General features: G+C 42.3%; 2 protein-coding genes across 2 annotated transcripts; one reads left to right on the forward strand and one right to left on the reverse strand.

Annotated features, from left to right (window-relative positions):
• Nucleotides 1-4,920: 4,920 nt before the first annotated feature.
• LOC124593730 (SPRY domain-containing protein 7-like) lies at nt 4,921-83,008 on the reverse strand. Its single transcript, XM_047132058.1, has 6 exons — nt 82,897-83,008; nt 82,673-82,797; nt 82,478-82,594; nt 33,959-34,119; nt 33,774-33,876; nt 4,921-6,867 (listed from the first exon to the last, which is right to left on the reverse strand). Exons 2-6 carry the CDS (start codon nt 82,782-82,784, stop codon nt 6,770-6,772), a joined length of 591 nt encoding a protein of 196 aa, XP_046988014.1. The 5' UTR covers nt 82,785-82,797; nt 82,897-83,008; the 3' UTR covers nt 4,921-6,769.
• An 8,618-nt stretch (nt 83,009-91,626) lies between these two features.
• On the forward strand, nt 91,627-93,777 carry LOC124594165. The gene is made up of 2 exons (XM_047132520.1): nt 91,627-91,759; nt 92,879-93,777. Exons 1-2 carry the CDS (start codon nt 91,627-91,629, stop codon nt 93,775-93,777), a joined length of 1,032 nt encoding a protein of 343 aa, XP_046988476.1.
• Nucleotides 93,778-144,179: the final 50,402 nt, after the last annotated feature.

Genomic DNA, 144,179 nt, shown 5'->3' on the forward strand with positions numbered 1-144,179 from the left:
CCAGAATTCCAGTTTTGTGATTGGCTTATCAGCTGCATACAGGTTTTCTGTGCTGCAATGATCAGACAAGTTTCCGCACACCATATGATGTGGATTCTGCAGATCACCATGTTCACAGGACTCATCCTCAGTCATGAAGCCCCACTCCCTGAGGTTCACCTTGCATCATGACACTCCTGTCCTCAATCAGTTTAGTGCGTCATGCCATAAAGGCAGATGAAAGTTGGCAGCAGGATCTTCTTTGATGTTCTCCTCATCCCTTTTGGTTAATGAATTTCATCATAGCTCTTTCCAGGCACTGACGGAATTGCTAACGTTGGGCACAAGAAGCCCCTCCTCAACCTCAATCTACGTTTTTGAGGCTCATATCCAAACAGACGTATCTGGGGTCAATTTCCTGCTTTTTTCCATTTCTGTGCACGTCATGTGGCACTAAATCCACAATTTGCTAAATTTTGGTGAGAAGGATTGGTATTACACAGTCAGTCACAAAGTGTCCAGTCTCATTCAAAGCTTTATCCATTTGTTTGGCATGTGTAGAATTTTGCCAAACTAGTGCTGCGTATTCTACTGCAGAGAAGTGCACTACCATTGCAGGTGTAAAGACCTCTTTCAGCTGTGATCACCATGTGACACCAGTACGTTTATGGATAATGTAGACTTCTGAACATGAGTTGAACGTTAAAGCAATGTACGACCAAAAAAGTGGGTTTTGAGGAAAATTTTGCTAACATGGCATGTTGAAAAATGGGTGTCACTGATTTTGGCCTGGTATCACACCATGCAATCAGGTGGCCCGCGAATATAAGTAAACACATGAATTGAGTCCGCAGGTCACCAAAGGTTTCCCATGCCTGATTAATCAAATGAAACTATATGATTCCAAAAAAAAAAACAGTAATTCATTCAGAACATATAGTATCAGATTACAGCACAGTTTTCCAGTGCAGCTTATTTTACCTTATTTTATAAAACCTGACACCTAGTCACAAGAAACTTGCCTTGGTGCGGTGATATTGCCTCAATGGCTACAAGGTTACCGCTGTGCAGTACAGCTTACTGCTGTGCTCGGCTGCCTTGGCTTCGCAACCCGGTGTGGGTCTTATTGTAAGCCACATGTTGCCACAATGGTAGCTACCAGTAGATGGCAGTTAACCGAACACTCCACGGCATTTCTGCACTACTTCTCATTACTTTTGCTGAAGATTTATAATCTTTCTCAAAGACTAGGTAGCAGCACTATGTATCCTTACCTAAAAATAGCTGTTAAACGATTTCCAACTACTCCTCTTGAGCAAGATGTAATATTCTCAAGTTTTACAATGTGGGAGACTAATGTCCGTTTGACTTAAGGTGTTCGGCAAAAGCCTTCTTAGTTAACAAATGCTCACTGAACCTAGTCAAACATTCTGCCAGTCTGGCCTATACAGGATGAGTCACGAGGTTTTCCCCCAGTTGCTAGAGGTTGTTCCTAATGTTATTTGGAGCAAAAAATGTAAATACAGTAATGTGATCAGATCCATAATTAAGGAGCTACAACAGAGTTTTGAAACATTCTGAGATGTATGGATTGTTACACTTGTGTTCACAAGACACACTATCACTCTTAGGTAGACAAGTGCAGCGAGTGGTACGTTTGCATAACAACCACGTTGTTGATACTGCAGTCACTGTTTACTGTTATTGTCTCCTGTGTACAGTACACTTTGCTGAGCCATACACATTTTCATCACAGGAGTATGGAGAGATGATGAACATTTTGGGCTTCTGTGATGGTAATGCGAAAGCTGCTGTTGCCGAATATCACCGTTGGTATCCTGATCATAGGATTCCAATTGCTGAAACATTTAATGGAACATATCAAACACTGCTAGTAATTGGTACTCTTCACAGTATTGGTATTCACTCTGAAAGACATCATGACGTTCAAGAAGAGGAAAACATTCTTAATTCAGTAGAGTGCAGTCCTCATTTAAGTACTAGATACCTAGCTACCCAATTGAATGTTTCACAATCTAAGGTATGTAGGATTCTTCATGAGAATGGACTGTATCCTTTTCATGAGCAGAAAGTTCACCATTTAGACCCACATGATTGTGCGAACCAGTTGCATTTTCTGTAACTGGTTAAACGGAAATCGACAGCTCTATCGCTTCATAATGTTCAGTGATGAGGCAACCTTTAGAAGAATAGGCATGAACAACTTGCATGTCTTAGCAAACGAAAATCCCCATCCCACGGTAGTATCTCAATTACAATGTAGATTCAGTATCAATGTCTGGTGTGGCGTTTTGTGTGACCAGTTACTGGGGCCATTTATTCTGCTGGGAAATTTAAATGGTCAGATGTACGGTAACTTTTCACGAGAAGACTTACCACAGCTTCTTGAAGATGTTCCTCTGGAAACAAAGACACCACATGTAAGTCCAACATGACGGGGCACCTGCACACTTCCACCATGTGGTAACAGCTTATCTTAACCAGCAATTCCCACATCGATGGATAGGTCACAGGGGCTCTATTAACTGGCCTGCTACATTTAACACCCCCTAGATTACTGCATCTGGAGGTGGATGAAATACATCGTGTACGAGGTGAAGGTGGAAACACGAGAAGAATTGATACAACACATTTTCCATGCCGCAACGTCAATAAGGAACGAGCATGTTAAATTACTAAATGCTACTCGCGTAGTTCACTCCTGTACAAATCTCTGCCTTCATTTTTTCGGCCCTTTTCCTGAGTTTTTCAATTACCGTAGCTCCTTAATTATGGATCTGATCCCATTACTTTATTTACATTTTCTGTTCCAAATAATCTAAGGAGTACCCTGCGGAAACCGAGGGGGGGGGGGGGGGGGAGGGGGGAAGACATGTCATTTCACAAGCACTGCATTCCAATTTATAGACACCAAATCCTGGATATTTATCACTGCGGGGGCACTCATGAATTTACAATCTTTAACATGACTGATATATATTCATCAGTTTAAGTTACAGACAGCTACATAAATTATTTAAACAACATATGAGAATAACAACAACAAAAGCCTTAAGAAAAACTAGTAGAATTAAAAGCAAAACAGTATTAGATACAAAGAATCACATTGGATGGAGACGTAATAAAAATGTGTGTTCAACCACTCGAGGCAGATAATTAAAAGTTACCTTTTAATGCCAGTGTTAAAACCTTGTGTATAGCAAGCCACTCGGACTGACATCAGACTGAAAAGATTGTCAACTGACTTCACCGCTATGTGGAGAAAGCACAGTGTGCACCCCCTGTGGGGCATGAATTGCACAAAGGGTTCAAATTAAGAAAACTGTTATATTATAAATGAAAATAGCTGTAACAGGACACCAAGCTTAGTAACAAAAGTATAGATGCACAGGTAATGCTGTAAAATGAAACAGCAATTTTACACACCATTTGTCTAGTGCAGATAGCATTAAAGTGCTTAAAATGAAAAGGGAGTAAACAATGTTTCAGATCAGTGTATAGAGACTTGAGGCAAAAAATGTCAAGTAGTTGCAAATAACAGTTTAAAACCTATAAACAAATTTTGCAATTTTAGTTGTTAATTGAGAATGAGAGCATCATTAACAGACAAATACTTAAAAATTTCCAGTTCACGAAGAAAATCAAAGCTATAAGCTTTCTTTTGTTTGTGGAAGATAGTAACTTTATCAAGTCCCTTTGGTTGGTGGCCTGTGAGTAGCAAATGATCCACAGAGAATGGATTATGCACATCAGCACCCTTTCTTTCTAATAAATAAAATAAAAACATTATGAAAGTAATTGTGCTGATGTTGATAAGGGCAAATCGCTCAATGATCAACTAATTAGTAAACATCAAGTTTATTATGATTCCATGTTACCAATTTTTTACCCTGTTGGTGCAATGGTGATTTCTGGTTTAGATCATCTCACAAGAGGATATTTTAACATTGCCCTTTTGGTATGATAGAAGTTGGGGGAGGATAGTTCTAGTTCTTTTAGAGGATTTATTTTATCATATGTGATATTTTCTTTTTTACATTTTTACACTGATCAGCCAGAACATTATAACCACCTACGTAACAGCCAGTACATCGACCTTTGGCATGGATAACAGCAGCAACGCAATGTGGCAGGGAAGCAGTGGCCTTGCTGGTCATTGGATGGAGATGGCACCACATTTGCGCACACAGCTAACCTAGTTCCCGTAAATTTGGGGGGGGGGGGGGGGGGGGTGTTATAATGTTCTGGATGATCAATGTATATTTCTTTATTTTCAGCGGCTATGGACAGCACCTTCTTCCTGAAACTGGTGCTTGATGTATGTATTTGTTGGTTATTTAATGTGCGCGCTGTACGTTTTATCCAATTTATTGTGCATAACTGGACCTTCATGACATACTTTACTTGCTAAGTATCATGCTACCATCTCTAACTTTTTATTTTGCTCGTATGTGGGCACCTTAACCCATATTTGGCTTTATGTCATTTGCATGACTTCTTATGTTTTGCATGTACACATTTTCATTATTTGTTTTGCGTAGTTTTGTATTCATGTAAGTACCTATTGGCTAGTTTAGTGGGCCATCTGGTTGTCTTCTGCCACACCAGCACTGTATGTGCTTAATAGTCAGTCAGTCGTAGTCATATTGTGTTAGCACTAAACAGACCTACTGTGCCACGAACAGCTGGTGCTGTGTTTACACGTTTGTAAGTGTGGTCCTATGTTGTGCTGCTATGCCAGTGTGTGCTTTGTGCTTAAGGCGACAATTTTTTTGAGACTTTTGAAATTTTTCTGTCTTTTTCATACTCGAGGTTGTTTATTGTTGTACAAAAGTATTTCAGTTTTTTTTCTACTGCTCCACACAAGGAAATAAGGGAGAGGTACCAACTGTTAGATAAATCAAAATAAAACGAGTACTATTTCAGCAGAAAATAATAATTATTAATTAATACTGTCTCCTAATTTGTACAGTACACATCAAGAAGTAGATTGACTTTGTCATTTTGATTTTAAATACATTATTTGTATAAAAATAAGGATCAATATTGCTGTAAGGTAATAAAAATAACAAACACAAAGATAACACAGCTGATTATATAAATTGTCATAACTAAGTTACAAACAATGTACATTGTTTTTAAATAAAAATGAAATTAATAGACCATAAATAATTGGACTGATAAAGCTAGTCCATGGCTGCACATTGACAAATACAAATTAAGTTACTGTTTAAATAATACATTTACTAAGAAGCAGAGATTCACTTTTGCCTGGCTACTAATCTGTAGATAAGAGACAGCTAGTCTACTGGAATGAAGAAGCTCTGTCATAGTGTGCAAACCCAAGAATACACACGGAATAATATGTAGAAAAATACTATAATGGAATAATTCATGTGGTAAGAGAGGATGAAAGATTTGGTTTAGAAATGCTGTGTTGAAAACAAACAACATTAATAGAATGTATACACATAGAAAAATTTTTAAAAAGAGAGTAAACCTTGAAGAGCTCTATCTTTGTGTAAAGAGGAAATGAGTGAAACATAGGAGAGGGGTTTGTCACTGCAGTAGAGCTCGAAGAAACACACACATTCACAACCAGCCAAAACAACACACATTATGAAAAGCAGTGATATTCACCAACATGGTCATAGATGGAAAAAAAATTAAATGAAAGTAAAATTAAGGTAATTAAAAATAGATACATAAATTACTTTGGAAATTTGTTACCATAAAAGTGAAAGAATAATATTTCACAACAGGGATGATACGAAAAGATGTTATGTTAGAGAGAAAAGTGTATAATATCAATGTAGATAATAAACAACGTGAGAACTGAATTAAACGCTAACACTGTTTTATAGTACACAGCAGTGCGAATTGTTAGCTGAGGAACCTATTTGGAATGGCACGAGTGACGGAGGGACTGGAGGGAAAGGTGAAAAATGAAACTAACAGAACACCGCTCAAAAGGCTGCAGGATTTTAGGGGGAAAATAAATTGTGTCTTTCCTGTAAAACTGTTTCTCTAGTTAATACTGACTGCTCATCACATCCAGAAACAGTAGGCTCAGTCTTCATTCCTTAGTTATGGGGACGTCGTATTTGTTCATTGCACTCTTAAGGCTACAATGTACAGCAACATATTGTCTGTATCATGGTGACTCACTGCACTTACCTACAGAACACTATTTTGTTTAAAAACTGCTTCACTGGCTGTTTTCCTCTACTTTCTATTCACAAATTATTTTGGTTTTTTGACCATCCTGTTATTTTCTCTTGTTCTTTTGTTTCAGTTCTTTTAACTCCTTACTTACAATGATCAGCCTATTTGTTTCATATACATGGAATGATGTTATATATTTAGAAGTTCATAGACCTGGTTATCTGAAACCTTACGTTTCCATTAACATAAATTTTCCTCTTATATCTTTAATCACAATGCTTGTTTAAGCTGATTCTATTTAACTTCACGGAAGATGTATTACGTTAAGTATATCTCCCCACCCCCTGTCCCACAGACACACATTCCACACATTCTAACAGCTTTAGCTAGTTCCCATTCTTTAAATTGTTGATATTGTTTGGTAATGCAGTGGGCATTTCAAGAGATTCTCGTATCTGTGAAAAACTTAAGCTTGAATCATGTTCTCCACTTTATTAAAGTTCTCTAAACTCAATGAAGTCTTATTTGCTGTGTAAAAATAATGAATAAAGGTATCAGTGCTTCATGGCCACTTCTGAAGACCACCACTGGCACCAGAAGTGCTCTAAAGTAAGGACTGCTCCAACATAATTTTTTCAAAACCTTGAGGCGGCGGATAATTGAAGTTGTCCAACACAATGTCTAAAATGGCACCATCGTCAACTGAAAAACGACAAAATATTAATTTTAATGCACTATAATTCTAATGTCAGACAAACAGAGAAACAACTCGTGCAGACTATCAAATTATCTTATATACAACCATAATGAATGTAATTTTAAAAAGTAACAACTTTTCATTTTAAGAGAGTCCCTAATTACTTCAGCATCTGGCAATCTTATCTCAAATTATTAAATACATTGAGGAAGATTATCTTGATTCACCCAGCGAAATGTGGGGAAAAAAGGACGGGAGGGAGAAGAGGACATACTACACTGTGTACAAGACTACGTAACACAAATCATTCTTTAAAGAGGATATATATTTTTAACTTTTACCAGATTGCTATAATACCTTAGCTGTTTGATATTTCTTAGCCTGCTGACTGTAACTTGGCACAAACATCTCAAATTTCGGAAAATGAAAAGTTATTAAAGACTCAAATGCAAAAGTTAGTGCCTATGGAACTAATAGTTTTGCACCATCAGGTTGTTCATTTGAAAGACAGAATAAGAAAGGCACTGAAAAGACATAGGATGGATATAATAAAAATTCATGAGAGTGACACCAAAAAGAGTAATTTTTTTGTACAAGGGGGTTGCAAAACTTTAAAGACATTACCAAAGTAAACGATGGATCTCTCATACTCTTACTACTTTTTTATATAGGAAAGAAATGCTTGAAAAGTTAAATTTTGTTAATTAAAGCTGTAACTTAAAGTAAAAGTTTATTAAAACAAAGAACAAATAAATGCATGACTGACTACCGTTCAAGCACATGAGCACATAGTTACATAAAATTAAGTTATGTCTTAAAATAATGTTTTGTGAAATTAAGGTTATCTGGACGAAAGACACTAAATCTTTTCTAGAAATAAATATAGCTTGTTAACATCTAACACAAAAAATGAGTAGTTAGCCATTCAAACATTAATCTGCTCCCTAACATCTTAGCGAGAAATTCTGAGTCTTCACAAAATTTTAAAACTTATGCTACACTCATACAATTGTCACTGAAGACAGGGAACATGTCTGTGATCAGACCTTTAATCTTTCTCTCACCAGGAGGCTCTACATGAGGCAGCAGGGTTGGTTGGTGGTTAAAGGACTAAACAGTGAGGTCATAAATCCCTCCGTCAAAAGGTAGTTCAGTTGGAGTTAGTGACATTCACCAGAAATTTGAATTATGAAAGTCCGCAGGAGTAGTAAAAACGAAACACTGAAAGCAGTATCAAAGCTAGACCTGAGGAAGAATTTAAGTAGAAAAAGAATTGGGACAGGCCAGTACATAACTCAGAGCAGACAAGGTGTCTTCCATGGCTCATCTGTTGACACACACACACACACACACACACACACACACACACACACACACACACACACACTACCTGCATCCAACCCCCCACCCCCTAGGGTGACGCTGAGGTTCTAGCAGAGGACCTTGAGGCACATTCCAACTGGAAAAAATGGCAATCCCTCCTGATAGCAGGCATCAGGAGACAGTGCACCTGCATGCAAAAAGAACTTGGTAAGTTGAATGATTAGGAAACTGTCTGAAGGCAATTGCATAAGTAAGCAACAGTTGGTACTGTTGCAACCGAAGAGAAAAGATCCTCACTCCAACAAGGGGACTGTCTATGGAACTTGCCCAGAAGGCAACAGTGCCCAATCTTACTCAACAATGATGGACTGGGCCCAACACTGTCAAAGCTGTACACAGCTGCAGGCCACAATCTTTGCAACCACAGTCCAATCGGGATGAGACCAGAGCTCAGTAAATATGGGGGAGAGAAGCAGGATCAACATCCCAAAAGGTGTGGGCAATAAACAGAACGTTGAGCTTTCACACTGTGACAGTCTTTAGTAGACAAAAATGTGTCAACATTGTCAGCTTTCTATCAAAGAGATGGCCCAAAAATCTGGCCTGTGCAACAATGTCAAAGTGCTGGGTAGCCAGATAGGGATCTGGTCAAAATGGATTGTGGTACAGCAACAGAAATGCATAGACATGTTTTCGCAGAGGAGAATTGGAAGCAAGGGGAAGGGGTAGAAGCAGAGGCCCTGTGGATGGTATTCAGTCCAGACTATAGACTGGTGTCTATACAAAAAGTGAAAAGCCTTGACACACAGTGTGGGGATGAGCAGTGATCTGACTGAGGCCACTAACCCATTGATGCCGATGAGGACGAGAGTAACATGCAACACAAGAGTCCCACAGTATGTTGTTCTCTTGGACCCATGGGGATATGATGAATGTACCAATTCTAATGGGAAGCAACCAATGGGGGCAAAAACTTGTAAAACTGTTAGGTTACCTTGAAAGCCCCAGTCATAGAGTAAGTAAAATGTGGTGGCACCAAGCAGTGTTGTATGCCTTATGTAGGTCAAAAATACTGCAATGAAGTGTTGCATTTAGAAAAATGCCTGTTGGATCGCTTATTCCGACCTAACCAGATAGTCAATTTAGATCATCCCTCCCAGAAACAACAGCAATTGGGGGGGGGGGGGGGGGGGGGAGACAAAAGATGTCATATTTGAGAACCTAACATAATAGTCGGCCTACCATCTTTTACAGCAGGTTGCAGAGCAAAATGTTGAGGCTAACTGGTCAGTAACTGTGAATGGATGTGGGGTTTTAGACTGGTCTAAGGAGTGTGAACACCCTCTAGCCACATAGAGTTGAAGACCCTGAGTAGATGAAATCTCTGAGTAATTGTCAGATACTGAATCAAATCTGAGCCTTGGGCAGTACTGTGTGATCAGTCAAGAGCCTGAAGCATTTACCAATCAGTGAAATGTTCATTATATAATCTGGAGTTGCTGGGGGAGGTGTGAAGAATGGGAAGACGTCTTCAACTTGCCTTTCATGCATTCGAAAGATGATCAGATAGGAAGAGGTGCCAATGTTGTCACAAAGTGGGCCGCAAGATGTTCAGCAAAGATCAGCATCAGTACAAATACCACCATGAAGGGACAGACCTGGGACAGTCGATTCTTGGCAGCCCAGAACACTACAGAACCTGGCAGACACCTGGATGAAGATGTGTATGTTTTAAGCTTTCCTTCTTACTGCATTTCATTAGCCAGCCTTGGAGCAAAGCCACTGACAAGTTATGAGGGTGGTTTGTGAAGGATATCTCTTGAGATATTGCAGGGACCTTTGAAAATTCTGAATAGCTGTTGCAATGTCTTTGGTCCATCATGGCACTGGCTGGTAGTTAAATCATCATCATCATCATCATCATCATCATCATCATCATCATCATCATCATCATCATCGACAGTTTCCAGCCTCTGGCAGGGTATGTATGGAACATAGGCCTCTCCATCGTCTTCTGTCTTGCCACCATCTCTCCATCTTTACCTTGGTCCAGTCTTCTCCTTTCTTCTGGATGCATTCCTCTACTCCTTTCAGCCATCTGTCTCTCGGCCTTCCTCTTGGTCTCTCTTCTTCCAGTTTCATCTTGTGTATCCTTCTGGGTATCCTCTTCTCCTCCATTCTCAGCCTTTATTTATCTATCTCCTCCTGTAATGGTTCCACCTCCATTAACTCTCTGATCCTCTCATTTCTTAACCTGTCTATCTCTGTCACTCCAATACTGTTTCTCAGGAATTTCATCTCACTAGCTTGTACTTTGCTTTCCTCTCTTCCTTTCATAACCCAAGTTTCTGATGCATATGTCAGGATTGAGACATATGACCGGTATATAACCTTTTTACTGATTTGGGGTACATACTTGCTCCATATCAGGCTTCTGACACTCTTCCAAAATGCTTCTGCTTTTCTCCCCCGCTCGTTTATTTCTCTGCCGTTTTTTCCATCTTCCTGTATCAGGCTTCCTAGGTACTTGAAACTCTCCACTCCCCTCAATCGTTCCTCTCCAACTGATATTCCAGTTGTTCCTCTCTCCTCCTTTCTTCTTGTTATAATCATCTCACTCTTACTTATACTAAATTTCATCCCATATTCTTGCACTGTTTATTCCCATACATCCAACTGCTCTTGTGCTACTTCCTCCTTATTCCCCCAAATCATCAGCTCATCTGCAAACACCATAGCTTTCATCTTCCTTTCACCAATTACTTGTGCTACTGTAGTCATTATTTCATCCATCACTCCAATGACGAGTAATGGTGAAAGTGTACTTCCCTGCCTCAAGCCATTCTTCTGTTCAATCCAAGCTGATATCTCTCCTCCCACTTTCACACAGCTCATACTTCAATGGTAAATTTTCCTTATCCTCCAAATAATGTCTAGCTGCTCCTCTGTTCTCCAGGGCTTTCCAAACTTTGCTTCTACGTACACTATCCTATGCTTTTTCCATGTCCAGGAAGGCCATTAGTAGATCTATTCCACATTCATAGTGCTGTTCCTGCAGTTGTCTTACAGCAAAAATTAGATTCACCGTAGACCTTCCTGTTCTGAAGCAATGTTGCTCTTCTCTCATTCTTCCTTCTAATTTTGTCCAAATTCGTGCTTCCATAATTCTCAAAAATCTTTGCACAATGACTCATCAATGTTATCCCCCAATAATTCTTGCACTGTTTTCTATTTCCCTTCTTAAAGACTGGGACAATTATTCCCTTCTTCCAGCCTTCTGGGATCATCTTCTGTCTCCACAGAATTGTCATTACTTGATACAGCCATTGTATCCGAACCTCTCCTGCTGCTCTCACCATCTCTACACTTAGCTCATCCAGATCTGGTGACTTCCCTCCCTTCATCTTTTCCAATGCCTCTTCCACTTCTCCCAATGTAAGGTCATTTTCTATTTGCTGTGCCTACTTTTTTTTACTCCTCAGCTTGTTCCTCCTCATCCAGGTCCCCATTCAGGTTTCAGGAGTTCTTCAAAATCCTCCTTCCCCATATTCTTGAGTTCCTCCTTATTCTCTACATCTTGTCCACTTGTGTTCACCATTCGAGCATAATCTGTCATACCGTTCTTCCTCTTACATTTAATCATTCCATATAACACCTTTTTTAACCTCCACAATCCTCCTCCATCATTCTGGTCCACTGTTCCATCCACTTTCTTCTTTCCTCCGCCAGCACTTTTTGCTTCTTTCTTTCTTGTCTGATACTCTTCCCTTGTCCCTACTGCTCTCTTCTGGAACTGTACCCTAAAGGCTGTATTATTCTTTTGTACTATATCCTTTGTTTTATCATTCCACCAGGGTGTTTCTTTCCATCTCTTTCTGTTGCTTGTCCTCCCACATACTGCTTCTGCCACCCTTACTAATGTTCCCTTGAATCTACCCCATTCCTCTTCTACCATTTTTGGTTCATCCTTTGGAATGCATTCCTTTACTACTTGTAGGTACTCTAGCCTGCTTTCTTCCTGTAATCCAACTTCCATAACCTTATACGTCTTTCCTGGTTTTCTGTGCCTTTATTATCCTTAGTCCCTCTCAGGTTCATTACCAGCAAACAGTGGTCACTATCCAAGGCCTCTGAAGGTAATACCTTAATGTCAATGATGTTCCAATACATCTCACTATCATAAAGGAAGTAGTCAACTATCGACTTTCTCTTTAAGTCTTGACTGTACCAGGTAATTTTGTGGCTCTCACTTTTCCTGAACCAAAGTTCCCAACCAGCAAGACATTCCTTTGACAGAACTCCAATAGTCTTTCACCTTCCTCATTTGGCAGCCCCAACCCTCTGGTCTAAGCACACTTTCACATCCTTGTCTTTCTCTTTCAACGTGTGTGTTTAAATCCCCCATTACTATCATATTCTTCCTTCCCATCTGCTTCTGCATTTCTTCTTCAAACTCTTGTTTCCCCTCAGAAGTGCAACCCACCTGCAGTGCAGTGAAGTGTGCCTGTAGAAAACAGGACAATAGTTCCAGTGGCCAAGGTGATTGTGGCTGAGAGGTTTCCACCAACCTTACCAATGCAAGCTGAAAGGAAGTGGAGGTATAAAATTGTCAGCTGGCTCTTAGAAGAGCCCGACATGGTAGCTGGGGTGAATAGATCTTAAAGTAGATAGCCAAAATAGTGCCATGGGCAGCACAGAAGTGGGCAGCAGTACAGTCACTGAGAAGGGACAGATCAAGATTGGTAAGGAACTAGTCAATCAATAAGTCTTTACCATCCAAATTGGTACTTTGCCACAGGAGCTGGTGCACACTTAAATTTCCAAGAAGGAGAAAAAAGAGGAAAAGGGGGGGGGGGGGGGTGAGTTGTTGTATGAAGGTGAAGGTGGTCACAGCCTCAGGAAAGTAAGTGCCCAGCCTGGAAGTAAATAAACATCACAAGCAGTGATCACTGGATCAAAGGCACATGAAGCAAATGAATTGTGTAGATCTTCACCAAAGTGTTGAAATTACTCAGGTGATCATCCCATGTAGAACAGAGATTTTAGTGATTATGAATAAACTGAAGAGAATTTTCGAGGTGCTGTAACCTCAAGCATTTTCATCTTCTCTGCAACAGTCCTTCAAAAACATGTTACCAAAAGCAACGTGTCAATTCACTCACTAGAGTGACACAAATATATGTACATGCAGCTGTACCTGCAAAGGGAAAGCTTACTATAAACCTTACAGTGCTCTGAAGTCAACTAATCTTGTAAACAAAAATATTCAGTACCAAAAAGCTAAACAGTCAGTATCCATGTCCATACAAACTACACTACCCACAGCTAAAGAGAAAAGTTCACAGGAAAGAGTATTAAACCCATTGGATTGTCCAGAATTGTCACTTTCTAATGGAGGTAATGTTGTGGCCACTGACGTCCTCATGGAAGAATCAAATAGTTCAATGACTTTTTTACCCCTATTGCTGCTTCATAACAGTGCAGGTTGTGGGAAAGGGGGAAAATGTAAACACTCAATAATCAATGGCTCCCCATAATTCAGTGGAATGTGAATGGATTCTGGAAGGACATGAATGATTTCAGAACTCATAAGGAGAAGCTCAAACTATTAGTGCAGTAAAAACCACTGTGCACGTGTCTTCAGAAGACACACATGGAAACTCCTGATACCCTTGTGTTACAATGTACTCTCTCCAAAAGAAAGATGATTGTCACAGTGACAGGACTGCAGGTGGAGTGATGGTATTTGTTAGTAACACAGGCCAGGCCAGCCTCACCTCTCATCACCAGCTTGCAGGCAGCAGCTGTTTTCATTCATGTATCATTGCAAATCACAGTACGCAAAGTGTTTTCTCCACCTCATGACCCACTTGGTAAAGAGACTCGCACCTAATTATGCGCACCATACACATTACAATTCCAGCACTACCTGTCCCAGGGATAGAGCTCTCAAGAGGCTAATTGTACCAGAAGAGATCTCTCATCTGAACAGAGGCCAACTGATGTACTGTAGCTCAGCCACAGGTTTGTCATCGGCCATTGACCTACCATCTGTCCACTGACCTCACGGATTTTACAGCATCGGAAGTGGATACAGATCCATATTAAAGCAACCACTTCGGTCTTTTGTACTCTTCACCAGCAGGAAAGAGCTCAAAAGAAACCCACTAAATGGGTTCTACACATTCAGTTAGCTAGGTTTGAATGGAAAGAAAATGCCTACAACTTTATGGTTAATTTTAAAACTGTGGTCCACTGTGCACATGAGACACCCAGACCAAATATCTCTGAACACTTTGAGGGGTGCTCTGTTCCTTGAAGGAACAATAAATGATGCACTACCATCAGCGACTGGTGAGTGGCACTGAAGGTTCAAAATCTAGCACCCTTTTGGATTACAGGAGAAAACCATGTCAAACAGTAGAAAAGCACTGTACCAAGAGCTTACTGAAATCCATCATTCATTCAACATAAGCCACAAGAGTATAATAATCAATTGAGAGTGTCTCTAATGCCCCCACTGACACTCACCTTTGCCGTAATGAATAATATGATTATTTTGACTTCTGCAGTTGACATAGCATGCTTAATGGCCAATTCCTCCTGCAACAAAACTTACACAGATCCCACATTTCTACACCAGAAAGAAGCTGCAGGAAGGGTACAGCTGGACTTCAGACAACCCTTTTCAGTGAGAGAATTGGGAAAAACATTCTCAGGTACTAAGGATACTGGCTTAGTGGCACACGCTATAACATGTAATGTGTTAGCTATATAAAGGATCAGAAGAAATTCCTTTAATCTTTAACTACAAATGGTCACAGGGTCTAGCCAGATTCATGGAGGTGATCTCTTATGATACCTCTCCTGAAACCAGGGACGAATAGTACCTCTACATGCAATTGTGTAGGAAACACTCTTGAGCAGATTGTAGACTAACATCTAGTGTTGATATCGAGAGAAAGAAACCCATTTAATTGAGGGTTCAGGAAGTATTATTCTAGATAACCTGGCAAACCTGGTTCTACACAAAGATTTTCTATGAAGACAGCACAGATGACACACAGCAGATTACTATGCTTATGATGATTTACTGTTTTTGTACTAGTCTTCCATCCACAACTCAGTTACAGTTCACACTTCACAGACTGGAGGATTGAGCACAAAACACAGACTTTAAATTTTCAACAGGTAAAATGGGGTGTATACATCTCAATCATGTCCATTGTAATTTTAATAGCACCATTCTCAATCTTAATCAGTCAGTTTGGTTTTTAGTGCCATTTGATCAGTTGTTCACTTGGCTTCCACACTTCAGGAAGTGTGAAGTGAAAGCACTTAAAAGTTTTAGGCATTTTAAAGCATCTCAGTGGAAGGCCTGGGTACACCCAAGTCCTATGTACAAAAATTTTATGAAGCATTTGTCCAATTTGATACTATGGAAAGTCTACACCTACATCAATACTCTGCAAACCACATTTAAGTGTCTGGCAGACGGTTTGTCGAACCACCTTCACACTAGTTGTCTATTATTCCAATCTCATACAGCACACAGAAAAAATGAACACCTGTGTCTTTCTGTACGAGCTCTGATTTCCCTTATTTTATTACGGTGATCGTTTCTTCCTATATAGGTCAGCATCAACAAAATATTTTTGCATTTGGAGGAGAAAGTTGGTGATTGAAATTTCGTGAGAAGATTCCAATGCAACGAGAAATGCCTTTGTTTTAATGTTGTCCATGACATTCCCCTATTTTTCACTAATACAAAATCTGCTGCCAGTCTTTGAACCTTCTCAATGTACCCCGTCAATCCTATCTGGTAAGGATCTCAAACCATGCAGCAGTAGTCTAAAAGAGAATAGACAAGTGTAGTGTCGGCAGTCTCCTCATTAGATTTATTACATTTTCTAAGTGCCCTCCCAATAAAACACAATCTTTCGTTAGCCTTTCCCACAACATTTTCTGTGTGTTCCTTCCAATTTAAATTGTTCATAATTGTAATTCCTACGTATTTAGTTGAATTTACAGCCTTTAGACTTGATTGTTTTATCGTGTAATCTAAGTTTAACGGACTCCTTTTAGCACTCATGTGCATGACTTCACACTTTTTGTTATTTAGAGTCAATTGCCAATTTTTGCACCATATAAACATCTTTTCTAAATCATTTTGCAATTTGTTTTGATCTTCTGATTACTTAAATAGTTGATAAATGACAGCATCATCTGCAGACAACCTAAGATGGCTGCTCAGATTGTCTCCCAAATCATTTATATAGATAAGGAACAGCAAAGGGCTTATACCATTACCTTTGGGAATGCCAGAAATCACTTCCGGTTTAGTTGAGGACTCTGCCTATTACTACAAACTGTGACATCCCTGACAGGAATTAACAAATCCAGTAACATAACAGACGATATTCCATAAGCACGCAGTTTCACTACAAACTGTGTGTGGTACAGTGTCATAAGCCTTCTGGAAATTCAGAAATATGGAATCAATCTGAGATCCCGCATCAATAGCACTAAACACTAATGTGGGTAACGAGCTAGTTGGGTTTCACAAGAACGATGTTACGTAATTCCTTGTTGACTGTGTGTCAATAGACCATTTTCTTTGAGATAATTCATAGTGTTTGAACACAATATAATTAAAAAATCCTGCTGCATATTGACATTAATTATATTGACCTATAATTTAGTAGATTACTCCTAGCGCCTTTCTTGAATGCTTGTGTGACCTATGCAACTTTCCAGTCTTTGGGTACGTATCTTTTGTTGAGTGAACAGTTGTATATGATTGTTAAATACGGAGCTATTGTATCAGCATACTCTGAAAGGAAAATAACTTTCATATAATCTGGAGCAGAAGACTTGCTTTTTAAGTGATTTAAGTTGCTTCACAACTCTGATATCTACTATGTTACTCATGTTGGCAGCTGTTCTCGATTTGAATCCTGGAATATTTATTTCGTCGTCTTTGGTGAAGGAATTTTGGAATACTGTGTTTAGCAACACTGCTTTGGTAGCACTGTCTTTCCATTGCAGTCGTGCAGAGAAAGCACTGATTGTGTCGTGTTGCTAGCATACTTCACATACTACCAGAATATCTTTGGATTTTCTGCTAGGTTTGGAGACTATAAGCATCTTGTATTGACTGTGAATTTTGGAGATTTTGCATCCATTTGAATTTGGCATGTTTCTTTCATTGTTTCTGCAACAGTATTCTGACCCGTTTTGGGCACCAAGGAGGACCAGCTCAGTTGTCTGTTAATTTATTTGGTATAAATCTCTCAAATTCTGCCAATAGTATTTCTTTGATTTCAAGAATATCTGGTCTACACTTATATTACTAATTTGGAAGAAGTGGAGATTGTCTCTCAGGAAGGCATCAAGTTAATTTTTATCTTACTTTTTGAATAGGTGTATTTTTTGTTTATTTTTGGAGGATTTGGCACTTACGATATTCAATCTGGCTACAACAACCCTGTGGTCACTAATCCCTGTATCTGTTTTGATGCTCGTTATTAGCTCAGGATTATTTGTTGCTAAGAGGTCAAGTGTGTTTTCACAATTTTTTACTATTCATGTGGGCTCATGAACTAACTGCTCAAAATAATTTTCAGAGAATGCGTTTCGCACAATTTCAGATAATGTTTTATACATACCTCTGGAATTAAACATATATTTTTGCCAACATATCAAGGGTAAATTAAAGTCACCACCAACTGTAATTGTGTGAGACGGGTACATGTTTAAAATCAAACTCCTGTTTTCTTTGAACTGTTCAGCAATTGTGTCATCAGTATTCGGATGTTGGTAAAAGGATCCAATTATTATTTTATTCCGGTTGTCAAGAATGACCTCTGTCCTTACTATCTCACAGGAACTATCTACTTAAATTTTGTGACAAGCTAAACTATTACTAATGGCAACAAACATGCCACCACCAACAGTGTTCAGCCTGTCCCTTTGGAACACTGTTAGGTTATTCGCAAAAATTTTGGCTTATCTCTGGCTTTAGCCAGCTTTCAGTGCCGATAACTATTTTAGTACGAGTGCTGATTCAGACCATACACTTGGCTCTGTAACAGAGGTCCACAACTAGTCCTGTTGACTATGCTGCAAATGGTCAGTTCTGCTATCATCTCCCAAGCAAGACTAGCAGCCTTTACTACTTCTGTTAGCCACTCGAAACCAGAGAGAATCTCTTCCGATATAAAGTGACACATCATTGGTAATGGCGTGAGACGCCACCTGCAGTCAGCTAAACTCTGTGCTCTTCATGGCATTTGGAAGGACCCATTCCACATCTGGAATAGTTCCACCCAGTATGCATACGGAGTGCACATTGGCTTTCTTCTTATCCTTGGTAGCCATGACCGTAACGGGGCCCATAACGAGCCTATCATTTGTGCTCTCAACTACCAATAATACCACTCTTTGTGACTGCCCAGATCTTGCAGGCTGAGAGTCCTGGAGGAAATAACAAAATATTGTGGATTGCTACTCACCACACAGAGCAGGCTTTGAGTCGCAGACACACAGAGTACTAAATGTTTACGCTTTCAGCCAAAAGGCCTTTGTGGGAAATAAAAAGCACACACACATTCACACAAGCACAACTCTCACACAGATGGCCACTGTGGCCTAATGTGTGTCAGTTGCACTTCCTATTTCTGAAGACAACCTTTGGCTGAAAGTTCAAATGTTTAGTAGTCTACAACTCAACACCCCTTCTACATGGTGAGTAGCACTATCCTTTTCAGAATATTGTTATCTTTCCAATTTCTATAGATGATGGGTGTACCATTTATGGTTCATCCTGAATATCATATTTAAGGATATTGGACACAATACACCATGCAGCCATCCAAATGGCAACAGCAGCTTAGATAACTGTGCCAAAGTTAGTAAGGAAGCACTAAATATCAGACAGCAATTCCTGACCTATAACACGCTTCTAAATCTAAGTCAGTCAAAAAGTTTCCTGAGACCACTGAAATTGCTCACCCTCTAACAGACAGATTATTTCTGCACTGTAAACAAACAAAAAAAAACCATTTGGGATCTGGGCACAACACTTTGTAACAGACAACTGCAATTATAGCACGTATCAAGAGTCTCCCACAATTTTGGAGCAGTCACCTTGACTGATAGAGAGACGAAGGACGAAATGTAAATTACTTGCATGCAAGATGAATATGGCAGATTTTAAACCAGTGTTATAGAGTGATCCATACACATGCATCCAATGAAGGTTATCTAGTTTCCTGTTCCATTGTTTTGCCTGCCAACAAATGTCAGCATCTTTGACATGTTATATACGATCTTGATGGCTCTCATGGATGAGATGTGCCCATACAAAGACCTTCCTCATCTGCTCCCTAGAGTGCCTTGTACAGCATCCAGATAATGTATCCAGCAGATTCTTGTTCAGACATTTTGCATAGAACTAAGTTCACGAGATATCATTCTGTTATATTCTGGGGCACTTCAGATCTTGAGTAAAAGAGACTGCAACCCAGTAGCCAAGGAGGCTTGTCGTGATAATTCACTGGAGTCATGGGACTTCATCTTGCAAGCTGTTTCCTCTTGTCATTCCCTTAAGAGCCTTGCTATTCTTTTGTGAGTAGAGTGTGGTGCACATGGGGACCCAAGCCATTGCAGTATTTCTTCCTTTCTTGTGCTGCAAATTTACTCCTTGATTATATCTTTTTTCCGACTTTTTCCTCTAGGACAGATTCCAGCTGACAACCAAGCTCATTTGTAGGATATCAATTCTGGCTTCATCCACTTTGTTCCCTTTATTTTTACACCAATTACAGGTATGACAAGTGAGTGATAGGGAGGACAATGAAACTGTATGGAAACATTGGTAAGGACATGCAAAAGAGAAGTAATGAATAAACAACTAAAACAAACATTTTAATTTCCACACGAGTTGGTAACATATGTCAACTGTGTAGCACGTTTATATTCCACGTTACCATCATCACTCAATGTGATGACTATCTGCATCCATGAGAGCTTGGAACCGCACTAGAAATTGCTCTACTGTTGCTCGAAACAATAGTGGACCAAGGGATGTTCAGCTGTCATAACAAAGCTTGTGCACTGCTGGAAGACTGCACTCTGCATCCAGCATTCTCAGCCACAGCAGCAATAACTTCAATAATTTTTGGTGCAATTTGCTGTCTCTCCTCTTCTTCTCCCAAAAGAAATGCCAAAATTCCCAGTTCCATTTGAACTTTCAAATCATGTTCTTCAACCCCAGTGTGTAAACAGGACCTCCCCATTCTCTGTTAATGCGTCAATAATCGCAAAGAAAAGCAACAGTATTATTATTGTTTTAATACAACAGCTTTACTCACTTTGTCCAGACCCATGGTGACTGACTGGAACTGTACTGCACACTGGTAGTTGTGTTTCAAACCCACGTCACAGTACCAGTAGCTAACAGCAAGTCATGACACTAACATTATTAACAATGCAGTTCCTGCAGCCCAAAATCTGAACATCATTCCTATATAGTTGGGCACCAATATGGTAAATAGTTTTCCATCTACAATGACTCAAGTAGTTATAGTTTAATTATAGCCACCCACTATTTCAGTCAAATTATGTTTCATCCTCACATATGAGTTTGACCTCCATATTCAAAACTTTACAGTGTGTGGGACATGTGGGGAAGGTCACCTAATATCCAGCATTATAGCTGGTCCTTTTGGAGAAGTCATCAGATACCCACACGGTGACAGCCTCCTGACCACTCAGGGATTCATATTATTGATACCCGGGCTGTCGCCTCCCCGCATATGCTATGGAGTAGGTACCTATCCATTTGGGAACACTGTCCATCAGACCAGGTGGCTTTTTCTCTGGCTGGGTGACACCTGCGGAGAGTACCCTTGATTGAAGCATGCAGCATCATGGCAGATATTTCATGTCATAAAATGACCAATTTTATCAACCAATGGCCACGAGGTTTTGGCACACTCTTCATATGAATCAAAATTTAGAACGATCTTTACGAGTCACCAAAACTTTCTCTCCTTGGCTAAGCCATGGAAGGAAAACAAAACAAAGTGATTTGTGGATATGAAACTTCCTGGCAGATTAAAACTGTGTGCCGGACCGAGACTCAAACTTGAGACCTTTGCCTTTCGCGGGCAAGTGCTCTACCAACTGAGCTACCCAAGCATGACTCACGCCCAGTCTCAGAAGTAAAGCTGTGCGGACGGGGCGTGAGTCGTGCTTGGGTAGCTCAGTTGGTAGAGCACTTGCCCGCGAAAGGCAAAGGTCCCGGGTTCAAGTCTCGGTCCAGCACACAGTTTTAATCTGCCAGGAAGTTTCATATCAGCGTACACTCCGTTGCAGAGTGAAAATCTCATCCTGATTTGCAGATAGTTACTCTTCTTAGTTACCAGTTCACCCAAGCCAATGGTGGGTCCTATCTCTCTACTAAATGTATGTTCTCTGCAGGGAATATTGCAAACATATTTTCAGACTTTTTTCCCTTAGTAAATTATGAAGTGGTTCCATCTTCATTAACATGCAAATTCTGTTCGTCTCCAACTGTTACTCTCTTGTAAACTAGGTAGTGGTGTACCTATTACCGTCACACCCTGTAAGACCCTCCACATGGTACAGGGATTCAGTCTCCACCATAACCTACTGCTAGAGACTGATGAAGAACTAAGCAATGAAAGACAGAGGTCCTTGGATGTGACCTCCTCCTGGCCCACTTCACATTTAACAAGGGCATCACCTATTGACAATCCAATGGAACTGCAAGCTAGAACTTCCAAGATACAACACTAAATTATTCTTGTTCTGCAATTTGTGTTGCTGTCCAAGAAACATTTCATTGTTGATCATTCTCCAACTCTGAGGTTACTGCACAATGTCTGTGAGTGGATTTCATTCCAATGCGACATTACATTCTTTTTTCTTTTTTTTTTTAAGTGCTGCATTTAGTTTCTTCAAAATGTTCCTTCACCTCAGTAATGCTCCCATCTGATCATTCTTCCTCCAATTCCTTGGGGGTCAATTTTCATTATATTGCAGCAGCCTTCTTCCTGAAATAAAGGGTGTAATGTATCTCACAAGGGAACCTCCCCATCGCACCCCCCTCAGATTTAGTTATAAGTTGGCACAGTGGATAGGCCTTGAAAAACTGAACACAGATCAATCGATAAAACAGGAAGAAGTTGTGTGGAACTATGAAAAAAAATACGCAAAATATACAAACTGAGTAGTCCACGCGCAAAATAAGCCACATCAACGACCGCTTGAGCTCAGGAGTGCTGTGGTCCCGTGGTTAGCGTGAGCAGCTGTGGAACAAGAGGTCCTTGGTTCAAGTCTTACCTCGAGTGAAAAGTGTACTTCCTTTATTTTCGCTAAGTTATGATCTGTCTGTTCATTCACTGACATCTCTGTTCACTGTAATAAGTTTAGTGTGTGTTTTGCGACCGCACTGCAAAATCGTATGAGCTATATTTTCTGGATTCATATTGCCCACGGAATACATCTCACGTATTTAATGCACTCTCGTCCAAAGTAGCAAACAGTCAACTGCCAGCCAGGGAGCCTCGTTAGCAGGAATACTCTCTCTTCCGTGCGCTGTAGTCGACTGACGTAGTGTGTTTCGATGTTTGTTTAGGTGTGGCGTCCCCATACTATGGAGCAGTTGCCTCGCATCGGACAGACAGATAATAATTGTCTGAAAATAAAAAATTAAACTTTTCACTCGAGGGAAGATTTGAACCAAGGACCTCTCGTTCCGCAGCTGCTCATGCTAACCACGGGACCACGGCACTCTTGAGCTCACATTGTCCTTGATGTGGCTTATCTTGCGCATGGACTACTCAGTTTGTATATTTTGCTTATTTTTTTTCATAGTTCCACACAACTTCTTCCTGTTTTCTCGATTGATCTGTGTTCAGTTTTTCAAGGCCTATCCACTGTGCCAACTTACAACTAAATCTGAGGGGGGTGCGATTGGGAGGTTACCTTGTCAGTAGCCGCAAAACTTTTATAAATAATATGAACCAATCTGAAAATTATGATGAAACAAACCTCTATTTAAGTGATTTAATCAAAGTGGTTTTGTTTTGTTTTGTTTTGTGGTGCAAAAAACAACAGGGGTCATACATGCCCAAGCCGAAACTATAGAACAAACACAGAGGTGAGGGAAACGACTATGTCAGTCCCAATGGACAGAATAGGACACAGCTAAAAAAGGCACATGGAAAAAGGGCTAAAAAACACCACACAAAGATTGAGGTCCAAAACTAAAAATTAAATGGCCTTTGCCATACTGCTTCTGTGGATAAAAAGGAAAATGCGGTCGACAGCTCGCACGTCATTCGCTAAAACGGCTGATAAATCAGATTGCAAACCCCAGCTGGAATGTAAATTGGAAAAAAAGAAGGCATTCCAGCAGGAAATGGCAGACAGTTAAATTTTGGGCGCAATTCGTACAACATGGTGGAGCAGCGCCACTGAGCAAATGACGATGGCTAAAAAGACAGTGTCCAGTACGCAGCCGAGTTAAAATAATCTCCTCCTGGTGGGAGGGCTGAGAGGTTGTCCAAGGCGCCGGGAGAGACTTAATAAGCCAATGTTTATTCCCATGAAAGGAGGACCAAGGGCGATAAAAGGACGCCACCTCCTGACAGATGGCAACGCAGAGATCATCGGTGGGAATAGAGGTAGTCGCAGGCTGAGGTACAAGGACTGCAGCCTTGGCAGCAGCGCCAGCAGCCTCGTTTCCTGGCAGACCAACATGTCCAGGGACCCACAGAAACACGACATTGGCTCCACCAAGAGTGAGCAAGTGACAGTTTTCCTGGACCTGCTGCACTAAGGGATGAGCAGTGTACAGCACACAGAGACTTTGGAGGGCACTGAGTGAGTCAGAGCAGAGGACACAATTGGGAAGGCTGTGTCGCTGGATGTACTCTCTGGTGTGATACAAGGCGAAAAGCTCAGCTGTAAGCACTGAGAAGAGTACCGGAAGCTGATACTGAAAGACACGAGTGCCAATAACAAAGGCACACTCGACCTCACGGTCAGTCCAAGAGCCATCAGTGTATACATAGGTACTATTGCTAAGTTCCATGCGATGAAGGTGATAGACCAAGGCTGGAGTAGTGTCCTTAGGAAGCGAATGAAGGCCAAGGTTAACATGGGCTGCTTCACGAAGCCAAGGTGGTGAAGGGTTCTCACCCATGGGAAAAGCTGCAGGTAATGTGAAGTTAAGCTGCCGTAGCAAAAGGCAAAAGCTGACTCCAGGAGGTAACAGAAGAGGGATGAGCCCGATACTGACGATCTAAGGAATTTCAAAGAAGGAGGCATAGGAGGGGTGGCCATGCATGGCAGACAAACGGCATGCATACCTGCTGAGGCGAAAGTCACAGCAGTAGGACAGTGATAGTTCAGCAGCTTCAGCATACAGACACTCACCCGGGCTGGTGTACAAGGCACCCATGGCCAACTGGATGCCGTGATGATGTATAGTGTTGAGACTGCATGAACAGAGGAGGGTGGTTCGATCGGCACTGCAAGAAGTACCGTTGAGAACACGTAGGACATTGAGGGACTGCGTACAGCGGGTTGGCTGCCACGTAAGAGACATGGGAGGACCAAGAGTTTCCTATCGAGCATGAGCACCAGAAATTTCATAGTGTCAACAAATGGAAGGGCAACAGGCCCAAGATGTACAGATGGTGACAGAAACCATCTGCACCACCAGAAATTGATACAGACAGTTTTGTCAGTGGAAAAGCGGAAGCCATTGGTGATGCTGCAGGAGTGCAGACAGTCAAGACAGCGCTGAAGACGCTGCTCAGTGAGAGAGGTCCATGGAGAACAACAGATGGCAAAATCATCCGCAAAGGGAGCCAGAGACGCCCAGCGAGAGTCAGGCCACTATAGGGTTAATGGCGATAGCAAAGAGGATGACGCTCAGGATGGAACCCTCAGACACACCATTTTCCTGAATAAAGGTGGCCGACAAGACAGAACCCACACCCATCTTGAAAATACGGTCTTGTAAAAATGCTTGAAGGAAACAGGGAAGGTGCCCACGGAAGTCCCAGGTGTAAAGAGTACGGAGGATACCAGTTCCCCAAATCGAAAAACACAGCCACAGTCTGAGTTCCACAGAAAACCATTCATGACACGGGTGGACAAAGTAATGAGATGGTCAACTGCAGAACATCGCACTCGAAATCCTCACTGCGCATTTATGAGTAAATGACGAGACTCAAGCCACCACACCAGCCGGGCATGAATCATATGTTCCATCACCTTGCAAATGCAGCTAGTAAGAGAGATGGGGTGGTAGCTAGGAGGCAGGTTTTTGTCCTTACTAGGCTTAGGTATGGGTATGACGGTGGCTTCATGCCAGCATCCAGGAAATGTGCCCTCAGACCAGATATGGTTGTATGTGTAAAGGAGAAAGTGCTTGCCCACAAGAGAGGTGCTGCACCATCTGAACGTGGATAGTATCTGGCTCTTGGTGGGAGGACCGGGATGAACTGAACGCATGATCTAGCTCCCTCATAGTGAAGGCAACATTGTGGCACCCACGATTTGGAGAAGAGAAGGTTATCACCTGAGCCGCCTCCAGTCGTTTCCAATGTATGGAGGCAGAGTGATAGTGGGAAGAGCTCATCTGCAAAATGGCAGCCCAAGGCGTTGGTGATAGCAACAGGATCCATGATATCAGCACCTACTGTCAGGCCAGAAATGGGGGAATGGATCTTGGTTCCTGAGAGCCGTCGGAAGTTTGCCCACACAATAGAGGAAGGAGTGGAACTGTTAAAAGAACCAGTGAATGAAATACAACTAGCTTTTTTGCTATCCCGAAGAACTCAACAACACTGTGCACCCATCTGTTTATAATTAATGCAGTTTTCCAGCATAGGGTGGCAGTTAAAAATGCAGAGAGCACATCTCTGTGCATGAATTGTGTCGCGGCATGGCTCAGTCCACCAAGGGACTGGGACATGACGTGGTAAAGAGGAAATTCGAGGAATGGAACGTTCTGCACCAGTAAGGATAACGTCGGTGAGATAGTCCACCTGGTCATCAAAACTGAGGAAATCTTGTTCTGCAAAGGTTGCCAGGAAGGAGTAAAGCTGCCAGTCAGCCTTAGTAAGCAGCCATTTGGGCATGCATGTGGATGGGGTGGCAGTCAGCAGACGGAGAGCACATGGGAAATGCTCGCTCGAATACATGTCAGAAAGAACGGACAACTCAAGATGACGGGCAAACTGGGCAGTGCAAAAGGATAGGTCCAAATGGGAATATGTGTGCGAGGAGTCAGAAAGGAAAGTGGGTGCTCCACTGTTAAGGCAGAATGGCTTAAGTTGGTTAAGAAAGTCAGCCAAGAGGGCACCTATCTGGCAGGTCCTGGGAGAACCCCAAAGGAGATGATGTGCATTATGGTCACCGAGTATTAAAAACAGCTGCCCAATAAGCTGAAGCAAGTCTGCCCTGGTGACATCAAAGGACGGAGGTACATAAATGGTACAGAAAGAGAAAGTCAGGTGGGGAAGGAAAAGGTGAACATGGGTTGACCATGAAGGTCATCCCGTATGAGCATCATGACGCCCCCATGAGATGGGATGCCAACCTCAGGGGGAAGTTCAAAACGAATTGGTAAATAATGTGAAAGCTCAAAGCAGTCTAGAGGGCGCAATTTTGTTTCCTGAAGGTACAGTACAAGGGGATGCTGCAATGCTAGAAGCAGCTGTAAATCCTCTTTGTGGGACTGAAGGCCACAAATGTTCCATTGAAGGACAGTCTTGAGAAGGAAGAGATGTAGGGGTGTCAACTAGGTAGCCACCGAGGGACAGCCAGTGGAGAGTCTCTACTACAGGGCACAGAAGCAGGAGGATCCTGCTCCATGGGGACCACAGAAGCATTGGTGTGCTTGTGCAGTCAGTCTGTTGAGTCCAACGCTGAAAAATGGTTGGTGGTGCGCACCAGCGAGACAGAGGCTGGCCGGGTTAATTGACAACACTGTCGAGCAGGATCTTTGAGTTGGCAAAGGAGAAGAACATTTGTCTTTAGCGGACTTCTTTGAGCCCTTCTGGTTAGAGGAAGACTTGGGTGTTGTTTGGCTGGCAGGATGAAGGAAGTCTTCTCGGGAGGACTACTCTTGTCCTATTCTGCCATCCGGTTGTGTAGTGTGTAACTTCGCCCCTTTAGGCGAGAGGCTGACAGTTTGTTGCACAGTGGGATGGGGGGACGGCGATGCTTTCTTGACACTGGGCGACTTAGATTTCACAACCTCAGAGCCAAATTTTACATCGCATGTCCTTCATGAAGCAAAGGGTAACAAGAACTAAATTATAGGTGCCAGGCAGGAGAAAACAGGGTTTGCGACTAGCCAGTAACTTGCGAGCTACTGGGTAAGGCACTTTTTCCTTTACCCGAATCTCTTGAACAGCCCGCTCATCTAGATACACGGGACAATCCTGGAAGGCAGAAGCATGACCGCCATTGCAGTTGATACAGCGGGGAGGAGGAGGCGGCGGACATTTGTCCTCGTGTGCAACCCTGCCACAGGTTACACATACTAGTGCGACTGGTAGCAGCGTATCAGATTCAGAATGTACAGCCGGACTGTGATGATTTCATAGCCTGCTTTAATCTTGGACGGCAGCACCACCATATCAAAGGTTAGTAAAAGAGTGTGGGTGGGCACCAAGGAGGAATCGACCTTTTTCATTACATGATGGACAGCAATGACATCCTGATCAGAGGTGAGATCATATTTCAGCCTCGGTTAGACCATCAAGCAGCCTGATGTAAATTACACCACAGGAAGAATTCCAAGTTCTATGTGCCTCAACACAGACAGGGTAGCAGTAGAGAAGCGAGGCAGCAAGTAGTAGTTGTACTTGAGAATCAGAAGCCATCTCCAAAAGCAAAGTGCCATTCCGTAAGTGAGAGCAAGATTTCACAGGGCCAGCAATTGCATAAACACTTTTCTGAATAATAAATGGTTGACCTTGGCAAAGGAATGACTGTCTTCAGTATGCGATACCACAAGGAACCACGATGCAGCGGGAAGTGTCTTCGAATCAGTAACCTCATTATGTTTATGTTTCATCAACATCAATGGAGAGCATGACTGACACACTGTGAGGAAATCCCCATGATTGCCAGCGTCTCTGATTGTGTGCTCCTTCCAATTGGGGGCCCCCTTCACAAGGGGGTGCACCGACCTTAGGTGATTGTCCACACCTCAGGTCACACCTCCCAAACACCCGATGGAGGGACCAATCCACAATTTGGGAAGGTTACAGCTCAGGCAATCACCCCTCCCTGGGCCTGGCCTGTACCGGGGGGTACGTGCGAACCCTACCTGTCGAACCGGGGCTGGGAAGTACGCGTTACCCAGTCACGTTTTATGCGTCAGATACATGGGCCGGCCTTCAGGTGTGCACAGGGAGGAAGAAGGGAAAAAAAGAGTATCCTCAAACGCTGAAACGGAGGAATGAGAGGAGAAGGGAAACAAAGAAAGGAGAAGGGAAACAAAGAAAGGACAACGGAGCCAAAAAGAAAGTTGAGACTGTTCGCAAGTCAGCGACAAAATGCAGAGCATTCCCAATAATACCCCACATATGTTCCCAAGAGAGGGAAAAAGAATAGCAAGATGACAGACATACAGCATAGAAGGGAAAGAGTGCTGCAAAGGCTGGGGCCCCTGGTAGCCAAGCACAAACCCGCCAAAGAATGGTGAGCCCCTGGGGGGAATCAAAGTGGTCCCCGTACAGCACAGATGTTCTAGAAGAGAAGAGAAGAGCAGAGCAGGAGGCACAGTTTTGTGGTGCATCTTATAAATTCTGTGTTTTTATTACCCTTAATGGTACTGACAAAGAAATACATATATTCACACAAGAATTTATGTCATTACATGGGATAAAGATGGTCAAGGTAGATCATTTACTAAAGAAACAAATCTGGAGACCAACCTCTGTGAGATGGCCGAGGGAAACATAAAACCCACCCACAGGCTTTAATGGATGAGAGACGTGAAATAATAAGAGGGCACACTGTTTGATGACGAGTGAAAAGTTACATACTGCAGCCTCTCGATATAAAAAAATTATGTTCACTATGTTGAAGGAGAAATTTAAGGATCAGATTGTATCATAAGAAACAGCATAATATTCAATTCAAATTTCACTATAAGTTTCAGATATTCAAGATACTTGTGCTTTCTGCAATGAGTATCCAGCCACAAAGAAAAATTTGCAGCAGAAACTAACATCACCTGCTGAAAATAAAGAAAAGCTCCATTCTGAACTTCGATCCAATGAAACAGCTCATGAACTGCATCTAACAAAACAAAAAGTGTTCTATAACAGGAAGGAAAAAGCAAAAAAGGAATTTAAAAAAAAATCCATTAAAGGTTACAATAGCAATGGAGTACAGAAAAAATTTCCCTTGCCCAAATAAAAGAGAAATGGAGCTTATTATAAATGGCAGTTGTCTGTATTTACTTTTAATGTTTACATTTTGACAACAGGGGACAGCTTTTTTATATGTATTCAGAGACCACAGCCAAAAAGGAGCAAACAAAGTTGCATCATTTCTTCTTAATTTAGTACACAATTTTCTAAAGCTGTAAGTCAGATATCTGGAGATCTTCTCTGACTCCTGTATAGAGCAAAACAAGAAAGCCACTGTGTTCAGATGCCTTCACCATATAGTCCATACAGAAAAACAACTGGATTTTGTAAGGATGGCATTTCCCATACCGAATTAACAACACTGGTTCGATTTAGCAGCTACAATAGAGTGTACAAGCAACCTTCATTACTTCTTCCAGGAAAAAGAAGGCGAATTCAACCGCCAATATGTTTGTTATGACGGTACGGCAATTCCTTTACAACAAGGTGTATTGGTAGCATTTTTAGTTCTTAAAGTAAGTTTTTTTTAGTATTAGGTGTATTAATATTTGAATTTAGGTGTCCTGATTGCTTTACAGGCGAACTTAAACATCTACTGAGAAATAGAGAGATCTATGGGACTTTAAGATTTTGCTGTAGCGAATTGCAAGTGTAGTTCTATCATCTTCACTGAAAGAGGTCACAATATTTCATAGTGTATTATTGGAAGATTAGATAATCTGTTATAATGAAATTTTAAATAAGTGTAAAGTCTTTGAAATCTTGTAGCTACATGCAATATGTTATGGACTTGACATACTGTTCTTCTGTACGAGCTGTATTCACGATAAAAATCATCGTAGTTGAAAACCTTAATCAGATGTGTATAATTTCAGCAGTTCCATTTGTCTGGAGTATATGTTAGCACCTTAAACAAAAATAAAAGATAACTTCAACAACCACAATTTTATGAGTCTCTGAACTTTCAGTTTTGTCCCCTGAATAAAATGAAAATTTTGGCTTACCAGGTTCTTCCCCTGGACTCTTCAACTGTTCTCACTTTTCTTACATCAATCCTCGATTTGAAACTTTTTAATTGTATGGTGCTGTGCAAGGTAACTGTTGTGCCATGCATCACTACTGTTTTGGGCTCAAATTAATTGGTCATAATTTTTAATCTCTAGAGAATTTTCAGCCATTAACTTAGATTTAGGTCTACACATGCTAAGTGCTTCGTGATAGTGACCTACCTATTTACCATCAAGTAACAACACGAAACTCTCAATACAAGGATATTTTTCTAACTCCAAAATTCACTTGACCGATTCAGTACCTCTTGGAAACTATCAACTGGATGTGAACAACTTTGAACCTTGTTTAAACCTTGCCATAGGATGAAATCACATATTTAGGTACTGCCATACTGGGTAATTGATCATTTAAGCACTGGTTTTCCGATCCCGTTGACTGCAGCTATTCTCCAGCCCGAAGGTAATGGGCTCAGTTCCACTAATCTGGCTCAAGTGTGGTGGCCTAGCCCAGCTGGGTGGTCTTCAAAGGCGAGTGTTTTTCTCACAGAATGGTTGATGTTCCCTAGCATCGTTTGGAAACAAACTTCTGAAAGTGTCAGCAAATAGCAGCATGTTACAGATGAACTGAATGTTAGCAGGAAATGGTCAACTGCAGTGACTACTTTCTGCTCTGGAGGCTGATTGGCTGATATGTCAGCATGTGTAATAACATTGTGGAGCTGTGGGCAGCTCGCGAAATTGAGAGTCGGACTGCAGCAGTGGTAGGGTGGAGGAGCCAAGTTGAGCCCTCTGGGATGGAGGTGGTGTGGAGGCTTATTTTGGAATTCTTAGCCAAGAAGGAGTAAGGTTGTGGAAAATTTGAAAGTGTTCACAGGTATGTTCTCTTTAGCATGTGTGAGAAATGTCTTAACCTATTGCTAGTTTTTGAGGTATGTGTCGATGTCAAGGAGCATACAATGACTTATTTAAAAGACTACCTAACAGTGTGTTGAGCAAGTGGCTAGCTGGAGACGTGTGTAACGAATGAAGCAGACTTTGTGAGGGTTATTCAAAGAAGAATAAATTTAATTTTGTTCAATATAAATTTGAAGTGTGGAGTTCTCGTGTATGTCCTTATCCTCTTTGACTTTAGACTGTGTTGTTTGCACAAAACATGGGAGGAATCGGCTGGTGGCGGTGTGGTGACCGACTGCAGTGCTTGTTGTCCAATCTCTTGGTCAGACTTGCGAACTTCTGAAGGTTCTCAGATCGCTTCAGGGCACAGAATAGTGGTATAGTGGAAGTGACTGTTTTAACACTGTCTCGTGGGTCTAAGTGATGCTGGCAACCATCAAACAATGGAAGATCCAGGATGAAATGTAACAATATTATGAAAAGGAAAGTTGCAACTCACCATATAGAGGAGATGCTGAGCCGCAGATAGGCACAACGAAGAGAGACTCACAAAGCTTTCGGCCGATGCACACACAACTGAAACCACAATCAGTTGTCTGAGACTGCAGTCGAGTGTGAGCATGAGCATCGTTGACAAATGCCAATGGCCAAAAGCTTTAATTATGAGAGACTTTTTGTTGTGCCTATTTTTGACTGAGCATATCTGCTATATGGTGAGTAGCAACTTTTGTTTTCATAATATTGATTCTGGCAACCCGTATTCGGCTTTATAGCATAGGTGTAGCATGGGCTACAAATTATCCAGGTCTGCCGACAAACATTTGAGTGGAAGTCTAGCGAAAAATACATCGCACGATTCGTCTTGTGCACTGCACAGCACTAAGAGTTCACAAACTCTAGCCATGACCACAACAGGACTTCAGATGCTACAGGAAGTCCAAGGTGACAGACAATGAGGAATGTTTCAACTGAGTATGCTATGACAAGTTGCAGTCATCGAGAGACCCTACACACTACAGAAGTGTGTTCCTCATTCAAGTATTTATTCACCTATACGAAGTACGTTCTTCAAATGTCTTTGCTTTATATAGTCTCAATAACTTTGGATAAATTCTCCTGTACTTTCACATGATCCTGCTCTTCACAAAAATGCTAAGTTATCTTTGATTCCAACTTAGTCTCTTGGCCTCATATACATCAGTATGATCCAATTCAGAAGTGGCTCATAGTTTCTATACCAGACAAGGGTACAAATCTGTTGGCAATGTGGTCAAATCCTCGAGTGGCAGATTGTCGTCTTGATTTTTGGGTCTCAAAATAAATGTTTCTGGCAGTTCCATCCAATGCACACCTTGCGAAAACCATCAAATGCACAAAAAGGACGCCACACTTTTTTAGCAAAAAAGGATGTTGTTAACAATTTGAAGTAATTGAATATGTTTTGTGACACTGTTTCATCTTCATTCATGAAATCTTACTGGGTGGTAACAAATTACTGTATTCTCATGCACTCTAGCAAACAGTAAAAAATTTAGCATGGTTTTGCTACAGTGGACAGTTCGACAGAACTCCAAATACTAGAAACAAAAAAGTATCTTTAACACTATCAAAACAGTTATATTAAATGTCAACGACACATCAAAACATAACATGGAGACAGAGGCAAGAGTTTGACAGAGATGATGTGCTGCTCTGTTGAACATTGTAAGCAGAAAATATGATAATTGTGTTAAAGTTGGCATGATTCTCTTAAATTCAAGCTCACCAAGCCTTCCGAGAGCCCTTACGAGCTCTCTACTCCACTAAAGTCTCTCCACTAAAGTCTAGCTACCACCCATTTACAAAACGCCCCTCAATATCAACAGTTCTAGAAAATTGACTGTCAATGTTAAAACTGTGTAAATGTAATGGACTGCTTCCTGATAATTTAACTTCTGTTGTAGGTTGTTGAAATATATCTTTTTGAGTGGCTCATCCTCAGAGCTTCTAAATAAAAGCCACAATTGATTTACCATTAAAAAAAAATCAACATATTTATGAATCTAAAAGGTTTTTCTTTTACAACAAGAGGAAATAAAATACAATAGGAAATTTTGTTAAATGAAAATCATTTTCCACAGGATTAAATGGCAATATTTTTAACTTTGTTCTTTAGTAATTAAAAACACATTGTGAGTGAATAGGTATTGTCCTTTACACCAATTTATCTGTCAGTTTTTTAATAGTACAGTAAGACTCTTAACTCACCAAATAATACTGGAAAAACATGTCCTTTGACCCCTGTTACAGGACTGTCCATATTTTTTCCATTCAGATAAAAGTTGAGTTCCACATGATCATACGAGACACCCTGAAAACAATTGCTGGTTATAATGTACATAACATACATTCATGACTAATGAATAATTAACTAACTAATACTGCCAGCTCACCAGAATATCACCTTCATTCGCATGCTCCAGAGCTTTTTGTATTTCAGTGTTGTTATGTCTGAATACTCCATCCCAACAAAATACCCATGATCCTGCATCCATTCCTCCAGGTGACCTGTTTAAGTCAGTGTTGAGAGTTGCCAACCCTACTCCCCATACACCTAGGGGGAGTAACATTTATTATTGTATGAATAACGAAGCATTTTTTAAAAACAAATAATCTCTCAATACAACAAAGGCTACCACAGAAACTAAAGTATAAATTAACTCAGAACACCTAGTAAATGCAGAAATATTGTGTATGCTAACAGCAGCAACACAGACAAGAGAAATTAAAAAATAATAAGTCTCTCAGTGCGGCAAAAGAAATGGAATGGATTGGAAAGGAAAGCAAACATTTTATGCATTTATTTGACACACATTTGCAAAGAAATGAAAACAATCCCTAATATTACAAAAATAGTTCTTAGAATTAACACCCATGTCACTCCTGTATATTTTCTAATGTTATCTACACAAAAGTCTGGCCCATTTGTTTGTTTTCCAATCTTACTAGTAATTCCCAACAAGCATCTTGTTATTGCTATAGTCAAGTTGGTGTATGTACTTCCCCGACAGCTAAAAGCACTAATGCCAGCTTTCAACTACAATGTACTAACTGAGGGCAAACACAATAGCCATCTATAGAGCTGTGATAACTCTGAGGCACTGCCATAGACAGACTTACAGAACCAAGTTACACAATTGGTTGATGTAGATGCACAAAGCTGACACACCCAGGTCAATCAACTTCCGCCAACTCAACTACAGGTGAACAATCCTTGGTCATGGACTGTAGCAGCGCCCGAGCACAGTAAACAGTTCTGCGTTAGATGGTTCTAGTCAAAACTGGTAAGATGCTGATTGTAAACTTTCTTTTCCATGCATGATGAAAAAAAATCATACAGGATATTTCTCATCAGTACACTAAGTAAAATTCACACCACTGAAGTGTTATCAGTATATGGAAGACACACACACACACACACACACACACACACACACACACACACACACACACACACACACACACACACACACACACACACACACACACACATTTTGACCTCAGAGACAGTCTGGTAACAAGAAAGAACAAGGAGAGCATCCATCACTGTCGACACAGGGTGATAATGTACCGTGCGGGAGAGGGCGGCGCGGGGAGAGGGGGGAGAGAGGGGGGGGAGAGGGGGGGAGAGGGGGGGGAGAGGGGGGGGAGAGAGGGGGGAGAGAGGGGGGGAGAGAGGGGGGGGAGAGAGGGGGGGGGAGAGGGGGGGAGAGGGGGGAGAGGGGGGAGAGGGGGGGAGAGAGGGGGGGGAGAGGGGGGGGGGGAGAGGGGGGGGGAGAGGGGGGGAGAGGGGGGGAGAGGGGGGGAGAGGGGGGGGAGAGGGGGGGGAGAGGGGGGGGAGAGGGGGGGGAGAGGGGGGGGGGAGAGGGGGGGGAGAGGGGGGGGGAGAGGGGGGGAGAGGGGGGGGGAGAGGGGGGGGGGGAGAGGGGGGGAGAGGGGGGGAGAGGGGGGGAGAGAGGGGGGAGAGGGGGAGAGGGGGGGAGAGGGGGGAGAGGGGGGAGAGGGGGGAGAGGGGGGAGAGGGGGGAGAGGGGGGAGAGGGGGAGAGGGGGGAGAGGGGGGAGAGGGGGGAGAGGGGGGGAGAGGGGGGAGAGGGGGGAGAGGGGGGAGAGGGGGGAGAGGGGGGAGAGGGGGGAGAGGGGGGAGAGGGGGGAGAGGGGGGAGAGGGGGGGAGAGGGGGGAGAGGGGGGAGAGGGGGGAGAGGGGGGAGAGGGGGGGAGAGGGGGGAGAGGGAGGGGAGAGGGGGAGAGAGGGAGGGGGAGAGGGGAGAGAGGGAGGGGAGAGGGGAGAGAGGGAGGGGAGAGGGGAGAGAGGGAGGGGAGAGGGAGAGAGGGAGGGGAGAGGGAGAGAGGGAGGGGAGAGGGAGAGAGGGAGGGGGAGAGGGAGAGAGGGAGGGGAGAGGGAGAGAGGGAGGGGAGAGGGAGAGAGGGAGGGGAGAGGGAGAGAGGGAGGGGAGAGGGAGAGAGGGAGGGGAGAGGGAGAGAGGGAGGGGGAGAGGGAGAGAGGGGAGGGGAGAGGGAGAGAGGGAGGGGAGAGGGGAGAGAGGGAGGGGAGAGGGGGAGAGGGAGGGGAGAGGGGGAGAGGGAGGGAGAGGGGGGAGTGGGAGAGAGGGGAGGGGGAGAGGGGGGAGAGGGAGAGAGGGAGGGGAGGGGGGGAGAGGGGAGAGAGGGAGGGGAGAGGGGGAGAGGGGAGGAGAGGGTGGGGAGAGGGAGAGAGGGAGGGGAGAGGGGGGAGAGGGGAGAGAGGGAGGGGAGAGGGGGGAGAGGGTGAGGGAGAGGGAGGGGAGAGGGGGGAGAGGGAGGAGAGGGGGGGAGAGGGGGAGGGGAGAGAGGGAGGGGAGAGGGGGAGAGGGAGGGAGGGAGGGGAGAGGGGGAGAGGGAGGAGGGAGGGGAGAGGGGGAGTGGGAGGGGAGAGGGGGAGAGGGAGGGGGAGAGGGGGAGAGGGAGGGGAGTGGGGTGAGGGGAGGGGAGAGTGGGGAGAGGGGGAGGAGGGAGGGGAGTGGGGGAGAGGGAGGGGAGAGGGGGAGTGGGGGGTGAGGGAGGGGAGGGGGGGAGAGGGAGGGGAGGGGGGGAGAGGGAGAGAGGGGGGAGAGGGAGAGAGGGGGGAGAGGGACAAAGTACACAAACAAAAACAAATAGGGAGGAATAATGCTAAAAAATGGCTCGAGAAATCCAGTCAAAATAATTGTCTGTCCTGGTCACCATTTACATTTTTTATAAGTACGCTTATATACTAACGCATTTCAGCCACAATCACCATCAAAATCTGTCAGAAATAGGATAAATGATACACAATTGCTTAAAATTATTACACTAATACATTTACACAACAAACCAATGACATACATTTAAATCTTGATACACAGTATTCCTCAGTTTACATGTACACTTGTACTGTGACTAATGCAGCTGACTAATGCAGATGAACTCCAGCAACAATATGGCTGTCAGGTGGTGTTAATGTGTTTGGACTTGTCAAGTTGAAATGCAAATTCATGTATCCAAAATGAGCATACAGCCATTTCATAAAATAATCTATAAAAATAATAAACTGGAACTCTTATGCTAAAATTCAAATTAACATTTACAAACTGAGCATACAGTTATTTTACGTAAAGTAATCTATTAAAATGGACTGGGATTATGTAAAAATTGAAATGACCTATAACATAAGGCACACAGCTATTTTGTAAGACAAAATCTATAAAAATAATGAAATGAACAAATGAGAATGAAAATATTTAACAGGTGGCTTTAAAATTATTGAAAGCAGAGCTTTGCTTAACTACACTGCAAGCCATGTAAGCCTATACATCAACCTCTTTCTTTTTGTAAAATGAGAATATAACAATGATATTACAGTGCAAAAGGAGGACATTAACATTTGAAGATAAAAAGAACTGTACGCTCTGGTATCCTCTCCATCTAGTGACTTGTGTTTGCTTCTGGTGTTGGCACTGTAAATGTGGCCACATCTGCTGCGGCCTGCAGCCAATGCGCACACAAAGGATGACAGGCAAGCTTTATCTTTGGCCCAGCCTTCCCCACTCACTGCACTGCTACAGTTTCAAGTTTTGGAAAATGCTGAATTACCAATTTAATTTGAAATAATTTTGCTCGTTTAGCAGTTGCTGTGGTTCTCTCATGCTGTGAACAAAGATTTCTATTTCTTGTAGTATGTGTAGGGTGTAGCTTTTAGGTGTTAACTTTCTAAATTACCTTGCATCTCAGCTATTTTATGTTTATCAGTGTTCAGATGATTACCAAGGGCCCCTTGTTCTGATCATTTGTCTGTCCTCAAACTGCAAAGTTGATGTCAACCTAAAATTTGTCTCAACAGTTCATAAAATAAACACTCAAACCTATGAATGCATAATGTTTGTCATGGATTCTATGGTTTAGTCTTGCTCCCAAGGCTCCTTTGTTGCAAAAGCCTATGTTTAGAACTGCATGATTTGTTCCAAGTGTGCACCTTTTCTGCAATCATTGGGTTCCCTTGTTCCCTGTGCTTGTTGAATATTTTCTTCACATTATTCTCTTTATATCCTTCAGCCCTCACCCCTTCTATTGCTTGAGAAAATCGCTAAGTTCTTTCATTTTCAAGTGAAATCTGAAGGATATAGAGGAGTAATGATCTAAAACAGGTCCATTTATATTGCACCTATTTTTATTAACAAACTGGAGAACAGATTTTTTATTCAAATCCTGACATTTTTGACAAAGTTATTTATTATGGAAGATGTGTCAATTATGTCATATGGCTCTATAAAGGGGATAAGGACAAGGTTTGCAATATAGCTGAAAAGATGAGCATAATCCATCCAAAAATTACATTCAGGATACAGTCAAAAAAAGAAGATACTACCAATTTTCTCAATCTTATTGAGGCCCAAAAAGGTGCCAAACATTTATTTCGAGTGTCTAGAAAACCAACGAATGCAGATACATTTATAAATATAAGCTCTAGACATCCAAGTAGATATAAGTGGGCTTAGTGTAGATAAGCAATCCATATTATACTTCAGCTTCCACTTGAAAATGATGAAATCACAAAAGAACTTGGCTTAACCAAAACAATAGAAAGATATTGTCAGTAAGCTGCAAGGCATGTTTGAAAAGCAAGTATCATTTTGGAAAAAAACTCAAAAACATTTTCAAACCAAAACTTTTTTTCACGAGAAAGAGCATTTCTTAAATTATTTGTCTACATAGTTGCCAACACTGTTCAGATATTTGTCACATCAGGGAATCAACTTTTTATGCCCTCTTCACAGAAACATGACACCAGTGAGGACATTCACAGCGGAACACTGGTTTCTGTACTATCACTGTCGTCGAAACACCTTCCTCCAAAATCTAGCTGATCAAAATGCTCCCAACCAAACTTTATTAAGCTTTTAAAAGACACAAGCTGGAGGAGATGTGCACTGTTATGAAGCAACACAATGCCCTGATTGAACATTCCACACCTTTTCTTTTGAATTGTGTAAGTTTTCTTAATGTTTCACAGAATCTTAACGCACTGACAGTTTCACCTCTGGGAAAGAACTCAACAGGCAGGCTGTTCTGTCGGTCCAAGAACACAGTGCACATGATAGATTACGCTGGCAATGCTGTTTTGAATTTTTGCTTTTCTGGGGCTCATGAGTGCCTCCACTTCATCAATTGCTTTGAGTCTGGAGTGACATAACAAACCCTAGTTTTATCACTGGTGACAATTCTGTTCCATCTCCCACATCACTGTATGAGCAAAAAATTTCAAGGCACTGTCAAGTCGCTTCATTTTGTGGGCATCTGTATCCATTTGTGGAACCCAAAGGAAACAATTTGTGGAAATTTAATGATTTGTGACAATCTCATGCTACACAGTTTTTGAAATTTGTGGAAACTTGTTGCAAAGCATTCTTTTTTTCGAACTTTGTTTTCATGACTTTTCTCACACACTTACTTAACCAAACCATCACTGACAACAGACTGCCACTCACTCTATGCGTCAGCATCAGCACTGGTTTGTCCATCAGATATTTGCAGATCCAACACCCCAGCAACCATGATCATATCCTGAATGATACAAAGGGCTATGAGGGAGGTTTCAAATTATTATTATATACCAGAATGGAGTTTTCAGAGGAACCCTTTTCAAGGATGACATTGTCATGGAAGACAATTTTTATATCCATTCTTAACCCCAATGACCATCATCTAGTATTGATTGATGTGAACACGATCCCCAACAAATTGCTTCAGGATTTCCTTAACTGACCTGATCTCTACTAGAGTTTGGAGCTCACAGGCAATGGCATCAGCCTCATTACCACCAAAACAACCTAAGGTAGTGAGATGTGCCAATGCTCTTCGTAATTTAAGGAACTCGTTCCAGAAACCCTGATTTCTTTCTCTCTTATGTCACATTGATCCAGAGCTTTTTTGTTCTTTACCTGTTGTCCTCTTTCTGAGGTTGCAACAGATTTAGATCATCATTCAGGTCATTGAAGGTCATTCACATCTATTTTAAACGCAATTTGTTTCTATAAAACTTCCCATTTGACAAATTTTCTCATTAATTCTATGACCACAGATGGGAGAGAAGTGTAGATGAAAGCAGTCAAACTTGCATCTGTCTGAAATTTAATCAGAAATAACAAACTGAGCAGCCAGTCTCAAAAAGGGCAATATGAGCTCTCTGCAGTCTTTCCTCAGACACACAACTGATTTTTTATTTTTATTTATTTGTCGTTCCCAACATATACTATGTGATCAAAAGTATCCAGACAACCCCAAAAACGTACATTTTTCATATTAGGTGCATTGTGCTGCCACCTACTGCCAGGTACTCCATATCAGTAACCTCAGTAGTTATTAGACCTCGTGAGAGGTATGGGGGCTGTGTGGAACTTATGGACTTCAAATATGGTCAGGTGATTGATGTCACTTGTGTCATACACCTGTATGCAAGATTTCCACACTCCTAAACATCCCTAGGTCCACTGTTTCCGATGTGAGAAAAGTGGAAACGTGAAGGGACATCTACAGCATAAAAATGTACAGGTCGACCTCGTCTGCTGACTGACAGAGACAGCTGACAGTTGAAGAGGGTCGTAATGGATAATAGGCAGACATCTATCCACACCATCACACAGGAATTCTAAACTGCATTTGGATCCACTGCAAGTACTATGACACTTAGGTGGGAAAACTTGGATTTCATGGTTGAGCGACTGCTCATCAGCCACACATCACGCTGCTAAATGCCAAACGACACCTCGCTTGGTGTAAGGAGCGTAAGCATTGGACGAACTGAACAGTGAAAAAACTGTTGTGTGGAGTGGCGGATCAAGGTACACAATGTGGTGATCCGATGGCAGGGTGTGGGTACTGCGAATGCCCAGTGAACGTCATCTGCCAACGTGTGTAGTACCAACAGTAAAATTTGGTGGTGGTGGTGGTGGTGGTGGTGGTGGTGTGGTAGTGTTTTTGAAGGAGGGGGCTTGCACCCCCTGGTTTTGCATGGCACTATCACAGCACAGGTGTACATTGATGTTTTAAGCAGCTTCTTGCTTCCCATTGTTGAAGAGCAATTTGAGGATGGCTTTTATTGCATCTTTCAACATAATCTAGCACCTGTTCATAATGCATGGCCCATGGCTGTGTGGTTACACGACAATAACACCCCTGTAATGGACTGCTCAGCAGACTGTCCTGACCTGAATCCTATAGAACACCTTTGGGGTGTTTTGGAACACTGACTTCATGCCAGGCCTCACTGACTGACATCAATATCTCTCTTCAATGCAGCATTCCGTGAAGAATGGGCTGCCATTCCACAAGAAACCTTCCAGCAGCCGATTGAACATATACCTGCAAGAGTGGAAGCTATCATCAAGGCCACGGGTGGGCCAACACCATACTGAATTCCAGTATTACCGAGGGAGGGCGCCGCGAACTTAACTCATTTCCAGCCAGGTGTCCAGATACTTTTGATCATGTGGTGCATGTTGAAATAGACAATTTTACATCACATTTATTGTTTCACATCTTATTGTGAGAAATTTGCTTAGTATTGTCAAATTATTGATGTGCGCTTGGAACTGCACTATACACACTATGTTGTACAACAAGTTTTTTTGCACACACATTCTGAGAAATAAAAAATATTGAAATTTTATTTTCTTCTTAGCTTAATTATACAGTAAGTGATGAGTTTGAACAATACATGGGGATGAGAAGATTTACTGTGTACAATCAAATTCCTTAACATTGTAAATACACTTAACTAACAATTTATGAAGATCCTTCTCTAACGTATCATTAGCTTGTAGTGCCTCTGAAATTTCAGTGTAAATTCTAGGACACTCGGCTTTCCACCATCTCAAACACCAGATATTTTAAGTACTAGGCTGAGATAGTGGAGATGTGTCTACCTTGCCGTTGATTTCTGTGTGTGCAGGATGGATGTGTATCGGGAGAATACGACAATAGTGACGGTCGATCGGCATGGACAAGTGTTTGCAGTGCGCGCCTGAGAAGCTATATGTCCAGTACAACAGGCAAGCATGCTCTATTCCTTGATGATGTAACTACTGTATTGTTGTGAACAAATGAATTATGTATTGAAAAAAGGATTTTACATTTGACTTTTGGGTGTTGGACTTGCGAGAAGCAAGAACTGGTTTTATTGGGGGTTATCAAACCAAACATTATAATTGTATCTGTTAGTTTCTAAAGGTCCAAGATGGGGTTGACTCACAGGAGTTGAATGCTTGTGTGAATCTTATGAAGTTGTTTTATTGTGGAGATGAAAATATAACAGCGTTGAACAAAAGTATCCCGAGAGTACAGAATCATTTCAAGAGTAGAAAAGAAGTCTATTTTGAAATTCCCTTAACCAGCTAGAGTCTTTGGTGAAAAAGAGTTTGTGATGATCGACGCAGCCATCTGACCCGAGAAGCTGATGTCATTTCCACGTCCTCAATTGTTTTATATATTGTCTGTCTAGCGCGACGTCGTAGCCTTCTATATCTCATCTTGGTTTGCCTATGCTATTTAACATGGGGCCGATAACGCGTGGGGACGAGTTTACACAGGCAGCGTGCGCTGTGTGCTTATCTCTGCGTTACGTAAGCGAGCGTTTCCGCGCAGCGGCTCATACGCGCTGCTGCTGTCGCACAGGCAACTGCATTGAACGCTGCCAAGATGAGATATAGAAGGCTACGACGTCGCGCTAGACAGACAATATATAAAACAATTGAGGACGTTGAAATGACAACATCAGCTGCACACAGTACGTGAGTCAACTGTGAGAGATGTTGAGTCTTGCACTCCAGTACCACGCTGTCTCTCCTGTCATCCGGAGACCAATAGAAGGTCAATCTCTCATTGAAAGTGGGTAACTTATTATATAGCCTCATTCTTGTGTATTTGAAACTAGTCTTGCAAATTCTACATCTAGTTTATTTCCTGTTCAAGTTTCATGGGAATGGATAGCTGTTCTGCAAGGTAAAGTATTTTCTGCTTTTCTGTTGAAAGAAGACCTTTTTTTAATATAAAGGGAAGGTACACTCAAGAAGTTTAGGTCCTTCAAACACTTTCAACACGATTCTCACCTTTCAATTCTTGTGATTGATGTTATACTGTAGCTTTCGCTGGCCACAGGGACACAGTCTGAGTACCAGGAGAGTTGCCATGTAGTTTTATTGCATGTTGCAGATTAGATTGAAAATAATCACATAGTAAGAAGACAGTAGTAGTTTAGTAACTGTTTTTAATTCACTATAGTTCAATTCTTTTATCTTGGCGGCTCGCGCATGCCCGCCCAGACGCGGGAGATTGCTGCGTTGCCAGTTGCACATGACGCACGCGCCAATAGAAGTGCTTTAAAATGAAGCCAAACGCGTCCGGTGTAAATAATACTTTTATTACAGTCGCGAAAGACTGAATATTTCTCAATATTACATTCGACACCTATGTGGTACTTAAATGAGATATTGTTATACAGTAAATTTTATATGAAATTTAGGTATCTTGTCCACATTTCATTCTCAACATTGCGGCAACTAAAATCGACGATACGGAAAGTATACGCTATGGACTTCTACCTCTGCAAACTCTTCAAAATTTCGTGCAATGGTTTACTACATTTAATGCTGCATAATAACTGCGTTGAACATCGAAACAAATTTAAGTCATTTATGGGGGGAAGGTATCAGTCAAGAAGACGTGTAAAAAATCAAATTTTTGGGCCAAATAGTTTTTGTGAAATCGAATGATAAGTGTGTCAAAGCAGTGGGAACACCATGTGTCTGCACAGGCGAGCAGTGCAGTGATGACAAAATGCGGCGCGCACGTGTCTGCAGCAGCGAAAGGGTTAATGAAGAGACAAAGCACTAGAAATTTCAAAAAACTGCATTCAAACGAATATAATTCGTGAAGTAAGGCACTTCGATATTGTTTTTAAATAATGAAAATATTAAGCATCGCACAAGGTTTGAACTCATAACCTTTTGTGTAGCAGCTCAACACCTTAACCGTTACGCTAACGCACCTCGTGTGACTGCATAACGCCATGAGGACTATAACCCGTCACGCAAAATACTGACAAACACTGTTGGTGTGACTATGAATTACTCACGTTTCGTCGAAGTACAATAGGAAATAAACAATTACCGCTGTTCTTTATTGCGAAAAAGCGGTTCGTCAGAGTGATACAAACACCTTTCCTTGCTATCGCCTGAATTAGGAGTCTTATTGCTTGTTTGGTTTAATTAATTAATAGAATATGAAGCAATTGGTATAAAGAATGCTTTTTTCAAACTTTCTATAAAAGAAACTCTGCTATCAGGACATTGCTTTTGTTCTATTACTTTATTTATGACTGAACGTTTCTAAAACTGAAGACACTCGCGTCCATGCTCTGCACTGCAGTCGAGATGTGGCAACGTCGTTCTCTGTTCATTGGCCGACTGTGTTTTGTAACGTCAGATGCGCAGAACGAACATAAACTCGGCCGCCAAAATAAATGACACGCACTTTAAACAAAAATGACAGCTCTAGATAGAGGGTGTGATGAATAAGTAGTAGGACTCAATTTCTGTTGCGCGAATGGAGTGGTGGAGGGGTTGGACCACCTGGGCACGATAGTGGGGAGTCTTCCAGAGTACCGATATTTTTTCCATTCACCTGCAGGGAAGTGGAGAGTGAGAATGTCTATTTTTGAGGTCCACCAACAGTAGAGTAGTTACATTTCAAGATGATGAAAAATCTCCAGCAGCGCTATGTCATCAAATTCTGTGTGAAGCTCAGGAAAACTGCAACGGAGCCCCCCTGGAATGATTAAGGACTCCTATTGGGATGCTGCCCTAAGCTGCTCAACAGTGTGAGTGGTACAAGCTGTTCGAGTGGCACCAGCTTGTCGATGACAACCAGCACGCTGGTTGTCCATAAACTTCAAGGATTGATGAAAATGTGGCCAAAGTGAAGGAACTCCGACCGGTGCTTAAACATTTGTCTGATAGTTGATGAGTTGTGGATTTCATATGGTACCATGCAAAAAATTGTTATCCAGGATTTGGCCACGTCAAAGGTGTGCACCAAGTTTGTTCCTAAAATCCTGAGTGACAAACGAAAACCGAATTGTGTGCAAATTTCCCAGGAAATTTGTAACTATGCCTAAGGAAACCCAAATTTTCTTCACACTGATTACTGGTGACAAATCGTGGTGTTTTGAGTATGACAGACCAACCGCCAGAGCACTGTGTGGCAAACTGCCAATTCACCACGTCCAAAGAAAGCCAAAATAAGCAAGTCAAGGGTCAAAACCATGCTCATCTGTTTTTTTTTTCACTGTTATAGCATGCTTCACAGGGAGTCTGTGCCCCCTGGACAAACTGTGAATGCTAAATTTTACATGGAAGACTGAAAGGTTGTGCAAACGCATCCTCCAAGTGTGAGCAGATATCACCACTTGTTAGAAGCTGTGCCATGACACCACCACTGTGTGCTGCGGGTGTTGGAACACCTGGCCAAGTACAGGTTTGCCACGTTACCTCACCCTCCCGACAGTCCAGATCTGTTACTGGTGGACTTCCTCTTTCCTAGGACACCGATTCGGCTCCATAGAAGACATTCAAAATGCCATGATGGCGTCTCTAAAGAAGATCACGGAAAAAGTTCCAGAAGGCATACATGTAATGGGAATCTCATTATAAGTGTTGTGTCAAACCACAAGGGTGCTACTTCAAGGAATACTAAGGATTTGTACCGGTTAGTTCAATAAAAATTTAAATTAATTCAGTTCTACTACTTATTGATCACACACTGTAATTTAGTGCATAACTGTTTGGTGTGACTGTTCCAAGTCAGTTTGGGATCTAAATAGCTTTCAAGAAGCCTAACAGAGTCATACTCACTTTTTCATTTAGTTTGAGCAGGAAAAGTACATAGTTTCTGTCTTGATTTTGTTTACGATAAGCTTGTCATTATTAAGATATATGAAACACTTTTCAAAGCATTGCTTTTGTTTTTTCCTCACCTCTGAAGTAATCAGGGTAGTATATCAGCATCAACACCACAAAGGAGTTGTGTGACAAACTAAAGTTGGTAGGCATGTTTCTACATCTGAAAGATTATGTCTATTCACATTTCACATGAGGGTGGCACTGGTACAGCGCCATCACTTTGATAATGCAAATCAGGTTTGCTTTAAATAATGTTGCAATGGTTATGAGCGTTAGTTATCTTTGAGATTAGACCTGGTGAGTTGACATTAGTCAAGAATGCATCCAAAATAATAATGATGCCATTATCAACAGCTCAGCGAGTTTCAATGAGGTCATGTAATAGGGCTACAAAAAGCCGAATGTTTCTTCTGCAATATTCCAGAAAGACTTGGTAGGAATGCAGCCACTATACATGAGTGCTGGCAGCAGTGGTCATGAGAATTTATGGTCGCAAGAAGACAGGGCTCTGGGCAGCTACGTGGCACTAGCGAGAGGCAAGACAGTCATGTTCGGTATATGGCTCTGGCACAGCATACTGCACCTGTGGTAGTAATTTTGCAGCAGTTGGCACCAGTGACAATGAACTGTTACAGACTGGTTACTTCAAGGACAGCTCTGAGCCAGATGCCCTGTAGCATGCATTCCACTGACCCCAAACCACCACCATTTGAGACTTCAGTGGTGTCAAGTGAGAGCTCATTAGAGGGCAGGGTGAAGGTTTGTTGTGTTTTCTAATGAAAGCTGGTTCTGCCTCAGTGCTAGTGATGACTGTGTGTTGGTTAGGAGGCGGCCAGGTAATTGTCTGCAGCCAACCTGTTTCTAGCCTAGACACACTGGGGACCCACATTTGGAGTTATAGCCTGTAGCACAATTTTGTATGACAACAGTAGCACTTTGGCATTATCCCACACATCCTGACTGCAAAATTTTATATCAACCTGGTGATTCATCCTGTTTAGCTGACATTAATGAACTGCATTCCACAGGGTGTTTTCCAACAGGATAATGCTAGCCCTTATACCACTGTTGTATCCAAAGATACTCTACAGTGTCTCAACACATTGCCTCAGGCTGCTCAATTACCCAAACTGTCTCCAACAGAACACACATGGGACATCAGATGACTACTCCTGCATCCTCCACAATTAGCAGTAAGCATCCCTATCTTGACTGACCAATGGCAACAGGCATGGAACTCCACCCCACAAACTGACATCAAACTTCTGTAGGAAAATGCATGCATGTTTTCATGCTTAAATTCAATAGTCTAATGGTTACACCAGACATTAATTTACGATCATTTCACATTTGCAATGGCTTACATATCTCACTCACATTAACCTATGATCTTGCAATGCTAATCACTGAAAAAGTATTTAGACAAATTGTTGCTTACTGTAAAGAAAACAGGCACAATTAAAAAAAAAACTTACATAAAGCTTTTAGTCACAGCCTTCATCAGTAAAAGAGAGGTGCACACCTTTCAAACACACAAGCAAGCACACCTTGTGCACACAAGACCGCCAACTCACGCCTCTCAGGTCTGAATCCAACTATCACCATCATCATTGTCTACACTCTTGTTATTCCTAATTCGAGTTTTCATTGTTTGATTTCACCTAGACAAATGTTGTCCTGAAATTTAATTATTTTACATTAATTACTTCTGGTGCTGTGATTTTTCCCCACCAGTGTATTATGGACTTGGGAGGTAAGGAAGTAAACAAGTCACTCATGTACACAAAAAAAAGTTAACGATCCAAGCACCACACCTTGTGGTACAATCCTAACAACTGATAGGGCACTTGACTGATGGTTACTTACTGTAACTATACAAGTTCTGTTAGTCAAGTACTATCAAATTAGTGCCAATTCCTTATTCCTGATACCATAGCACTCTAGCTCATTTATGAGTACTTCATGACACACATTGTCAAGTGCTTTACTCAGGTATTTTAGTAAGCACAACTGAAGGAATTTGGTAGCTATGACTCTTGGGAAGTCCAGTAGTGAACTTAGGTTTCAGTTTTACCACCTCCTGTTCCTTCTTTACCCTTTCTACTTCCTTTACATACTTTTACACAACCATTAATATTTGCTGAGCCCAGACTGATTACTTTCCACCCACCAACCAGTGTAAAACTTGTGGGGAAAACAGAGGTCCTTGTTATACTATTGGAGTCAGCTTGGGAGGAGGGAACATTTTTAAATAGATTGCATAAAGTTCTCAGAAACTGAACAAAGTTTAAACCACTGCTAGTATAAGCCACCTTAAAGGCACCATGCACTGTATATAGGCCACATGTTCCGAAGTCCAGTCCAAACACAATGCTATAATTTACTTTTGAAGCTGAATTTTGGAAGCAATGTTACTATCTGAAAACACATCCTACAAGAGGTAAACAAGGCTGCAAATCGCCTGAGGATTGGTGTCTTGCATCAATCAGAAACAAATGCATCTCTGCCTTTGCCACAGCAGCCCTCTTCATGTTTTGGAAAGATCTTTGATGTGCAGCAACATGTACACTGCATATTTTCGTATTACGAAAGTATAAATTCGAATTCCACCCACAGGAAAAGTTAATGGTTTAAATCAATATACAGTGTTGCTACAAGAAAAGCAAAGCTTTCGCATACAATATTCGTCTCTAAGATTGATAAGCTACAAGAGAAGCTAAGCTTTCACTTATAATTTTGATCTGTTTAGTGCATGTTACACTTTACGATACATCACACAAATACGCCAACAAAATTTTTAATACCGACCTAAGCCTCTGATCTTCTGGGCTCGAAATTCTTCTAAATAGTTCATCATCATAGATTTGATTTTTAAAAAGAGACCAAACACTGAGATTTAAGAAATCCATCATGCATTCTCGCACATAGTTCATCTTGCGTAAAAGGAAATTTACTTTGAAATTAACGCTTCCCGAACAACAATCCGCAATATTTTCCCGTGACCTGTTAGAAATAGATTCATTTCAGCAGTTGTCAAACAGTGCCAGATAAGAGGAGTCATCGCACTTTAGCAGCTACGGTGATGTAGGAAGTCTGTATGTTCGTACATGTAAAACATTAAAAGATCTTACATTATGTCATAAAAGAAACAAGACATCAGAGGATACTCCAAGAGTGTCAGAATTTTGTGAACCATACTAAAATGCACAGTTCGCCTTACAGTGCACATTCGTACGCCCAGATTCTCAATGACTTAGGCCTTGACCAGATATGAAGCTTTTCTGCGTGGTTTTTGGGACGTAAATTTTCTTGGAGTACCAGGACTGTATTATCTCATGTTTGCTTCTTTATTATGGCATAATGCCATACGTGCTAGAAGATGACAATGTGCACCTGAAATGCAGTGAACAGTTAAAACTAACCAATAGTGTGGAATAAACTGACTGCCTCAGCAGGAAAGCTTAAGAAAAGCCAAATTTATTTATCAAACTGACAGAAATAACTTCATTGTTCTGCAAGGCGTTTAATGCTTGACTGTCAGAAAGGAGGAAATAAAATAAAATCTGATACTAGTAACATAGTTTACCCTTCCATAATTATAAGAATTTATTTTAATTCACTTGATAGCTCCCAGCCACAGAAATCCGTCTTTTTTTCATTTGACATGAGAGCAGTCAACGAAGAGGAAACAGCAAAACTCTAAATGTAAAAACGGGCCACGTGTATAAATTTGGAATCATCGTATTCTTCCATAATTTGTGTGATGTCCCTGTTTCTTCTCCTTCCTCTTTCTAACAAACAGTCTTGTCATTACTAATTCTGTAACTATTCCTCCCACTGTCATTCTCCAGTTAACTTCACTAACCCTGCCACAGTCACCGGTTTAGTTATCTAGCGATTATTCACCGGTTTGGCGCTATTACATGTTCGTACAATGCATTTTCCGCGCTACTCCCAGAAAGGAAATTAAGCAGCTGCTAGCCCGGGACTACAACTGGCCCTGTCTCATGTAGCGATCTGGCCAAAAAATTTCTATCAAAATTTCACTTTCTTGGATAAACCGAGAAGATAATACGTAGTCTTTCTTACCTGTTAGTCATTTATTTCCACTCTGGTAGTCTGAATCTATGGATTTCGCTAGTAATTATAACAATGCTTAACATGCACAAACTGAATCAACCACAAACAAGCAGCACTTGGCATTCAACGGTTCGGCTTTATTCCACTCAGCTCATATAGCCCCGTCCCGTTTTGTCTGCAGGAAAGTTTATTTCTAGTTGTGACGAGGATTCCCCTGGTAGAGACATCACGTACACTATGCACGCATTCAAAAATCAACTTATAATCCATTTAGAAATCAACTTAGAATGTGTTCAAAAACCAGCAGGGGTGCGTTTCAAAATCACATGAACAATTGATAGACCGACGTGCGCTGGATGCTAGCTGCTTTGTGAAACAAGGTTTTTTCTTCAAGAATATGAATTTGGCCCCTGAAATTGCCGCCCGGTTCAGATACCCCGGTTGCCCTCACTCCCCACTAGATCCGGGCCTGCTGCACACGCATGAATCTGGCAGCTTGGGCGCGCCAGTAAAATTTTTCCGGGTACCATGTGGCTGGTTGCTGCTGCTGCTGCTTACACAGCCAACAGGCACATTTCTGTAGCCAGAAGCAAGAGAAGGTACTACTAATACGCGACTCAACTGCGCGTGTGCATGAGCCCACTCGTAACTGCTTAAATGAGTCTAATATAAACAGTTGTGACATCACGCTCATCGAAGGCAGTTTGTTGTTATGAAGCCTTGCATAGTCTTCGGAAAGCCTTTGACACATTTTGCTGTTGGCAGATGCTTGCACGAGCACTGTTATTTTATATGGCACATTTCTTTTGAAATTTAAGTTTTATTTTCGTTTTTTTCTCTCATTCATGTTTTAATGCTGCAGTATTATTCTGCAGTAGCAGGATACAGTAATATTCTTTGTTAGAGTAACGGTTCTTACCAGTCAAAATTACAAAAATTTAACTGAAAACTGAAAAACAAAAAATTCCCGGAATCCTAAATAATTCCCGGGTTTTCCCCGGTTTTCTCCCGGATGAAAAAATTTCCAAGTTTCTCCCGGATCTCCTGGTTGTCCCAGGTCGTATACACCCTGAAATCCCCCTAAAAGCACATCTCAGATCATACTGTGTTAGCAAACAAGGCAACGGTTACATCTGAACAGATGTAAATGTAAACCCATCAAACTCTCCATAGTCCTTGCTGATCACAACACATCACAAACTGAACATACCTATGGCACAGCAAAAAACTAGGCGAGCACAGCCAGGGCTGGCTGGCTGGCTGCCCAGCCACTGCATTAGACTCAGCAAGGGAGAGAGGATAGGAAACGCTGAAACACCAGTTGTGGGTGGTCAGACAAGTGAGGTGAGAGTGAACAGTGATCACAGCACTGCATCAAGCCATGCACAAGGCAAACAAATGCCTTGGCCAAAAATCAAATCAGGTATCATGCCTGTTCCAGAGTTTTTATCCAAATGCAAAAATTCTCAGAGTTTTCCAGAACAAAAGAGCTCCCTGTTTTTTAGGACTCTGTACAGTCCTTGCTATGAATTTTAATAAAACAATCAATGTTTTATATCTTCATTTTACAAAAAGAGAGAGAACAATACAGCTTGCTTACCTTACAGTACAGGTCACGTTACGTTAAGATCTGTCTAGTAAAATTTTAAATCCACAAGTTAAATCTGCTTTTACCAACACAATTGTCCATTTTATAGAGTATGGTTTATTAAACTACTGTATGATTTAGTAGATAATATTTTGAATTTTTAACATGAGTAAAATTCATTATTTTTGTAGACCATTTTCACATGAAACTATTGTATGCTTAATTTGTAGACATTAAATGGAACCTTAACATGAGAAGTCCAATTAAATTACCACCACCTAATGGCCACAGCTTGTTATTTAATATAGTCTGCCTCACTCAACAGCATTGGTCACACTGTAAGAACCCACGCGAACTGAACAGAGAGTGTATCAAGATTTAAATGGGGTATGTCATCAGCTTCTTCTATAAATGGAATATTGAAATTCGTACAGAAATTATTTCTCACTTGTGTTTGTGTGAGATTCTGGTGATGGCTGCAGATGAAATGGGCTCACAAGTTGCCAAGGTTGTTTCACCTATGCTGCAGAAGTTTCGCATGAAAGCCCTTACACATCCTCAATACAATACTGATCTCTCCCCATATGATTTCCATATTTTTGGAGCCCTCAAGAAAGACATTTTTGTGGCTATCTATCTGCTTCAGATCCCTGGGTACAATCATGGTGCTGTAGACAACCACAAACATTTTTTCATTACGGCATTGATCGTCTTGTCTCACTGGGATAAACATATTAACAGTTGTGTAAATTACTTTTGAAATAGTAAAACGTTGACTTGCTTGATTTCCACCCATGTCTATCTTCTGACTGCACCTTATACATGGATGTGAATTTTTATTGAAGTGAGACTGCTGAAAATCGCATCATGGTCCAAATTTCAAATCACAAGGTATTTGAAGATAGATTGACAACATAGTAAACAAAATTCATGGTAGCCAGCATCGGATATGAGAAGCCATTGCCATGTAAGATGGCTTAGGTAGGCATAAAAAATGCATGTCAGCACAATGGGTGTTCAAAGTACTGTGTCCAGAGGCCTGGTGTAAGAATACTAACAGGACTGAAAATAAAAATAAGGCACAGGGTGCAAGGGTGGACAGCTTCCAGCTAAGACATGTTTTAGCATGTCCTATGTAGTGCAAAAGGGAGGAAAAACGGTCCATCATAAAATTATGTACTGTCAAGAGTTAGATGTAGGAGAAATTATACCACGTGTCATTCAGAGTTTCCATTCGTGCCATTGGGTTAAGCCAATACATTACAAACAGCACCAACACTCCTCAAAGAGGATTTACTGATGTCACTGCAGACCAGAACTGCTAGCAGAGGCGTGGAAAGCCACTGTTCAGAGGGAAAATGTCGGGTGTTGGAAGAGGTTGGATATGTAACAGATTGCAGATTCACCTCTATGGCATAAGCAGCTTCATTTTCGCTCATGCCGAGTTAACAATGTTCAAGTACAGTCATGTCTGAAGTGAATATGGTTGGTGCTGATGCAATATATTTTGGTTTGGGACAATCTACACAGACAATGATAAACTGAGCAAAACTTATGCCATGTGATACACCATCACACCAATTGATGTCAGTAAGTGGGGTGATGTGGCCTGTCTAGTAGTTTAATGTTTGATGTTTGAATGTTGTGATTATTTTGTCACTGATGACCTCTTTCTTGGGTTAAGATTATTTCTGTGTCTCTGAGAATTATAGGATTATTGATTGCCAGTAGATCCTGAAGCATCCTGACATGGTGTTAAGTCCCACATAGCAGAGAGCATAAAACATATGCCACAGAGCACAGCAATGCTGTGGTAGTTTAGAATTTTAATTCATACATGAGCAACTGTTTCATTCAAGGGGGGTAGTGCCGAGTTGACTGCAGGTAGCTACTGGTGTGTGAGCCCTGAATTTCTGATAAATGCACTTTTAATATTGCACAATTGATGTAATAAATGTATACTGAGCAAATTGGACACTGAACCTCAACAATATGTTAAGAATTTACCAGATTTGTTGGCTACTGATTTAGGAGTGTACCAACTACTTCCTTGGTCATGTTAAGAAGCAGAGCGTACTAGCAACTGCACTACAGGCAGGGCAGGTAACTTTAAGAGGACGAAGATGTGCATATGGACTTTGAAGATGCAGTACCAACAAGCAGGTCTGCATTGTAATTGAGTCATGCACCCATTATGCTTTTGCTTCCTGGTACATTGTTGGTTAGGATTCATGCAGTTATTTTCTCTCTATGTAAACTGGTGTGTTTTGTTCCAATTATCATCCAAAAGACAATCAACTGATTTCAAACATGAAAGGAAATAATGGTAGTTCAGAATCATCAAGGAAGTAACTAACTGGCTATGGCAGGCTATAAGCAAACTACTACTGACAGGCCACATCAGCAACATAATTAAGATTAAAATTTCACATTTAAGTTGTTTTGGAAAATTTTTCTGCTGCACTATCATCTACCAGAGAGCAAGCCAATGATGGCTAGCCAATGAAAGACTAGAAAACATAAGCCAATTGTTTCTTTGTTGTTAGTGGATTGAGCTCTCAGCAGCATGGTCATAAGTGTCCTTCCAAAATTAGCATACAAAACAGACATTAATAGCAAAAATAGATAACTGTAGAAAAAGTAAACTGAATCAACAGCAAACATCAAAGTAAACCGAGTAGAAAAATAAATTATGCTACCCAAAATAAGCATTTCAATTCAAAACTATGTTTTTACAAACATCGCAATTGCCTGCCTAAAATTTTAAGGATAAATTTTATTCTCCACATAATTTTAAAAGATATCCAACACCTGTAGTGTCACAATCCAAAATAAAGGGAGTACCACCAGCTAATGTACTTTTTGTCTACTAACCAAAATGTGGCACGTACATCAAGCACTGGTGGCGCCTTTAGACAGACTAGCAAGATGCGCCCTATACAAATGTGATCTAGACTTACCTTGTACCATCTGCGGGAATAAATGGAGGCATGCCATGATCGTTTAGTTAGTGTAATAGTATAATAACAGCCAATCTCTTTCTCTAAAAACAACAACTATCATTTTCAAGAAAGACATATTACTGAATGAAAGGAAAACCATATTCATCCATGACACTTCCCTTACAGACCTCTTTAGTTGCTATCTTGTTACCATAAATTTGATATGCCCAGTACCATGCAAAGTGATAACACTATCCTTTTACAAGGGAGAAGGTGTCCCGAACAGATTTTTCTCCTGGTAATTGTGCCAGATACTTTGAAGAACACTCAGAGAATCCAAGCTGATGCAAAATTTTATCTCCTTGAAAGTTCTCACTCGTAACTATGCATCAAATACAGTGAATCCCCCTAAGCAGATGTATTCTTATGATTTTATCTGGCAAAATCACAACACTGCATAGAAAGTAGCCATGCTTGAGGTCATCACGCTGTACCATTGAACAGTCGAGATGCTTACTGAAAAAATAATGGAAAGCATTCTGACAGCACAGTCCACCTCTGCAGCTGTGTGGTCAGCACAGATGGCTGCCATGCTTAGAACCTGGGTTCAATTCCTGGTACTTCTAAGGATGTTTCCTTTGACTGATATGGAATGCACTCAGCCTCGTGATACCAATAGAGGTGCTAGTTGATGGGAGTAGTAGCAACTCCATGGTTTGGAAAGTCTTCAAAAACGACCGGGAGACAACTGGGGAGACTATGTGGCCAGTTAGTTTTTAATCTGCATTTCTTGATGATAACCTTCCACCAGTTATTTAAGAAATTTCTCACTGGATCCTACACATATACTTGGGTAGGGCTTGTCCTAAGTGTCTGGTACAACTGTGCTTGCTTCATCACCACTGAATTAAAGATTTTTGAATAAGATGTTGGGCAAGCCCAAGACACTACATGCATCCTCCACTTGGGAGTAAACAAATAATCAGGAAGGAAGGAAGGAAGTCAGAGTTTAATGTCCCATCAACTATGACTTCACTAGATGAAAGAGCCCAAACTCAAAACAGGCTCTGTTCTTTTAAAGAAAGCCATCCCAGCACTCACTTGAAACTACTTAAGCAATCTTTTATATTACTTATGACTAATCTCATACTCAGTCCAAATTGCAGACTGCTTATCTAAGTTTCCAGGGGGTAACAAAAATTTGATTTGAATATTTCATACAATTACTGAATAATAACTGAATAATATTTAAAATGCTGTCATAACTTGCTCGTTAAGACATATAATGTTATGTTAAAGGTTTAACACAGTAAGATAACTATTACAGTCAGAAACAGTGTGCATGCCTAGAGGCAGCATAATTCATGTTGCACAAATTTCCAAGATTATATTCATCCAGTATTTGAGAATGAGATCACTTTGCAACTACCAACAAACTTTAAACATAAAACTTTCAGGCAGATTAAAACCGTGTGCCGGACCGAAACTAACTCTGGTCCCAAGTTCGAGTCTCGGTCCAGCACACAGTTTTAATCTGCCAGAAAATTTCATATCAGCGCACACTCCGCTGCAGAGTGAAAATCTCATTCTGAAACTTTAAACATAAATTTGAACCTTTTCGTTCTTACAAACTTAATATCAAATATTTAACACATAACTACGTTGTAAAGCAGTAAGATTTATAAATACCTGGGAGTTCAATTCTTTAAAGAAAGAGGGGCGGGGGGGAGGGGGGGGGGGGGCAGTTACTGGTGAAAACCTAATTATAAATAGCTGAGTAGGTATTTGAAACCACTTCTCCCAAATGAGATTCTTAACTACTGAGCGACACTGTACAATAAAATTTTAGTACTTATGACACACCTGCAGTCCATCTCCTCCCAATGATTATAGTGTAACAAACCTCTGTTAAAGCTGCACAGGGTATTGATGAATGATGATCATCAACTGCTGAAGAAAATTTATTTAATGTAGTTTGGAAAGCGGGGAAACCCTTGCTGAGCTGACAGGCTAACATCTGAATAATTAAAAATATGAGAATAAAGTACTAATATCTACAACAAATGATGCATAGAAGTAATAAACAGGAACAATGGATAGAATGGATGAGATCACAGGAGTGCAGGGGAATTTCAGTCCTGTGAAACATAATCTGAGGGATGTAGGAGTTGGCCTTCTGTTAAAGGCAGTGTATGGCTGATGTCTACAGAATTAGGCTGCCAACAATTCGTTTGACTGACTCCCGAATTGCGAGGTATAAATGCATTTTACTGATTTTTGTAGTTCACCTGTAATTCCAGGAACTCCAAGAATGATGTGAAAGAATGTGTCTGAGCCTTGTGTGTACTAGTAATAATGTCAGAAGAGGAATTTGGCAAGTAGGGCAACAAGTGGTGGTGGTTGGTTAGAAGCATGCAACTCCTTGGGTTCAGTGTCTAAGGGATTGAAACCAGCTGACGGCATAAGAGTGTGTACCGAAATGCATGACTTATAGTAACTGGATGACGGCAAACAAGAGAAATCTACCTTCATTCTAGTGTAAAGTTTTATGTGGCTTTGTGGTCAAGTAGCATATTGTGCATTTGTAAGGAAATTTTTTACCATGGATACCTATAATTATTCGTTTGTATTTTAAAAACACCATGACTGGTTTGTAGTGGAGGTTAGTCTTAAGATGAATTCAGTTAAAGGACTGAAAAAAATCTAAATAGCTTAAGCTCATTGTGCCACACATATAATCAGAAACAGTCATTATACATATGAATGCATGAACTAAAATTTAACAAACATGTTGTGTAATGGATTAATTAAGAATTTTCTGACAAGAATTGTTCATCTAATGGTTATGCAGATTTGTACATTTTATAATGGAGAGGACATTTATTCAAGGTGGGGCATATAAAGGGTGGTCCATTGATAGTGACCGGGCCAAATATCTCACGAAATAAGCGTCATACGAAAAAACTACAAAGAACGAAGCTTGTCTAGCTTGAAGGGGGAAACCAGATGGCACTATGGTTGGCCCACTAGATGGCACTGCCATAGGTCAAACGGATGTCAACAGTGTTTTTTTAATAGGAACCCCCATTTTTATTACATATTCATGTAGTACGTAAAGAAATATGAATGTTTTAGTTGGACCACTTTTTTCGTAACAACTCAGGACAGCTCGCCTACTGGATAGTGGAGGTTCAGCAGTCTCAGAATAAGGGCTCTCCATGAGGCTAGCGTAAAAAGCTCTAGATGCTAAACGCACTCCACTGTGCTGGACAGACTCTATACATCGAGGAATAGACAGCCATGCAGAGGAGTAACTTATGCTTTCATAGTCCTATTTCGAGCACACTAAAACACGATATAGGCGGAGGAGGACCACTCAGTCCGTTCCCCAGGAGGTACCACTCAGGACATGGAGAATGTTGAGGGATTGCAATCAGCGAACCGAAATATATGAAATGTGGGAAGACCAGCAGTTTTCTGTCAAACATAAGTCCCAAGAATTTAGAGACATCCACAAATGGAAGGTCAACAGGGCCTAGATATAGGAAGGTGGATAAAACACGGATGGTCTTACTGGGAGAAAATCTGAATCCGGTTTCGATGCTTCATGAGTGGAGGCGATCAAGACATCCTTAAAGACGACGTTCAAGAAGGCTGGCCCACTGAGAGTTGTTGTAGATTGCAAAATCGACAAACAGGGAGCCCGAGACACCTGGAAGGAGAAAGGAGACAATCCATAATTGGATTTATGGCGATGGCAAGAAGTACAACACTTAGCTCGGAGCCCTGGGGCACCCCATTTTCTTCGGAGAAAGTGCGGGATAGAGCAGTGTTCACCCACACCTTAAATGTATGCACTGTCATAAATTCATTGATGGAAAGGGGCAGCCAACCTCAAAAGCCCCAAGGGAACAGTGTGCGGAAGATGCCTGTCCTCCAAGTATCGTATGCCCTCTCCAGATCAAAAAATATAGCTACCATTTGGCATTTCCTGAGAAAACTGTTCATGACATAAGTGACTAGAGCAACAAGGTGGTGAACTGCAGAACAACACTTTCGAAAACCATATTGGGCAGTTGTTACAAGGTTTCGGGATTCCAGCCACCAGCCTAAACAGCAATTTACCATATACTCCAAAACCTTACAAACATTACTCGTGAAAGAGATTGGGCGATAGCTCAAGGGGACATTTTTGTCCTTTCCAGGTTTCAGAACAGGAAAGATGATAGCTTCCCGCCATCTTCTGGGAAAGGTACTGTCGACCTAAAGTCAACTGTAAAGGCAATGGAGGTAGCACAGACTAGGGTATGACAGATGCAACGACATTTGGACATGCATACCACCCAGTCCCAGAGTAGAAGGGCAAAAGGAGGAGAGTGCTTGTCTGAGATCCTGCATAGAAAAAAAGGCATTATAGTATTGGCAATTTTGGGAGGAAAAAGCAAGAGGTTGCTCTTCCACTACCCATTTCTTCACGAGAAAGGCTGGTGGGTAACTGGAAGAGCTCGAAATCTCAGCAAAGTGTCGACCCAATGAGTTAGCGATTCTGAATGGGTCCACTAAGGTATCCTGCATGAGAGTTAGCCCAGAGGTCAGGGGAAAACTAGACATGCTAGATATCTGTTGATTCAACCCCAAACAACTGATGAGGGAGTGAAGGTATTAAAGGAGCTGGTAAAGAAATCCCAGCTTGCCTTCTTGCTTTCATGTGTGACGCAATGGCATAGCACACGTAACTGTTTATAGTGGATACAGTTGGCAAATGTAGGATGGTGGCGGAAAACGTGAAGAGCATGTCTCCACTCACGTATCGCGTCATGGCACACCTCATTCCACCAAGGAACTGGGGAGCACCAGGGCAAAGGGGAGGTATGAGGTACTGAACGTTCTGTGACTGTAAGAATAAACTCCGTAACATGAGTGACATGATCGTCGATTCCAGGAAATTGATGGTCAATCAGTGTTACTAGAGAGGAGAAAAGTATCCAATCGTCTTGAGAAAACTTAAAGCATCTTGGGCATGTAGATGGCAGTTGTATCTGTAATCTAAGGACACATGGAAAATGGTCACTCAAGTGTGTATCAGTAAGAGTGAACCATTCAAAGCACCGAGCTAGCCGAACAGTACTGACCGAAAAGTCCAAGTGAGAGTAGGCTGACTTGGAGGCAACCAATAAATGTAGTTTCCCCCGTGCTGAGACAAAAAAGACCCACTTGGTGGCACAGGTAAAGCAATAGAGAGCCTCTCAGATAAGGATGTGGGGATTCCCAAAGTGGGTGGTGGGCCATGGAGTCTCCAATCAGCTAATACGAGGGTGGGAGCTCACCAAGGAGATGAAAAGAGATCGGCTTTTGCCATTGGTGTGGATGATGGAATGTATATCATACAAAGAGAGAAGGTGAATCCAGAAAGGGAAAGACATATAGCGACAGTGTGGAAGAAACAATGTAAGTGGATTCGGTGAAAATGGACAGGTCACTGAGAAGAATTTTAAGCCCCCACATGCCGGAATGCCAGCAACAGAGGGGAGATCAAACCGGACTGATTGGAAATGAGGAAAGACAAAGTGATCATGGGGACATAGTTTTGTTTCCTGAAGACAGAAGATGACCGGGGAGTAGGATCGTAAGAGGATAGACAGTTCATCTCCACTGCAGTGAATTCCGTGGATATTCAAATGGATAACTGACATAGGGTGAACCAAAAAGGAAAAATTTCACCACGGTTGCCATCGACTCGGTGGCCACTGAGAGCCAGCGGCCGATGGCGAGGAATGCCATTCAGCCAGAGGCAGAAGATCCCGATCCATAGGTTGTTTGGGGGTAGCTCCTGCCGCCCGTGATCGGCTGGTTGATAGGCCGCAGTGCGTCTTTATGACATGGAAGATGGATGAGGGTGGCTACCGCTGGGTGGCACTGTAGAAGGGACATGCCGTGGCAAAGGTGAGGTGGTGTTTCTTATGAACATTCTTGGAAGCAGAATGTTGAGATGGAGGAGTTTATTGTTGTGAGGTCTGGGGGACGTAAAAAATCTTCACAAGTAGGCTCTTTTTTGGAAGTCCAGGCATCCGATTTTGGGGCCCTTGATTTAGCAGGAGCCAATTAAGGTTGATCATTAGAGTGAGTGGAAGTGGGGAGGCTGAACGGGCGATCTTTGGGCTGGCCAATCTGGCAACCGTGGCGGTGACATCACAAATCTGCATGGCCACCTCCTTAGTAGGTCGAAAAGAGGCGAGGACAGTGCTATATTTACTCGCTGGCAGCTCAGTTGGCTTTCTACTGGCGAATAACTTATTTACAGCAAAGGTAGAAACCTTTTCCTTCACTTTGATTTCCTGAATAATTCGTTCATCTTTAATAAATAGGGCAATCTGTAGAGGAAGTAGCGTGGTCGCCCATACAGTTGACGCAACAAGGGGATGGGGGTTAACAATCACCCTCATGAGCATCCCTGCCACAGGTAACGCATTTGGCTGGATTGGAACACGACTGACGAGTGTGATTAAACCTCTGACACTGATAGTAACACGTAGCATTGGGGATGTAAGGGCAAACTGAAATTATCTCATAGCCTGCTTTAATGTTCGATGAAAGTTTAACTCTGTCAAACATCAAGAAGAGAGAGTGGGTCGATACCAACGCCTTTTCAACCCTCTTCATTACTCGATGTACAGCCGTTACTCCTGATCAGACAGGTAATTTTGAATGTCCTCATTTGATAATCCATCTAGTGATCTTGTTTAAACCAGCCCGCGCAATGAGTAAGGTACGGTGCACTTCCACCCAGACAGGGGAGTTGTGTAGCAGTGTAGTTCAAAGCAATTTGTGTGTCTTGAGGGTACTGCGTTTCTAACAACAAGGTGCCATTTCATAACCTGGAACTAGACTTTACAGGACCTGCCATTGAGTCGACACCTTCCTGAATAATGAAAGGGTTTACTGTTGAGAAATCTTGACCTTCGTCAGACCAAGAAACAACCAAGAACTTTGGCACTGATGGAAGAATTTTCTGTGGCTGAGGCTCATCTAGATTTCTCTTGTTGGTAGAAGTTGAAGTAGAAGAAACAATTGCGAATTTACCCCCATCCCCAATGTTTACCGGCATCTTCGATGGCACGCTCCTTCCTAGAGAGGGCCATCTCCCCGAGAGCACTCCCATCTCAGGTGAACACTCCACACCCCCCACACCCCACTCCCCCCCATAAACAGACAGAGACCAATCGGCATGTCAGATGTTTGGAAGGTCCCAGGTCGAGTAATCACCCCTCTCTGGGCATGGCCTTTACCAGGGGTGTGAAAGTGTCCTACTTGTCTACTCTGAGCTGGGAATTATGCATTACCCTGTCACTGTGTGTGTGTGTGTGTGTGTGTGTGTGTGTGTGTGTGTGTCTTCAGACATGCACAGGGAGGGAAAAAAAGGAAATGGGAGAAACAAAGAAAATGAAAGAAGAGAAGAATTCTCAAACACCAGAGCAGAGAAGAAAGTAATGAGAAGAATCGCAGAAAGATAAGGACAAAATAAGGACAGATACTTTAGGTTCAAAATGGATCAAATGGCTCTGAGCACTATGGGACTCAACTGCTGTGGTCATCAGTCCCCAGAACTTACAACTAATTAAACCTAACTAACCTAAGGACATCATCACACACATCCATGCCCGAGGCAGGATTCGAACCTGCGACCGTAGCAGCAGCGCGGCTCTGGACTGGAGCGCCTAGAACCGCATGACCAGATACTTTGGGAAATCACTTCATTCGTTCACAAGTGACCATCTCCGGACATAGGTGCAAAACATACTCCCAGAGAGCAGGAGAAGGGGAAGGGGAAGGGGTAGGGGTAGGGCACAGGGCGGGGGGGGGGGGGGGGGGGGGGAGGATCGGAGATGGGGAGAAATGTGGAAATGGAAGGTATGCAGCCCGGAAAGGAAAGAGACCCCCTCGGGGGTCCATGGATTCGTGACATCTGCACCCACTAACCCTACCATCAGCTCTACCAACTGAAATCAGGACTCATCTGACCAGACCACAGTTTTCCAGTCATCTTAGGGTAGAACAAATATGGTCACAAGATCAAGAGAGGAGGAGCAGGTGATTATGTGCTGTTAGCAAAGGCACTCACATCGGTCATCTGCCGCCATAACCCATTAACACCAAATTTTGCCACACTGTCTTAATGGGTACATTAGTTCCACACTATGTTTATTTCTGCAGTTACTTCACACAGTGTTGCTGGTCTGTTAGCACCAACAATTCTACACAAATGCCGCGCTCTCTGTCATTAAGTGAAGGTCATCTGCCACTGCATTGTCCATGGTGATATGGTCACTTCATTGGCTGTGGTGATAGATAATACCTGAAATTTTGTATTCTTGGCATACCCTTGACACTGTGGATCTTGGAATACTGAATTCCCTAACGATTTCTGAAAAGGAATGTCCCATGCATTTAGCTGCAACTACCATTCCGCAGTCAAAGCCTTAATTCCCATCGTGCAGTCATAATCACAATAAACCTTTTCACACGAATCACCTGAATACAACTGACAGCTCAGCTGATGCACTGCCCTTTTCTACCTTGTGCACACAATACTGTCATCTGCATATGAGCATATCACTATCCCATGACTTGTCATCCCAGTGTATATGTGCGGCTGTCGATATAATGCTTCAAGATCAAATAGGAGAGGTTCCTGGTTCGAGCAATTCTGGCTGGCTTTCTGGGATACTGTGCTGCTGACATACTGTTGGTGTTATCCTATTTGGCTGTGTGCACATGAGACTGGTATGAGCAAAAGATGTGTTGGACCAGTTTTTTTGTCATTAAGTGTGTGCGGAGTTTGTTAAGTATATCTGTTTGGGTGAGCTGATGATAGCTGTAAAAACTGATGAGTCTTAGGTTAGAAATGCTAAGAATGTGTCTGTAGATCATCCTATGGGAACATAGGTGAGGGAGACTTGTTTCTGGGGGTGGGTATTTTATGTGGTTTTTAGGATGGTGGGCAGATGCAAGGGGTTAATAGAGGTGTGTGTGTGTGGGGGGGGGGGGGTTACCTTAACTGATTTCTGATTGTCCTCCTGATGGGGATTTGGAACTTAGAGGTTTTCACCATCCGACTGAACTGTAGCGTAGAGTTTAAGGATTATTCAACAGGGGCTTGCACTAATACTGCAGGGGATTATTTGGGGGGAGAGGGGGCTGGTAAGTCTGTTATAGGGAGGGGGAAGAGGCACACTTCAACCCTGCAATCTCATTCTGACTGGTATTGTTGGAGGGAAAGTGTACCCAATAATTTATGTTGGTTTTTGTTGGGGTTGGGCATTGATTGGAAATGACTGAGGGAGCATGGTTTGGGGGTTAGCACCGAGTTGTATGTGGGATGATTGCATCACTAGCTTTGTTGAGATACACAGATTAAGCTAAACATACGATACCAACAGTGTTTTTCTTGAATTTTTTGGTTCTGTTGACCAAAGAATTCGCGTATATCATTTTTCAGTTAATATTTGTTTTAGTGTGACTTCTTATCGTATATTTAGTTTACCTGCCCCAAACTATCAACTTCCCGTAGCTGTCCCATGAATTTAATTTTACTGTTTGAACTAAATATTTTGCATGTTATTTATGTTTGCTCGCAGGTGTAATGAGTGATGGTGTGGTTGCTAGAAGTATGGGTGTCTGCCAGCTTGATGATACCATGGGTGAAAGTAGATAGGAAGAGGGAACTTCCTGTAATCCCAATATTTAGATTACTCTATTTTTTATAATTATTTTAAGTTACTGGCATACTATTGTAGAACAAATACTCATTTCTTAAAACTTTAAAAACAAAAAGTAACTTTGGTAATTAGGTAATAATATATCAATTCATTAAGCATAAAATATGCATTGTTACAATAACTGAAATTAAAAATGTTGAATCAGAACAGCTGTGGAGCCAAGGAGTGGTTTTGGGAAGAAGGGCATCACATTTTGCTACTGGCTCCACTGTGCCCCCTCCTCTCACCTTACACATACAACTCAGTCACCCCAATATTCAATGTGCCACAGAAGCCTGTGATTTTAATTATAAAAGTAAAATAATAACTATAATTTGTTTAGTGTGATATTTTTTTACATTACTGTAATATAGCTCTTAAGAAACTGCTGTTCACAGAAATACATATTTCAAAAAGTGTTTGTCAGAAAATCTGAGAAGTTTACGTATCATACAACCGAATAAAAACTGATAGTGACAAACACACTTAATTTTGACAATGTCTTAACTTACAAGATACAGGGTAACTCAGGAGGAATGGTCAATATTCAGGTGCATGACAGGAATAGTCATTTGAATCAAAGAAGTCTAATAAACATTGGTTTTAAGATGCATACCTTAAGGGCTAAGAGCACTTTTTCATCTTCACTAGTCTGAAACACCTCTCCTGCTAAACTAGTGTTCATAGCTCGTAACATATGCATTTTACAGCCTATGTCCACTAGACAATTTTTTTTCTTGTTCTGGCCCCACATTACCTCCTCCCAAAATAAGAAAAACAGTTTGCAGTAGAAGATATTTTTCACAGTTTGAAGATTAAGTGTTCATAGCTCTTCAGATATGCATTTTAGAGCCCATGTTTACTAGTCTTTTTACTTTGAATTATTTCCTTGGGACATTTTCTTGGGACATGCTGTATGAAGTCTAAGTGGGCATTCACCATTATCAGTATTTCATTAGTCTGTGCAATAGTAAACACGGGTCTGACGTCTATGCACAAACATAGGAAATGCAGCTACTTTCATTCATTCCCATCTACATTTAAGAAAGCCAGTCTTTATTACTAGTTTTTTCTTCATTGAGGGTCTTTTATGGTTTCTGTCTGGCTTGATTTACTGTGAATTGCCAGTTCTACTTGTGGAACACACAGAGTGTACAGAGCTTATTGTTGGCAGAAGCCATAGTTACCCTGTGAATGTGCAATATCTTGTGACAAAACTAGATATGCTGAAAGTCAGTAGCTACACAAGAAGTTTTCAGGACATTATAAGGACATACAGTCTCCGGTTTCACGTAACACAGAAACAACTAGCACATTACTAGACCATGTTCGATCAAATACATCAACAGACAGACAAAAAGTACATGTTATACATACCATTCTTGCAGACCATTTTGGACAAACAACTGAACTGCGAAACTGAGAACAATGTAGTGACTGAATTCAGACAAACTAACCTTAGAAATCTGAGCAAGCTAGAATTTTTGCTAAACGAAGAAAAGTGAGATGATATGCACATAGAGGACAGTGTAGAAAAGAGCTGGGAATCTTTCTGTGGTGTATTAAGACACCACATAGATACAGATTGTCCTAAAATATGCAGAACTATCATCGGCAAACCAAACAAAAAACTGTTCACCACAAAAACTAAAAAAGGCAAATGATGAACTGATTGAAGTCTTTGAAACATATCAGAAAGGAAAAGTTCAGGTCAGTCATGAGGCTTACAGGTGTAAGAAGAAAGCATACACTACAATAAGAGAAGCAAAGGCCAGCCGCCAAAAACCTGAAATACTATCTTCTTCTAACATTTCTAAAACAGTTGGGAACTACATAAATGAAATCAGAAAAGAATCGCATACCTTGAAAGACAAATATAGCACTGACAAGAGAAGGGAAAGAAGTGACCGATCTGCAACAAGTGAGCAATATTTTCAACCAGCACTATATGGCTATAATGAGAAACTTTTAAAACAAAACATATTAGTACCAAAAAGACTGCAAAGTCCTAAAAAGGTGGCCAAGAGTTTGTATCTCCTGCCTACAGATGAATCAGAAGTTCTTAAAAAACTGGGTGGTATCTCTGCAAAAACAAACACTGTGCTAGATATCTTGCTACGCCTCTAGCATTCATGATAAATTTAGTAATGAAGCAAGGAGTATTCCTGAAATATTTAAAGATGAGTAAAGTTGGGCCAGTTTTCAAAGGAGCGGATAAAGGAGACCCTGGAAACTATATGCCCACAACAACCACACCTGTTCTGTCCAAAATAGTAGAAGCAGTTATTAAATATAGATTTATAAACTTCATAGAGAAGCATAACATTTTAAATGAAGCACAACATGTATGTAGAAAGGGAAGATCCACCAAGACCACAGTGAGAAACTTCATAACACACGCCAGTTTTTTTGTTTTGTTTTAGGGTGGAAAAAACAACCAGGGTCATACGCGCCCAAGTCAAAACTATAGAACACAAAGAAAGAGATGAGGGAAACGGCTATATTCAGTCCCAATGAACAGAATAGGAAACAGCTAAACAAGGCATGTGGAAAAAGGGCTAAAAACACCATACAAAAATGGAGGTCCAAAACCAAAAATTAAATGGCCTTCGTCATATTGCTTCAGCGGATAAAAAGTAAAACACAGTCGACAGCCCACACATCATTCGCTAAAACGGCTGATAAATCAGATGGTAAACCCAAGATGAAATGTAAATTGATAAATAAAGGTCATTCCGGCATGAAGTGGCACACAGTTAAAATTTGGGTGCAGTGGGTACAACATGCTGGGGCAGCGCCACTGAGCAAATGACAATGGCTAAAAAGGCAGTGACCAACACACAGATGAGTTAAAATAATCTCCTCCTGGCGGGAGGGCTGAGAGGTCATCCAAGGCGCCAGGACAGACTTAAGCCGAAGTTTATTCCCATGAAGGGAGGACCAATTGGCGATGCCAAAGGGACACCACCTCCTGACAGACTGCAACACAGAAAAGATTAGAGAGAAGAGAGGTACTCGTGGGATGAGGTACGAGGACTGCAGCCTTGGCAGCAGTGTCAGCAGGCTCGTTTCCTAGCAGACCGACATGTCACTGGATCCACAGAAACATGACATGACATCGGCTCCACCAAGAGGGAGCAAGTGACATTTTCCCTGGACCCACTGCACTAAGGCATGAGCAGTGTACTGTGCTCAGAGACTTTGAAGGGCACTGAGCGAGTGAGCAGAGGACAATTGGGAAGGCTGTGTCACCATATGTACTCCCTGGTCTGATACAAGGTAAAAAGATCAGCTGTAAATGGTGAGGAGTGTGCCAGAAGCAGATATCTAAAGACATGGGTGCCAATGAAGAAGGCACACCTGACCCCATGGTCAGTGAAGGTGATAAAGGATGGAGTAGTGTCTTGGGAAGCGAATGAAGGCCAAAGTTAACATGGACCGCTTCACGAAGCCAAGGTGGTGAATGGTTCACACCCACCCAAAAGTTGCAGGTAGTGTGATGTTAAGCCTCCATAGCAGGTGGCAAAAGGGTACTCCAGGAGGTAACAGAAGAGGGACAAGCCAAATACTGACGACCTATGGATTCATCAAAAAAGGACGCATAGGAGGGGTGGCCACAAAGTGCAGACAAACAGCATGCATAACTGCTGAGGAGAAATACACGTCAGTATGACAGTGGTAGTTCAGCATAGGCGCCTGTGGCCACAAAGATGCCACGATGATGGCTACTGTTGAGACGGCATAAAAGGAATGGGCATGCAGATGCATAAACGAAGCACCCATAGTCTAGTTTCGAACAGACAAGGGACCGGTAAAAACGGAGGACAGTGGTTCGATTGGCACCCCAGGAAGTACCATTGAGGACAAGTAGGACACTGAGGGACTGCGTACAGCGGGCTGCCAAGTAAGAGACATGACAGGACCAAGAGCGTTTCCTATCGAGCATGAGCCCCAGGAATTTTGTAGCGTCAATGAACGGAAAGGCAACAGGCCCAAATGCAGAGATGGTGGGAGAAACCATTTGTGCCTTCAGAAATTCATACACACGGTTTTGTAAGTGGAAAAGTGAAAGCCACTGGCGATGCTACAAGAGTGCAGACAATCAAGACAGCACTGAAGATGCTGCTCAGTGAGACAGGCCCATGGAGAACTGCAATAGATGGCAAAATCATTGACAATAAGGGAGCCAGAGACGCCCTGCAGGAGACAGGCCATTATAGGGTTAATGGCGATAGCAAAGAGGATGACACTCAGGACGGTATCCTGAGGCACACCATTTTCCTGAATAAAGGTGGCCGACAAGCCAGAACCCACACGCACCACGAAAACTCGGTCTTGTAAAAATGCCTGAAGAAAACAGGGCAGGTGCCCACGGAAGCCCCAGGTGTAAAGAGTATGGAGGATACCAGTTCTCCAGCAGGTGTCTTAGGCCTTCTCCAAATCAAAATACACGGCCACAGTCTGCAGAAAACCATTCATGACATAAGTGGACAAAGTAACGAGACAGTCACCTGCAGAACGCCGTGGTCGAAATCCACACTGTGCATTCATGAGTAAATGGCGAGACTCGAGCCACCACACCAGCTGGGCTCGAATCATATGTTCCATCACCTCACAAACAACTGATAGGGAGATGGGTCAGTAGCTAGAAGGAAGGTTTTTGTCCTTACTAGGCTTAGGTATAGGTATGACAGTGGATTCACGCTAGAGTCCAGGAAATGTGCCCTCAGCCCAGATGCAGTTGTATGTGTTAAGGAGAAAGTGCTTGCCCACAAGAGAGAGAGAGGGAGCTGCTGCAACATCTGAACGTGGATAGCATCTGGCCCTGTGGCGGAGGACCGGGACAAACTGATAGCATGATCTAGCTCCCTCATACTGAAGGCAGCATTGTAGCACTCACAATTTGGAGAAGAGAAGGTTATCACCCGAGCCTCCTCCACACATTTCCAATGGATGAAGGCTGGGTGATAGCGGGAAGAGCTCAAAACTTCCGCAAAATGGTAGCCCAAGGTGTTGGAGATAGCAACAGGATCCATGATATCAGCACCTACTGTCAGGCCGAAAATGGGTCCAAAGAGCTGTCTGAGGCTGGCCCACATGACAGAGGAAGGTGTGGAACTGATAAAAGAACCAGTGAATGAAATCCAACTCGTTTTTTAGCTATACCGAAGAGCTCGACAACACTGTGCACCCATATGTTTATAAAGAATGCAGTTTTCCAGCATAGGGTCGCAGTTTTAAAAAAGCAGAGAGCACATGTTTGTGCCAAGAGACTGGGACATGAATGGTAAAGAGGTGCGAGGAATGGAATGTTCTGCAGCAGTAAGGATAATGTTGGTGAGATAGTCCACCTGGTCATCACAACTGAGGAAATCTTGTTCTGCGAAGTTTGCCAGAGAGGAGTAAAGCTGCCAGTTAGCCTTAGTAAGCTACCATTTGGGCATGCATGTGGATGGGGAGGCAGTCAGCAGACGGAGAGCACATGGGAAATGGTCGCTCGAGTAGGTGTCAAAGAATGGATGACTCAAGATGATAGGCAAGCTGGGCAGTGCAAAAGGATAGGTCCAAATGGGAATAGGGGTTGTGAGGAGCCAGAAAGGAAAGTGGGTGCTCCAGTGTTAAAGCAGAAGGAGTAGAGTTGGTTAAGAAGGTCAGCAAAGAGGGCACCTTTCTGGCAGGTCCTGGGAGAACCCCAAAGGAGATGATGTGCATTAAAGTCACCGAATAGTATAAACAGCGGAGGTAGCTGCCCAATAAGCTGAAGCAAGTCTGCCCTGGTGACAGTGAAGGACAGAGGTACATAAGTGGTACAGCAGGAGAAAGTCAGGTGGGGAAGGAAAAGGCGCATTCACCTTTTCCTTCCCCACCTCACAACTTGAAGAGATGGGTAGTCAGGGAGATGGGTTGACTATGAATGTCGTTCCGTATGAGCAGCGTAACGCCTCCATGAGATGGGATGCCGACCTCAGGGGGAAGGTCAAAATGAATTGGTAAGTAATGGGAAAGCTCAAAGCGGTTTTGAGCATGCAGTTTCGTTTCCTGAAGGCAAAGTACAAGGCGATGCTAGTAGCAGCCGTAAATCCTCTTTGTGGGACCAAAGGCCACGAACATTCCATTGGAGGACAGTCATGAGGAGGAAGAGATGTAGGGGTGCCAATTTGGTGGCCGCCGATGGACAGCCGGGGGAGAGGCGCTACTACAGGGCACAGAAGCAGGAGGATTCTGCTCCATGGGGTCCACAAACATCTGCGTGCTTGTGTGGTCGGTCTGTGGAGTCCAACGCTGAAAAACAGTTGGTGGTGCGCACCGGCAAGACAGAGGCCGGTCAGAATAAGTGACCACGTTGTGACACCATTGAGCAGGATCTTTGATAATTTTTTTTTTTTTTTTTTTTTTTTTTGTGGTTTTAGGATGCACAACTACAGTGGTCAGTAGCGCCCAGACTAAGTTATGAATGCACTGCAAGGCACAAGGTTAAAACAGCAACTAAAAAGGACAACACTATAAAAGGCACATTAATAGGCAAGGGATTAAAAGAAAACAGCATAATAAAATGTCCTTAGACAGGTCTGTCAAGTGAATAAAACGAAGAACGCGAGCAGCTGCTCCCGGGTCATCCGCTAAAATGGCATCCAGAGTACATGGCAGGCCAAGATCAGTGCGTAGTGTATTAGAATTCGGACAGGACGTTAAAATGTGGCATACCATCAGCAATTGCCCACATGGGCAGAACAGTGCCGGTGCAACCGTCAGCAGATGGCGATGGCTGAACTGGCAGTGTCCAATTCGTAACCGGGCCAAAACAACCTCCTCCCACCGAGAAGGGCGTGAAGAGGTCATCCAAGGTGTGGGGAGATGTTTCAAGGCCCAAAGCTTGTTTTCAGCAAGTGTAGCCCAATCGGCATGCCACAGCAATAAAATGCGCTGACAAATGACCCTGCTAAAATCAGATGAAGGCACACAACAAGAAGCTGAGGCTGGAGGACCGCAGCCTTGGCTGCGGCATCTGCAGTTTCGTTCCCAGGGATACCAACATGGCCAGGAACCTACATAAAGGTAACCGGAGAACTGTCGTCCGCCAGCTGCTGAAGAGAGCATTGGATCTGGTGCACGAAAGGGTGAACCGGATACGGATCACTGAGGCTCTGGTTGGCACTCAGGGAATCAGAGCAGATGACATAAGCAGAATGTTGGTGGTGGCAGATGTAAAGAACAGCCTGGTAGAGGGCAAATAGCTCAACTGTGAAGACCGAACAATGGCCATGCAGCCGGTATTTGAAACTGTGTGCCCCGACAATAAAAGAACACCCAACACCGTCATTGGTCTTTGAGCTATTTATATAAATGAGGATCGTATTAACAAACTTCGAACGAAGTTCGATAAACCGGGAGTGGTATACCGAAGCTGGGGCAACATCCTTAGGGAGCGAGCTGAGGTGAAGGTGAACGCGAACCTGAGCCTGGAGCCAAGGTGGCGTTTGGCTCTCGCCCACTCGAAAGGTTGCAGGGAGTGAAAAATCAAGGTGCTGAAGGTGACGAAAGCAAACTCCAGGGGGTAGCAGGGCAGATACATACAATCCGTATTGACGGTCGAAAAAGTCGTCAAAAAGGGAACGATAAGACGGGTGGTCGGGCATTGACAATAGCCGACAGGCATACTGACGAAGCAGTATATCGTGCCGGTAGGTTAGTGGCAATTCACCAGCTTCAGCATGAAGACTCTCGACAGGACTAGTATAGAACGCTCCGATCGCAAGATGTAACCCCCGATGTTGTATAGAGTTGATGTGGCGTAAGATGGACAGCCGTGCAGAGGAGTATACAAAGCTCCCATAATCCAGCTTTGAGCAGACGATCGACCGATATAGGCGAAGTAGGATGGTTCGATCCGCTCCCCACGACGTACCACTGAGGACATTTAGAGAACGGTTACAACGGGCAGCCAAATATGACATGTGGAGACCAGCTAAGTTTCCTGTCAAATGTAAGACCTAAAAATTGTGTTGTCTCCATGAAGGGGAGAACAACGGGACCAAGATGTAAGGACCGTGGAAGAAACTCTTTGTAGCACCAGAAGTTAATACAGACCATCTTCTCGGCAGAAAAGCGGAAGCCATTGGCGACACTCCAGGAGTAACGACGGTCAAGACAATGCTGAAGACAGCACTCCAGGACAGAGGTACACTGCACTGCAATAGATGCTAAAATTGTCCATGAAAAGGGAGCCAGATACATCAGCTGGGAGGCAATCCATAATTGGATTGATCGCTATGGCGAAGAGAGCGGCGCTCAATACTGAGCCCTGTGGCACCCCATTCTCCTGGCGAAAGACGTCTGACAGGACAGAACCCACACGTACCCTGAACTTGCAAACCATTAAAAATGCACGAATAAAAAGAGGGAGGCGACCACGAAGGCCCCATGTATGCATGGTGCAGAGTATGCCCGCCCTCCAACAGATGTCTTAAGCCTTCTCCAAATCAAAGAACACAGCCACGGTCTGGCACTTCCGCAAGAAGTTATTCGTAATGAAGGTCGACAAGGTAACCAGATGATCAAAAGCAGAGTAGCGTCTACGAAATTCACATTGTACATTGGTAAGTAGGCGTCGAGATTCGAGCAGCCAAACCAAACAAGAGTTAAACATTCATTCCATCACCTTACAGAGACAGCTGGTAAGGGAAATGGGTCGATAACTGGAAGGCAAGTGCTTGTCCTTCCCCGGCTTAGGAATCGGGACAACAATACATTCGCACCAGCATGTGGGAACGTGACCCTCAATCCAGATGCGATTATAAGGACGAAGAAGAAAACCTTTACCCGCAGGAGAAAGGTTCTTCAGCATCTGAATATGAATAGAATCAGGCCCCGGAGCGGAGAACCGTGACCGGGCAAGTGCATTTTCCAGTTCCCAAATGGTGAATGGGGCATTGTAACTTTCATGATTCGACGAGCGGAAGTTAGGTGGCCTTGCCTCCTCTGCCTGTTTTCGGGGGAGGAAGGCAGGGTGGTAATGAGCGGAGCTCGAAACCTCTGCGAAAAATCTGCAGAAGGCATTGGAGACATCCTCAGGGGCCACAAGGACGTCATTCGCGACTGTCACGCCAGAAACTGGTGAGTGGACCTTAGTGCCAGATAGCCGGCGCAGGCTACCCCAGACAACAGAAGGAGGAGTAAAACTGTTGAATGTGCTTGTGAAAGCAGCCCAGCTGGCTTTCTTGCTTTCTTTAACAACACAACGACACTGCGCACGCAATTGTTTATAATTAATACAATTCGCCATCGCAGGGTGGCGTTTAATGGTGCGTAAAGCACATCGACGAGCACGTAAAGTGTCTACATGCTGCGGTCCACCGGGGGACAGGTATGAGGGATGGAATATTCAGCAGCAGTGAGAATGACTTCCGTGAGGTGTGCGACCTGACTATCGCAGCTTGCGAAGGTTTGATCCTGATAGGTCGCCCTGAAGAGAAGAGCCCCCAGTCTGCTTTGGAGATGTTCCAACTAGTTGAGCATGGAGATGGGGTATGATGCAGGAGATGGATAACACAAGGGAAGTGGTCACTCGAATACGTATCAGAAAGTGCGTACCACTCAAACCAGCGTGCAAGTTGGGTAGTACATATAGAGAGGTCTAAATGGGAATATGTGTGAGCTGTGTCCGAAAGAAAAGTAGGGGCGCCAGTATTGAGGCAGATAAGATTGAGGTGGTTGAAAAGGTCTGCTAACAGGGAGCCTCTTGGGCAGGATGCTGGAGAGCCCCAAAGGGGATGGTGGGCATTGAAGTCTCCAGTCACCAAAAATGGTGCAGGTTGCTGAGCAATAATTTGCATCATGTCTGCCCTAGTAACGGCAGATGACAATGGAGTGTAAACGGTACAAATGGAAAATGTAAAAATGGGGAGAGTAATTCGGACGGCAACTGCCTACAGGACAGTGTGCGATGTGATGGGATCGTAATAGATATCATCCCGGACCGGCAACATAACCCCTCGTGATCCAGAATACCTGCCACAGGGGGTAGGTCAAAACGCACAGAGGCAGTGTGCCAAGTCAATTTGATCGCATGGGCGTAGCTTCGTTTCCTGGAGAGCTACGACGAGCGGACAATGCAAGCGTAGCAGCAACTGTAAGTCCTCTCCGTTGGAGCGAATGCCGCAAATATTCCAATGAAGAAGTGCCATCATGAGAAGAAAAAGAAAAAGGAGAAGCAAGAAGGGGTCACCTCTAAGGCCGCTGAGGGCCTGGCTTCGAGCGAGCACTGCTGCCGCTATCAATAGTCATCGTCCATTTGTTCAATGGGTTCGTCGGCCATCTTGTTAAGATGGCCAAGAGGGGGAGCTTCCTCCACCGGTGAACAGCCAGATGTTCAGCTACCAGTGGTGCGGCCAGGTGAAATGGATGACGGCCTGGGGCGGCAACCACTGGGTGGTGCAGGAGAAGAAACGCACTGGGGTGGAGAAGGAGAACTTTGCTTCCTATTAGCCTTCTTGGAAGGTCGTTTCGTCGAAGTACTGGTCGATGGCTGGGAGTTCGGGGTACGTAGGAAGTCTTCATGGGACGGTTCCTTCTTGAAGGTCCGTGCATCTGACTTCTGGGTCTTAGTCTTGGCAGAAGCTGATGAAGGTGCTTGTGTCTTATGGGTGACGAGAGGAAGAGGAGACGTTGACCAGGCAATCTTAGCAGTGGTCGAACAGACGACTGTAGCGCTAAAGGTCAGATCGGATGTCTGCGACGACACCTCCCTGGTAGTCCGAGGAGAGGCGAGGACAGTACTGTATTTCCCCGCTGGGAGCAGCGTGGGCTTCCTACTAGCAAATAGCTTGCGAGCAGTCGAGGTGGACACTTTCTCTTTGACACGAATTTCCTGTATACAGCGTTCATCCTTGTAGATGGGACAGTCGTGGGAGGGCGCTGCATGGTCACCTTGACAGTTCACGCAACGAGGAGACAGAGGTGGACAGTCACCCTCATGGGCGTCCCTGCGACAAGTGACGCATTTAGCCGCATTAGAACAAGACTGGCGGGTGTGATTAAAATGCTGACACTGGTAGCAGTGCGTAGGTGTCGGGACATAGGGGCGAACAGAGATAACCTCATAGCCTGCTTTGATGTGTGACGGCAGATGAACACTACCATAGGTCAAAAAAGTGTCCGGGTCGGTACAAGGTCATTGTCGACCTTTTTCATGACCCTATGGACAGCCGTCACGCCCTGCTCAGCGAGGAAAAACAATCTCCTCATCAGTCAATCCATCGAGTGATTAGTATATACCCCACCAGGGAGAGGGGAGAGGGCGGGCAGAGGGGGCGGGGAGGGGGGAGAGGAGAGGAGGGGAGGGGACAAGAAGGGGGCGGGAAGAGGAGAGGAGGGGACAGACCTCGGCGGAGATCCATCCGAATTCGAGGCCGAGGAACTAACCAAGGAGGGGTGGAGGGGAGGGAGCGAGGAAGACAGGACAAAGAAGGAAGCTGAAAATCACGGCAAAGAGACACAAGGCGCAGCCCAACCGGTAAACCCACACGAGGGCGGGAGTCGGGTGGGCGACGTCCATGGTCTGGAAACAGGATAGAATAGGAAGGATGAGTGGGAGAGGAACGGATAGTGAGTGCATAAGACACCAGAAGCTGGGACCGCCGAACAGAAAGGGGGGGGGGGGGGGGGGATCCCAGCTTCAACCAGGAGACTATCAACAGGGCTAGTAGGGAAGGCACCGGTGGCCAAACGGATACCACGATGGTGGACTGGATCCAGCACGTGCAGTGTGGAAGGAGCAGCTGAACCATAAACTTGACAACCATAGTCCAAGCGAGACAGAACTAGAGCACGATAAAGACGGAGGAGGAGGGAATGGTCCGCACCCCAAGAGGAGTGGGCAAGGAAGCGAAGGACATTGAGTTTACGGAAACATCCTACCTTCAGGTGTCTGATATGGGGCAGCCAAGTGAACTTGTTGTCGAAAAGAAGACCCAGGAAACGAAACTGTGGGACCACAGGCAATCGTTGTGCAGCGAGATAGAGCTCTGGATCAGGGTGGATCGTAGTACAGCGACAGAAGTGGACCCTCGCGATTTTAAAGGAGAGAATTGAAACCCGTGTGAGAGGGTCCATGCAGAGGCACGCCGTATAGCTACCTGGAGCTGCCGCTCTGCAGATGCCATCGAGGAGGAACTAACCCAAATGCAGAAATCATCCACATACAGGGCAGGGGCGACCAAGGGACCGACAGACGCCACAAGTCCATCAATAGCAATGAGGAAAAGAAGGACACTCAAGACGGAACCGTGTGGGATGCCCGTCTCCTGGGTCCGTGGAGAACTAAAAGCAGTACCAACTCGAACTCTGAATGATCGATGGATCAGGAACTGGCGGATAAAAATCGGGAGTGGGCCCCGAAGACCCCACTGACGAAGGGTAAGTAAGATGTGATGGCGCCAGGCCGTGTCATAGGCCTTGCGAAGGTCAAAAAACACTGCAACCAAATGGCGGCGCTGGGAAAAAGCCTGCCGAACTGCGGATTCCAAGCAAAGTAAATGATCGATTGAAGACCGCCCCTCTCGAAAGCCACACTGATAAGGCGACAAGAGATCCCGTTATTCGAGGACCCAATTGAGCCGACGGGCTACCATCCGTTCAAGTAACTTACAAACAACATTCGTCAAACTAATTGGCCGATAGCTGTCAACAGATAGGGGGTTCTTACCAGGCTTAAGGACAGGAACCACAATGCTATCCCTCCACTGAGAAGGGAAGTCACCCTGGAGCCAGATACGGTTAAACACCCGAAGAAGATGTTGCCATTGTGGAGCACTGAGATGTTGAAGCAGTTGGTTATGAATGGAATCTGGGGCAGGGGCCGTATCATGAGAAGAAGATAGAGCAGAAAGAAATTCCCATTCAGTGAAAGGTTCGTTGTAAGATTCTGACTCACAAGGGGTGAAACATAAGGTGGAAGCTTCAGCCTGCTGTTTTTGATGAAGGAAAGCAGCTGGATAGGAGGCTGACGCTGACGCCACTGCAAAATGGGTCGCAAGATGTTATGCAAGAACTAATGGGTCAGTACAAACGCCTTCTGGGAGGTGAAGGCCTGGGAGGGTGGACTGCCGATGGCAACCTTGGAGAGAACAAAGTGTAGCCCATACCCGTGACAGAGGGACAGTAGAACCAAGGGAAGAAACGAATCGTTCCCAACATATCCGCTTGCTCTGTTTGATTAAATAACGGGCTTTAGCGCGAAGGCGTTTAAAGGTAGTAAGGCTGGCTACGGATGGGTGCCTCTTAAAGTGTTGCAAAGCTCAACGGCGATCACAGATGGCAATGGGAATGGCCGTACTCCACCACGGGACTTGCCGGCGACGAAATGGTCCAGATGAGCGCGGGACAGCAAGGCTAGCAGAGCGAACAATCGCGTCAGACACGTCACGTAGGACGTCATCAATACAACCCGACAAAGAGGGAGAGAACTCGACCTGCGCAGGGTACAGAGGCCAATCGGCATGGTGGAAAGACCAACGAGGTAACCTGTCCATCGGGGGAGTGGGAATGGAGCGTGATAATCAACGGGAAATGGTCACTATCACAAAGGTCGTTGTGTGGCGACCAGTGTAATGAAGGGAGGAGAGAGGGAGAAGAAAGATAAAGATCAATGGCAGAAAAGGTACCATGACCGGCACTGAAATGAGTAGGGGAGCCATCATTAAGAAGGCACAGGTCGTGGTCTGCAATAAATTGGTCTATAAGAAGACCTCGTCTAGATGGAAAGGCACTGCTCCACAAAGGATGATGAGCATTAAAATCCCCAAGGAGGAGGAAGTTGCTGAAGAAGGGCGGTTAAGGCAGCAGGTGTAAGAGTCCTGTCAGGAGGGAGATAAAGATTGCAAACTGTGACTGCAAAGTCTAAGTGGACCCTAACAGCAACCGCTTCCAATGTAGTTTGGAGAGGAATCCACATGCTAGCAATGTCTGTACGGACCAACGTACAAACGCCACCAGAAGCCCGCAAGGGTCCGACCCGATTTCGACAGAAAACACGGAACCCACGGAGGGTCGGTGAGTGGGCATCAGTAAAATGAGATTCCTGGAGAACCACACAAGCTGCAGAGTAGGACGAAAGAAGGGATTTCAATTCCGGAAGGTGACGATAGTATCCATTACAGTTCCATTGGAGAACCACAGAACGATGGTTTAAATGAGGGCTGAACACGCTAAATCCAGTCATACCGCGGGATTCCCACCCGTCACCGACAAGGAGGGGGCGACATCCATGAACGACAGGTCAGAATCCGGTTGTGAAGTGGGGGAAGGGACCTCCGGTGACACCAGAGGCTCTTTGTCCCAGGACTTATGTTTCTTCTTCTTTGCAGGCTGAGATCGAGGAGATCCGGGCAAGGAGAAGAGGGGGGGGGGGCAAGGAGAAGAGGGGGGGCGGCAAGGAGAAGAGGGGGGGGGCGGCAAGGAGAAGAGGGGGGGGGCGGCAAGGAGAAGAGGGGGGGGGCGGCAAGGAGAAGAGGGGGGGGGGCGGCAAGGAGAAGAGGGGGGGGGCGGCAAGGAGAAGAGGGGGGGGGCGGCAAGGAGAAGAGGGGGGGGGGGCGGCAAGGAGAAGAGGGGGGGGGCGGCAAGGAGAAGAGGGGGGGGCGGCAAGGAGAAGAGGGGGGGGCGGCAAGGAGAAGAGGGGGGGCGGCAAGGAGAAGAGGGGGGGCGGCAAGGAGAAGAGGGGGGGCGGCAAGGAGAAGAGGGGGGGCGGCAAGGAGAAGAGGGGGGGCGGCAAGGAGAAGAGGGGGGGCGGCAAGGAGAAGAGGGGGGGCGGCAAGGAGAAGAGGGGGGGCGGCAAGGAGAAGAGGGGGGGCGGCAAGGAGAAGAGGGGGGGCGGCAAGGAGAAGAGGGGGGGCGGCGGCAAGGAGAAGAGGGGGGGCGGCAAGGAGAAGAGGGGGGGCGGCAAGGAGAAGAGGGGGGGCGGCAAGGAGAAGAGGGGCGGCAAGGAGAAGAGGGGCGGCAAGGAGAAGAGGGGCGGCAAGGAGAAGTTGTCTCCAAAAGCAAAGTGCCATTCCGTAAACGAGAGCAGGATTTCACAGGGCAAGCAGTGGCATCAACACCTTTCTGAATAATAAACGAGCTGACTGTGGCAAAGGATTGACCATCTTCAGTATGTGATACCACAAGGAACTGCGATGCAGCGGGAAGAGTCTTCGAATCAGTGGCCTCATTACATTTACGTTTCATCAACGTCAATGGAGAGGATGATTGACAAACTACGAGGAAATCCCCCATGATTGCCAACATCTCCGATGGTGTGCTCCTTCCAACTGGGGGACCCCCTTCACAAGGGGGCGCACCCACCTTAGGTGATTGTCCACACCTCAGGTCACACCAATCCGCAATTTGGGAAGGTTACAGCTCAGGCAATCACCCCTCCCTGGACCTAGCCTGTACCAGGAGGTACGTGCGAACACAACCTATCGACCCAGGTCTGGGAATTACGCATTACCCAGTCACCTTTTATGCATCAGATGTGTGGGCCGGCCTTCAGGAGTGCACAGGGAGGAGAAAGAAGAAGAAAGAGGATCCTCAAGCGCTGAAGCGGAGGAACGAGAGAAGGGAAAGAAAGAAAGGAAAAGGGAGCCACAGAGAAAGTTGAGACTGTTTGCACGTCAGCTACAGAATGCAGAACATTCCCAATAATAACCCCACACATGTTCCCCAAGGGAGGGGAAGAAAGAATAGCAAGAGGAGGGACATACAGCATGGAAGGGAAAAAGTGCTGCAAAGGCTGGGGGCCCGTGATAGCCAAGCACAAACCCACCCAAAGAGTGGTGAGCCCCCTGAGGGACACACACATCATTGAGGCATTGGATCATCAAAAGAAAGTATCCAGAAGTTGTATTTAGATCTTTCAAAAGCTGTTGACTGTGTGTGCCATAAAACCTTTTTACAGAAACTGGACTGCTGTGGCATAAGTTGGAAAGCTGCTGGTATTATAAAAATCTTTTTTGAAAACAGACAGCAGGGTTTGAAATAAAACAAATCTGAAATACAAAAATGTCTACTCACTGTATGCAGGTAAAATATGGAGTTGCTCAGGGTTCAGTACTAGGACCTCTGCTCTTTAGCTTGTATATAAATGATATGCCCACTACTGTAAACGAAAAAATTATCATGTATGCTGATGACAACTGTACCAGTATATAGTGACTCAATGAACAAGTTGGAAAGAAGAGCCAGTGAGAACTTGCAAATGGCAGATAGGTATTTTACAGGAAATAACATTAATCAACAGGAAGAAAATAGTGTACAAATTTTGAAACAAACAGAACCAACAGAGTGGAGATATTTACACACTGTATTGGGATGTGCACTTTGAACCAGTGGACTGCAATAGGTTTCGGGGTACAGACATGATCAAATTTGTAACATGAGGAAACCACATTGACAGGATCTGTTCCAAAATAAGAAATATATTTTAATGAAAAAAATGTGCTATACAATGAACACAGAAACCTTGTTTAAAATGTACTAAAGACATTTTCCGACACATTGTACTGTATCCCAACACGGAATTGTGCAGCAGATGTACATGTACAAAGAATCCTAAAACTTAAAAAGAAAGCCATTAGATGTATAGCTAAACTAACACTTCAGAAATCCTGCTAAAACAAATTCAAGGAATTTAAAACACTAACTGTACCAAGTCTGTACATATATGAGACAATACTGCTTCTAATGGTAAATCGTACAGCACCTCTTAGACATATTTTTATGGCCACCACACAAGAACCACATAAAATTACCACATCTGCAGCAGAAGATTGAAAACGACAGACAGGGACACTACAATTGCAGGAAGCTTACTTTGTAATAGACTCCCATCTAGCATCAAGAGCATAAAGGAACTGAGCACCTTCAAACAAAAACTTTAACACCTCATCTCTGGATACTGGTATATGAAGTAGTACTTGTTGGCAAATTCATAGGACAAATGTAAGTTGGAATGTCAAGTTTTCTTGAAAGAAGGAAAAGGGGAAACAAAGTATAGCAATGAAAATACAGAAGAGAACATACAGACTAAGATGCAGTGTTGCAGTAATGTATAAGTGTCTTAATATTTCTATGCAGCGCGTTTAACACACACAAACTAAAAAAAAATTGTCTTCAGTTCTTCTACATGTATTATACTATTATTATTAGCCTATCATCATTAGCAGAATGACAATTAGATTGTTGACTTTCCCTGTGTGTGCGCGCTAGACTGCGACATAAATCAACACAGGCTATGATATATCACTGAGTAAAAATATTATCAGTAAACATTACTATAGACTTATTTATTGTATCAAATGGCAAATTTAAAAGAAATATGTTTATTTCTGTATAAATTTGCGACATAATATGTCTAAAATCATTGTAAAACTGATCAGTGGACAGAAAATTAACTATATTCCGGAGACAGTCAGGCGGCAAGTCTATCTCGTGAACAGGCTCTCAGGCAAACTAATGGATAATACTGGGTAACATCCTGTGTTAGACATGGCTTTTAATTTACTAGTATATTTGACAGTTTCAAGACTAGTTTTCATTCTATTCTCCATAACTTTACTGGGAAATTTCGTAATTGATGGCTAAACGTAGTCTTAGAAGACTAGTAAGCATTTTTAATAGTCACAGTATTCCCCCACACTGGGCACCACTGTTGGTCAAAGGAAGCAGCATGTTGTTTTCCGTATCTGATATTCCGATCAAGATTCTCCGCTAGCAACTCCTGTTATGCAGCTTATTGCACGGCTAGCACCATTAAGTAGTTTTTAAAGAAGTTTGTATGCGGTTCATTGCAATTCTGTATTACGGAGTAGTTTGGTACCGTAAAAAAATTGCGACTTTCCACTGGGGCAACAAATAGCACTGAGAAGCGGAAACCGAATCTGTCCTACAAAACAGTAACAACATCAAAAACAAATATACGCGGAGGATATGGAAAAACGCGCAACCTATAAACAGAACATAATAAAATTATCTAATTTTGTACCGTTAATACTGGTACTGTGGCAATCTGTACTTTTCCAATAAAAGGATGAAAAACTATCAATATGTGCACAGTATAGTTACCAGACTGCTGAATTTTCACTTCAAAGTAGGATTTGCTCTGTACTAGTGGTGCGTTTGTGATAGCACCGCCACTGCCGCATATTCGCAATCCGTTTTTTACAATCACAACTTCATGACCTACAAGAAAGAAACAAGATTTTTATCGTTTCTACAGGTGGGAACACTCGCAACAATCTTTACATCTATAATACTAACCAATGTGATTAGTATCTAGTGTGATGGGATTAGTTTCTCGCCTAAGCGCTGGTGTTGCTGAAAATCCCATCCCATCAAAACAGTTTTTCACACAGCAGAACACAATCGCCATCCTCGCTTTCAGGCTGTCAACATTGTCATCGTTTCAACGCGACTTTTGAGCACATTTCTTGATTGAAACGGGTCTAGGAAAGCTGTAGCTGCATTAATTCAGTATAACTTACTTTTCTAAACATTATTACGTAAACTCATCAACGATTTAAGTACACAACATGGGTTTAGCCCTACGACCCAATTGCTCAAATCAACATCACACCCCAACCTCTTCGCCAATCAGCAATAACTGTCAGTAGAGGTGGCAAAAAATAACGTAACTGATAGAAATAACCGGTTACTGAGAAGTAACGGTTACTGCGATAACCGTTCCTCTGATTCTGGCAGTTATTTCAATAACTGTTTAGTGTCAACAGTGCCTCGCGCCATCTGTTGACCGAAGATCGTACTGCGCATTTGGAGGCGTTCTATAGACCATGGGAATAACTGTGAGACTGCGCGCCATCTGTTGACAAGAACTGTGTACTATTTCGTGGGCCTTCGTTACTTTTAGCATAAACAATTAAATAAAGTTAATGTCCGAGCCGTGGCTGATAGGAGCTGCAGTACAGGCATTAACAAGTACGGTCGTTCCCTTAAGCCACCGCCTTACGTGTTAATTTAGCTTGGACGGGTAGTACAAGGAAAGTTACTAAGGAATTCGAGCGACTATGGAAATAACTGTCAGAGCCGGTATTCTCCTCTGGCAGTTATCGTTATTGGCTCGTAGTTCTAGTTCTCTGGTAGTTATCGGGCTACCACCACAGATAACCTGGAAGCTGGTAACGGAATAACTGTGTGTCTAGACGTTCCTGACTCGGTGACTCCAGTTAAAGGTCGTAGTTCCAGGTGATATTTCCAGAGAGGATAGTAACTGGAGCGAACAAATATTTTCGTACTGCTACGGAAATAGCCGCTGGCCATCACGAATGACAAATAACATGTTAGAAAGTGTAACATAATACAGTGGAATATAATAATTATTATCCTCATCATTTGTCAGGAGATTGTCAAAATACGTGAATATATCACAGTAACTGCTAATATTTACAGAATTGGTACACTGACAGAATAAAACACAGTTACGTACTTTTAATAAATTTATCGTACACATAATACCCGATCTTGACTGTTGGAACCAAGTGCTGTCAAAACTGAAATATAGCAGAATTTTTACCTAAGCTGGTCTATCAGTCTCTGTTACGATATTCGTCTACAGAGTAGAAGGAGGGGTCACTGGAAGCGTCTGATTCCACCCGTCTGCTTCGACGTAAAGGTGTTGTGGTGTGTGAATGTCATTACGGCACGGTGTTTATGAGTTGGTTTTTGTGTGTGTGGGGGGGGGGGGGGGAGGGGGGGGGCTGTCGATCTAGGTTGCAGTGCCGGAATTTGCTGGTGGTAATGATTTTTTTTTTTTTTTTCTAGCTGTGATGTTTTGCGTATTTATGAAGTATTGAATGTGATTTAATTTATGTAGGGATGATTGATTTGTGGACTTTTGGGATTGTGGTTTTATTTTTCGCAGTTGTAAGTGTTGGTTTTTTGGCATCAGTAGCTGTGGTGGACCTATATAGGTCACCGGATAATGACCGATTCCCATTTTCATAATTGTGTGTGTTGATGTTTTAGTATCGTCATCTGAGGTTGACCTATGTATGTCAAGGGAAATGTCTGATTCCAATTTTCGTACTTTTAGTTGTGGGTATTGGTGTTTTGGTATGGTCACCTATAGTTGACCTATATTGTTCAAGGGAAGTGTCCGATTCCTGCAGATTTTTGTTGGTGTAGCAGAATGCTGTATTTTTTTTCTTTTTGTTCTTCATTTTGTGTTTTGGGATCATGGTGTGTTTTTTTACTAGCTTGTCCTCACCCTAAAACCCCCAACTTCCCGCAGTTGTCCCATTGGTTTGATTGTATTTTTGGTGGGAAATGTTATTGTATTATTTATATGTATCTTCGTGTTTGTTGCCATGTGTATGTAGTGACGTCATAGACTCACTTAAAATAGACATTTCCGGCATATTGATGATGGGTGGAATCAGACACTTATGTATCAAATAGTCATTCAAACACACTGTAAACCGTGCCTTATCTGAAACAAAGTTTTTAATGGTTGCTGACTTGCTGGCAGCTTATTGAAAATGCATGTTCCTGAATATTGGACCCCTTTTGGACCAAGGTAAGTAATTTTAGGTCTTTATGTAGATTGCTGTTCCCATTTCTAGTACTGATATTATGTATTAAGCTATTGGTTGGAAATACTTGTAACAAATTTCATTAAGGAATAAATATACTAGGAAGCAGTGGTTAGAATACAAAGTTCCTTGAACAGGTTCCTACATGATGTTCTTGAATTGATACCACAAACGATTTTTATTACACGCTTTTACATGCGAAAAACTTTTGCTACGTTTGATGAGTTACCACAGAATATGTTCCCTTATGAAATAATAGAATGAAAAAATGTGGAATGCCCTTCCCAACTGAATTTATTATCGAGTTGTAATCCCAGAAATGTAACACTGTCAACCTTTTCGATCTGCATGTCTTCACATGTTATAAACATGCTGTCGCTGGAGAAATCGAGCAGTTTGCAAATCTGACATAAAACTTGGATTAGCGTACTCACACTTTCCCCAATAGGACTAGCTTTTACAGCACAGGAGTAAACGAATCTGTCACATTACGTATATTTTTTGTTGTATTACAAGGCTGTACACTTTATTCTATTATGTGAGCAGCACAAGAAATTAAGCTTCGAATTTAACCTACAGTACTCAGTTTACATATTACTTCATACTTAAAAACGCGCGTTGTTAACATTTTACTTAAACAGTGCTTTGGCGAAGTTCCGCGTACTTTCTGTCGCAGCTGCGAAGATAATATTTCTAATAGCGACCGATAACCTACAAACATATAATCTGAAACACTAATAATCGTTCTAACATCAACTAAAATGTACCCGGAGTTAATAAGCTGAGGTTATGACACGATTCATACGACATTCCTGCTATTTCACACTACTCGCAGTTATACTGATAACTAAACTGATGGATTCCAACTATGTCGTTATTTAACTGTCGGAGTTATCGGTATTCGCTAGTGAAAAATAACTTGGCAGTTATTAATAACCGTTAACGATAACGGTTATCAAAGAATAACTGGAACTGTGATAACGGTTACTCCAGAATAACCGTTTGGCCCACCTCTAACTGTCAGCAACTCAGCAGTCAGCACTGCTATCGTGTCAAAGTTGTTACTCGTGAAAACATTTCATTCAACGAGTTTACATTTCAAGCATACCTCCATGGTTTCAAGAGTGGCTATCCACGGATATACATAAGTGGCGATATCGACCTCAACCACGATGGGAACACCTCTGATGAGACTGTAAGGAAGAACTTTGACTAACACCGGAGTTGCGTAGGGGTGCCCCAAACGGTTATTTTGAAGTTTCAGTCATCAGGATTCCAGTTATTTTTTACATCAGTTATTTTCATGGAAGTGAAAAAAGACGGGAGATGGCATTACGTCACAAACTTGAAGCCGATGTCCGCCATCTACACTAAAACATTAAGTTCCCCTTATTTAAACGATTTATTGCAGCAAAATAGCCATTATAGTTATACATTAGATTACCAATCATATGAGAGTGAATTACATGGATGTATTGAGTGTCTGCATAATTCTTAGTAGATTACATTCAGTGCAGGTATTATAACAGATTATCATTTGAACCATTTATTGCATACTCTCTAATTGATCTGGTCCTCTTGTTGCATATTTCTATACGGTATCTCTCACAAGGCTGTCCACATAGTGTACACTTGCAAAGGTTTGACGGTTTGTGGTATGTTGTATTTGCACAAATTTCATGGTGGAATCCGTGTACTGCGAGTCTTGTAAGTACGTGTCTCAACTCAAAATTTGCTGCTGTCCAAGTGTGGTCGATCATGGCCCCGGATCCATAGAATTCCGTTGGTACTTCTTCTCTTTTCTTGAGTAGTGATCTTCGTAGGTTCTCCGATGCTGATGTGTTGGAAAGTAAGAACCTTGTCCTTAGATCCTCGATGAGGAAAGATTCTCGGGCGAGAAGGTAGACTAATCTTGATCTTGTGGTTTTGGCTACCTCTAATGCTCTTTTGATATAGGTTGCTTTTACTCTTTCCAATGTTTCTAAGTTCTTTTCATTTAGGTGTATCCATATGATTTCTATCAAAAATGGCTCTGAGCACTATGGGACTTAAAAGCTATGGTCATCAGTCCCCTATAACTTAGAACTACTTAAACCTAACTAACCTAAGGACAGCACACAACACCCAGTCATCACGAGGCAGAGAAAATCCCTGACCCTGCCGGGAATCGAACCCGGGAACCCGGGCATGGGAAGCGAGAACGCTACCGCACGACCACGAGCTGCGAACTGATTTCTATCCCATAAGCCAGTATCGGTATTATTTTTGATTTGAAGAGTGCCATAGCTGTGTCTAGATTTAGTGTTCAGATGGAACTTATTTCGTTTATCGCTCTGATGGCCTGTGTCGCTTTCTCTGTTGTGTGTTTAGTGAAGCACTTTGCGGATGGCTGGAGTGTTATCCCTAGATATTTGTAATCTTTTGTGATAGATATTTGCTTTCCTTGTAGTGCAATTCTGGTCGTTTTTGGGATTTGCCCGCCTGGTCTGAATACCATCATTTCCGTCTTGTCGGTGTTGATTACGAAATCGTGTCTTGTGCACCATTTTTCCACGTCTTCTATAGTCTCCTGTAGTTTCTTTAAGTTTTTTGAGGCTATCACAATGTCGTCCGTGTAGGCATATGCTTCGACATCTTCGTCATGAGTGATTTCCATAATGTCCTTTGCTGTCAAAATGAACAGGAGCGGGCTTAGTGGCTCTCCTTGGAGTACTCCGTTTGTTTGCCTTATTGGTTCAGACAGGTCGAGATTGTCCGAGATCCTTATCTCGTTCCATTCATTTATGGAGTTTATAATCCTCGTCCAGATGCTGTCTCTTCCCAGGGTTTCGTCGAGCATCCTTTTTACTAATCATCAATCGAGGAGGTCGAAGGCCTTTGTGAAGTCTATGAATACAGCATAATATTTTTGCTTCTTATCGATCGTTTCCCATATGTTTCTTTTTTCCCTGAACCTGAATTGAGATTCTGGGAGGTGGTCTTCCAAAGTGTGTCTTATTCTTCCTGTGATTAGTTTTGTGAATATCTTAAAAGGGTTGTTTTCCAAGGCTATTCCTCTGTATTTGTTTGTGTCCTTTGGGTCGCCCTTCCCTTTGTACATTACCCTTACTGTTGATTTTCTCCACTGGCCTAGGATTTTTGCTGTTTCAATGTATATGTTATAAAGTTTTGTCCAGGTTGGTGCTAGCTGTGTCTTTAAGGTATTCGTTGTAAAGCATGTCCGGTCCCGCTGCTTTTTTCCTTTTTGTTGATTCAATGATGTTTCGGACCTCATTTGGAGTGAGTGGAGACCAGGCTGGCATCTCTTGCGGTGTGAGCTCTTGACTTGCTACCTGTGCTCCTTCTCTACCATCTTTGTTGAGAATGTCTTTGAAATGTCTCGTCCATTCTTCCACGCTTATATAATGTGACTGTGCCTGCTTTCGGGGGCGGATTGCAATGAATGGGTCTCTCCTGGCTTCTTCAGCTAGTCTTCTTCCCTCTTCTTCCCTGTGTGCCATTCTCTTCTCCCTTGTTAGTGTTTTGTAGGATCTTCTTTTCTCAGCGCATGTTTGTAGTAGTGAGTGGTTCAAATGGCTCTGAGCACTATGGGACTCAACTGCTGTAGTCATCAGTCCCCCTGAACTTAGAGCTACTTAAACCTAACTAACCTAAGGACATCACACACACCCATGCCCGAGGCAGGATTCGAACCTGCGACTGTAGCAGCAGCGCGGCTCCGGACTGGAGCGCCTAGAACCGCATGGCCACCGCGGCTGGCAGTAGTGAGTGATTATCTGTGTCCGTTTTTAGTCGGTGTAAAGCTTGGAGTACTTCTTTTCTTTGCTGATAACACTCTTGATTGAACCATGGTTTAGCTCTTCTCACTTTCCTGGGGGTAGTTGCTTGTTTTAAGAGTTTCTCCAGTTCAAGCGCTGCCACCTCTACTTTTGAGTTGTCGATTAAGGACTCAATTTGTTCTATCTAGTCGTGGTATTCTTCCACTTTCCTTGGATCCAGTCTCCTCGAGAGCAGTCTCTTCTCTTGGTTCTCTCTTGCCTTCCAATCACTTTGTATGGCTATGATCATCGGGATGTGTTTTCTTATAGGCGTGTGGTTTGCATTCCAAAGTGGGCTTATGTCCCCTTTTATGTTTCCTCTTATGAGGGCGATATCAACAGCACTTTTGCCACTATGGCAGAAGTATGTAGGGACGTTTGTATCGTTTAGCAGGATGAGGCCTTCTTCTTGTAGTGATTCAATTACTAATTTTGTTTTGTGATTCTGTACATCCAACCGACAGTTTAAATCCCCTGCGATAAGTAAAGGGATGCTTTCTTGCTCAGTCTTATTTGTTGGCTCAGTTCATCGATTGTCTATGGCCGATTCGCTTGGCTGGAAGTAGGTTGCTAATATTGTGATGTGTTTTACTTCTATTAGAATGGAGTGATTTAGTTCTGTTGTCGCTATAATTGGTGTTATCCACGGTTTCAGTAGGACTGTTATTCCCCCTTGGGGTCGCCCCCTTTCTCCTTGCTTTGCCAGCATATTTATGCTATAGAATTTCAGGTGTTGCCAATGATCTGTGAGTAAAGTTTCTGTGAATATTGCTACGTCATAACCTTCGAGAAAGTCTGTTGGAGCTATGCATGCTGCGTTTTTCAATCCTTCTACATTCCATAACATTATCTTCATGTTTTTTCTCCCTTCGTTTTCTCCTGGTTTTGTCGTCTCCGGGTACATCTGGTTTTGACACTCTAGTACTGGTGTGCTTCTCAGATTGTCTGCTATGTTGTGGCATTGCTGGTCTTGGGCCAGTGAAAATCCTGTTTCCTTCGATGACAGCCACTTGTAGGTTGGCCAGTTTCCGGCTTCATTATATAGGAAGTCCTGATCCCTGATAGGTTTCTTTTTTCTTTCTCCCCTCCCATATCTTATCTGTCGAGTCTCTGATGACCTTACTTCTTTTCCTGTTGTTTGCATTATCTGTTCCTCTTTTGGCGGTGGGGGTAGTGGGTCCTCTTCTGTTGGTGATGATGTTGCTTCTTTTTCCTCTATCGGGCATGGTGAGGTTTGTGGCACTGCTTTTGTTGGTGATGAGGTTTTTTCTTTTTCTTTTATATGGCACAGTGGAGATTTACCTGCATCTTCCTTCATTGGTAGTATTATGGGTGTGTGTGTCTGCCCTTGTAGTTTGTCAAATTTTTCCAAAATGTCTTTGCACAGAATAGTTTTCACGCGGTTGTTTCTGTGTAAACCATGCCTTGTGAAATGCTCTCTTTGTGAGCTTTTTGCATTTATGAAAGTTACATTTGGGAAGCTGCTACATATCTTCCTAAATATCCTATTTGTTCTGGTAATCTTTATTTACGCAGGACTCGACCATCAAGTCGTGTCCTTGAGGAATGCTTAGCACATATACTTCAGAATGAGTAGCTTTCCCTAGAGTTTCCCTCAGTACTCTTCTTGCATTGATACTTTCGTTTCTATAAATGTCGTTTCCTCCACCTATAATGACACATTTCGCACCTTTTGCGGATGTTTCCCAGGATTTCAACACTTCACTTAATGGCGCTCCTGGCTTGGTGATTCAAATTACTTTTAGTTTGTTTTGCATATTGGCCATTTTTTCTGCTAAGCCTCTTCCGTGGCTGTCTGAAATTATGTATACGTCACTTTTATTTCTATTATTCTCACTTGTCTCAAACATATGATCCTTACTTTTAGTTCCCTTTTTGATCGAGTCTTCACTGGTGTCAGGAAGCTCAACTTTATTCGTTGTTTTCAGATCGAGATGATTTTTACACTGTTTCACACGCCAGGTTATTTTATGCCTAGTACTCTGCTCGATTTCCACGTCTTGTTTTTGTTTACGGTCCCCATTTACCCCTTGTTTAACACGCCAGCTTATTATAGGACTAGCAAATGACTCATTTTCCACTTTTTGTTTTTGTTTTAGTTTCCTGATCGATTTTTCTAGGTTGTTTGTATACTCTTTAGCTTGCAGTAGATCCTGATCTAGAGTTTGTACGACGTTTTCTTCCTGCATATTTGCTTGTTTTAATAAACACATTGATCGTAAACAACAACTGATTACTCCACAGTCACAAATTGTGCTTACCTTTTGAAGTACGTCCTGTTCTTGTGTATAGCCAGCGTTTCCTTCTTGTGCGTTGTCTTGTTTTGATAAACACATCGGTTGAAAACAACAGTAGCTAATTTCCCCCTTGTCACGTTTCATGTTTACTGTGACGAAGCATTTGGCACATTTTGTATGAATCCATTTTTGACTCGCTGAACACAGTCTTAATCCATTTAGAAGACTTTCACTGCATAGAATACATTTTATATCGGTGAAATATACGTTTCTCCCGGAGTCCCTTACTACTGCTTCTCTACTCTCTACTCGCCGCCGCCAAGTTCCCCTTAAGGTCGGGACACACATGTCAGGACCGTGTCCGTGCCGAGTCACGTCCGAGTATCGGCCGTCACCCGGACTACGAAATACAACATTAAAACAAATGCAGCGGGCCCCACTTGACCGGGCCGTGCACGGGGAACGTCAACGGGCCGGGGCCGGGCCGGGCGGGATTCGCCGTGTTTAAATTTTCACGTGACGGACACGGCCTGACGGTGGGGTTGTCTTGTGAGCTGTAAAACTGTGCAAAACTGTTCTGTGTACAAAACATGGATGTGGAACGATTAATGGAGGAAGTTCGTAAGTTTCCTGTTCTTTACGATCAGGGAAGTGAGAACTACAGGAATATCGAGTACAAAGACAGAGTTTGGAAGACAATTGCAACAGATCTACAAGCCAAAGGTAAGATAAAAACTATACAAGTTTTAATACCCGAAAGATATTTATTTACTTTTTATTTTACAAACAGATGTTTGGTTTATGTCATCGTTATATCGCCAAGGCGACATGTTCTTGCCATTCCACAGTCCCTTGCGGAGAGTTCAGGAATTTTTTGAGTTGTTCTCGTACAGCAAATGCAGCATCTGTTGATCTCCCACGAATTCGAGGTAGGTTTCGAAGATTTGATGAACTTCCGGATCCCTCAGCAGTTTCCGTTTGATCCATCCTCTGTTTGGGCACCCTATAACCTTCCGTTTTTCGAATAAAGTTGTACAGTACACACGCAGCCGTCACAATCATTGTAAGGTTATTAGGATCTCCCTGAAGGATTATTCTAAATATTCGAAATTTCTGTCGCAATATACCGAATGCATTTTCGGATATTCTTCTTGCCCGACTCAAACGATAATTAAATATAGCCTTGTCATTTGTTAAGTTCCTGCCAGGATATGGTCGCATCAAGTATGTTTTGAGAGGGAAAGCTTCATCGCCTACAATTACCATTGGAAGTTCAACATCAGTTCCGGGTAAAGTTTTACTCTTTGGGACGGTAAGCGTATTGTTTTCCAATGACTTTCCAAGATTTGAATTTACTAGAATGCCTCCATCAGAGTTTTTTCCGTACGCTCCCACGTCTATTGCAATAAAATTATAACATGGGTCAACCAGAGCAAGAAGCACAATGGAATATGTTTTTTTGTAATTCCAATAGAGACTTCCTGAGTTGTCTGGAGCCTGTATTGTTACGTGCTTTCCATCTAAAGATCCAATGCAGTTTGGAAACTGCCATTTTGTCCAAAACTCCTCAGCTATAGCATTCCATTTTTCTTCATTCGGCACAGGCATCACCTCTTCTAACAATAAATCGATAACTGTTCTAGAGGTGTCATGGACGATAGCTGCAACTGTGGATTTTCCCAACCTGTAGCTGAAGGAAATAGTTTTAAAGGAATCTCCTGTAGCAAGGAACCTGAAAAAAATTGAATGTATAAGATGAGAAATACTGTATAATCTATAAAATATTTGCAGCATTTTAAACATTGTAATATAAATACGGGATTTAAAATATTTTTGCTACAGGTGGAATAGAGGAATGCAAAAAAAAATGGGCATCTGTTCGTGACCAACTAAGGAAGACCTTGCAGAAAAGGAAAACTGTTTCAGGACAAGCTGCTGTTCATCAACATAAATACAAGTATGAAGATCTCTTAACGTTCCTGCTACCTTACATGGTAGAACGAGAAACAGTTTCCAATGTTCCTTACACGCAAGACAATAATGAGCATAAACAAGAATCAAATACAGATTCCCAAGAGGAGCAGTCGATTGTTGAAAACGAAAAAGTGTCTACACAAGAAGACATTACAGATGAAGAATGGATCATTAAAACCCAGGATAGTGAAACAGAGAATTTGATAGAGCGCACTCGGCATTCCCAGACGCCCTCAGCTCATTCGTCCGTCACTTCAAAGAAGAACACGTTTATGAAACCACCACTGAAACGAAAATTTCAGCGTGAGGTTAAACCACAAGAATCTGCATCAAGCCAGCTCATGGCTTACATTTTGGCAGAAAAAAAAGCTGAAAAACAGAGAGATATACAAAACCCAGTTGATGCTTTTTTGGCTGGTATAGCACCAGCCCTAAAATCATTGCATCCACTACTGTTTCATCAAGCTAAAAGTAGGATTTTTTCAATTGTACAAGACTTTGAACTGAAGCAACTCATGAATGACGTATCAGTCCATCAATTCACTCCATCATCCTCCAATTCCTCAGCAAAATCTGTTTCAACACCATATCCTTCACCTGTGGGAAACGAGTCAACAGAACCTACACAGCAGCTTTTGGACCTGCAAAGGCATTTGCACAATTCGTATATAAATAACCAAAGCCATCATCCTCCAAGTTCCCCTGCATCCTCATCAGCTTCAGAAACTAATTCACTGAATAGTCCTCATTTGTTTTTCTTAGGGTAGTAGAAATTTAACTGTATTATTTACTAACTTATGTATTTATCTTTCAATTACCAAAGTAATAAAATAAAAATGCTGTCCTTAAAACTTCTTATTTATTTGTGTTCTGTGTACTTTTCTTTAACCTACCGTAAAAAAAAACAGCCAGTCGTTCTTTGGGTGAAACTGATACTCTCCAGAACGTGTCATTTTTTCTCAGCCTTGGTTCTAGTTTCTTTAAAAGTTCACAGAAGGTGTACTGCGTCATCGTAAAATATTCATAAAACTTAGTCTCATCATCTACGAGGTGAGAAAATAGTGTTCGAAACTCTCCCTGTACTGGTCTTGTTTTCCAGGCACTGTGGATCCATAATTTTCTTCTTCTTGTTTGCCTTCGTTCGTTTTCCTCTTCGTCTAAAGCAAGTGCTATAAGTCCTAATTCACTATTACGAAAATTAGTGAACATGTTTTACAGCTTTCACAAACAGAAACACAGCTCACCGCGTCCGAGTCACTACAAGGAACAACAGAGACACGGACGTGCCCCGGTCATGTGTGGCCCCTGCAGGAACGGACCAGAGTACGGCCGTCACTCGTCCGACGCTCGGCCCTGACACGGCCCGGACGTGTGTGTCCCGACCTTTATTCATATCCCCATGGCCCCACAGTTCACCGTGGTGACACTCCCAGTGACGTCACTCTGACTGTGTCGTATTATTAGTGCAAATACGCGTTCAAGAACAGAAAAACGTTTAAAACTGCCTTCTTGACATTATGTTATTCATGTAAGCTGTATAATTTTTAGCATTGTGCGCACAAAACAGAAGTAATGAACAAGAAGCACACGTAAATAGCTGTCTGCCAATGTTTTGAGCTACTTAAAATGGCGCATGCCTCACCCACTCTGGCTTGAAAAAAATGTACAGCGTAAAACTGTAGCATCACTGTCCCTCTTCTTTATCTCCATGGTTATTTTTAACCATTACAAACGACGTCAGTTATTTTTCACTGCCAAATTCTCCAGATGTAGTTACATTTAAATAACTAGGTGGGATCCATCAGTTTTGTTTGTTAGTATAATTGTGAGTCGTGCAAAATGGCATAACCTCCAGTAAATTTCAATTGAAGTTCGACCGGTTACTAGTGTTTCATATTATATGTATACAGGTTACCGGTCGCTATTAGAAATATTATCCTCACAGCTCGACAGAAACTACACAGAACTTTGCTACAGCATTGTTAAAGTGAAATGTTAAAAACGCGGTTTTTCAAGTATGAACTAATATGTAAACTGAATATTGTAAGTAAGATTCGAAGCTTCGTTTCTGGTACTGGTCACTTAATGGAGTAAGTGTACTGCCTTGTAAACCAACATAAAAGTATATGCAATGTGACATTCATTTACTCCTGTGCAAGATAATCCATTTGAGGTAAGCTGTATGAGACCTGGAAAACTGCCCGATTTCTTCAGCTTCCGAGATGGTCTTAATTTTTTGGTGGGAGAATAGCTAATAGAATTTCTTAATGTCTTCAATTTGTTGTCTATCTCTTATTGCATGCAGAATTCCGGTGGATGATTGGTTGTGTTAACATCATATGAGTAACGTATTTTAACACGCCATGTGTCATTACTATATCCTTTTACTCTGTTGATCTAATACTTCCTTGGGTATCCAGACTGTGAGATTCTGATTTAATAGTGTTGATGTGGGGAATACAAATTTGCAGCAAGTTCTCAGGAATTTCTCAACAACAAAATTTCCTCTCCTGAGGAATGCTGCACCTCTCGATTTTATGTTCTGCCTTTTTTTTTTACTTAAATTGATGATAGAGTACACATTCAATCAAATATTTTCCAATATGCTTCATCTTTCAATGTCACCTGCCTGCTTTGATTATTTTCTTTCTTTTTATAGTTTAATATCATGACAGTTGACTGTCTAAATATATAACAGGTTATTTCATGAATGAGACAGATGACCACTCGAAACAAAGGGCTAAGTTTTGTATACAATAAAACCTCAACATCGTAATGAGTGCAACTGGCAAAAAATTTTTCAGTGTTAGATAAAATAATAGAAAATGAACTGTCTTGAGCTCTTTGAAAGCAAAAAAGTGTATATCATTCAAGTATGTTTGCAGTATGAGCAAACATTAGTAGGCCCTAATGTAAGTAAATCTATACTTTTATTTAAATATCACTGACAAATATCTGACATGATTATTATTGTAAATACTTGTATTCACTCCAAATATGCCTTCATGAAATGTCTAATTTGTAAATATTCCATTGTACAATTTTCCTGTATAAAACTCATGTGCTTAATACTTTGTAGAAAATTTTTCCAAGTCAGTGGCCAAAGACTAATTACATAAAAAAATCCCTTGTGTAATGGGTGTGTCTAAATTGAGAAAACTCGTTTTTCGCTTAGTAATGCCAAAAGCAAAGTATCACCAAATTACACAAGTTCTTTGTCCTCATTCAACTACCTTCCATTTCAGACCACCTATAATACTCAAATACTTCAGTGAGTGTAAAATCTCTAAAAAAATTTAAAAATGTTGCATATTCTTTACAATACTTCATGCCTTTCTGTACTATACACGAGATAAATCAAAGTGTTTTGTCTCACAGTAATGCCATAGTCTGACGTCACGGTCGGGATCCTCTGCATCGATTGTGTTACCTACTGCGCCAGCAGCGCGTCAAGCGGCCAGTAAGTAAAACTGTCGAATTCAGCGTGATCGCGAAAGCGAATGGTAGTTCTTTCTTTTGGTTTCTACAATGGTTTTTACAAACGCGAGAGTCTGTAGAGTAATAAATTGCAGCAAAAACAAGAAAAAGATATCAAATATTTTTTTACGTTTCGTAAGGACCCTGAGAGGTATATAACATAATGTTACTAAACTGTAGCCTCAGGATTGCAAACTACATGTGCAAAAATGACTAATGTTTCATTTTAGGAGCAGAAAATGGCTAGTGAATAGCAGACAAGAAAAATACCCTATTTACCTTTATAATAAACTTTTGTTCACTACACTTCGAACCAAACCAGTTCATGAATGCGACAATAATAAACTCATGTGGAATGCAGTTCCTACACTGTTTGACATCCCGAATAAGCTACCTCAACTGATGATGAAGAGGAAACTGCCAGAAAGTTTCGATATTCCGTCTAAAGTTGTAAAACAATCGTATGGCACAGAAGCAGCTAGTTCAACTCTCCATATATCAGTGCCAGATTCATCTGAATCGTCAACACGGACCTGCTTTGACAGTGAAGTGTCAGATCGTGCAGATCGCTCGACTTCGTGCAAAATTGTTATGGGACAAGGAAAGTGCCTATCATATTAGGTGCAAATAGTAACAGAAACTGTAGCAGAAGGATCAAGTGAAGGAGGGCAAACAAATTTTGAAGACGATAGAATCCCGATATTTAAAAAAAGATGCCCTTGACTTGTTAAGTCAGATTAGAATGCCATTGAAGGAGAAAAGTGCTGCAAGATGGAAAGACGAAAATAAGCTGTTTGCTCTAAATTTATTATACAGGGTGTATCAAAAAGGATGGCGCAAAATTACACAGCTGAAAGTACACAATGATAGAAGCACAAATATCCCAGTAAACATGGGTCCACAAACGAGCCACTTGCGAGATAATCACGACTGTATGGTTCCACACCGCCACTGACGGCATTGTTTGTAACATCGTCCAGTTTCCCCCTTGCGCACTTGAGGCCATCCTATGTTCGCTGTTTACACAACGGAACATTACCGAGAGGTGAAGCTGGGATCACACCATACATGCAGAATTTACAGTACGGATGCAGTACACAGTCTCAAAGGGTATCAGTGGCGTCTGAGGAGTGCATATGTGCTGTGTTGTGGTTACAATGGAACCACGCAGTAACAAAGAGCACGCGGATATGCATTTCATGTATGGCAGGGCTAATGGCAATGCACGGGAGGCTGCATGCTTGTACCAAGAAACATATCCTGATCGAAGACATCCCAAAAGTCATATATTTACAAGGGTCCATCAGCGCCTGAGAGAAAACAGGGTTTTTGCACACGACAGAGCAGGAGGTAGGCCTGCTCGAATTCCACCTGAGGTTGACGATATGGTGTTAGAAGCTGTACTGTGCTCTCCAGGATCCCTGACGAGAAGAATTGCCACCCAAGTACCCTTACTAAGCCACAGTAGTGTACGAACAATTTTACATTACAATTTACTATACCCTTACCACATCCAACGAGCTCAATGTCTCAATGACGCGGACTTTGTTCCTAGAGTGGTGTGTTGTCAGTGGCTGCAACAGCAGGCTGTAGTCGACCTTCGTTTTGCATGCAACATTTTGTTTACAGACTGAGCAGGATTCACATGCAGTGGTGTGTTTAACTATCATAATACACATTTGTGGTGTGAAATAAACCTACAAGTTGTTCATGAGTCACCACATCAGCAACGTTTCTCACTAAGTGTGTGGTTAGGACTACTAGGCGATCAACTCATTTGGCCACACATTCTTCCACCACAACTTAATGGACGTAGATCCTTAGCTTTCTGCGGTGTCATCTTCCAGGATTGCTTGAGGATGTTCCCCTTCAGCAACGTCAGCGTATGGGGTACGAGCATGATGGAGCTCTGGCACATTTTGCTGCTAGTGTGAGACGGCATCTAACACACTGATATGGTCAAAGATGGATAGGTCGTGGCGGACCTGTATCTTGGCCTCCAAGATCAGCTGATCTAAATTCTTCGGATTTTTGTGTCTGGGGTAACCTCAAAAGCAATGTGTACAGGACAACCGTTAACACGGTTGAAGAACTGGTGCAGAGAGTCTTACATGCTCGTCAAGAATTCCGGAATGATCCTGGGGTTTTCAAAAGGATTCATAATTCATTGCAAAGACAAGCACAGCATTGCATCCAGATGCAAGGAAAACACTTCAAACACCTCTTTTAACATACGTGAAATGCGAACTAATTGCGATGTGCAATGCAATAGTAAAGTCTAAATTTCAAATTAATGTGTACTATTGTAGTGTATGGAACTGGGAACCTAGAAACAATGGAGAGGCTTCGTCCCCATCATAGTAATGATGATGTACGAGGACATGGAGGAAGTGTCTGCACAGCAATCGCCGACATAGTGTAACTGAGGCGGAATAAGGGGAACCAGCCCGCATTCGCCGAGGCAGATGGAAGACTGCCATAAAAACCATCCATAGACTGGCCGGCACACTGGACCTTGACACTAATCCGCCAGGCGGATTCGTGCTGGGGAACAGCATGCCTTCCCACCTGGAAAGCAGTGTGTTACACCACATGGCTAACTGGGCAGGCTAATGTGTACTAACTAAGATGATGTTTACAAAAGTGCTGGCGTGAAACCATACAGTCGTGATTATCTCGCAAGTGGTTCGTTTGTGGACCCATGTTTACTGGGACATTTGTGCTTCTATTATCGTGTACTTTCAGCCGTGTAAGTTTGCGCCATCCTTTTTGATACACCCCGTATTGCAACACTCAGGCGTACAGGTTTTGTCAGAATGTTTTATGCTTCCATCAGTGCGTACATTACAGATGGATGTGGCAGGCATACAAATAAAATGTGGGATATCTGATAATATATTCCACCTTTTAAAACAGATAAGCTAGTGAATATGTCATTGAATAAAATGTCTCTAATGGCAAATTTAACTTGACAGCAATTCTGAAGTGTTATTGGCTTTGAGGAGTTGGGGATAACACCCACAGTATACTTCACCCACTATTTGGCAGTTGCTTGTCCCACTTAGAATAATATAATTTGACAATGACTAAAATGACACAGTAGGCCTACGGAATGACAAATGAGGCGTCAATCCCTTTTGCAGATAGAGGTACATGTCTGTGCTTCTTATGTGTGAATCTGTGTGTTTATATTCTTTTGATACCAACGCAGTAAGCTGCAGTTCTATCCAATGCCGCAAGTGTTTCTTCACGAATGTGCTGTACTTTGCCACTGGATTCATGATTTTTATCCCTACTTGCGCTTATTTTAGAATCATTTTAGAAACGTCTTCTGTTATTACACACACTCTTGGAAGCAAAAAAATAATTCACGTATTGTTTTACAGCAGTGAGTGTTGCAACTGTTATGTTTGTTGTGGTCTTCAGTCCTGAGACTGGTTTGATGCAGCTCTCCATGCTTCTCTATCCTGTGCAAGCTTCATCATCTCCCAGTACCTACTGCAGCCTACATCCTTCTGAATCTGGTAAGTGTATTCATCTCTTGGTCTCCCTCTACGATTTTTACCCTCCACACCGCCCTCCAGTACTACACTGGTGATCCCTTGATGCCTCAGAACATGTCCTACCAACCGATACCTTCTTCTAGTCAAATATCTAACTTTAACCTATCCATTTCCCTTTTTAAATTTTCTAACCTACCTTCCCGATTAAGGGATCTGACATTCCACACTCCGACCCGTAGAACGCCAGTTTTCTTTCTCCTGATAACGACATCCTCTTGAGTAGTCCCCGCCTGAAGATCCGAATGGGGGACTATTTTACTTCTGGAATATTTTACCCAAGAGGACGCCATCATCATTTAATCATACAGTAAAGCTGCATGCCCTCACGAAAAATTATGGCTGTAGTTTCCCCTAGCTTTCAGCCGTTCATAGTACCACAACAGCAAGGCCGTTTTGGTTAGTGTTACAGGGCCAGATCAGTCAATCATCCAGACTGTTGCCCCTGCAACTACTGAAAAGGCTGCTGCCCCTCTTCAGGAACCACACGTTTGTCTGGCCTCTCAACAGATACCCCTCCGTTGTGGTTGCACCTACGGTACGGCTATCTGTATCGTTGAGGCACACAAGCCTCCCCACCAATGGCAAGGTCCATGGTTCATGGTCCATGGTCCATGGTTCATTTTAGAATCATTTTTAGAAACATCTATGTCTTCTGTTATTACACACACTCTTGGAAGCAAAAAAAAATAGTTCACATATTCTTTTACAGCAGTGAGTGTTGCAACTGTTATGTTAGACTGTGGTAATGCCATAAGTTATTAAGCACATTTTTTGGAGAAGGTTGGAGATGCACTGGAGAGGGGTCGGTCAGTGTGCAATTGGCTGACGTTGTCTCACAGCCCTCTCTGCTCTAACGTTCCCCCCCAGCGTGCCAGCACTTGATTTTGCGCCAGAACAAAGGGTATGACACAGCAGTTCACAAAACATCAGGAAAATATAGGACAACAGTTTACAACAGGCATTCAACGATTTGAAGAATAGTATTAGCCAATAGTTCAGTGAGGTGAGCAATACTATACACACTGAATTTTCTGGGAAGTTGACAAAGCTAAGCAAACAACTAAAACAAGAGATAATTACCGACATATCCCGCAATATAAATACTTCGACGGAAAAAGTACCCTCTGTAGACGATAAACAGGAACAACTTGCAGGTGAGCTACAAAACCTTAGTGAAGCATATCCTTAAATTCAGGAGATGAAATCCCAAGTGGATGCATCAGTAAAAAACGTGACGGGCGCAGGCAGCGAGCTGCAAGACGTCTGCAAAAACTTACCTTCAGGAGTAAAAAAGTTAAGTATAAGAGTAGATCAGTTATGTTTAGAGTCAAAATATTCCAGAAAACAGAGATATAAGATATGTGCAGATGTAAAGGAAAAGACTGAAGAAGCTTAAACCGGGATGCTGGATAAGGGAAGCACCCTAAGTGAAAAGGTAGTATTAGAGTGCAAGATTTATGTAGATACAGTAGAAGAAGCTTTAAAAGAGAAAGAAAGTCAACGTATAGCTAAAATAGATTCAGGTTTAAAGTAAGCAGTGGAAGGGTTACTAGGCAGTATTGCTAAAACTACTGACATTCCAAAACAACATTTGTCAGAAAACAAACCCATCTTTTAGAGAAGTTAGATACTTTCACTGGTTATCCACAATACGTGGCTAGCCTGTCGAAGGAGAATAACGACGGTCGCAGAATGCAATAACATTTGCCGGCAGCTGTACCCGTCAAGCAAGCGCTATGCCACATATGAACAAGAACACCCCTCCCTGTCACTGACAGCGCGGCGTGTTTGTCAAGGCATGTTACTCAACATTACTTGCAGATGGAGGATTCTGCATCTACATATACATCTATGTGATTACACTGGTACTCACAATAAAGTGCCTGGCAGAGGGTTCAATGAACCACCTTCAAGCTGTCTCTCTACTGTTCCACTCTAGAACGGCGCGGGGGAAAAACGAACACTTAAATTTTTCTGTGCAATTCCTGATTTCTCTTATTTTATTGTGATGATCATATCTCCCTATGTAGCTGGGCGCCAACAGAATGTTTTCGCAACTGGAGGAGAAAACTGGTGACTGAAATTACATGGGAAGATCCCGTTGCAACGAAAAACGCCTTTGTTTCAATGATTGGCACTCCAATTCACATATCATGTCTATGGCACTATTTCCCCCATTTCGCGTTAATACAAAACGAGCCTCCCTTCTTTGTACTTTTTCGATGTCGTCCACCAGTCCCACCTGATGTGGATCCCACACTGCACAGCAATACTCCAGAATAGGAAGGACAAGCGTGGTGTAGGCAGTCTCTTTAGTAGACCTGTTGCACCTTCTAAGTGTTCTGCCAATGAATCACAGTCTTTGATTTGCTCTACCCACAACATTATCTACGTGATCGTTCCAATTTAGGTTATTTGCAATTGTAATCCCTAAGTATTTAGTTGAATTTACAGCCTTCAGATTTGTGGGACTTATCATGTAATCGAGATTTAGTGGATTTCTTTTAGTACTCACGTGAATAACTTCACACTTTTCTTTACTCAGGGTCAATTGCCACTTTTCGCACCGTACAGATATCTTATCTAAAACATTTTGCAATTTGTTTTGGTCACCTGATGACTACACACGACGGTAAATGACAGCATCATCTTCAAACAAGCTAATATGGCTACTAAGATTGTCTCCTATATCATTAATATAAATCAGGAACAATAAAGGACCTATAACACTTACTTTGGGAAAGCCAGATATTACTTCTGTTTTACTCGATGACTTTCCGTCTATTACTACGAACTGTGACCTTTCTGACAGGAAATCACGAATCCAGTAGCACAACTGAGGCGATATTCCATAGGCACGCAGTTTGGTTAAGAGACGCTTGTGAGGAACGGTGTCGAAAGCCTTCTGGAAATCTAAAAATGTGGGATCACTTTGACTTCCCCTGTCGATAGCACTCATTACTTCATGAGTATAAAGAGCTAGTTGTGTTTTCTGAATCCATGCAATGTGTTAATAAATCGTTTTCTTCGAGGTACTTCATACTGTTCGAATACAGTATATGCTCCAAAACTCTACTGCAAATCGACGTTAGTGACTTGAGCAATTTCGCAGTCTTTAGGTACGGATCTTTCTGTGAGCGAGCTGTTGTATATAATTGCTAAATATGGAGCTATTATATCGGCATACTATGAGAGGAAAGTGACTGGTATACAGAATCCTTGCCTTAATTAAGTGATTTAAGCTGCTTTGCGACACCGCGGATATCTACTTCTATGTTTTTCGTCTTGGCAGTTGTTCTTGATTGAAATTCAGGAATATTTACTTCGTCTTCTTTGGTGTAGGAGTTTCGGAGAACCGTGTTTAATAACTCTGCTTTAGTGGCACTGTCATCAGTGACTTCATCGTTGTTATCACGCAGTGAAGGTATTGATTGCGTCTTGCCACTGGTGTGCTTTATGTATGACCAGAATCTCTTTGGGTTTATGCCAGATTTCGAGACAGAGTTTCGATATAGAAATTATTAAAAGCATCTCGCATTGAATTAAGCGTTATATTTCGAACTTCTGTAAAACTTGACCAGTCTTGGGAATTTTGCGTTCTTTTAAATTTGGCATGCTTTTTTCGCGGCTTCTGCAACAGCGATCTGACCCGTTTTATATACCATGGGGGATGAGTACTATCACTTATTAATTTATGTGGTATATGTCTCTCAATTGCTGTCGATACTATCTCTTTGAAATCATTCCACAACTTTTCTACGGTCATATGATCAGATCGGAAGGAGTGAAGACTGTCTCTTAAAACGGCGTTAACAGCATTATTATCAGCTTTTTTAAAAAGATATACCTTGCATTTCTTTTTGATGGTTGTAGGTGTTAAGGCATTCAGCATAGCAGCAACTGACTTGTGGTCGCTAATCCCTCTATTCGTCACGATACTCACTATTTGTCCAGGATTATTTGTTGTTGAGAGGTCAAGTATGCTTTCGCAACCATTTACGCTTCGAGTGGACTCATGAACTAATTGTTCAAAATAATTTTCTGAGAAAGCATTCAGTACAATTTCGGATGACGTTTTATGCCTGCCGCCGGCTTTAAATGTATAATTTTTCCAGCATATCGAGGGTAGATTGAAGTCACCACCGACTATAACTGCATGAGTGGGGTACCTATTTGAAATGAGACTAAAGTTTTCTTTGAACTCTTCAGCAACTATATCTTCTGAGTCAGGGGGTCTGTAAAAGATCCAATTAATAGTTTAGTCCGATTGTCAAGTATAACCTCTACCCATTCTATTTCGCAGGAACTATCTACTTCAATTTCACTACAAGGCAAACTACTTCTGACAGCAATAAATGCTCCACCACCAACTGTATTTAATCCATCTTTTCTGAACACTGTTAGATCGTTTGAAAAAAATTCGGCTGAACTTATTTCTGTCTTTAGCCAGCTTTCTGTACGTATAACTATTTGAGCTTCAGTGTTTTCAATTAGGCCTTGGAGCTCTGGTGCTTTCCCAACACAGCTACGACAATTTACAACTACAATACCGATCGTGTCTACAACTACCTTACTGTGTTTTACCTGTCCCTTTTTAGACAGACTCCCTTTCTGTGGTTCCCTGAGACCCTCTAACCTAAAAAACCGCCCAGTCCCTTCCACACAGTCTCCGCTATCCGTGTAGCCTCCTCCTGTGTGTATTGGACCCCTGACCTATTAAGCAGAACCCATTAACCCACCACCCGATGGCGAAAGTCAAGGAATCTGCAGCCTAAACGGCTCTGCACCAAAGGACCACAGTCCGTTCTATCGACAATGCTGCAGATGGTGAGCTCCGCATTAATCTTGCAAGCAAGATTGGCAGTCTTTACCATTTCCGCTAGCCACCCGAAACTGGAGAGAATCTCCTCTGATCCAAAACGACACAGGTCATTGGTACCGACATGAGCCACCACCTGCAGTTGGCTGCACCCTGTACTCTTCATGTTATCCAGAAGCACCCTTTCCACATCCAGGAAGACTCCCCCCAGTATGCACACAGAGTTCACAGTGGCTTCCTGACCCTCCTTGGCAGCAATGTTCCCAAGCAGCCCCATTACACACCTTAACATTGGAGCTTACAACTACTGGCAAACCCATCCTCTGTGAATTCCCAGACCTTGCAGGCTGAGAAGCTTCCTCTGGAACAGGTTGGACGACTGCATCCAGCTCAGAGACATTACCAGTCACAGGTAACGCTCGAAACCTGTTCGTAAAACTAACCAGGGAGGCTCTATGATCGGTCCCTTGGAAAGATTTTCGTTGCCTGCCAGACTTTGGAATGATCTCCTACTCGATCACGGGTGAGGGGTCAACCTCAGTACAGCTGCCACAGCAGTGGGCCGATCAGGGGACACGTGGACGTGCTCTATGTCCCTTGCATGCCCGCATCTGACCCCCCGCAGTGATGAACCTTGGCAACAGCCTCAAGCTGTATGATGGAAGCCAACACAGCTTGGGGCTGCGAGTGAAGGGTCAGCAACTCAGCTCGCATCTGTACACAGCAATCACAGTTCCTATCTGATGCTGCCGTCGCTCCTGTTTGAAGCACGTAAAAATATATAACAAACGAATGGTGTACTCGGCTTTTCAGCAGCATGAATTCGAAGTGCTCTCCCACTAACGCTCTAAACGAGACTGCGCTACACTAACAATCACAGTTCCTATCTGATACTACCGTCACGCCTGTTTGAAGCTTGTAAAAATATGTAAGAAACGAATGGTGTACTCGGCTTATCAGCAGCAGAAATTCGATGTGCTCTCCCACTAAAGCTCGAAACGACACTTAGCTACACTAACAAAAACAAACAGAAGCCTATACGATACGAGGGTCGATAACAACGGTGATACTGTATGCTACGCTGTTACTAAAATAAAAGTTTGTGCCTAGTAAGCACTCAGACATGCAAGAAATTACAAAAATAATCTAGTAACTACACAGGTATCTGTAAATAAGTCGTTCCTGTTGGAAGCCCGAAAAAATATGTAACTAACGAATGGCGTACTCGCCTTATTAGCACGAGGAACACGAGATGCTCTGTCGCTGACGGTCTATCCGACACTGAGTTATACTAACCAAAACAAAAAAAAAGCCTGTACGACATGAGGGGCGATATAAGGGTCGATAGCAACGGTGGTACTGTACGCTACACTGTTGTTAGAATAAAAGCTTACTTAGGCATCGACAGTTTCCTCTGAAGGGACAAGAACAAACCCTGTGGTGAAACTTCCTGGCAGATTAAAACTGTGTGCCAGACCGAGACTCGAATTCGGGACCTTTGCCTTTCGAGGGCAAGTGCTCTTATGGAGCGAGAAAGTTTCATATCAGCGCACATTCCGTTGCAGAGTGAAACTCTCATTCTGGAAGCATCCCCCAGGCTGTGGCTAAGCCACGTCTTCACAGTATCCTTTCTTTCAGGAGTGCTAGTTCTGCAAGGCTTGTAGGAGAGGGGTTGGGTTGTTTGGGGGAGGAGACCAAACAGAGAGGTCATCGGTCTCATTGGGTTAGGGAAGGACGGGGAAGGAAGTCGGCCGTGCCATTTCAAAGGAACCATCCCGGCATTTGCCTGGAGCGATTTAGGGAAATCACGGAAAACCCTAAATCAGGAAGGCCGAACGCAGGAGTTCGCAGGAGAGCTTCTGCAAAGTTTGGAAGGTAGGAGACGAGGTACTGGCAGAAGTGAAGCTGTGAGGACGGGGCGTGATTCGTGCTTGGGTAGCTCAGTTGGTAGAGCAGTTGCCCGCGAAAGTTAAAGGTCCCGAGTTCGAGTATCGGTCCGGCACACAGTTGTGATCTGCCAGGAAGTTTCATATCAGCGCACACTCCGCTGCAGAGTGAAAATCTCATTCTGAAAACATCCCCCAGGCTGTAGCTATGCCATGTCTACGCAATATCCTTTCTTTCAGGAGTACTAGTTCTGCAAGGTTTGCAGGAGAGCTTCTGTAAAGTTTGGAAGGTAGGAGACGAGGTATTAGCAGAAGTAAAGCTGTGAGTACCGGGCGCGAGTCGTGCTTGGGTAGCTCAGTTTGTAGAGCACTTGCCTGTGAAAGGCAAAGGTCCCGAGTTCGAGTCTTGGTCCGGCACACAGTTTTAATCTACCAGGAAGTTTCATATCAACGCACACTCCGCTGTAGAGTGAAAATCTCATTCTGGAAACCCTGTGATCTTTATCAGAGTATTTCGAAATGTTTTGCCTCGTACCTGGACCGAAGCCCAGAAAATTAGATTTGTTTTGGATACACACAGGGTGAAGTTCTGCTATGGCCTACGGATGTGGCGGAACATTGCCACTACTTTGAACAGTTTGAGAGAGCCTTTCTGGATAAATATTGGTCTGAGGCCGTACAAGAGAGAGTCAGACGTGAAGTATTCAACCCAGCTCCATTCAATAGTAAACATGGAACCTTAAGGTGCTATTTTGAAAAATATTTTAATAAAACCAGACACTGGACGAACTCGGTATCTCAAGCAGACGTGCTGAAAATTTTAAAGCGGTGTCTACCTGCCCACATTAGGGAATCATTCATTACTATTCTGGAACACGACATCGAATACTTTCTATCTGTACTGGACTCAATAGATTTGATATACGAAGAGAGACCAGTACAACCTAAGCCTGTTAATGATGCAGATAATGCCACAGGGATTTACGGAGCAACAAGTGAACAACGGATTTGTTGCACAACATGGATGGCAACCTTAACCTACACAGACCTATGTTAACGGTAACGGTAATCACAACGGTAATGGCAAAAGCAGTAAATTCAAGGGTGGATATAAAAGAAATGGGCAAAAATTTAAGAAAAACAACTACAATGGGCAAGCACCGTATTGCACGCCTGTACAATATGTACAGACACAAGCTCCGGCAGTAATCAGCCGATCGCTTGGCAAACACAAAACAATACGACAGCCGAATAAACCACAGACAGCGGAACTCGGCCAGCACAGTAGTGCACATATGCCGAATAACGTGCAAAGGCAAAGAGAATTTGAGTCGAGAGACTCACAGGATACTAACTGGCGTAATAAAACACCAACAGTCCATATAGTAGAAGGTACGCCAAACCCAGAGACTGATGCCACCGCGACGCCAGAGAAATTGAACCAGTCACGGTAGGCAGCCGTTCTGTGACCCGTGAGTAGAATTGGGGGGGGGGGGGGGGGGGGGGGGGCTCGAGTTTGAGCGACACTTGCTTCATTAGATACGTTCAAGGTAGTAATGTGAAAGATGATAACAGTAATGAGGGTATGCAGGAAAACTTGGCAGAGGGCAAGGTACAACCTACTGTTAAAGCCAAAATATTTGACCTTGATGTACCCATTGTGCTTGACAATGGGACTACAACTAATTTGATGTCACAGGTATTCTTTCAAGAACTGAAGAAACGTGGGCGTATACACACACTGCTGGTGCAAAATTGCAAGGTACCAACTGTGACAGGTCAGAAATCGAAAGAAGCAAAAATACAAGCTTTAATTCCCGTCCATTTATGACAGTTTTCTGGACGATGCAATTTCTTGAAAGCAGAGAAATTAATAGTTGACTGTTTAATCGGTATGGATACATTTAGGACATACCAAGTACAAATTGATATAGACAAGGGCCAATGTCATTTCACAGTAAATAACCGATTATTTGCAATAGACCTGATCAGGGGAAGTACTAATAGATGTAAAATTGAAGTTACTCATTTTTATCAACACTTACAACAACGAACAGTCGGCAGTAGAAGAGGTAAATGAAAACGTAATAAACATGAAGGTAAGTGAATCAAAGTGCTTGTCTCAAGAACAGTAAGCAAAAATTATGGAACTGATACTTGCTTATATACACTACTGGCCATTAAAATTGCTACACCACGAAGATGACGTGCTACAGACGCGAAATTTAACCGACAGGAGGAAGAAGATGCTGTGATAGGCAAATGATTAGCTTTTCAGAGCATTCACACAAGGTTGGCGCCGGTGGCAACACCTACAACGTGCTGACATAAGGAAAGTTTCCAACCGATTTCTCACACACAAACAGCAGTTGACAGGTGCTGCCTGCTGAAACGTTGTTATGATGCCTCGTCTAAGGAGGAGAAATGCGTACCATCTCGTTTCCGACTTTGATAAAGGTCGGAATGTACCCTATCGCAACTGCGGTTTATCGTATCGCGACATTGCTGCTCGCGTTGGTCGAGATCCAATGAAGCCAAACGCGTCCGGTGTAAATAAAACTTTTATTACAGTCGCGAAAGACGGAATATTTCTCAATATTACATACGACACCTATGCGGTACTTAAACTAAATGAGATATCGTTATACAGTAAATTTTATATGAAATTTAGGTATCTAGTCCACATTTCATTCTCAACATTGTGGCTACTAAAATCGACCATACGGAAAGTGTACGCTATGGACTTCTACCTCTGCAAACTCTTCAAAATTTCGTGCAATGGCTTACTACATTTAATGCTGCATAATAACTGCGTTGAACATTGAAACAAAATTAAGTCATTTATGGGGGGAAGATATCAGTCAAGAAGACGTGTAAAAATCAAATTTTTGGGCCAAATAGTTTTTGTGAAATCGAATGATAAGCGTGTCAAAGCAGTGGGAACACCATGTGACTGCACAGGCGAGCAGTGCAGTGATGACAAAATCGCCCACAGCGCGGAATGCTGGGAGCACGTGTCTATAGCAGCGAAAGGGTTAATGAAGAGACAAAGCACTAGAAATTTCAAAAAATTGCATTCAAACGAATATAATTCGTGAAGTAAGGCACTTCGATATTGTTTTTAAATAATGAAAGTATTAAGCACCACACAAGGTCTGAGCTCATAACCTTTCACACAGAAACCAAACACCTTAACCGTTACGCTATCGCGGCTCACCTGCCTACATGATGCCATGAGGACTGTAACACGTCACGCAAAATACTGACAAATACTGTTGGTATAACTATGAATTACTCACGCTTCGTCGAAGTACAATAGGAAATTAACAATTACTGCTGTTCTTTATTGCGAAAAAGCAGTATAAAAGAAAGTCTGCTATCAAGACATCGCTTTTGTTCTATTAATTTATTTATGACTGAACGTTTCTAAAACTGAAGACACTCGTCCATGCTCTGCACTGCAGTCGAGATCTGGCAAGGTCGTTCTCTGTTCATTGGCTGACTGTGTTTTGTGACGTCAGATGCGCAGAACGAACCTAAACTCGGCCGCCAACATAAATGACGCGCACTTTAGCAGTCGAGATGACAGGCATCTTATCCGCATGGCGGTAACGGATCGTGCAACCACGTCTCGACTCATGAGTCAACAGATGGGGACGTTTGCAAGACAACAACCATCTGCACGAACAGTTCGACGACGTTCTGTGTACAGCATCAGGATGCTTGCATCCGTGTTTGGCGACATCGTGGTGAACGCATATTGAAAGAGTGTATTCGTCATTGTCATACTGGCGTATCACCCGGCGTGATGGTATGAGGTGCCATTGGTTACATGTCTCGGTCACCTCTTGTTCGCATTGACGGCACTTTGAACAGTGGACATTACATTTCAGATGTGTTACGACCCATGGCTCTACCCTTCATTCGATCCCTGCGATACCCTACATTTCAGCGGGATAATGGACGACCACATCTTGCAGGTCCTGTACGGGTCTTTCTGGATACATAAAATGTTCGACTGCTGCCCTGGCCAGCACATTCTCTAGATCTCTCACCATTTGAAAATGTCTGCTCAATGGTGGCCGAGCAACTGACTCGTCACAGTACTCCAGTGACTACTCTTGATGAACTGTGGTATCATGTTGAAACTGCATGGGCAGTTGTGCCTGTACACGCCATCCAAGCTCTGTTTGACTCAATGTCCAGGCGTATCAAGGCCGTTACTACGGCCAGAGGTGGTTGTTCTGGGTACTGATTTCTCAGGACCTATGCACCCAAATTGCGTGAAAATGTAATCACATGTCAGTTCTTCTATATAATATATTTGTCCAATGAATACCCGTTTATCATCTGCATTTCTTCTTGGTGTAGCAATTTTAATGGCCAGCAGTGTACATGTATTTGAAAAAGGACCATGTATCATGAAGAATTTTGTGTGCAAAAATGGAAGTTTATCCTCACAAAACGTTTTGTTCTACTTCATGCCCTATATCATGGACAAAGAGGGAAGTAGTAAGAAAAGAGATTAACAGGATGCTTGAATGGTGCATAATTAAATAATCATTTTCCTCTTATTGTAGTCCTATTTTGGCCATGAGTAGGCCAGAAGGCAATGTGCGCTTGATCCTCGACACCCATAACAGTAATAACATCATTGTACCAGTACGAACACATCCAGACAATTTAGAGGAGCAGCTTATGAAATTTCATGGTGCTAAAGTCCTCACTGTAATCGATCTCTGGTCCTCTTATTGACAAATAAAACTACATGAAGAAAGTCGGAAGTATATCTCCTTCATATGTGGGGGCAGGAGTTTTGAATTACAAGTATTACCATTTGGATTGATCGTAAGTGCAGGTGTATTTATCTCTGCTCTGGACAAAGTGCTAGGACCTGAAATTTTTAGTAAGGTATATGTGGACGCCACACCACTTGGGTAGAACACTTAAGATTAATTGAACAAGTATTGAGCTGATTTTCTGAACATGGAGCAACAGCAAATCTGAAGAAATCTAATACCATAGAAGAAAAGGTAAAATTTTTAGGACACATAATCTCTTTGGACGGCATATTACCAGATCTTAAAAAACTTGATGCCATTAGGAACTGTCCTGTTGCTGGCTGGCCGAAGTGGCTGACCGGTTCTAGGCGCTACAGTCTCGAACCGCGTGACCGTTATGGTCGCAGGTTCGAATCCTGCCTCGAGCATGGATGTGTGTGATGTCCTTAGGTTAGTTAGGTTTAAGTAGTTCTACGTTCTAGGGGACTGATGACCTCAGAAGTTAAGTCCCATAGTGCTCAGAGCCATTTGAACCATTTGTCCTGTTGCTCAAAACAAGAGGCAATGAAAGGCATACTTAGGCCTAGTCCCATTTTTCAGGATATTCATCGCTAACTAGCTTATGAACAGTGATGCTTTACTCAACGTTCTCCAGAAAAACAGACCTTGGTTATAGGACAAGCGATGTCAAACAGATTTCGAGAGCATCAAGCAAGTCTTATTAAATGCTAATATTTTATCTCAACCAGACATGAAGAAGGACTTTTGCTTATGCGCCGACGAGTCTTCTCAAGATTTGGGTGCATGCCTTTCTCAAATGGTAGAAGAAGAGGGAAAACTCATTCCTAAAAGTAATTAGCTTCACCAGCCGCTCCTTACCCGAAGCTGAACGTTCATATTCAGTTATGAAGTTGGAGGGTTTGGCTGTAATTTAAGATATTTGAATATTTCCTTCGGGGTAAACACACAAAAATATACTGTGACCATCAGTCCCTAACGTTTTGGTAACTTGTAAATTGCTGCACCAACGGATAGCCAGGTGGTGTATGTATCTTCAAGAATTCGATTTTGAAATAGAGTACATAAAAGGAAACCAGAACATAATAGCCGATGCTCTTTCTCGATTACCACATGGCTTAGAGCAATTTAACGATCTTTCAGAGCAGGATGATGAAATAAGAGCTATGTTGATGGAATACAAAACATTCGGACCAAGCTATGTCCACATGGGAAAACACATAGAGCAATTGGAGCAGAAAGACACACACTGGAGTAAGACAAGAGCGTAATTTATGCAAAACGGTTATGAAAAGTTAAAAAAGTTTTTCACTATTCACAAAGGTGTTCTGTTCCATAGCAACCATCCCATACAAGAACAGTGGCACGTGTGTTTGCCAGTGGAATATGTGGCTGAGTTTATCTTGTACACATACAATACTTAACGCCATTGTGACTGTAGGTAGCCGCAAAACGCGCGGTAAATTCTGTGCTGCCTCGCTCCCTCCACAGTCCAAAAGAATGCATATCATTTGTTGCAAAGGAAGGGTAGTTGAAATTAAAGTACATACATGATTGATAAAAGTGGACTGTATTTGTAGTCTACATTGAGAAACACAGTTATAGAAGCGTGGCGGTCACGGACCGTCTCACCTGTCCGGGCCAGTACGGCCGTGCATCGTGTGGACGGGCGGGCAAGAAATATCCTTACTTGCAGCGAGCGTCCGGTCGCTGCTGCACCCTTGTGGTACGTCGCACCATACAGAACATTCCGCCCACCTAATTTATATAAATTGCTCTAAATACAAATAATCACATGCAGCACAAATTACACAAACAAACAAGGAAATAAAATGATTGGAGAAATTGTCCACTGTAAACAAAAGAAACACTTCAGTTAGTAATTTGATAGTGATGTGAACTAGAGTCTATGTTTCCTGTGGAAAAACACAGATCTTCGACAGTGGTCGTTTATAGGTTCCCGTTGCTGTGCGCACTGAAACAAGTCGTACCATACCCTCAGGACCAGGGTGCGTACCAACAATGGCCCCAGACCGCCACACGAGACGTGGAAAATTGTCTTCCTTCAGTAGAACCAATGCACCTGGCTGTAGATTGTCCTTTGTTGATCACCAGTCAGTTCGCTGTTGTAGTTCTGGCAGGTGATCCCTTGACCACCGTTTCCAGATGTGCTGCCTGCACTGCTGGATGAGCTGCCATCTTGACAACCTGGATGATGGCTCTGAAAGCAAGCCTGGCTCTGGGGTAGTTGTTTAGGGTTCACCAATAAGAAAATGGCATGGATTAAGGTACGAGAATTCATCTAGGTTGTCAGGAGGCTTGCTAACAGCAGCTGAGATCCTCCATGCAACAAACGAAGATGCTCGCTCATGGCTATCAGTTTAGTGACATGACGCTTAGGAGGAAGAATCATGGGGTGCTTCTGACTGTGAGAAACTTTTGATTGTTCCAATCTGCCGCCCACCCATAACAACTGTTCTTCGTCCGGAAAGGGATGAAGTGAGTTCAGTTTGCCTTTCTTGGGGGATTGGTCGGTCATGTTGTAATTCTTCAATTACCCTGTAATAATCTTGTAGTTGCACCATGCGAATGACTGCCTTCGATGTTGTAGGAAGTCTCCTTCTGTTAGGTTTCCACTATCCACTATGCCTCTCGGTGGGTTGGCAACTAAGATTGTTTATACATCTCACATTAAGTATGGAATGTCAGGGTCTGAAGAAACTGACGAGTTATAGCTTCTCTGGAATATTATGTTAATAATAAGTTTCTAAAATTTATCACTAAAATGAAAAAGCTTCCGTTAATAAAAGTAATCTAAAACTGCTCTTAAAAGTATATAGTTCTGTTAATGTAGAATGTTGAAACATTGAAACAAACATGCACACTTCAGTAGATATCTGCACTCATTCCCATGGTATTTCTGTTAAAGTTTTTTGATTTTGGAACTGCAAGAGATTGTTTTTTGTTACTTTACATACCAAATCAAATAACCAAGTCAAACAACATTCTCTTGATGTGGTCATTTTTATTTAAAATTGCATAGTATTTTGCAAGATGCATGTGAAGTGGAAGTACAATGATCACTAAAACTTGCAGCAGCATATTCTTCATGTAGATATCAATAATTTTACTGTTACTTTAATGAAATCCTTCTTGTGTGCCAGGTCAAAATGTGGATAATGAGCATATACTTGTTTACAAACAGACTTCACTATTATTTCTTCGAGGTTAGCTCCTTCCAAAAATTCCTTGACATACGACTTTTTCTTCATCTGTAGGTGGTTCCTTTGCCTTTTGGTGTTTCAATTGCCTCCGTTTCCTTAAGCTCATCGAAGTCTTCTGTGAATGTTTCCACCTTCTTTCTCTCTCCTGCACCAAATATTTCGAGGGTATGATCCAGCAATGGAACTGTTTCATCCCCCGACTTGTTTTCTGCATCAATATCCTCGTCTTCCTCACCACCATCCTCTTCTTCACTTTCCTCTTTTTTTTTTTTTTTTTTTTTTGTTCAGAAAAAGACTTCATATTTTCTCGCTGCCAGAATCTTTCTACCTGAATGTTAAGTTAGGTATTGCGTGCAAGGCATGACAGTACTCTTCGAGCATTGGACTTAACTGAATATGGAGGTATCTTTCCTGACACAATCCAACCAAATGATGTTTCCTGTAAGGCTGGGTGGTTATTCCTTTTCAGTTGCCCAGGCTGCAATATATAAAAAAAGGTCGATGCTCCAAGCGGAAGATCAATCTCACCAGGTTTGTTAAATGATGGGTCTGCTAACCTTACGTGCTTAGGAAGTTGGCAGGTGGAGGTTTCAAGGGCTGCTGTTGGGAGTGACCCTGTTATACGCGGTAGTAATGCACAGACAGCTTATGCGCTGTAGTCAGAAACTCTTGAGGAAATGTTCACACTGCAGACGGGCGACGATTCTACCGTTTGCACGTCGCCAATACCACTTGTTGGTATCGGATACCAACTGAACTGTAGTCCCATCCGATCTGATAAGCTCCTAGACATGAAGTTCATTTTTGAGGCAGTGTCAAGAAGTGCCCTGCGTTTGTACAATTTCCCATTTTTGTCGACGATGTTTACAAGCGCATTAGATAATAATACTTCTGCACGTTGGTGGTCTCCTTTCACTGTGCAGTATGTTTGCAGTTGTTGTACATCCGTTCCTTGGTTTCCACTGTCACTACTACTGGCTTGTTCCTTGTGCAATAATGTGTTGTGGTGCCTGTTACAAACGCGGCAGTTGCCGGCACGGCATTCCTTCTGGCTATGATTCGCACCTAGACAGTTGAAACAAAGTTTTTGTCTGTTCACGAAGTCTGTTCTGCTAGCAGTGTCGCTCTCTTTGAACTTAGGACACCTACTTAGCTTACGCGTTGAGTTGCAGAATGCACAGTCGGGAGCAGTCGCGAGAAATGTACGTCGACAACTGTACCCTTCTGTCTTAGTATGCTTCGCAGCCGGCTGCTGGGACTGGGGCAGGATTTTGTCTGGATGAATGATCTCTAACGTCTGACAGCTGGTTTCTAGAAATGCCACCAGATCTCTCAGACGCGGAAATATGGTGTCAGCTGTTTTACATTCCCACATATCCAAAATTCTTGAAAAAGTAATGTATTGTAGAGTAGCGTCACACCTTTGTAAAAATAAAGTTTTAACAATATGTCAGTTTGGTTTCTAGAAGGGTTTTTCAACGGAAAATGCTATATATACTTTCACTAATGAAATATTAAATGCTCTGAGTAACCGGAAGTCACCCGTTGGGATTTTTTGTGATCTATCAAAGGCTTTTGATTTTGTAAATCATGGAATACTTCTAGATTAGCTCAAGTACTGTGGTATGAATGGGACAGTGCTCAAATGGCTTAAATCATACCGAACTGGAAGAGTGCAGAAAGTTGAAATAAGCAGTTCACATAATATGCAAAAAACTGGTGATTTCTCAAACTGGGGAACAATCAAGAATGGGGTGCTGCAAGGTTCGGTTTTGGGTCTTCTGCTCTTCTTAATATATATTAATGACCTGACATTCTATATTCACGAAGATGCAAAGCTGGTACTTTTTGTCGATGATACAAGAATAGCTGTCACACCCAAGAGACAAGAATTAACTGGTCAAATTGTAAATGATGTTTTTCAGAAAATCATTAAGTGGTTCTCTGCAAATGGGCTCTCATTAAACTTTGCCAAAACACAGTATATACATTTCCACATAGTAAATGGAATGACACCATTAATAAATACAGACTTCGATCAGAAATCGGTAGCTAAGGCAGAATATTCAAAATTTCTAGGAGTATGCATTGATGAGGGGTTGAACTGGAAAAAACACACTGAGGATCTGCTGAAACGTTTGAGTTCAGCTACTTATGCTATTAGGGTCATTGCAAATTTTGGCGATATACATCTCAGTAAATTAGCTTACCACGCCTATTTTCATTCTCTGCTTTCGTATGGCGTCATATTCTGGGATAACTCATTATTGAATAAAAGAGTGTTCAATGTACAAAAGCGTGTAATCAGAATAATTGCTGGGGCTCATCCAATATCATCCTGCAGACACTTATTTAAAGAGCTAGAGATCTTCACTGTAGCCTCACAACATATATAGTCACTTACGAAATTTGTTATTAACAATCTGAACGAATTCAAAAGTAATAGCAGTGTACATGGCTACAACACTAGGAGAAAGGATGACCTTCGCTACTCAAGGTTAAATCTAACTTTGGCTCAGAAGGGGGTAAATTATGCTGCCACAAAAGTCTTTGGTCACTTACCTAATAGCATCAAAAGTCTGACAGATATCCATATAGCATTTAAAAGGAAATTAAAAGAATTTCTTAATGGCAACTCCCTCTACTCATTAGATGAATTTTTGGATATAGTAAGTGGGTAATTTCCCCAACCCCCACAAAAAAATTAATAAAAAAAATTAAAAATATTAAGTGTCATGTAATATTTTGTGTAATGTAATCTCTTGTATAGACACCTTTTATTAACCTGACACGTTCCACATCATTACGAAGTGTCGTATTCATGATCTATGGAACAAGTACTAATCTAATCTAAAATACTGTTTCCTCAAATTCACACTAATATAACCAAACAAAATGTGCGAGAGCAGTATTTCATGCAATGGCATGCCGACCTGCATTACCTTAATCGCGTTCAGATTTCTCATTAGCTAATTAATTAACATCCGTAAGTCCTTAGCAGATTCAACCTTGACGTTGGGCAGATTCAGAAGTTCCCTTACGTGCAAATCAACAATTAACTTGGGATTGTTATTTCTTTGAACGATCAAATTCCATGCAATCTTAAAGTTACTTTCTGTAACCGGTAAGTTTTCAACCAGCCTACGAGGTTCACCAGACACACATGACAATAAGTAATAATATCGCTGGACATCAGTTAAGGCTTCATTTCTAATAACTAATGCCTGAAAGGTATCGAAGAAGTGCATGAATTCCGCCATGTTACCGTTGAATTTTGGTAATAAAATTGCTGGTAGCTTTATTTCACGTGCACTGTATGAACTTGCAGACTTAGGTGGCAACACAACTTTTGACCGGAGCAATGTCACTATCCTTGATCCTAAATCTAAGCAAAAGTCTTCGAACGACTCCCTGTCCGCATCATGAGATTCTCCTACATCGTTAATCTCTGAGTTTGGATGTCGTTGTATTCATACTTGCTTGTATTTAGCAGTGACTGCCTTATTCTGACGTCGTTGAGATTGGATCCTTCTCGAAAGTTATTAATAAATGTGGAGAGTCTAGTCACTCGTGACTTGATAACTGCTCTTAACTAAATTTCGTTTCTCCACAGGATCCATGTTTCAGGAGATTAGCACAAAGGATAACAGATTAAGGAAATAGAGCCAGGCTGCTCGCAGAGCGGGACGACGGTACCTGTAGAGCGCTGACAGCTGCTGGAGGAGACGGCGACGGGACGGCGCTCACTGTCGCACTGGTGTCGTGTTGTCGGAACTGCTTGGCTCTGTTACGACGTCTGCTGGCTTGAGGTGCACTTCACAATACGATTCTCGCGGCGTTTGTACCGTGGAGAGCTCTAGCACGGACATCTATCACTGCTGATGCTTGAGAGACATGCGGAGCGTACGGTAATCTCGAAGAATCACACAAAAAGCCACGATAACCGGATACTCGTAATTCGCGGTACGTGCAAATCAAAGCACATAACTTTTGTACTGGAAAATGTTCGACTAGTTACATCCTCGCCCGGTGAACCAAAATGTAGGCAGCCGCAAAAGGCGCGATAAATTCTGTGCCGCCTTGCTCCTTCCACAATCCAAACGAATGCATATCATTCGTTGGAAAGGAAGGGCTGTTGAAATTAAAGTACATACATGATTGATAAAAGTGGACTGTATTTGTAGACTACATAGAGAAACACAGTTACAGAAGCGTGTGCGCTGCTTGGCGGTCACGGCCCGTCTCCTTGTCTCGGCCAGTTCTCCTGTGCAATGTGTGGACGGGCGGGCAGGAAAAATCCTTACCTGCAGCGAGGGTCCGGTCGCTGCTGCACCCTTGTGGCACGTTGCACTATAGGGAACAAAGACACTGCAAAGTGCATTGACAAAACTGCAAAGTGCACTGATAAAATAGGTAAATATTGTTATTTCCCCAACCGTAGACGAAGAGTGCTACAGGTGGCAAGAAAGTGTACTGTCTGTCAGAAAAGAAAACATTCTAGCATCTCCAAACAGATTGAATTACATCCCAATGTGGCTAAAAATCCTCTAGAAAAGACATCTTTGGATGTGTCTGGATCCTAACCCGGAGGTAAGGGTGGCACAAAGTATATAGTAGGTCTGTATGATATTTTTACTGAGTACATAAAATTGTATGTTGTACAGAACACTACAGCCAGTTCAATTATAAGACGAATTAAAGAGGATTATTTTGCAAGAGTAGGAAAACCAGAAGTCATGTTAACAGACAATGCTTCATATTTTGTTTGAATGCAAATGGAAAGAGTTTGTAGATTCTGACCAAATCAAACACATTTTAGTATCCAAACTTCATCCCGAAGCATCCCCCGTAGAAAGGGCGTTTAAGGAATTAAACATGTTTCTAAGTAGCTGTATACCACGTAAACATACCAAGTGGATTGAATATGTCGCTCCCCTGTTACAAGCTGTTAACAACGTGCCCCATATATCAACTGGATTTACACCAAATGAGCTGATGTCCAATTACAAACAAGTAGATGAATGTGAGAAATCTTTGTACACGATACCGTTACAGGAATTTTCACTCGATGATAAAATACAGCAACCGGTAATTAACCTCGAAACATGGGCTAAACACAGGAAAGGCATTTATGAGAGAAAGCTGAAATGTACAACAAATTTTATATAGGACAAAAGGTGTTACTTAGAACACATCCAAAATCCACAAAAATTGGAAAACTGAACTGTAAGTGGCAACTTCTATACACCAGACCATACATAATTACTAAAATCCTCTAACCAAGAGCATAGAGATTGATACACACGAACACGGGTAAAGAAAAGTGGCTTTTACCCGCACACACACTTGAAAACGTTTATATATTGAAAGAAGGGCTGTATACCCTCTAAGTTGTATATACGTATATAATAATATTAGGAATAGGCTGCTGTTGTGAAGGAAAACTTTTGTTTGTATTTTTTCTTATATGTCAAATGTGTAAACCCCAAGATGAGTGGTTGTAACAATGAAGAATTTCACTTTTATGTGTCTAGAGCCGACGATATTCTAAATACAACACTTCGCTTTGCGCATAGCCCACTTCTAAACAAATAATAGAACTTGCGAAACGCACAGTAGCGTGCAATGCAATACACAACTCGCCACGACCAAGTAGTATCAGAGCGACGCAGCGCATGCACATTGGAGAGCAAGCTAGTCAGCAAACCGCAAGCACGTGTGCGCCAGCCAGGCACAGCTGAAAGTGTTGGAGCGCCAATACTAACAAACCTGATGAGCTACAGCCCGCACTAGCATTTGTAAAGCCTGTCGAATAAACAGAGATATAGAAAATTAAGAGAGAGTCTATACTACAACTACGACTATCTAACACTACATACACACAAAGATAAGCTAAGGAATTATATACACAGCAAAGGGACGCACAGCCGGCCGTTGTGACCGAGCTGCTCTAAGCGCTTCAGTCTGAAACCGCGCGACCGCTACGGTCGGAGGTTCGAAACCTGCCTCGGGCATGGATGTGTGTGATGTCCTTAGGTTAGTTAGGTTTAAGAAGTTCTAAGTTCTAGGAGACTGATGGCCTCCGATGTTAAGTCCCATAGTGCTCAGAGCCAAGGGACGCACAACTACGAGATATTTACTTAAGCTACGCTACTGCATACATTATATCTTCATAAGTACAATATTTACATATTTAAGTATTGAAAATGGATGCACTAATCATACATGATAGACGAGAGAAGTCTTGCTGACAGTAAACAAGCGAGTACAGTATAAGTGGCAAACTGAATGGGGGGACGCACCACACCTCTAATACACTTAATCTTTCGGATTTATAAGATAACTAGAGACGCACACATGACATGAAATATGTTTTGTGATAACATGACTGCACACTGAAGTGAATGAATACATGGTCGAATATTTTAAGAAAGTATTAGTAGCTATCAAGCTACTATACACTCAACTATGAAGATTAATTTTAAATTAGTAATAAGTTTTTTCTTCCAGGGAATGATGCATCGACACGTCCTAAAGTGAAGAAAAATAAATGCTTGTGGAGTGTTAAGTACCATATAAACATAAGAAAGGACCACACAACAAGTAAATATAGTTGTAAGTTTATGATACGTATGAATGTGGTACTGTGAAAGTATGTGTAGAAGAAAACAGTTGCAGTGCGTCACATATCACAATGCTGAACAAAGGTTGAGTACTACCAAATAATAAGGGGGTCGAAACCTAACTAATATGAGTGTCAACTACCCATGAAAGCTTCAAACGCCTGAATTACTTTCAAATATTTTATGCACTTTTGTTACTTATGTAAATACTCTTTTATGCTCATTATATGTAACATTTCGTACTGACGATACAACTCTGTAAACCTCAGCACATGAAATGGATATCATTTATACAATGAACATAACAAGTAAATACTGAGCTGCACTTTTAACAATGAATAAGTACTGTATTTGATACGATTGTTATCATCAGAGTTGAGCTGCGCTTAGAAACAACAATTTTGTTTATGGGATCACAGTTAAATCTATTCACAAGATGTAACTGAGCACATAAATGCCATTCCATGGAATTCCCACAACTCTGTAGTGTGTAGATTCTTCTTCGAGAGTGCTAGAGAGGCGAGGCCAGGCGTAGTTATCTGAGCAGTGTTTAGTATCTATTGTAGCGACTACTATTTACTTCTTTGATTATTTTTGAATTGATAAACATGCTCTCACAAGAAGTCACTGTCAATTGAAATGAAATGTATGTAAATATTTGTCATAAATGAAAACAGAATCCATTATTGTACGAATGTTATATAAAGCATGTATAACCAAACAAGTGTAAAATGTGTTCTCATGTAACTGGAATCGAATAATGTAACGAAAATAAAATATGACAAAATGTACTAAGACCAAATGGCAAGTAGAGACCCTGTATATAAAAAAGGGGAGAGAATATGTTACAGACTATAATGTATATGAGCGACGATTATGGCATGTCAAAAAATGAACAGGATAAATGTATTTTGTAATTGTATTTGTATTTTATTAAATGCAACTGTATGAAGATGCTGAAAAACAAAGCACAAAAATATACACAACCCAGCTGCAAAGTGATAAGTGTACGTGTGTTAAAACACAATATGCTGGTTTATGCATGGGAAAATGAAAATGGTAATACTTGGTGTGAGATGAATTTTCTGTGCTCGACAATGTCATAAATGCAGCAAGGAACTTACCTTGTCGACGGATGTCCCCACTGAATAAGTGACAGTACCGAGGTGAAATAAATTCCTCGGGCCGCTGATATGAGTACAAGTTGTCACCGCATCGAAGATTTCACAAAGAATAACGCCACTGAACGTGAGCTTCACGAATTTGTACAGCGAAAGCCACTGAAAACGCACCAAATGGACACTCTGGCCCCCTCATGGATATGTGAGGGCCAACTGTGACAATAATGGACGTTGGGCTGCACGTGCATGCTTCACAAGCTAAACACTGCACAGATGTTGACTGACAATAATGGGACTATGTGGTTACAGCATGCACTCTGTTAGGACAGGGCTATTACAAATAATTGAAGCGATTTCATAAATTCACTGTAGCTCCATTCATTGACATATGGTCACGACACACTACAGATACGTAGAAAAACTCATAAAGTTTTGTTCGGCTGAAGCCGCACTTCAGGTTTCTGCCGCCAGAGCGCTCGAGAGCGCAGTGAGACAAAATGGCGACAGGAGCTGAGAAAGCGTATGTCGTGCTTGAAATGCACTCACATCAGTCTGTCATAACAGTGCAACGACACTTCAGGACGAAGTTCAACAAAGATCCACCATCTGCTAACTCCATTCGGCGATGATATGCGCAGTTTAAAGCTTCTGGATGCCTCTATAAGGGGAAATCAACGGGTCAGCCTGCAGTGAGCGAAGAAACGGTTGAACGCGTGCGGGCAAGTTTCACGCGTAGCCCGCGGAAGTCGACAAATAAAGCAAGCAGGGAGCTAAACGTACCACAGCCGACGGTTTGGAAAATCTTACGGAAAAGCTAAAGCAGAAGACTTACCGTTTACAATTGCTACAAGCCCTGACACCCGATGACAAAGTCAAACGCTTTGAATTTTCGGCGCGGTTGCAACAGCTCATGGAAGAGGATGCGTTCAGTGCGTAACTTGTTTTCAGTGATGAAGCAACATTTTTTCTTAATGGTGAAGTGATCAGACACAATGTGCGAATCTGGGCAGTAGAGAATCCTCACGCATTCATGCAGCAAATTTGCAATGCACCAAAAGTTAACATGTTTTGTGGAATCTCACGGTTTAAAGTTTACGGCCCCTTTTTCTTCTGCGAAAAAAACGTTTCAGGACACGTGTATCTGGACATGCTGGAAAATTGGCTCATGCCACAACTGGAGACCGACAGCGCGGACTTCATCTTTCAACAGGATGGTGCTCCACCGCACTTCCATCATGATGTTCGGCATTTCTTAAACAGGAGATTGGAAAACCGATGGATCGGTCATGGTGGAGATCATGATCAGCAATTCGTGTCATGGCCTCCACGCTCTCCCAACTTAACCCCATGCGATTTCTTTCTGTGGGGTTATGTGAAAGATTCAGTGTTTAAACCTCCTCTACCAAGAAACGTGCCAGAACTGCGAGCTCGCATCAATGATGCTTTCGAACTCATTGATGGGGACATGCTGCGCCGAGTGTGGGAGGAACTTGATTATCGGCTTGATATCTGCCGAATCACTAAAGGGGCACATATCGAACATTTGTGAATGCCTAAAAAACCTTTTTGACTTTTTGTATGTGTGTGCAAAGCATTGTGAAAATATCTCAAAATAAAGTTATTGTAGAGCTGTGAAATCGCTTCAATCATTTGTAATAACCCTGTATATATATATATATATATATATGTGTGTGTGTGTGTGTGTGTGTGTGTGTGTGTGTGTGTGTGTGGTTGTGTTTGAGGAGAAGTTGACATGTCCATACAAATTGATATCCATTCAGGATAGCTACAATGTTCGAAGATAAAGATTATGTCCTTAATGGCCAGGATTATCAAACCTCAGAAAGGGAAATAAGCCTAGTCACTGTGCACCTCCATATGACGTCGGTGCACAGTGGGGGCAATTGCATTGAATCATATTATTTTTCTTTCTTTTCTTTCCTCTTCGTATATATAATCTATATGTAAACTCAATGAGCTAAAAACCAAAGACACCGCCAAAAGTAAATTAACGAGTTGCTTTGTGGCAAGGATAATGTTTTGATACATTGTTAAATGTCTGTATGAAACAGTTATGCTCTTCAGTTTATTAATTCATGTATCTTCACCCTTTTTTTTCAGGAAGTTGTAGTGTACAGACGTATGCTTGGATCCGTCATACCAGCATTGTTAAAAATGTGTATTTTAACTGTGCATTAAAAGTGTTATAAAAATTTATTGGAAAAGACATATTTATTCGCACAGTTATAAGTTCAACTTCTATCTGTTCATTATTTCACTCACCGCCGAGATCCTGCATCAAGAGATTCGGTGCAGACAAGAATAATTAACGCCATATCTGGAGGAGCATTCCTGCAACGACATTGTCACACTCAAGACTAAATACAATGGAATTAATGTGAAGGTAATGACTCAGACTTGATAGGCACCTACTGAACTTGGTTTACTTATACTAAAAATATTGTGCTTCGTGTGCTTAAGAACTTATAGACAGATCGATAGTTTCAAAGGTTGCAGTGATTATTTGGAACCGCACACTACTGGAAGCAGCAGTATGTAAAGCAAACATTTCTGAGAGAGATTGTTCCTGTTACCACTGTCCTAGTTTTGGCAGGCGTATTTCCCTTGAATGGCCTTTCCCATTTCGATCACTTTATTCTTTGCCATTGACATGATGTCATATATTAAAATGTTTTTTGGGTTAATATAAGACTTATATATATTCTGAAACTATTGGTGGTGATGGGACGAAACTTCTGTACCCATTGCATAGATAAAGCCTAGCATTTCCAGTTCCATTATCTTCATGTTGATTACCTCGATTTTTCTATCAATGTATAGATCTATGCGTTTCACACGCTCAGAACTAATGTATAATGCACATGTGAATTTATCCATAGCCTATAGTATACTGATATAGTTGCATATTAGTATGCTACTTTTTAAGCAGGATTTCCTGGAAATTTCGTCTGTATCGAACTTCACTGAATTTCCTAGTTTTATCAGTTACCAGAAAACTGTATTGTATGTGATACCAGCAATCAGTGCATATGCTAACAAATTCACTGAACATGATGTCAGTACTTACATGTGCTTGGTAAATGTGTTTTATAAAATTTAGTTGACAGGACATCGACAGTTGAGCATTGTGGAATCAGATTATAAACTGCTCCAGTTGTAAAAGATTTATTTGTTCAATGACCAGTTTTTGTCCATTATGAACCCATCTTCAGCTGAAACAAGACTGTAATAGGAACATGCAGAAACTGTAAGAAAAGATAGTAAACTGCTTAACACTAACTTAATTATAATAAGAGGAATTCACTGTCCAACTGTAAATTTTAAGCAGATATGGTCAGGTTAATCAGAATGCAACATGGGTTACACACCATACTCGTATAATCAACAAAATTACCTAAATAAATGGGTGCTCAAAGGGAGATAAAAGGACAAAAACCAAGATAATGTCAACAAATAATGTAAAAGAACTTACATGATGAGGCATGCAGCCTGTGGGCTGCTGACAGCCACATGTGAAAGTGAGATATGGTATGATGTGACGGCAGAAAGTAGTCGCGTTCAGGAGCTAGCGACAATCGTATTGCAGGAGAAGTACAGCCATCTAACGGTGACTAGCGTCTGAGCTGACTAGACTCATCGTTAACAAAGGTGGCTATATAATATGTAATTGATTAAAAATTATTAAATATACACCATCAAAATATATTAATAAATTTGAAAACTGTGTACTTATGCATAAACAATGAAAGTGCCCAACCATCTGATAAATTTTACATGTGGCCGTCAGCTTTGTTGATGGTCTAGAGCAGGTGTGGGCAACCTTTGGTGACTGACGGGCCTGATTCACATTCTTACTTAAGCTTCTGGGCCGCCTTGCCACGAAGCAACAGCAACACTTCTAGTGCATAAAGTCAAAACTATAGCGTCCATGACTTTAATGTTGATGGGATAACACGCCGATAATGGCACCGCTTCCCCTACACGCCCTGCCAACAAGTTAATGCCTCAAAACATTCATTTTATGTTCGTCCAAAGTTTCTTCCATGTGCTGGAATGAAAACCATCATGGGCTGGATGAGGCCCATGGGCTGCCGGTTGCCCACCTGTGGTCAGGAGTATGTGAAGTGCAGGACTAGTATACATCACATTCTTAAATTCTTCTAAAACAGTGTAACTGCTTGTGAGAAGTCCTCCCCTGTGATAGTGTGGTCACCTAGTACCACTGAGAGGGACATAATGTTTCCATGGAATAAAGTAGCAATGCACATTGAGGCAAAACATAGACGACACTGCTCACCTAGGGATAATATTACTTCAACATCATTGTATCATAGATTTTGAGGCATCCACCATCCACATGATGACATGTTTACAGGCACTCTTGTTTAAACTGTAACTGACTATATATAGCTTTATTTGTGATGACACAGTTAACCTTTGAAAGTTCTCATGTAACTGGGTTTGTCTATAGGTATTAATAATATCTATTTTAGTTGGGAATAATGGCTGCATCATAAAATAATTTTGCTCCTCGTCACTTATGCACTGTGATCGTATCCCTGCCTCATGTCAGGGCTGTTATTCACAATATGTCTTAGTTGTGGGTATCAGGAAACAGGTGTAGTTTCTGATATATAATTACGTGTGGTCTGCCTCAGGTAGTAGTTGGAGTAGCTGATAAAGGAAATACAGTGCATGATGTTCCAAGGGTTCCAGGCAATGTAATTAAAATGCAAACAAGTATAATCACTGTTTCTTCAATGGCTCCAGATGCCGTGAGCCCACAGGTGACACCAAGTGCAGTGTGTTGATGTGTTCACAAAACTGTGGGTCGGTGGCACAATACAATGCTTACAGAAATATTGCAACATGTATCTGCAAACTCTCTCTCTCTCTCTCTCTCTCTCTCTCTCTCTCTCTCTCTCTCTGTACACACAATAGATGTCAGATGCCAAGCAGTGGAAGTGAAGTTCAACGCAAGGGGCACAATCTGAGCATGTATTCACATAAATGGTGCAATATAAGATTTGCAGAAAATTCAGCATGTATGTTTGGACAAGGCCACACATGACATATGCTGTCGCCAATTTGTGCACCAGCTGCATAAGTGAAGTCAACAGCAATTTATTTACAAATGAAGATATTAACGGATGTAAGGAAAATAATTAGCGATTTTTTATGATTCCACATAATATTCTGGCCAGGATGAACACTCAAATAAGTATTAATACTGATGCCTCTCTTCTCATGATACCACAGAACACTCACTACACTGTTGCTGCAATAATGATGATTGTAACACTCTCTACCCTCAAACAATCTTGGTGATTTATTCTTCCATTTATTGTAAAACAAATATTGATTGATGATTATTTCTTTAGTCACTTGACAACTGCTCCATTGTAGAGGTGCTGTGATCCTACCTCTAACTCATGTCTGGGCTGCCGTACATAACACATCTGAGTTATATGGGCATCAGGAAACAGGAGTAGGTTCTGGTATATATAATTACACATGTATAAGAATAATGTTCCGTGGGCTCCAGACAATGTAATGAAAAATATGCAACGCCACAGACATGTCCCACACTCACATGCCAACAGCGTATAGCACACGTACAGTATCGAAGTCTACATCGACACGGGCATTGACACTGGCATTGACGATGGTGTTGTAACATTACAACGTCTCCTGCCTATCGACTGGATGACTTTTCAATAATAATTTGTTACAAAAATTGATCAATGGTCCCTCCCATGTCAGAGCATGGAACTCGAATGATTATTGGATGGGAACAGAATGGAGGGTACTCGATTCATGTTGGATGACCTACCCATCTGCCTCTCACCCTTCTCTTCCCCTCCTTTGGATGATTTTGCCACCGACAATGACCTTCAATATGGCATGCAAAGCTGTAATGTGACGGTAAAGTAATTTAAAAGTTATCTAGTTCCCTCATTGCCCCTCTACCAGCTTCTCAGCAAGTTGGTTAGCACAAGTGATGTTGGGGGTAATCATGTGCAAGTGTTCATTTCCTGTGGAAACGTGCCTTTCATTGTGTGTTTGATCCAGAGCAAGATTGTATAAGTGTATTAAACACCAACAAATGGTGTTTACAATGTGCTCCACTCTACTCTGTGCGAACTGCTTCTATGTGGTGTCAATTAAAGAATAACATATAGAACAGCTACTGTGTGGTATTTAACAACATTCTGCAGTTTTTTTACTGGGGTAATAAGAATATAAAAACGCTGACTAGTGCACAAGTAATTGTTCCAGACAATCAGGACTGAGGTAGGCTTATAAATCATATTCTGTCTGCATACAATTTTCATTACCCACTTGTAAACCAAACCAGCTCCAACAAAGATGATACAAGTGTTCTACTCTAGTCGTATATTAAAACAGGAGAAAAATATTTCCTTCAATATAGGACACTGTTCTCCATAATGGCATCAAATATATATATTACTGAATCGGGAATGGTTACTACCAACAAATGTTATTCCACAAGTATTAAAAAAAGAGTGAATGTACCGAACACATCTAAACCATTCATTCATAAAGAAATTATGACCTTAAGTGCAATTCGTGTGTTAAGCACACAGCAAAACAAAACTGAAATGGACGAAATCAGTGTTGAAAAAAGGAAAACTGGAGTATATGGCTAGAAGGAACTGCCTTAAAGGAAGAATATAAACTACAATTCGAAAAGAAGGAGCAAGGTTTAAATGTGGCTTTAAGCACGGTGTACTGAGAAACCTTGGTAAGACTGAGGATTACAAGATATTAGCATTTACAGAAAACAGCAGTGGTAAATTGCCATATGTTGAAGTCTTGACCAAAAATAATGGATTGGAGCATGTTTACTGTGTCAAAGGACATACTAAAAAAATCTGTTTATAAACCCCCATTCCTATCTGGATTTGCGTAAAACGAGTGGTTATATCCTAATTATGGCAGCCTGGATATTGTGCACCTTGCAACAGAACAGCCATTTGCAGAGTTTAAAACCAATGGAATAACAACATTTAATTGACACTCATTTGCAAAAATCGTAAACTTTAATTTCTATACAGAAACTCTGTGAGGATGAAGAACAGAAGAACAGTCCACATACATCCAAAAACATGTGAAGGATTTTAACAATAGTATCATGCAGTAGATAAGAGACAAATTTAAAAACCTCAAATGCTCTCGACTAATAACTGCAGAACGGAACACAGGTAATTGTTAAAACGATAACACAGATATTATACAGGAATAAAATGAGAAATGTACTGGAATTAGACAATATTCCGCCTTATCAAATACTGGTTGGAGAAAGAAATGGCTGACTCACATGTACATTTAAATTTTAAGTTAGAAATTAAGCTGGGTGTTATTAAAACTACATCAAAACAAGGGAGATTTGTTGTCCGTGTAAATGTATATGCAGGACTTAATACAGTTTTTATGAGAGTATATATTATCCCTTATTATTCTCTGTCCTGTCGAAAATCCTAAATTTTTTTCTGTTTACACTGACTTACACGTATGGGAAGAAAGGAGCTATTATAATGCGCAGGCAGTGCATACAGAGTGTTTCAAACACAGGGACGTACTAGCATTGTGCTGTAAAAAGCAATGGTGAGTAGCTGTACGTTGGAGTACTGGTGGAAAATGTTGGAATCCAGGCTTTATTACATTAAGGGACTCATGAAGCAACAAATTTGTATAGCTCCACTCACATCTGGACCTGTCTAGATGGTGTACACCTAACAATGTAATTACCGTTTACAGACTTTGAAATGTGGTGTAGCAGCTTTTTAACGGTAACCTGTTTGCAAAACAAATGTTAACTTCAAGTTCTACATGGCTATACGACACTGGAAGCGGACGCTCCACTGCAGCACTCTCTCATATTCCAGTGGAGGAGCCTCTATGGATACAATAAAATGCCAAACCATGCGTGGTGTTTAACAGTGTTCTGTAGTAAGCCTACTGGGGTAACAACCCCATACAAGCACTGTTAATGTGTTATCCATACAAAAAAAAGAAAAGGAAACTGGAACTGTAGGACCTTGAATTCGAGAAAGGAAAAGTGGAGTATGTGGCACACACAACTGTCGAAGTGATACATTGTCTGTAAGCACTGAAAAAATGACCACCACCCATCTTTTACATTCTCATAGAGCAGAGCTCTGCAACCGTGGCCACTCTGGCCATCCTCCTGTCTAGCGCTCGGATTGCAGTGGCAAGTGGGTCTGAGGAATGAGGGGGAGAGAAGAAAATGAAGGCTGCAGCTGGACACAGCTAAACCAGTTTCCTGACAAAACACGTTTGTCAAATTAGATTTACGGCCGGCCGCGGTGGTCTCGCGGTTCTAGGCGCGTAGTCCGGAACCGTGCGACTGCTACGGTCGCAGGTTCGAATCCTGCCTCGGTCATGGATGTGTGTGATGTCCTTAGGTTAGTTAGGTTTAAGTAGTTCTAAGTTCTAGGGGACTGATGACCACAGCAGTTGAGTCCCATGGTGCTCAGAGCCATTTGAACCATTTTTTAGATTTACGTTCAGCATTAAGAATATTAAGGTGTCTACACACTTATCCAAAAAAGAAAAAAGTGGAGAAGCCACATTGTTCAATGATAAATGGGAATTTCCTTACTTTTTATATCGTTTAAATGTCATGTAAAGTGATTAATACGCCATCGCACTATCATGAGCTGGAAAAACAATTATTGCAACATCATTGTAATTTCCTTTACAAAGACGATATGATGCAGATATTTTCTGATGAATAACAATAAATGATAGCTGGACTGAAACGGTGACTACAGATAGAACTGAGTTTAGGGTAACGTGAGTGTTGACAAAAACTTTTGTGGTCGACTTCACCAATTATTTGAATTCATTAAGTGTCTTAATGCAAGGGGAGAATCATTTGCTAACTGATTTGACAGACAAGGTTGGTGCTACGAAAAAAAGTAATCTTCATTTCCTTTAACTAAAATCAGTAATTTGTGGACAAGACATGAATGACTAGGTTTCAGTCACTGAAACATTTCATCATGAGTTCACAAAGAAATTCGAAGGCATTGCGCGTCTGAAGTCAGATTTCGATTTATTTATAAGACCTCTCTCGCTTTTGATTGCTAATTTATTTCAGACAAGCTGACAGACGTAGAGGCAGTGCTCACCTCAAACATTTGTTACCCAATCCAGGAATTTGCAAGATTTTTATAAAGTGTTACGTCAGTAGCAATATCTACACTGCACAGACAAGCAGCTGAACTTATTTTAATGCTTGGTTCGGCACTTGTGTGCCAAGTTTTGTTTTCTGTTCTTAAATAGACAAAGTTCCAGCACTGTTCAGGTTTAAAAAGACTTTAGTCTATGTAACTTTATGTGTTTGACTATAATACAAACTGTAGTTCCAGACAATGTTACATATTCTAAAATGTGTTTCAATTTGTAAAAATTACAACATAATATTAAATAAATGTATGTAACGCTTTTGTAGTTCTGTGTACTAACAACATCTAATGTACTTATTTGATAAATTAATAAAAATTATTGCTTTGGCAGGAAAATAAAAAGTAGAAAATAAACACACATAATAAACTCCTGCTGCAGTATCCATCTCTTAGAAGTAATTCCTTTGTGTTGAAAACACATCTTCCTAAGTTCCCTGCACGTGCAGAGTTCATCATGTAGCAGTCTCCCTCACAAACTTGCTCTGAATAGTGCAGTGATGGGGGAAGCCGGGTCTCTAAACAGACTCAGCTGCATTCGTGTAGCACAAGCATGCTCGCGGAATGCAAATCTTGGCCATGTGTGTTGTATACTAAAGCAATACCTACAGCATAAAAAAAACTATATGTATCTACAAAAGCACGAGTATAACCTTAGGTGTGCTTTTAGATGTCGTCTCCATGCAATCCTTATGCCACACCTGCAAAACTTTACAGAACTACCAAAGCTAATTGTTTATGCCACTAGTTATTGTAGCATGTGCTCACTATAATGTAGGGCGCCATACTGCAGTTTTGATGTAGTAAGATGACATGTAGAGCAGTCGTTAGCACAGACACCACCATAAGTGTTATACAGAAGTGTTACAGTGGCTGATTCTGAGGAAATGGGTTCAGCAATATAATAATCTAATGACTGTGAAGTTGATCTTAAGATTTCAGAACAGATACTATGTTCGAACAGTAGGAAATACCTCAAAGGAAAATAAAAAAAACAGCTGCGCATGTTCGAGATCACTTGACTTCAGCATAGTGCAACAGTGGAGTTCACTCCAAACACGATTAGAGGTGCATTAAACTCCTACAGAGATCACAACTACAGAAAGCCTGTAACCAATATTTTAGATGGCCTGGGAAGTCGAAAATCGTATGTCTCTGGTGTGTCAAGAATGTAACCTAAGTTGCAGCAAGCATGCTACTATACAAACACGATACGTTATACGTTAAGATAGACAAACTATGTAAATTCCAAGAATGGAGGGGAGGGGAGAGCAAGAGAGAGAGAGAGAGAGAGAGAGAGAGAGAGAGAGAGAGAAACAATCAACCTCCGATGGTTACTATAGTGCGGTCAATAATATAAAACTCCTAACGAGATAGAATTGATGCAGTATGTACCAATAATATGAGAACACGGTCCATGTAAGTAGGATACACTGACCAGTCAGAACATTATGACCATCGACCTACTATCCACATAAACCCATCTAGGTGATAGAGGCATCATGTGGCGACCAATGACATGGTGCATGTAGTACCAGTGATCATGGGAAGGTGCACAATCTATCTGAGTTTGACCAAGAATGGATTGTGATAGCCTGGAGGATTGGCACGATCATTTCGGAAATTGGACGAGTTGTCGGGTGTTCAAGGAGTGCTGTGGTGAGTGTCTTCATAACATGGCTAAACCAAGGTGAAACTACATCCATATGTCATGAAGTTGGGCGGTCACACATCATTACAGATGTCAGACATGTAGGCTGGGCAGACTGGTAAAACAGGACAAACAGCGAACTGTGGCAGAACTAACATCCGATTTTAATGCTGGGCAGAGTACACATGTGTTTGAACACACAGTCCATCCAACTCTCCAACTCTCCTAACAATGGGCCTCTGCTGCCGACGGCCCACATATGGGCCAATGTTAACACCATGACATCGGCAAGTGCAACTGAAATGGCCACATGACCATTGGCACTGGATGTTGGCGCAGTCTTATGAATCCTCATACCTTTTTCATCATACCAAAGGGAGGAATGCGCGAATCCGTGGTCTTCCAGGGGAACAGCTCCTCGACACCTGGATTGCGGGATGGAGACAAGGTGGCTATAGCTCCATTAAGCTCTGGGAAACATTCACATGGGCATCCAGTGGTCCTGTGGAGCTCGTGCAAGGCACTATGATGGTCAAGGAGTATTGTGCACTGGTTCCAGATGACGTCCATCCCTTTATCACTATCAGCTTTCCTGATGGTAGGGGCATTTTTCAACAAGATAATGCGCCATGTCACAATTCCATAAGTGTGAGGAGTGGTTCGAGCGACACAGTGGCGAGTTCGAATTGATGTGCTGACCCCCAACTCACCAGATCTGAATCCGATCGAACACATCTGGGGTGTGATTGAACGTGCGTCAGAAGGAATTTACGAGTATAAGGTAACTTGTGTGTGCAGATGTGGTGCCACTTCTCTCCAGCGACCTACCAAGGCCCCATTGATTCCACGCAACAATGCGTCACTGCTGTTATCTGTGCCAGAGATGGATATACCGGCCCTTAGGTAGTGGTCATAATGTTCTGGCTGATCAGTGTATACCACTGCTTTGGATGCTGCAGTATGGAGCTCTCTTTCCAAGCAGGCGGCTGGTACCGTACTCAGTAGCAGCTGTATGTTCAGAGATAGCACGCACACCCGTCAGGAGTCAGCCTACTCCAACGTAAGGCCCTTGCAATTTAATTTTTGCGGTACAAGCCTGTTTCTGGGAGAATAACCAACCAGAACAATCTGTTTTGAGTTTGGGAATTGCTTTGACATACACACTTCTTCTCGCAAAACCGCTAATAATAGTAGCCATAATAATAAACATGTTACATATATTCTTGAGTCTATAGCAGTATCCAATGGCAAATCGATTCACACTCAATCCCATATTAATAAACGCTCCAGAGAAAAAACGGAAATACAGTACGTCCTGCGCTGCACATACGATAGCAGCATAATAATCGTTTTTTGTAGATTTTAAAAACGATTGAATAACAGCTTCCTTAAGTTCTTTTCGTAAACTCTGCAAGAATGTGGGCATCGTTATGCAGGAGATAGAATGTAAAATAACATACTTCCTTTGTCGTAGTCAAATGACTGTACTTTCGTTAGGCTAGTGCTCACGCGACTTGCGAGGGCCTGCAGGACAATCGGTCCTCCAGCGTCTGCAACAAATACTCGTTGCGTGGAGCATCTGCATCGCTGTTAAAACACTCTATCTACGCTATTAGGTCTCCTATTCCACATTCTTGCAGAATTTCCGTGTAGAACTTTAAGAAACCCGTTATTCCGTCGATTTGAAACTCTATAAAAAACGGCTGTTATGCTGCTACTGCACGTGCAGCATGAGACCTTTTTTTATGGAGCCCTTATAAATGGTGGGAGGAACTGGTAGTCGACTCGCCGTTGGATACTGTCATGGAATCAACATGTGTAACATATTTATCATTGTTATTGTTATTATTTTTATTATTAGCGACTTTTGCCAGAAGAAGCTGTGTATATCAAAGCAATTCCGATTATCTAACAGATCGTTCTTGCTGACTACTTTCTCGGTAACAATTTGTACCGCAAAAATAAAACTGAAGGCTCAGGGGTAAGTCACTTGAATTGTTGCTACAACTCGATTTCGACTGATCATATTGCAACGTAACCATCAGGGTGTGTGTTGGGTTAAGTATCAGTAGAACTCTACACAGTGGGAGGATTACCGTTACTTAACGAGTCCAGAGCTTTTGCAAGTTGCTCTCTGTAGCTTTGGCTCAAAATTCGTGCGGTTCACGAAACAATAGGCCCGAGACTTAATACTAGGGTGTTAATGCTTCAACAAGGTGGTTTAACTAACCCACCAAATAATAAAGGCAACGGATAAAGCATCTATAAAAGCCGCTACAGAAAGCACCTAAACAGAGCTGATTAGGGGCATCTGATCTTTCAATATTTGTTGATTAGATCAAACATGTGACTAGCTAATGGGATTCATTTGCTCTCATCTCTTAAGGAAGATTAATTAATTTCTAATTTTCTGTACTGGGGCATTTCAGCTATTTGAAATTTGACTATGGCTTTAAATTATTGATGACAGGTTTGAGGAAAAAACTATTGGCAGTTCTATAGTGATTGGAATTTATTGTCTAAATGATACCAAGACAATTGTTAACACATTAGTACTAAGCAAGAACCAAAGTCATACAACTGCAAGGGCATCAGCCCTATTTAATCTCAAAGAAGGTCTCTCTAACAAAATAAGCCTATGGTTATTACCACACAATTCTGGGAAGGGGGAGGGGGATGGAGTGCTGACCTGGCTTAAGTGTAAGTACATATTCAACCATAAAATGCCTAGACCCATGCTTTGCTTTGGTATTATTACTAACAAGGGCACCTCCCCATCGCACCCCCCTTAGATTTAGTTATAAGTTGGCACAGTGGATAGGTCTTGAAAAACTGAACACAGATCAATCGAGAAAACAGGAAGAAGTTGTGTGGAACTATGAAAAAATAAGCAAAATATGCAAACTGAGTAGTCCATGCGCAGGATAAGCAACACAAGGGTAGCCTCAGCTATGCAGCGCCGTGGTCCCGTGGTTAGAGTGAGCAGCTGCGGCTCGAGACGTCCTTGGTTCAAATCTTCCCTCGAGTGAAAAGTTTAATTTTGTATTTTCAGACAGTTATTATCTGTCGGTCCGTCCGTCCGATGCGAGGTAACTGCGTAGTAGTATGGGGACGCTACACCTAAACAAACATCGAAACACACGACGCCAGTCGACTACAGCGCACGGAAGAGAGTATTCATGCTAACGAGGCTCCCTGGCTGGCAGTTGACTGTTCGCCACTTTGGACGAGAGTGCATTAAATACGTGAGATGTATTCCGTGGGCAATATGAATCCAGCAAATATAGCTCGCGACTTCAATAACAATCGTACGGTTGTGCGGTGCGGCCGCAAAACACAGACACTAAACTTATTACAGTGAACAGAGACGTCAATGAACGAACGGACAGATCATAACTTTGCGAAAATAAAAAAAGTAAACTTTTCACTAGAGGGAAGACTTGATCCAAGGACCTCTCGATCCGCAGCTGCTCGCGCTAACCACGGGACCACGGCGCTCCTTAGCTCACACTCTCCTTGATGTTACCTATGTTGCTCATGGACTACTCAGTTTGTATATTTTGCTTATTTTTTTCATAGTTCCACACAACTTCTTCCTGTTTTCTCGATTGATCTGTGTTCAGTTTTTCAAGGCCTATCCACTGTGCCAACTTATAACTAAATCTGAGGGGGGTGCGATGGGGAGGTTCCCTTGTAAGTACTTCAACTGAAACGCAAAGCAAGCCCAGCTATCGAGAACTCAAGTATACTGGTTAGTACCAACAGGATGCACGATATGCTAACATGTGTTTCATAAGGATACTGGGTTTGGCAATTTGGGTTCATTCATGTGTTAAGACTACACAGATACACTATCACATTCCAGGACCCAGCTTTCCCTATTAAACATAGCTGGCTTGATTGTAACCCGTAAATTAGAGCAAATAATTTTCAGACACATTTACTGTTCACACATAGATAAAATGGGGCACACACGCATATTTACTAAGTACCAAGTGGATGGGAAACGATGCAACTACCAGGGCCATCAAAACTATACATAAAATCGGGGCTCTTTCAAATAAATAGTACCTTACTATGCATGTTGCAGGGTAAACATCATTATAAAGCAAAAGGTAAAGTGGCGGGAGAACGCTTATCAAGTACCACGTGGCGGTAAAGTTGGGCGAATGTTAATGATAGCAGAATTATCCGTAAAAAATCGGAAATCTCTCTAATAAACGGTATCGTTCACTGAACGTTGCGTGGCAGCCACCATTATTCTAAAGCAAAGTGGTTGGAGGAGCTCAATAACGTTTACCTCGTACCACGTGGTGGGGAGAGTTATGCAAGTCTTAATAGCAGCACAAATTATACCGAAAAACGGAAATTTCTCTAATAAACTGTATCGCGCACTGAACACTTCGCGGCAAGCTACACTTCTGGAAATTGAAATAAGAACACCGTGAATTCATTGTCCCAGGAAGGGGAAACTTTATTGACACATTCCTGGGGTCAGATACATCACATGATCACACTGACAGACCCACAGGCACATAGACACAGGCAACAGAGCATGCACAATGTCGGCACTAGTACAGTGTATATCCACCTTTCGCAGCAATGCAGGCTGCTATTCTCCCATGGAGACGATCGTAGAGATGCTGGATGTAGTCCTGTGGAACGGCTTGCCATGCCATTTCCATCTGGCGCCTCAGTTGGACCAGCGTTCGTGCTGGACGTGCAGACCGCGTGAGACGACGCTTCATCCAGTCCCAAACATGCTCAATGGGGGACAGATCCGGAGATCTTGCTGGCCAGGGTAGTTGACTTACACCTTCTAGAGCACGTTGGGTGGCACGGGATACATGCGGACGTGCATTGTCCTATTGGAACAGCAAGTTCCCTTGCCGGTCTAGGAATGGTAGAACGATGGGTTCGATGACGGTTTCGATGTACCGTGCACTATTCAGTGTCCCCTCGACGATCACCAGTGGTGTACGGCCAGTGTAGGAGATCGCTCCCCACACCATGATGCCGGGTGTTGGCCCTGTGTGCCTCGGTCGTATGCAGTCCTGATTGTGGCGCTCACCTGCACGGCGCCAAACACGCATACGACCATCATTGGCACCAAGGCAGAAGCGACTCTCATCGCTGAAGACGACACGTCTCCATTCGTCCCTCCATTCACGCCTTTCGCGACACCACTGGAGGCGGGCTGCACGATGTTGGGGCGTGAGCGGAAGACGGCCTAACGGTGTGCGGGACCGTAGCCCAGCTTCATGGAGACGGTGGCGAATGGTCCTCGCCGATACCCCAGGAGCAACAGTGTCCCTAATTTGCTGGGAAGTGGCGGTGCGGTCCCCTACGGCACTGCGTACGATCCTACGGTCTTGGCGTGCATCCGTGCGTCGCTGCGGTCCGGTCCCAGGTCGACGGGCACGTGCACCTTCCGCCGACCACTGGCGACAACATCGATGTACTGTGGAGACCTCACGCCCCACGTGTTGAGCAGTTCGGCGGTACGTCCACCCGGCCTCCCGCATGCCCACTATATGCCCTCGCTCAAAGTCTGTCAACTGCACATACGGTTCACGTCCACGCTGTCGCGGCATGCTACCAGTGTTAAAGACTGCGATGGAGCTCCGTATGCCACGGCAAACTGGCTGACACTGACGGCGGCGGTGCACAAATGCTGCGCAGCTAGCGCCATTCGACGGCCAACACCGCGGTTCCTGGTGTGTCCGCTGTGCCGTGCGTGTGATCATTGCTTGTACAGCCCTCTCGCAGTGTCCGGAGCAAGTATGGTGGGTCTGACACACCGGTGTCAATGTGTTCTTTTTTCCATTTCCAGGAGTGTACATTATTCTAAAGCAAAGTGATTAAAGGAACTCAAGAACATCTGCCTATTAGCACGTGGTGCCAATATCGCACGAGTATTAATGCCGGCAAAATCGAAGCTCATTACCAAGTAAACAGTACTGTACTCCACAAGTTACACAGTAAACTTCATTCTTAGATAGGTAAAATGTTTAAAGAGGAGTACACACGCACATCTACCAACTAACATTGGTCCCAGCTCGCACACGTGGCTAAGCTGGAGTAACTCAAAGCATGGAAAATTCACGAAATTTTGACACACCAGATTAACTCGACCGTTCATTGCAGTCGTGCACTCCTGTTTAATTATTCATTTGGGTCTCATATTGATAAATCTGACATGTTTTCTTATAAATGGCCATTGATCCCGTTTCGCGCCAAAATGAGCCTGCGCACACTTCCTAACATCAAATTTAGTTACTGGCACGTATTTATAATCACGGAACTAATTTACTAGCGAAACTGTACTGAAGCTAATTGAACATCTTGAGAGGCACCCACGTGCCTTGCTCATACTGTGGCATCAAGCAGTCAGGCCTGCAAGATGAGTGGTCTGCCAAGCGAGTGGATTCATTCTTATTTATCGAGTAACATGAACTCTCGTACTCACAATTAAGTCACTAATCAACCTCCTGTATGAATAATACGCAACGGAAACGCACAACTGACTATCAGTAATTTACAGAACTCTGATTGTTCACTACGCACTGGCAATACCACATTTTCTTGTTGTCTTTTATTTAACAGCTTTTATCAACACGTGGCCACCGCACCGAATATGAATGGTGCACGCATTATAAATTCGGGACATCGTGACAACATACAATTCGAAGGAAAAGTCCACCAATCTTTTTCTTTTCACTTTCTTATTTATTCCGATAAATTCTATAACCTAAACACACAAATTCTATAACCTACAACAATAACACATGAGAAATTCCGCCCAGTGGGCATGGCTTTACATTGGTGATTACCTTATGGTCTCGTAATTATTTAACGCTACAGTGCACTTTCTGGATAGGATGGTGGATCTTTTATTATATCTCACACTTCGACCCTCACAATCATCATCACGAAACTTTCCTCCAGACCGAGCGGTACAGAAGGAACACGCATAACCCACTACCTCTGAAACTACTTTGCTACTCTCCCATGCAAACCACACATACCCAAATTACATGACATACAACACACTACTACATGGAATACAACACAATAAATAGTCACAACACTATCACTTTCAGCTTTCCCACTTCAATTAGTACTCATCCCAGTTTCACACGTCACTGCCCCACTTCGTAATTCTTCTTTCCTTCTATGAACTCTGGACATATATGCACGTCTTCCTGTGCAATGCAAGCCAAGTGGCGTTGCTGTATAGACGGCTGACTCACCTTGCTTCTCTCTCAGAGTATTATAGTTTGAATCAAGCGTCACACAGAAACATAACATGCAAAGTAATGTTAAGAGCATATTCATCACACACGCGAGTCCTCAACTGATACCATGGACGAGTACTTCTCTTTATCCTTTGTCTCATACACAGATTGAGACGCACACAGTACTCACCACATGGAAGTACTCGTCTCTAATTTCAAGTCCTGCACACGCCAATCCTCAAATATTCCAACTCACAGTACATACGCTAGTAATTCAGCTTAACTTAAGCACACGAAAGTATTTCAACTTATTGCTACACGTGGTTTCATTGTGACCGTTGGTCACTTCCGAAGATTACTACAATCCCATTAATATTACCTGCCTGACATTTAATTCTCCCCACAAAAGTTCCTGAAATAGAGAAATTATTATTTCAAACTACTCTTAAGTATTCCACATGCATACCATGTCTCCACTCGTTTGTCTTTACGGAGCACAACTCAGACAGGTCTTAACAGCACAAGATCCAGCGGCAGAGTGCTGAAACATGGCCGTTCTTCAGGTCCTCTCGCACCTCTGCTGAAGTGGGGGAGCACCTTGCTACCGTATTGGTCAGCCACATTTCAGGCGCTCAAAGCTCAGGTAAATTTCATCTCTTTGGTCCCACCAAAGGTGGCCAAAGGATCGTCTCAAAGATGATCATATGTTCACATTCACTATCTGCGGTTAGCAGACAACCATACATTCATTCATTTCACAGATCTCACCAAACTGGATGTAGGGATTTATTTTGTGGGAGTGCACATGTGATCAATTAAATAAATAAATTGTCATTCTTTCCCACACTGGTATCCGGCTTTGCTGTATTAATTGAAATTGAGTTACTTTACAAAAAAAGGTGTTGTTCTGACAAAAATAATGAAGTATGTTGTACCCATTTTCGATGTCGGGCGGTACTGTACCCTTTCAATCTAAGTGATAGCCGATCTATACTTTAATGCCATGACCGTTACTCCAACTGGCCACATGGCGGGAAACTGTGTACACAATGAAAACATTGAAAAAATCATAAAAATCACCCAAAACTTTACTATACAGAAGAGAGCACACAAAAAGGCATGAAATGAAATAACTATCTTCACACTTAGACCCAAAATACGACCGTGAGCTTGGGGCCCATGGTCCATGCTTCTGCAAGGCACAAACCCAAAGTTCTTATGGAAATTTAAAGCAAATAGCGAAAATAAATTCCCTTATAGGGGTTTGCTGGTAATGTTACACCTGCTTCCACCATCCTGACCTTAATCAGCAGCAGTTTTGAACCATCACAATACCTTACATCATACTACCGTAAAGTGCAGAACTCCAACTTCTGCGTCTGTACTGCGTTGCTGCCCAGGAACAAGTGCTCTTGCAACCGACTCTGCCGCGCGTCGTTCATTCTGCCGTCGCGCCGTCGCGCGAGCCGTTGAGCAGAAGAAACCACCCGCTGTTGCCTCTGCGGGATACTTTCCCCAGTCGTAAGGGTTACGGAACTTATGAATGGCCAGTGGTACGTGCGTGTCGCCCAAGGCCGTTGACCTGCTGTAGCAGGCGCGCGGAGTGGAGTGCGGTGTGCCGCAGCTCTGTCGCCTTTCCCATGCCGACGTCATCTTGGCCCCGCAAGCGGTATGTGCGCATTCTGCATAGCACCTCAGCGCTACGACACCCAATCAGTCAGACCCTTCCGTGCATCTAGCAACATTACAGACAAAAGGATATTCTTACATTATTTAAATACTCATTGATTACATGTATGATCTATTAGATACATTGGTAATAAAAGAATCTTTGTTCTAAGAAACATAAAATTATACACCCTAGTTTTCTATACATACATCAACATTTATCCCTTTTCTATATACAGCCCACACTTGTGCTATTGATTGTACCTGTCGTCCCTCATACAAAACATGAAAGTGTAAAAAATAAAAAACAAAAGGAATAAGAAACAATCTACACATCTCATAATTACAATATCAAATAGTAGTCTACTCTAACATCCTATCACAGTGAAAATATTAGAAACTGTTGATTCTAAAACTACAATATACAGTGAACCTTTGTGCTTGCGACAGACTGAAATTAATACCCCTTGAAAGTGTTCTAACAAAAAAAATATGAAATAATCTACACAGCTCACAATTACCTACCACATGTTATTAAATAGTTAACTACTTTAACATCCTAACACAATAAACATTTTAGAAACTGATGACTCTAAATCTACAACATACAATGCACCTTTGTGCTTGTGACAGACTGAAATTAGTATCTTTTTATATATTTTACCTTTATTATATATGAGAACATTTCTAGGACATGTATGAACCATCCACGTGATGTCAGATCCTGACCTACCATCGAGGTTCATCCAAATCAAACAACAAAGCACAATAATGTTTTAGTTATGGATCGGTAGCATCCCCTTTACGGGAGTCTGTGCATTGATCACACTACTCTACGACTCTCACTCACCAGACATCACATTTTCCTTCTCATTCAATCCATTAATACACTAACAGAATAGGTCTAGAAGTCAGCTAACCTTAACACCACCACACTCACGACAACATACCATACCTTCGCTCCCTCATACTCAACCACATAACACATGAAGCTGTTTCGGAGATAGCATTCCAGTCTCCGGATTCGTCCTTCCGCTCTGGCACCTCTCTCCATCGGCTTACCTCTGCATTCACTTTACCGATTATTCATACTGCTAAATATCAACTTAGAATTGCGACATTTCATCTAAGAACAAAAAATACACAAATTATTCATCCTGCAAAATAACTGTACACATTCTTGGTACTGTTTTGATTAGTTATACTGGTACCGGGCTTCAACAACAACAATATTATTTTTGCAATATTGCAAATGTTATGGTAAGAATTAGATTTACACTTATATTACATCTTACGTCAGTATTCCACAACGTTCACCATCTGGATCTCATACTCCCTTTATGTCCCTTCACCTTGTGCAGTTGTCCTCATCTCTTCATTCGTATTTCGGCTCTCCGTCCGTCCATTACTCCATCATTTCCTGGTCTTCCTTCGCCATTCGCATCAATCTCTATTGCAGCATACACAGGCCTCTCTGTAACATACATCTAAGACATCTCCACATTATTCAATTCTACTCACCTTTATTTACCACTGTTTCATCACGTCGAATCTCTCTTTATTAATCACACTGCTTCACGTCGCTTCTCTCCTTAAATATCACCTTTATCCACTACTATTTATCACGTCGCTTCTCTGTCTACCATCTTTATCCACTCATTAATCATCACGTCATTTCTGCTTGATCCTTATTCATATGACAAAAAACACGTACATACACCACTCTGTCGACTCCTGCTCATGACTCATTCGACCAGTCTATTCCGTCATACTTCCTGACATCCCGCCTGAAAATTCTTATGTTCGATTTGCCCCTGCACAACGTTACACACCACAAATAAATACG

This window comes from Schistocerca americana, chromosome 2 (genome assembly GCF_021461395.2).
Source record: "Schistocerca americana isolate TAMUIC-IGC-003095 chromosome 2, iqSchAmer2.1, whole genome shotgun sequence".
Classification (NCBI taxonomy): Eukaryota; Metazoa; Arthropoda; class Insecta; order Orthoptera; family Acrididae; genus Schistocerca; species Schistocerca americana.

Excerpts from the sequence above, each read along its gene's own strand:
- LOC124593730 (XM_047132058.1), bottom strand. The coding sequence starts at position 82,784 with ATGGCGATTGTGTTCTGCTGTGTGAAAAACTGTTTTGATGGGATGGGA. Across the intron at positions 82,595-82,672 it reads ACTAGATACTAATCACATTG|GTCATGAAGTTGTGATTGTA; the intron begins GTTAGTATTATA and ends TCTTTCTTGTAG. Across the intron at positions 6,868-33,773 it reads TGTTTTTCCAGTATTATTTG|TTGACGATGGTGCCATTTTA; the intron begins GTGAGTTAAGAG and ends GTCGTTTTTCAG.
- LOC124594165 (XM_047132520.1), top strand. The coding sequence starts at position 91,627 with ATGGATGTGGAACGATTAATGGAGGAAGTTCGTAAGTTTCCTGTTCTT. Across the intron at positions 91,760-92,878 it reads AACAGATCTACAAGCCAAAG|GTGGAATAGAGGAATGCAAA; the intron begins GTAAGATAAAAA and ends TTTTTGCTACAG.